General features: G+C 41.4%; 2 protein-coding genes, 1 long non-coding RNA gene and 2 pseudogenes across 14 annotated transcripts in view; 2 read left to right on the top strand and 3 right to left on the bottom strand.

The window, feature by feature from the left end:
- Positions 1-362, bottom strand: part of Ranbp2 (RAN binding protein 2) — a 52,054-nt gene extending 51,692 nt beyond the window's left edge. The window contains exon 1 of the mRNA XM_039098597.2: positions 1-362. This exon is cut by the window's left edge and continues 576 nt beyond it. The gene's annotated coding sequence lies outside the window, so the exon portion shown is untranslated.
- Positions 363-23,274: 22,912 nt separating this feature from the next.
- Lims1 (LIM zinc finger domain containing 1) lies at positions 23,275-133,518 on the bottom strand. 12 transcript variants are annotated; one of them, XM_017601761.3, is made up of 12 exons: positions 73,313-75,887; positions 71,768-71,869; positions 48,148-48,307; positions 39,718-39,784; positions 38,487-38,607; positions 37,914-38,063; positions 36,102-36,252; positions 34,531-34,623; positions 32,283-32,331; positions 30,578-30,653; positions 30,216-30,404; positions 26,069-26,272 (listed from the first exon to the last, which is right to left on the bottom strand). In XM_017601761.3, exons 1-11 carry the CDS (start codon positions 73,417-73,419, stop codon positions 30,257-30,259), a joined length of 1,224 nt encoding a protein of 407 aa, XP_017457250.1. In that variant the 5' UTR covers positions 73,420-75,887; the 3' UTR covers positions 26,069-26,272; positions 30,216-30,256. The 12 variants fall into 12 exon arrangements, with proteins under 12 accessions (XP_063135544.1, XP_017457252.1, XP_063135542.1 ...); XM_063279474.1 differs by lacking the exons at positions 30,216-30,404; positions 71,768-71,869; positions 73,313-75,887 and adding exons at positions 92,543-92,711; positions 99,421-108,079 and having other exon boundaries at positions 23,275-26,272; XM_017601763.3 differs by lacking the exon at positions 30,216-30,404 and having other exon boundaries at positions 23,275-26,272; positions 73,313-74,381.
- On the bottom strand, positions 26,950-30,209 carry LOC134483907 (uncharacterized). The gene is made up of 2 exons (XR_010061100.1): positions 27,323-30,209; positions 26,950-27,220 (listed from the first exon to the last, which is right to left on the bottom strand). It is a non-coding gene; the product is annotated as an uncharacterized LOC134483907 (long non-coding RNA).
- LOC120099059 (small nucleolar RNA SNORD113/SNORD114 family) lies at positions 94,886-94,954 on the top strand (annotated as a pseudogene).
- A 6,463-nt stretch (positions 133,519-139,981) lies between the features above and the next one.
- Positions 139,982-140,082, top strand: LOC120099052 (U6 spliceosomal RNA; annotated as a pseudogene).
- Positions 140,083-144,179: the final 4,097 nt, after the last annotated feature.

The raw sequence follows: 144,179 nt of genomic DNA, 5'->3' as shown, positions 1-144,179 counted from the left end.
GTAGTTGACGGTTAAGGGCAGAGAAGGGAAGTGGTGGCTTTTCTGACAAACAGAAAGAGGCTTCACCAGGTTTTGAGCAAGGATGATTTTAGGTTTCTGTATGCATAAGAATCGAGGCGGTCATTAGGACATTGTCAGCAGCATTGCCTTTTGGGGGCCTGTTTTGTGACTTAACAATGAGCAGAACAGATTATACTAGACTATTAAAATTAGTCTCTTCTTGCTAGAAAGATGGCTCGCAGTTAAGAGTTCTTGCAGCTGGGGGTTGGGGATTTAGCTCAGTGGTAGAGCGCTTGCCTAGCAAGCTCAACGCCCTGGGTTCGGTCCTCAGCTCCGGAAAAAAAAGGAAAGAAAAAAAAAAAAAAGAGTTCTTGCCGCTCCTCTGAAGAACCAAAATTCAGTTCTCAACCGCCTATTCCAAAGTATCTATCTAAATCCAGATTCTGACCTCCATAGCGCGCGTGCGCGCGCGCGCGCACACACACACACACACACACACACACACACACACACGTCCTCATGTACACACAAATCCTTTTTTTTTTTAAGTAAAAGATTGTGAATAAACTGTTGTAAATAACTCCTGAAAAGAATCTGTATCTGCAAATACTGATTAAAACCGCAGTGGAAAGGTTAGAGTGGCACAGTTCCAGATATCAAATACCTTACTGTCAGATCCAAAGAATACCCCATCCCATCCCCAAAAAAGGCTGCCCCGCTGACTCCAAAATTGAATCTAATTTAGACTCAACCTGGACTATGGAGGATTTCTGGCAGTTAGATAAAAGCCTGCATTCCTTAGGATCAGTGAAACTGGTTCCTATCTACCAAAAGGAGTCATTTCCCTTTCCCCTTGCAGAAATGACTTATAGATGTATGCTAGCCTCCAGGCTCCCCAATCTCCACTTAAAAGTACTCTTTAGACAATTCAAAGCCCCCTTGCCAGCATGCTGGCTCCTCGCTCCTCTCCTCCCCATACATGGTGTCCCATCTCTCTTCTCTCTGCTTTTCCTGAGAGAGACAACTTTGGTTGTTTGGAATAAACGTTACCTTTTCTACCCAAAGAGTAGTCATTTCAGTTCTTTACTATGCCCTTGCCCTTGCATACACTTACCTTGGGCTAGATTAGTCCCAGAACAGCCTCTCACTACAGAACTAACATCCTGTAACTATAGAGTAAAAACCATTGGAACCTATTAATTTAGCAGACTACCAGCTTCCACCAGCATGAAAGTCCAAAATGTCAGCAGCATCTGAGGATTATAAATGCTTCTCCATCTTACTGTAACTACTTCTTTCATACACAAGAATTTATTTTATGCTTGCTTCTATGACTTTCTTAATATTCTATAAAACTAGAAAACTTTTTTCATGTTGGATGATGGAGTTTGAGATAACCTAAATCTGTGTTCCCAGGCTGTCGTGCTTTATAAAATGCAGTATGGTGTGTCTTCACAGACCTATGCTGAGGCATCCCCCTGAGGTGTCAGTCATAGGACAGGCCTAGTATAAAAGAAAGTTTACTTGAGACCTGGAAGGGAGAGGAGTCTGGAGAAGGGAGTAGAGGCAGAGGAAGAAAGAGGACAGAAAAAGAGTAAGAAGGGAAGAGGCAGCAAGCCGGGGACACATAGGAAGAGAGAGAATAGATAGAAAGGGGAAGGAGAAAGGAGAGAGAGAGAGAGAGAGAGAGAGAGAGAGAGAGAGAGAGAGAGAGAGAGAGAAAAGCTCCAACATTCTTTATATGTGTCACTCCTGGCTTGTACCTGGCCATTGCTAGGTAACTGTTGGGCATTTTGGTTTAATTGAAAAAAGGAATTAGAGAGATGATAGTGGGTCAGACGTGGAATGTCATATACTTTATAGCACTTCCTGCTGACTTTGGGGCAATGGTTGAGTCTTTCGGAAATCTAAGAAAATTGGGATGGGGATGATACTGGTCAAGTGCTGGGGGAGCTGGGGGTTTCACTGCTGTGGGACCATCTGCAGGTAGAAAGGTGCAGGCCCAGCAGAAGCATCTGTGAGGATAGACTAGAGCATCTCTGTGTTGTTGCTTCTCTGGAGCTGTCTTGGGTGTAGATTTTGAGCAAATGCCTGGACTTGGCAAGATGCTGAAACATATATTAGAGACAGAAAGTAAAGTTAAGTAGGTTCAGAAGGAAAACTTTTTCTTAGGTATATATTTGAAACCCTTAGGTCTTGGTGGTTGCAGGGAAGGGGGTGTGGAGTTCCAAAAACAGGGGAGAAATCCCACCTTCTGGAATAGGTAGCAGGTGGCAACTTAGGCCATTGATTGGCAGGGGTACTTATCTGGATGGAGTGGGTGTGGTCCATGAGAGGTAGATACAAGTGGGTTTCCTGGAGCTTATACAAATCTTTTTAACTTTATAGTAGGGAAAATTTGCTAACAGCACGAACAATCTTTAAGGTGAGCTCAGGGAAGATAAAATTTTTATGAAATAGAAGGGGCAAGAAGGGCTTTTCCCCTCTATCCAGAAGACTGAGTGTACATAAATTTAATATAATTTTTTAAGTTTATATTTAAAAGACAAAGGAAACATAACATTTTGACCTTGTGAATATGATAGTGGATCACACAGATTTAGCATGAGGAACGTAGTCAGTCTATACTTAAAAAGGCAATCAAGGGAAACTTAAAATCTTGACTGGGATTATGAAAGTGGATCATATAGATTTAGCATGACAAACACCTTATGTCTATAGTTAAAAGATAATCAAAAGAAACCTAAAATCCTGAATTTGTGATTTTTTTTTCTTTTTTTCGGAGCTGGGGACCGGACCCAGGGCCTTGCGCTTGCTAGGCAAGCGCTCTACCGCTGAGCTAAATCCCCAACCCCTGAATTTGTGATTATTAAAGTGGATTGTAGAACAGAATGTTTTATTAGAGTGAAGCTAACTTACCAGAACCCCATTGGTGAATGTTAGGATTTTGAACTTTGAGGTCCTAATAATAGTAATATAACGAAGGGGAGAAATTTGAAGTATTTTTGTATCTTAAATTATTTTTTAATCACCATCCAAGTTTTTTATGTCCTCTGACCTTTATTTCTTGCAATTACTAACCTCAAAATGCCTTCCTGGACCCTCGAATATTTTTTAGACCCTCATCACTTAAGCTTTTATATTCTCAGACCTGCAAAAAGTTTACATTTTTTAAATCCAATTATTTTTTATGAGATGTGAGTGGTTGATCATTAGGGAACAGAAAGAACAAAAGGAAGGTTTGGCGTGAAGGTAAGAAAAAAACCTTCCACTTTCTGTATTGCTGGCAATAATTGTTAAGATTCCTTATAATCACAGGATCAGAAATGCCATTAGGTGGCCATTTAGTCTCGTTATTTAGTATCAAGTCTGATTGCAAAGGTATACTAGTATGGAAGCCTTTAGATCGGGCTTTAGTTTCTGGGATTTTAGGTTCTCCAGGAGGCATTCCAGTGGCAAGCCTGGAGGTACTAACAGATGTAATAATGCCCACCGGCAAGGACACACGACAGCCAAAGACCAGGGCAAATGGCCTGAAGACATAGACCACCCAGTACAGGGATGTGGGGGAGAAAAGGAAGGGGCTGTGCCTCAGAAAGAGAAAAATGTTCTTGCGGAAGGGAAGAGGTACTATGGGGGTGGGGGGTCGAGAATGGCCAGCCATAGAGCATAGCTGCTGGCTTGAGCCTGGCCATTGCCTGCTAACTGTTGGGCAGAGCCTAGAGGAAATGCTAACACACAGGCCATGGTCATTTTTCTTCAGGGGAGTAACCAATGACTGGTTGGTGGTCCAGTAAATAGGCACACACACTCTCACATATAAGCAACTATAATTAAACTTCTGGGGTTAAAAAAAAGTCACACCAGAAAGGGAAACAGGTTGTGTTGGGGGAAGGAAGTTATGCTGGGAAGAAACTCTATGGTGATTAAGAAAAGGGATGGGTGATTTTGATTAAAACATGCTATGTGCAAGTATGAGATAGTCAAAGAATGATTTTAAAATTATGTTTAAGTTTTTAAATAGAGAAGGCTCAAGGCAGGTGGTGGTGGTGGTGTGTGTCTTTAATCCCAGCACTCCTAGAGAGAGAGGCAGGCAAACCTCTGAGTTTGAAGCAAGCCTGGTCTACAGAGTGAGTTTCATGACAACCAGGGCTATGCAGAGAAATCCTGTCTTGGGAGGAAAGAGAGGGAGAGAGGGAAAGAGAGGGGGCTCAGTATTTAAGAACACTTGATGCAAAATGCTGGGAACTGGAGTTTAGATCTCAGCACCCATACTTCCTCATTGCCTGTAATGATGTTTACATTGCCTCAGCTGATGTTGGGTGGGGATACACAGGAAGATCTTTGGGTTTTTCTGACTTCCAGTCTAGCAAATTAAATCCAAGTCCCAGGTTCAGTGAGAAACACTGCCTCAAGGAAAAGGAAGAGAATGGGAGAGGAGCACCCTGTGTCCTCTTCTGGCCTCTACAAACCTAGATAGGCTCATATACTTGTACAGACATGATATACTCACCCACAGAGACCAATGCACACACACATAAATACAAGATTTGGGCTGGAGAAATGGTTCAGTGGCTAAGGGCATTAACTCTTCTTGCAGAGGACATGAATTTAGTTCCCAGCACCTACATGTCAACTCACAAATGCTCATAACTCCAATTGTCGGGAATATGATGCTCTCTTCTGACCTCTGAAGGATCTTGCATGCACATGGTACATATACATACAATCAAGAACACACTAATATATAAACAATTGTATTTTAGAACTATTTTGGATATGAATAACAGGGAAAACCATAATTTAAGATTGGGAAGGTGACGGTTTGCTAGTAGAATCTGAGATCAATTTGCCCTTATCATGAGATCTGTGATGGACTTGGAAATCGTGAACACTAGGTGACAGTGGAAACCATGAACTTGTTTTGTAAATGTGTTACTAACAATAGTCAAGACTAAGAAGTAAGCTTTTGTAAGGTAAAGGACCCTATCAATAGGACAAAAGAGCAGTCTACAGATTGGGAAAGGATCTTCACCAACCCTACGTCTGACAGAGGGCTAGTATACAAAACATAAAGAACTCAAGAAGTTAGACACCAACAACCCAAATAACCCAATTAAAAATGGGGCACAGAGCTAAACAGAGAATTCTCAAACAGAGGAATCTGGAATGGCCAAGAAGCACTTAAAGAAATATGCAAAGTTCTCAGTCACCAGGGAAATGCAAATCAGAACAACTCTGAGGTCCATCTTACACGGGTCAGAATGGCTAAGATCAAACACTCAAGGAACAGCACGTGCTGGCGAGGCTGTGGAACACGAGAAACAGTCTTTATTGCTGGTAAGAGTGCAAACTGGAACAACGTCTTTGGAAATCAATTTGGCGGTTTCTCAGAAACCTGGGAATAGTTCTAACTCAAGACCCAGCTATACCACTGCTGGGCATATACAAAAAAGATGCTTCACCATCCCACAAGGACACTTGCTCAGCTATGTTCATAGCAGCTTTATTCATAATAACCAGGAACTGGAAACAACCTAGATGTCCCTCAGCTGAAGAATAGATAAGGAAAACGTGGTACACCTACATGCTGGAATACTATTGGGCTATTTAAAACAAAGACATCATGAATTTCGCAGGCAATTGAATGGATCTTGAGAATTTCATCCTGAGTGAGGTAACCCAGTCCTAAAAGGACATGCCCGGTATATAGTCACTTATAAATGGATATTAGCCATAAAATACAGGATACCCACAATCCACTCCACTGACCCAAAGAAGCTAAACAAGAACAAAGCCCCTTCCCCACTTAGTAAGAGGAATAAACTAGTCATAAAAGGCAGGTAGAGGGAGGGAACTGGGTGGGATAAAGACTGGGGAGGGAAATGGGGGATTCACGATCAGGTGTGGGGAGAGACAAGAGAGATGGCCATGAGAATGAATGGAAATCTGCAACTGACAGGGGTGGGGAGTTAGGTGGCATCTCCAAGAACAGACAGAGGCCTGGGATAAAGGAGGCACCCAAGAATCAATGAGGGTGACCTTTGCTGTAACTCAGAGCACTGGGGTTATGAAACCTTGAAGAGGCCACCTCCTGTAGCCAGGCAGGAATCCCAATGGAGCAATAGGGACAAAACCTACCCACAAAACTTTCAACCCAAAATTTATCCTGTCTACAAGAAATGCAGGTACGGGAATGGCCACCACACACACACATGTGAAACCAATATGCACCTTGGTCTTCATGTGGGTCCTGAATAACTGAAGCAGGAGCTATCCCAAAAGCTGTTGCCTATACATAGAATATGTTCTTCTAGCTGGGTGCCTTGTCTGGCCTCAGTGGGAGTGTGCCTAATCTCTATCTCTATCTCTATCTCTATCTCTATCTCTATCTCTCTCTCTCTCTCTCTCTCTCTCTCTCTCTCTCTCTCACACACACACACACACACACACACACACACAAGCACCCATAGTAAACAAAGAAACAAACAAATAAATAAAATATAAAGAAATATAAACAGACAATTCACAACAGCTATGGAAGACGGAGCAGCTTGAATTGAAATGCCTTGGACCCAGGCTCTTTGCTCAAGTTCAGTAGCCTTCCTGGTGAAGCACACCTCAACTTGTTGCTTGGTTTTTGGAAATTCCCCTGGCCAATTCCTTTTCTTTTCTTTTCTTTTTTTTTTTTTTTGAGCTGGGGACCGAACCTAGGGCCTTGCGCTTGCTAGGCAAGCGCTCTACCACTGAGCTAAATCCCCAACCCCATTCCCTGGCCAATTTCATTTTGTGTGGCTGAACATGGAAAATCATATTGCCTCATTCTTCCTTCAGTAACAGAAATGTGACTATTCATTAAACATTTTAAAGAAATGGTTGTAGAAGTGAATGCCTTTAATCTCAGCACGCAGGAGGCAGAGTTAGGCAGATCTCCATGAATTCAAGGTAAGTCTGGTCTACATTGTGAATTTCAGCCCATTTGGGGCTATACAGTAAAAATGTGTCTGAAAACAAATTTAAAAATAGTTTGAAGATAAAGATAAGGCCCGTGGATAATTTTTGAGGATAACAGGACTGAGAGTGGTTGTAGTCATGGATGGGTGTGTAGCTGGGGCAAAATATTCAGGTCATACAGGTTAGGGAAGGTTCATCTTCACAATAGCACAACATTAGAACATCCCTGGGGTACAGAACTCACTGTCCAAGGTAATTTGTCTCCTAATTACCAACATGAATATGGTCCCTGTTCAAAGCATCCTAAAGTTTCTGTAATTATCCCTTTCCTTTTAGTTAAAGTGTCCAGGGTGTGAAGTTTGGTTTTGTCTCATTTACTCTGATCTAGACCCTGGAATTTTCAATGTCAGGCCAGAACCTTCTCTTTCCTAAATGCCTAGACATTTAAGCCCACATACTTAAGTAAACATAGAGAGAAATTCTGATCTGGAAAATGTAGGTAGGGATGCTTTGACCCGGCATCTGTGTTTACTGATGAAGGTTCTCGCCCCCAATTGGTTTTTGGTCTATCAATAAAGACGCCAGTGGGTAATTGCTGGCCCAAAAGAAAGAGGCAGGACTTCCAGGTTCTCATAGGCTAGGAGAGAGGACAAAAATCTTGATACTTGGGGAAAAGAGACAGAATAGACTCGGAGTTGCAGGGGAGATCTTCCAAAATGTAGGCAGAAAGAGAAAGCAACACAAAGTGTCTTGGGCAGCAAGACCAATGGGCTTCACAGAAGGGAATCAGCAGCTAGGTTGAGAGAAGATTTAGAGGTGTTGAGCTAGGAGTAAAGGTAAGGGCACACTAGCCACAGAAGGATTAGAGGAGCCCAGCCACAGAGCCAATAAGCCAGTTTAAAAATGAGCTAATGTGTGTATGTCTTTTATCCTTGGATCTGAGATAGCTCCTGGGCTGGTGCATGGATGTTTCAGCCAGGAACTCAAAGCAATAGATAAAACTACCCGTGACTGGAAAAGCCAGAACTTCGTGCATTGGTAGAAAATAACCCCACGTGCTGCACAGAAAATGGCACTGTAGACATAGTTGCCCACACTGTCCCTGGGCCCTCAAACATTTCTGCCATGGTGCCTTCCCTAACCAAGCCACACTCAAGCACTACAGCTTTGGGAAAACTTTTGTAACCACTCCAGTTCAGACATTTTTTCTGTTCTTTGCATTTCTATCACTCTCCTATCTCATTCTTCAGGGACTCAGCCACATGGTTTTTCATCACACTGCCACTGTTTGTCTTAGTCAGGGTTTCTACCCCTGCACAAACATCATGACCAAGAAGCAAGTTGGGGAGGAAAGGGTTTATTCAGCTTATACATTCACATTGCTGTTCATCACCAAAGGAAGTCAGGACTGGAAATCACACAGGTCAGGAAGCAGGAGCTGATGCAGAGGCCATGGAGACATGGTACTTACTGGCTTGCTTCCCCTGGCTTGCTCAGCTTGCTCTCTTATAGAACCAAGACTACCAGCCCAGGGACAGCATCACCCACAAGAGGCTGGGCCCTCCCCACTTGATCACTTGTTGAGACAATGCCTTTCAGCTGGGTCTCAGTTGAGGCATTTCCTCAACTGAGGCTCCTTTCTCTGTGATAACTTCAGCTTGTGTCAACTTGACACATAAAACCAGCCAGTACACTATACACGGTTTCAGTTATTTAGTGTCAATAAAGTCTGAAATATTAAATAGAAAACTCCCAAGTCAGGCATAGTGGTTTCGGGTTTGAATAGGAATGACTCCGTAGAATCCTTGGTCACCAAGGATTGACACTATTAGGAGGTATGGCCTTGTAGGAGGAAGTACGTCATTGAGGGTGGACTTTGAGGTTTCAAATGCTCAAGTCAGGCCCAGCTCTCCCCCTCCCCCCCGCCTGCTGATACAGCTGTAGAACTCTCAGCTTCTTCTTTAGCACCATATCTGCCTGCCGGCCACCATGCTTCCCACCATGATGGTAATGGACTGAACTTTTTTTTTTTTTTTTCGGAGCTGGGGACCGAACCCAGGGCCTTGCGCTTCCTAGGTAAGCACTCTACCACTGAGCTAAATCCCCAACCCCTGGACTGAACTTTTGAACCTGTAAGCCACCCTCAATTAAATAAATATTTTTATAAGAGTTGCCATAGTCTTGGTGTTTCTTCACAGTAATAGGAACGCTAACAAGACAGTGTCGCATGCCTTTAATCTCAGCATTAAAGAGGACAGGCAGGCAGAGCTCTGAGTTCCAAACCAGTCACTGCTACATGGTGAAACTGAGTTAAAAAGAATCCAGGCTGGAGAGATGGCTCAGCGGTTAAGAGCACTGACTGCTCTTCCAGAGGCCCTGAGTTCAAATCCCAGCAACCACATGGTGGCTCACAACCATCTGTAATGGGATCTGCTTCCCTCTTCTAGTGTGTCTGAAGACAGCTACAGAGTACTTCTATAGAATAAATAAATAAATCTTTAAAAAAAAGAATCCATCTGTGTGTGGTGGCTCTCACCTGAATCTCAGCACCCAGGAGGTTGAGGCAAAAAAATTACTAAGAGTTTGAGGCCAGCCTGGACTGCATATGGTGGTTTGCATGAGAATGACCCCCATACCTTCATATATCACTTAGTCCCCAGTTAGTAGACTATTTGAGAAGGATTTGAAGGTGTGGGTGAACTCACTCTCTAGACACTCTCTAGACCAGACTGGCCTCATACTCTGCCTCCTGAATGCTGAGATTAAATTTGTGTGCCACCACTGCCCAGATGGGCTTTGAGGTTTCAGAAGCCCATGTCAGGCCCAGTGTCTCTCTCTCTCTGCTCCCTATGGATCAGGATGGGAAACTCTCAGTTACTGCTCCAGCACTGTCTGCCTGCCTGCTACCATGCAAATAGACTAACCCTCTGAAATGATAGCCAAGCCCCTCATTAAATGTTTTCTTTTTTAAGAGTTGCCTTGACTGTGGGTTTCTTTCACGACAATAGAGAAGTAACAGACGTATGATTTTAAAGGAGAAAGTTCCTGGCTAGGATGACCAAAACAAAGGCATCCAAGCACCTGCCATGGCTCCCACTATGAGAGATAAATGTATAATAGGGGATGGGCAAGATGGGCTACACGGTGGAGAGATGAAGAGAAAGGGAAGCCGAGGGGTTGTGTACTGTGGAGAAAGGTAGAACTGGAGATTTGTTGGTAGTGAAGAACATGGTGAGGTCCTGACTCAGGGCTGCTGCCAAGGGCCCTGTCTGGGTTCATGGCCCTGCTGCATCTGAAGTCTCTGTCAATGTCTATGGCCTGATTTACCACCACAGGCCACACAAATGTCCATGTCCGGGCTGCAATGGAGATCACATGGATTTCTGAAGATCATGCTGCTGAGGTGGAGCGTGCTGATCCACATGGCCTGAACTGCTCTGAGGCCATGAGGATATCTGGGTCCAGGCTACTACTGGAGGTCATGTCTGGGTCCATGACAACTGGGGTCTGTTTTGATGTGCTAGGCCCATGGTACTATCAAAGGTCTTATAGATGTCCCTGGTCTGGATTGCTGCAGAGGCACTGTGCCGAGTTAACCCTGTCACTCACTGGCCACCACAGTTGGGAGCACTGTCCCTGTCCCTGCCCCTCACCTGACAACTGACCCTAATGGCAGAGAAAGTGAGTGAGCCTGCCACGGGAATGATCACAGGAGACCTGCCCCTTGTCCCCAGTCTGCCATGGGGTTTGTATATGCTCAGCCCAGGAAGTGGCACAATTAGAAGGTGTAGCCTTGTAGGAGTAGGTGTGGCTGTGTTGGAGTGGGTGTGTCACTGTGGGTGTGGACTTTAGGACCCTCTTCCTAGCTGCCTGTAAGCCAATACTCTGCTAGCAGCCTTCAGATGAAGATGTAGAACTCTCAGCAGTGCCTGCACCAGGACTGCCTGGACTAAGCCATGCTCCCACCTTGATAATGGACTAAACCTCTGAACTCTTAAGCCAGCTCCAGTTAAATGTTGTCCTTTATAAGACTTGCACTGGTCATGGTGTCTGTTCACAGCAGGAAAACCCTCACCCATGGTGAGGAAGAGGAAGAGATAGGAGAGCTGCTCCAAGGTCATGGAAGCAGGAGAGCTGATCCTTTGCCTTGCTGGCTATGGCATTGGGTGTGCTAGCCAGGGCAGTGCTGGAGAGCTTGCTGGTGGGGTAGATGAGGGTGAGTTGTTGGGCTGACCAACTCAGCTATCTCCCAGGCCCAAATCGAGGGCTTTAAGTTGGCCCACCCCAACTTCTAGACCATGTATGAACTACTAGAGTGCAGGGAGGGGCCAGTCCTGTTGATCCAAACTACAGGATCTCCAAACACAGGGCAACAACAGGATATTCAAGAGGAGTCCTCATAAAAATCCAGTATTGGGGGTTGGGGATTTAGCTCAGTGGTAGAGCGCTTGCCTAGCAAGCGCAAGGCCCTTGGTTCGGTCCCCAGCTCCGAAAAAAAGAAAAGGAAAAAAAAAAAAATCCAGTATTGGTAGCAGAAGCCAGAGGCCTTGAAACAGACCAAAGACTCATTGCAATGAACATTTGCAAGTAAAGACGCGTGGACAGAAGGGTGTGCTGTGGGACACCCTGTGACACTATAGCTTTCAGGACTAGATATTTTTTATTCTATCTTTTCTTTTTGGGGGAAGGTTGCAAGGGCTGAGAGTAAATACAAATGAATGGAGAGATGAGTGGAATTGAGGTGCATGATGTGAAACCTACAATCAATAAATAAAATTAAATAAAGTTTAAAAATTCCACAAATAACTCAAAGTTTAAACTATATAAATTGTTGAGTAGCATAAGTAACCTCACACTGTCCATACCCATCCAATCCAGGACATAAAGTGTACCATTGTTCTGTGTATCCCCATAGGGTATGCTGCCCACTGTCTGAATGCACCAGATCAGCTATCCCAGCATCATGGCCTGTGCCCAAGTAGCTCTTTTTCTGTCCTCAACAATGTCTCCAAAACATAGGAGGAGCAATGCAAAGGTCATAAACACCAAACGATAGACTAATTGATAACTTCTTGCAAAACCAAAACAAAACAAAAAACCCATAGCAGCCAAATGGGACTACGGGTAGGTCTTGGGTCAGATCTCCTGTAGATAAGGTGGGGCCTATGGTATCTTCTATCTTTTCTTGCATGACTCCATTGTTGTGACTGGAATGGTAGTAGGACCCACGTGGTGGAATGGCTACTGAAACTGTTGGTATCTGATCATGGTCTTATAAAAGCTGTTATTGTTATCTGAAAAACTGATGAGTTCTGTCAATTCCCAGCACATATTGACTGAATGACTCTAATGAATTAGGCACTGTACTAGGGAAGTCTCTGCAGGACAGATCCGCTATATATCTCATCAGTCTGCTAACAAGGGGACATTCTCATAGTCTCAGATCATGTCAGGCATTAATGGGGGTATCTCATTCAGAGATCCCAGTGAGATTCCACACTCTGTACAGAACTCAACCCCACTCTGGGTCATAGGGCAGCTGCAGAAAGGTGCCCCTGAAGATGTTCAAGGGGTTCATGTTTCTTGTTAGGGTCTAGAATGACTATTGTGTTCCTGGACAGGAACTCGAAGCTGATAGTCTTTCAGGTTCTCCTGGGAGTTAAGTCTGGACTCTGAATTCGGCTGTGGATAGAGAAGGATGCTGGTCAAGTGTTTACTAGGGTGGGAAGGTTGTTCCTTACTGGAGTCTTCCCCTGTACTTTCTCTTTACATTGGAACGCCAATTGGAAAAGACCTGTGTCTTAGTTAGGGTCTTATTGCTGTGAACAGACACCATGACCAGTGTAAGTTTTATAAAGGACAACATTTAATTGGGGCTGGCTTACAGGTTCAGAGGTTCAGTCCATTATCATCAAGGCAGGAGCATGGCAGCATCCAGGCAAGGATGGTGCAGGAGGAGCTGAGTTCTACGTCTTCACCCGAAGGAAGCCAGGAACAGACTGAGTACCCTCAGGCAGCTAGGAGGAGGGTCTCCAAGCCCATCCACACAGTGACACTCTTCCTCCAACAAGGCCACACATTCTAATAGTGCCACTCCCTGGGCCAAGCATATGCAAACCATCACATTCCACTCCCTGGCCTCCGTAGGCTTGTTTAAATACATGAGTCTATGGGGGTCATACCTAAACATAGTAAAATAAAAAAGGTACATTTAGTTCAACTTTCAAAATCCACATAGTCTATAGCAGTAACAACAATGTTAAAAGTCCAAAGTTCAGTCTCTTCTGAAATCCATCCAATCACTTAACTGTAATCCCTGAATTAAGACAGGCAACCAGCTGGGCAAACTCCAAACTCTGTCATCTCCATGTCTGATGCCAAAGGGGTCTTCAGATCTTCAACTCCTTTTTCATGTTTGTTGACTGCAATGAGCTTCTTTCTCCTGAGCTGGTTCACTCCCTGTTAGCAGCTTTCCTCAGCAGATAGCCGGTGGCTCTGGTATCTTTAACATCTTTGGGTCTCCAAGGCAGCTTCAACGTTACAGCTTGTTTCAATGTCTTGGATCCTCTAAAGGGCTGGCTTCACTTTTCCAGCTCTGTCCTCTGTAGCACTCAGGTTGATCTACTCTACTACCTCAGCTGTTCTTGGCGATCATTCCACAGTACTGGCATCTCCAATACACTGGGGTCTTCCATTATAAGTAGGCTTCACCAGTAGCCTCTCACAGGCTCTCTTCATGGTGCCAAGCCTCAACTCCTTTGCACGACCCCTTCAGTGCTGGGCCATCAATAGCAACTGAGGGTGCACCTTCACTAATGGCCTTCCAGGGCCTCTCAAAGTGCCCAGCGTCAGCTGCTCTCCATGACCCCTTCATGCCTTCAAAACCAGTACCACCTGGGTGACTCTTACACATTACCAAGTACAGCTGCAACATGAGGTATAACCTTGGCTATCTCTGGAACAAAGCTTTTGTGTGCTCTCAGAAAACACTTCCCAGATTTCACCTCAGTGATGCTGGTCTCCTCTTTTGCTCCAGCTAACCAGCATCAATTGTCCCAGTAGTCTCCTTCTCAGAGACACAGGCCGAAGCTGCTGAGTTTTGCTGCTTGCAGGAGCTGGAACATGGCCCCCTTGTTCTACTACATTATCACTAGCTTCCTCTTTTCTAACTCCTTCACTGCCTAAGCTTGGCTGTCCTGGACCTTGCTCTGTACATTGACCTTGAATTTAGAGAGCTGTGTGCCTGTCTCCCCGGATTAAAGCTTTGTACTAAGTTGCCTGGAGCTAATTTAGCTGGGTGGGATCTTGCCCCAAGGTCATTACTCCCTTAATTTAACATTCTTGAACACAGGAGTCAGCTCCATTTCACTTCCAGGTGCCCCTTTAATACTCGAACCATATATTTTGTATTTTTCCTTTCTCAACTTCCATTTTTTCATTAAAATGTTCTTCATGAGACTTAACCAGAGAACAAAATCTATGATGGCTGTTTCTGAGACTTCCTTTGTCAATGCAACTAATCTGAGTCTTTTCACCTTAGTCTCAGGCAGACTCTTCAGATAAGGGCAAAAAGCAGCCATATTCTTCACCAAAATACCACAAAAGCAGTCTTTACAGCACATACCGAAGTTCTTCTCCTCTGAAACTTCTTGGACCAGGTCAGCACAATTCAAATCACTCTCAGTAACAAAGACTTCCACATTCCTACTAAGATAGTCTATTAAGTCCCATTTAAAGCTTTCTAAATCCAAAGTCCCAAAATCCACATTCCAAACAAAATCATGACCAGGCCTATCACAGCAGTACCCCAGTCCCTGGTACTAAGTTCTGTCTTAGTGTTTTATTGCTGGGAACAGACACCATGATCAATGCAAGTTTTATAAAGGACAACATTTAATTGGGACTGGCATATAGGTCCACAGGTTCAGTCCATTATCATCAAGATGCATGGCAGCATCCGGGCAGGCATGGTGCAGGAAGAGCTCAGTACTACATCTTCACCTGCAGGAAGCCAGGAACAGCTTCAGCATCCTAGGTGGAACTAGGAGGAGGGTCTCCAAGCCCAACCCACAGTGACACACTTCCTCCAATAAGGCCATACCTTATAATAGTGCCACTCTCTGGGCCAAGCTTATGCAAACCATCACACCCCGTCCCTCTTGTTGTCTTAAGAACAAGAGAGCCCAGAGAGACCTGTTTCCCATGTGCCTTTGTAGTGGTTAGTGGTGTTAATCCTTTCCCTAGGATTATATCAAGACTTCCAGTAAACTCTGTTTTCCTTGTCTTGTCTTTTGTCCTCAGACCTACTCTCCTCCTTTCTTAGAACTAGAGCTGTCCTGTTCTCTCTCTCTCTCTCTCTCTCTCTCTCTCTCTCTCTCTCTCTCTGTATGTGTGTGTGTGTGTGTGTGTGTGTGTGTGTGTGTGTGTAAACACCACAGCCAGAAAATCTTGATCCATGAGAGACAAAAAGGCAGTTTGTTCCAACACTTAGTAACTGGTATTGGTTCCAACTCTGAGAGTTTGACATCAAATAGTTTATTTCAGACACATTTAAGCACAGCACGAATTGGCAAAAAGTTTCTTAATGATAATTAACCCAATCCTATGTTCATAATAAAGCTTAAGAGATGACTACATTGAAACTCTGTGTAAAGTACAAGTGACATTTTCCATAATGATAGGTTCTATTGATTAACTGAGAAAACATGCTCAAGACTTTTCTGGGAGAGGATCTGGTGAGGCCTCAGCCATACAGATAGCATAAAAGGTCACTAGTCTATTAACCATGCCAGCTTCTAGCCTTTGGGACAGAAATAGGGGTGCACATCTTCCCTATGTAGACGATTCTGTGTGTTTAATATTCTTGGCTCCCCTAGTGTATATTTGCAATCACAAGGACTTCCTTGACTCTTATATTCCTTTTTTTTTTTTTTTTTTGGTTCTTTTTTTCGGAGCTGGGGACCGAACCCAGGGCCTTGCGCTTCCTAGGTAAGTGCTCTACCACTGAGCTAAATCCCCAGCCCCGACTCTTATATTCCTGAACCTGCCTCCTCTTCCTTGACAGAAGCCATGTAGGAATTCTCTGAAGATGGCCTATTTCGCGTGGTGCTCTGAGGCAAGGACCCCAGAGACTTCATCCCAGGATTGCTTCTCACTGCTGAGAAGCCTTTCCTGCCACTACAACATAACCTAATGATTCCTGGACATCAGTCCACCCTATTAGGCAAATTTTCTGCAGAACAATATGAAGATGGAACTTTTATATAATAATTATATAATATATAATAATTATGTTTAGGTGTATTAATTTATAGAATTCTTGATTTGATTTAAATTAAGGAGAAAGTTTAAGGAGATGGTTTTAGTTGTTTTGCCAGAAAAATGTAATAAAGTTAGAATCAAGAATAGAATGTGGGAGGGGTTGGGGATTTAGCTCAGTGGTAGAGCGCTTGCCTAGGAAGCGCAAGGCCCTGGGTTCGGTCCCCAGCTCCGGGGGGGGGAAAAAAAAAAAAGAATAGAATGTGGGGGTTGGGGATTTGGCTCAGTGGTAGAGCGCTTGCCTAGGAGGCGCAAGGCCCTGGGTTCGGTTCCCAGCTCCGAAAAAAAGAAAAGAAAAGAAGAATAGAATGTGACCAGTCCTCATAGAATAGTAAGTAAAGGCTGAGTTATAAGGAATACACGAGCTTTCAAAAATTGCGCTATGAAGAGAAATAGGCTTGGAATAAATTAATGATCATGGAAAAACATTTATTCTAGGTCATGTCCAAGGATGAAGCCATAAGTGTGCACTATGATAAAGCAAGCCCATGTGAAATTGTTACTTTGAACTTATAATGAGCTTATAGAGTGAAATACTGCTTTGAATTCACTATGGACATCCTTCTGACCCTTTTGCATAACATTTTATCTGTAAGGTAATTTTATAAAGACCTTTTGGGGCTGGCGAAATGGCTCAGCGGTTAAGAGCACTGGCTGCTTTTCCAGAGGCCCTGAGTTCAATTCCCAGTAACCACATGGTGGCTCACAGCCATCTGTAATGAGATCTGATGCCCTCTTCTGGTGTGTTTGAAGACAGCTACAGTGTACTCCTAAATAAAACAAATAAATCTTAAAAAAAAAACAAAAAACAACCTTTTGTCTCAGAAGGTATAAAAAGGCTGAGAGAAAAAAATAAAGTGTGACTGTTGGGGTTCTGCTCCATCCACTAAATGTGTGTGTGTGTGTGTGTGTGTGTGTGTGTGTGTGTGTGTGTGCGCGCGCGCGCGCGCGTGCACAAACTCGTGCCTTTATGGTTTTCTATCCTTTTCTTTCTTGCCAGCCCCTAAAGGGTTAAAAGAATTCAGGGTTTTTCTGTGGGCACTTTGTGGGTTCCAGATAATTAAGTTTTGCTCCAGTCAGCACTATCAGTGCTGCCCCTGTAAATTGGGGGAGGGCATTGTTATTAGCACCCACCCAGTTGCCTACGCCATACCTCACTGCCTTCCTCAGTTATCTGGATGTTGGGCTGGCTTTCAACACTTCCTTGTTCTCACTTCCTTGTCTCACTTGGGGTTGACTCCTCTCCATTGCTGCCACCTCCAGTTTAGTCCCATTAAAGAGGAGACAACCCACAATCCCTCATTTTAACCCCCTCCTCCCCACCTCTCAGCTCCCTGCTCTTGTCTCAATGAAAGTCTATCCTATGCTTCCCCTTTTTCCCAAAGGGCTCCAGGAGACAGTGGGAGACCATATAGTCTCCATGGATAAGGCCAGCATGTGGTGCAGATGTAGTGCAGGGCACACGGTAGCTACTGGAGCTGCTCAACCATGAGCTGCAATTCAGGCAGGAACAACAGAGCCTGTCCTCAAACTTTCTTTGCCCTTGTGGAGACTCCAGGCATGCAGGCAGCCCTGCCAGGGTTTCACCTCAGTGGCCAAAGACTATGTGCCAGTTTTCCTGTGTGTGAACGCCTCTTACCTGCACTTCTTGGGCAGGAGAATGGAAAGAGAAGCTGTGTGGTGGTCCTTTTTGCTTATCCTCCAAGCCTGCTTTCTCTAATTGAGACAAGATAGTCTTTCTGTTCTCAGAACTCCTTTGCCTATGCCCATGGTTGGCCTTTGTTCTGTATTACCACCCTGGATACGCTTCCGTTTGTTTGTAATGTTCGGTTATAAAGATGTAGACAAAATAAAGGTGAAAGAAAAACAGTTTGATGCCGTAGATGTCTGGTTCTCTGTTTAATGGTGCTAGGTTACAGGTACTCACATGCTTAAAAGAGCCAAATATATATAATTGACCCACAAAGGAGCCTAGACCTCCCTGCCTCATAGAATCGTTACATCATCCTACAACCCAACCTGACGTTTTTATTTATTTATTTATTTTTAAAGATTTATTTATTATATAAGTTACACTTGTAGCTGTCTTCAGACACACCAGAAGAGGGCATCGGATCCCATTACAGATGGTTGTGAGCCACCATGTGGTTGCTGGGATCTGAACTCAGGACCTCTGGAAGAGCAGTCAGTGCTCTTAACCACTGAGCCATCTCTCCAGCCCACCTGACGTTTTTATAAAAGGAACGATTCTTACGAAGTTTTTCAGGTTGTCCGCCCCTATCTCCATACACATACAAACTGCTTATGGGTAGATAGCTCAGTGGATTCAGTCTTAAGGAAAAACAAAGTCCGGGCTGCTCTTGCAGAGGACCCAGGTTCAGTTTCCAGCCCTCACACGATACTTTATAACCATCTGTAACTTCAGCTCCAGGGACCCCCACATCCTCTGTGGCCTTCAACACCACCAGGCATGTATATGGCACAGAGACACACAAGCAAACAAAACACATGTACCTAGAAAGCAAATAATAAAATCATACCCCTTCAGGGTATGTATAATTTTTTTAAATTATTAAATGATGTTTTAGCTCACTGGAAAGCTGGCTCTGGAGATAGGACTTGGCCTCCTCACTTCAGACCCAAGCATGTTTGTCTCAAGGTTTGCTCTGCACCCGTCCTGAGTCAAGCTGGCCCCATGATTCTGTGACGGAGAGGAGAGCCACAGAACATCCCAGGAAAGGCACTGTACACTGGGGAGCAGCTAAGAGGTAGACTGTTTCCAATAGAGGCTACTACTGTTTATCCCATGGCATAAAGGTGTCTCTGATAAAGCTGGCTAATGGGATGCTCATATATGGAAAGAATAAAAGGGACCCTGTCTAACTCTCTCAATAATTCCAGTATCATAGTCAGCTAATTTCTGTTAGGTGTCATAAGACAATTTAAATAAAAAACAAACTTATTACCTAGAAATATACAAAGCCTAATGATCTGACAGTATTACACAATAATATAATTTATAATATTACCTTAAATATATAATTTGGACTCTTTTATTAAGATGATGTGGCCTAATATCTTCTAAGCTGAACAAGTACCATCTCCGTAACTTGCTGTGTCTACTCAAAGCAATCATAACTGGGCTTGTTAAATGTTAATATTCCTTTAAGGGGTGGAGGTGCCATTGAACCCTCACATTAGTAACCAGTCACTCCTCACAGCTAGTTGCAAGCAACTGGGCCCTAATGACATGAAGACTCAAGGTTTTCTGGAGAAATGAGGGTACCAAGGTTGAAAACTAAGCAGCAGGGTCTGGAGTCACCGATGCAGCTATGGGAAGGCTGTTATGCATGCTGGGTAAAGTCCCAAGAGATTGCTTGCCCAACACCCTTCAGTCAAAAAATGTCTTACACCAGATAGAATATATTTGTGAATGTTATTAATCTCGTGATATTTTTAAAAGGGTACTGTTTAACCGTAAGCCAATGGCTCAAAAATTTTAACAGGGATAAATGACCTCAGTTTATAAAATTATAATCTCATGAGAATTACTTATTATAAATTGTTGAAACAAAAGTGATTTAAGCCAAAAAAATTAATGATCAGCCACTTTATAAATAAGTGTTCTTAATGACACCAGATTACTTACAATATTGGTACAAACAGTTGTATATTTGTAGTCATACTAAATACAAATATAACTCATTTACAGATAAGATTGGAGGAAGAGGTCAAGTTATATCTTATTCTGTAGCCAGGCAGTGGTGGTACATGCATTTCATTACATTACTCAAGAGGCAGCAGAAGGTGGATGTCTCATAATTTCTATTGCTGTGAAGAGACAACATGACCCCAGCAACTCCTATAAAGGAAAACATATAATTGGGGCTGGCTTAATTTCAGAAGTTTAGTCCTTTATGGTCATAGTGGGAAACATGGCAGCATATAGGCAGACGTAATGCTGGAACAGGGCAGAGAGTTCTACATCTTGATCTGCAGGCTGCAGCAGAAAACTGTGAGGACCACTGAGCATGGCTTGATCATACACGGGATCTCAAAGCACACCCCCACAGTGGCACATCCCTCCAACAAGGCCATGCCTATTCCAACAAGGCCATGCCTATTCCAACAAGGCCATGCCTATTCCAACAAGGCCATGCCTCTTAATAGTGCCACTTTCCATGGGCCACGCATTCAAACAGTGTGTCTATGGGGCCACTCCTATTCAAACCACCAGAGTGATGGATCTCTGAGTTTGAGGCCAACCTGGTCTACAGAATGAGTTCCAGGACAGCCAAGGCTATATAAAGAAACTGAGAAATCCTATCTTGAAACACACACACACTCTCTCTCTTTCTCTCCCTCTCTCTCCCTCCTCTCTCTCTCTCTCTCTCTCTCTCTCTATATATATATATATATATATATATATATATATATATATATATATGTTTTCAAAAATTAAGTCTAATGCAGGTAACTCTAAAGTTTATAAAATAATACTCAAAATCAGATATATTAAACAGAACTGGCTATGAGGATTGAATACTTGAGTAAATGGGTTAAATTCACAATATACTTGTGTAGCAGGACATTCCCAGAATTACATACCCTTTCCCTTGGATGGGATGCAGACTCTACCAGAGTAAATTGCATGTTGGCCTCATCACAGGATAGGGATGAGAAAATAAAGTCTGACTCTGCTCCACAGTCTCTAGTTGTGTGAGACAGGCCAGGAAAGTCTCATTAAAAAGGACAAATTGTTTCCCATGTCTCACATGGCAGGGGGATGGATTCTCTTACCCAATGGAGGGTCTTAGAGTTTGCACCCACTCTCAAGTAACAGTGAGGCAAATACTAATTACTCGCTTCTCAATGTCTCCCAAATAGACATATGTGGGTGCTGTGAAAAGTGGAACCTTGTGCCTAAACCTGATAGCTGGTATGGGACCTGCATGCTAGTTCACTTAGCTATGCCTTCTATCCCAGCATCCAATTCTCCTCTTAGCAAAAGCTAATTTCAGGGCTGAGAGGCAACTGATTACCCAACTTTGATACAGGGCCAGTCAGCACAGCAGGCTTAACCATGAGCACCCATTTAAACACTAGTCACAGGTATCATCCTGTGGATCCAAAATACCCAGGGAAAAGAAAACAACACTATCTTTAGAAGAGTCCTCTCCAAGTCACCTACCAGAAGTGACAGCAACCAGGTCTTCATCTCTGCACTTGTGACAAACCTGGAAGCCAACAGCAGACACTGGGAGATAGGAATTATCATGTTCCTTCCTCTTTTTGGACTCACAGTAATTCTATTAGCTGTAATGCTTCCTATAGGGTTAGCCATGATGGATGGCTACCTAGGATTGGATTCTGACACGTGAAATTTTTCACCTGTTCTGCTGCTTCTAAAAATAATGTTTATTTAATAATTGTCTGATGTCTTCAGTCAGTCATACCAGACCATGCATCCAAATAACAGTTGGTCCTTATTATATAAATGTTTTCCTAAAAGTCAGTCCCATGGCTAGTTTGATTGGAACCATGAGTGATATCCCAGGTCTTTTTGTCCCTCTCCTTTACAGACCCTGTTTAATTAACCAGTTATTAAACTCTGTCAAGCAATGAAGAGCCTCTGCTAAACTAATGTACCTGAGGACCCAATGCAAGCCCTTTTATGAGTCAGTGCTTTGACTTTCCCTAAGACCACAGTCTTCACCTCACTCTTCCCAGTGGCTGAGCACATCCTGCCCAGATGAGCAGAACATTTTCACACAGTCACATCAACAGCTTCAGAAGGTCCATTGTCTTACAACATACAACAAAAGGTAACCAACTGAAATGAAAATTTGGAAACTTCTTGCTCTTTCCCCATGCCATTCTGGTGTGATGTGATTGTGGGTTTTGACTTTATAAACCCTACCCCGTTTCACTTCACGGCATGTGTGCTTGGTCACAGGCTTGAATAAAGCACTCTCAAGTGGCCTTCTATTTGTGGTGGTCTGTAATCTACTCATATGGGTATTTCATAGGTACACAAAGGAAGGCCCCAGATGTTCTGTGAAGAGAGGAAAATCCAAGTGAAAGCTGGGATTCAGTTCATGGCAGAGCACTTACTGGATGATAAGGTTGGGATATGGACTATGTCCATGAGGCTCCTGTGGGTGGGTCTTAAGGGTGATAGCCAGGAACTGATTGCAGCCAAGGCCTCCCTCTACTTCCTGCTCTGCCCAGATGTGAGCAAGCTGACTCATGTTTCCTCATCACAAGAGACTCTTCATTCTTTAAATTGCTTCTTGCCAGGCACTTGGTCAGTGTGCAATGAACTGATGTATCTAACAAACATAAGGCCAAATCTCAAATGGGTCTCCAGAGCTAAAAATATTAAGTGTTTATTCTGCTATCCAACACCTTCTGGGGCACTGTGGATGTTGTCATTGGAGTAAGACAGGAAATACTATCATAATCATAGCTACAGTTACCCACAAGAAACCCTGAGCAAGACAGTTTCCTCACAGGAGGTGTGTGTGGGAGGCCACTAGGCCCTCACTTGAGATAGGAGCGTTCTGTTCCCTCCTGCACACCCTGACCCCAGATGCAAGTGATTCTGCTCCAGAAGCAATGTGAGAGGTGCTAGAATATGTAGGAGGAAAGGTAACTGAAGTATGGGGCTCCATTTATGCAGCTTTGGGGAAGTTGTCCCAATTCTGAAGTGATGCAGCTTTTCTCTGATACAGCTGTTTTAAAGTTATCCACATTCCTCTAAGTAGCCTTCACCCATACTGCTGGAAATTCATCCAGTAAAATCACATCAGCAAGCTATATGGGTAGAATGGTTCTCTATCTGGGACCTATGTTGCCCCAGTGAAAGCTAATACAAAAGGTGCTAAAACTTGGCTTATACAATACCCAAGCCATTTTCTTTTACTTACATATGTTTCTAACATATTATACTAGTTGAAAGTTTGAATCTTTAAAATTAGATCAAATTAAATGATATGTAGCTCACTATAATAATTATGAATATTTATTAAGCACCAAAAGTACACAGCAATGGTTGGTACATAAAAAGCACAATTATTGATATAATTTCTTACCATCAAGTTTACAATCTAAAATAAAACACAAGAATATTGTCAGCCCACATCAAAGTTTCCTTATTTTGGAATTGGCTACTTTGGCAAATGAATGAGGCAAAATGTCCTATTTCAGGCAAAGTATTAATAAGGCTTTGAATATGACACACAAAATATTTTTTGTGTATCCATTTTCCATGTTACATTATGGTAACTAAGGACAAAAAGGGCACTTAGAAATTTCATAAGCACAATGAATTACTTCAGATTGTTCTCAGAAACTCAGAGATGTTCAATGACAAATGCCAGCAGCCAGTGAAAGCCTACAATTAATAGGAACTAGATAAAGTCTTTGTCTTGGCCCCATTTAGACCTCCATCTCCTTCCTTACTAAGGGCTCTAATGTTATACCCCACAGTGAAAGGCACCATCTCTAGATGAATTACTACATAATTATGAGATCAAGCTTACTGGAATATTGTCTAAAGAGAAGTGAGCAAAGCCAGCAGTGGGGACTCTGGCTAAGTGATGTCACACAAGCAAAGGCAGTCAGGCAAGGCCACGCACATCTAAAGAGATGGGGAAAGCACAGGAACGCCTGCTTTTCTGCTCCATACTTCTAGTGAGGCATGTAAGAATTTAGCACCAGGACCCTGGGCTACAAACTCTATTTGCCTAAATGCACGTACAATAGTTCATAAATACTTTTAAGGTAATCACTGCTTGACATTCTTAGCTGACAAAGGCACACCGAAGAAATGTGGGTTCTTATTATCAGAAGTAAAGACAGATTTAAAATGCTAAACACAAATACAAAGCATATACATTTTAATCACCTATGACTCTCTTAATTCCCAAAGACTATTAAGAAAGACTATTAAGATTGGTTACAAGTTAGTTATATGAACAGAAATGTATTCTACAATGTGCATAACCAAGTATTTTAAAAATTCACGATTGCAAACTTTTAATGGCAGAGTAACAGCATCCTGAGATATCTTTTTTGTGTATACATCTATATTTCTGAATGTGTGCATATGTGTGTGTGGATGTGGAAGCCAGATGTCAGTCTTGGCTGTCATTCCTCAGGAGCCATCCACCTTGCTTTTTTTGATACAGGATTGAGCCCTTGGATCTGGGGCTCGCTAGTTAGGCTGAGTTGGCTACCTTGTAAATCCAGAGAACAACTTGTCTCCAAGTTCAAACTCAGGTCCTAAGGCTGGTGTGACTCCATTACTGAGTTTTGTCCTAGGCTCCTGAGGTATTCTTTATGGTGAAATGATACACTAGTGTTTTTGTTTGTGAGGATGTTTTGGGAGATAGCATCTCACACTGTAACTTAGGATTTGCTACTCTTACTACCCTCTTTCAATCTAAAAGTATCATTTATATAGTTTTATTACTTTATAGTAAATAAAACCCAGTTATACATTTGAAATGAAAAAGCCTTCATTAAAATGTTTTAATATATCTGCATAGTTCTAATAATAGGATAGAAGTTAACTTTCATTGGCTTCCTGAGAAAAGAATTTTTAAAGTTTTAATCAGTGGCAAATGATTCTAAATTTATGAATCTCAGTCAAAATACTTAATTTGGTATTATAGGAATATCTAGAATTCCTGATTAGAAGATGCAGTTTTCTAAGGCAAGTTAGATTATGTAGATATTAGCACAAAGGTAATATGAGATACGGTCAAGGTTTTAATCCGCAACCCTGGCTGGCCTAGGACTCAGAGATCTGCCTGCCTCTGCCTCCAGAGTGCCGGGATCGACGCCTAGTGCCGCTGCACCCGGCTCACACTCACTTTGGAAATCGATACATTTCAAGCTGCATAATAGTGCATTTCATGTCCCACTTGAATACTATGCATTTTACATTAAGTTTAGAAGCACAATTGTGTAATATATTTTTAAAATGCTTCATTTCATCAGTATCACAATGTATGCAATATTTTCCTGACAATTTGTTTTGTTTTGCTCAAAAAATGTAAAAGACTCATTAGTAGCTATAAGTATGTTAAGTAATTTATGAAGGAAAAATTTATAAGGAGAACAAAATAGAAGATTAAGCATAGTGATTTAATTAAAAAAATCAAAATACTCTGAAAATTTTTTGCTTCTTAGTAATATGTATGTTCCTTTTACAGTGCTAACTGGATAAACACATGATTATACATAGGAGCTATTTTGGTAGTTTACTTATCTCCTCTCCCAGCATATGAATAGGAAATTATTTTCTTATGCTATAAAGGAAAGCAAAGCTTAGAGTCCTTTAAAATGGGAGTCATGTAAGAGCTGACTCTTTAGAACAGTGGTTGTTTATTACGTTTATGAATTATGTGTGTCAGCGCAATGCACCACGGCCGTCTGTGGAGCTTAGAGGACAACTGTGGGAGTGAGTTCTCGCTCCACATGACCCACATGGACATGGCCACAGATACTTTCTCAAGGAGTCCACTAGGTTTGGCAGCAAGTGCTTCTGTTGGTCCATAGAGCAGGGTGTTTAATTCTGAAGAGTTAAATTTATATTTTGGAGGGCTTAATTAAAACTACCCTTCAACTTTTTTTGTTTGTTTTGCTTTTTGGCTATATACTATTAATGCCTACTACTAATATGGCTAAAGAAATGAAAGTCCTGATTTCATCTGTGTTTTACATGGAAATAAACATGTTCTTTCATTTTAAATGAGAAAAGAGAAATGAAGAGAACCATTCTCTCTAATGCTTTGATACAGTTTTAAGCAAAAGTAGATGAGGGTGGATCAGGTTAAGTAATATTGGTTAAAAGAAAGAGAAAAAAGACACCAAAAGTTATTTCCTTCCTAAGGTCTCAGATAGTTTCTTAAGTCTTTTCTTCAGCTCCAAAGGAAATTTCTCGTAGCACTTCTTACAGACTGGTTTCATGTCAAACTCCACAAATTTATTCCTAAAGAAAATTATAAATAAAAAAGAAATTAGTGGAAACGTATCCAGCACACACATGTACAATACATGCACAAACGTGATAAAGTGATGCAAATTCAAGAAAGTACATATAAATGAAGACACAATGTAACACACATATAAAATATCTATGTACATGTCAGTAAAGAACTGTAATCCTAGGGATTGGGGATTTAGCTCAGTGGTAGAGCACTTGCCTAGCGAGCGCAAGGCCCTGGATTCGGTCCCCAGCTCTGAAAAAAAAAAAAAAAAAAAAAAAAAAAAAAAAAAAAAAAAGAACTGTAATTCTAATCCAAATTCTTATTATGATAAATGTAAAGAGTGATTGGCATCAGTTGAAAAAATATGTTTATATATGGTTCTATACTCCTACATTTAGAACACGTGATTATTTATTAAATCTTACTCAGTGTTTCAGTTTCAGTTAAATCTAATATAGATATAATTTAAATAAAGTTAATAAAATTTTATCTTTTTAGATTTATTTATCTTTTATGTATAAGTATTTTGTCTGCACATGTGTCTGTGTACTACTTGGTGCTCATGGAGGTCAGAAGAGGATACTAGATCTTCTGGGAGTGGAAGTAGAGGCAGTTGTGCCATATGTGTGCTTGGAATTGAACCTGGGTCCTCTGAAAGAGTAGCAAGTGCTTTTAACTACTGGGCCTTCTCCTCACTCTTAACCACTGAGCCTTCTCCTCACTCTTTTTTTTTTTTTTTTGGTTCTTTTTTTCGGAGCTGGGGACCGACCTTCTCCTCACTCTTAACCACTGGGCCTTCTCCTCACTCTTAACCACTGGGCCTTCTCCTCACTCTTAACCACTGGGCCTTCTCCTCACTCTTAACCACTGGGCCTTCTCCTCACTCTTAACCACTGGGCCTTCTCCTCACTCTTAACCACTGGGCCTTCTCCTCACTCTTAACCACTGGGCTTTCTCCTCACTCTTTTTTTTTTTTTTTTCGGAGCTGAGGACCGAACCCAGGGCCTTATGCTTGCTAGGCAAGCGCTCTACCACTGAGCTAAATCCCCAACCCTTCTCCTCACTCTTAACCACTGGGCCTTCTCTTCATCCCAAATAAAGTCAATCAACTTTAGAGTATCAGGCAATGCTTTCCTCTCTCAGTGCCTCTTACCCGCTGGTCTGTTGAGACAGTGTCACTCTGGAGTCTAGCTGGCCTAGAACTCACGGGGATTTTCTTTTCCCAGTGCTGGGATTATAAACGTGAACCACACCATGCATGTTGCCAATAAATTTATTCAAACATACTTATTTAAAGCAAAGAAAAACTGGATTTTTTTTGTTTGTTTGTTTTGTTTTTTGGGGACAGGGTTTCTCTGTGTAGCCCAGGCTGTCCTGAACTCAATTTGTAGACCAGGCTGCCTTGAACTAACAGAGATACCCTTGCCTCTGCCTCCCTAGTGCTCTGATTAAAGCCACCATGCCCCACAAAGAAATAGTTTTTATAATGTGAGTGATGTATTTTTTGAAGGTAAAAGGATCTTACTATGTATTTAGTATTTTAAATTAGGCAACTATAAGGTTTCATCTTTTCCTGTACAAATGATTTTCCTTTTGTCTTTTAATTTAAAAAAATTACCTGAATTAAAAAAAAAAAAGAGCTTAAATCAAACATACTAGGTTATTTTAGCTATGGGGACAAAAAGCTAGCCATATTGGTCCCCAGCTCCGAAAAAAAGAACCAAAAAAAAAAAAAAAAAAAAGCTAGCCATAGCTCCTGAGCTCTAAAGTAATGGGACAGCTCTTAAGTATTCTTTAAGCGGTAGTTCAATAGAGAACATGATTCTGCTTTTAAAGCTAGAAGAACACACAGTATCAATTCAGTTATAAACAGCTCTGGAGAAAACAACTCTTAGGTGGTCTCCATCTCTAATATACTCAGAGCAGCTAATTGCAAGAGCTTAGTGCTGCTCAATTCCAAGCTCTAAAAGTATATAACTTTATAACCTGTTCATTTGTTGTGAAGTTATCACTAGGAAGCATTTATAGAATAAGCCTAGTGATACCCTGTTAATGGGTAACAATAATTGTTTTGAGGTCATTTTGTTTCTTTTCCTTTTGAGGAAGTTTCTTACTATGTAGCTCTGGCTAGCCTAGAACTCTATGTAGAGCAGTCTGGCCTTGAACTGACAGAAATCTGCCTGCCTCTGCTCCTTAGTGCTAGACTAAAGGTGTATACTATCACATCCAGCATTGAGGTGATTTTAAAGAACAATGAGAATAATTCCTACCCACCTATTTACACATACCTTTTTTTTTTTTGTTCTTTTTTTCAGAGCTGGGGACCGAACCCAGGGCCTTGCGCTTCCTAGGCAAGCGCTCTACCACTGAGCTAAATCTCCAACCCCTACACATACCTTTTATACTAACTATTAGGACATGAATGGGCTTGGCTTTTTTTTTTTTTTTTTTTTAAACAAAGAAACCAATGTTGATTCAAATGCTAAATGTTGCCAATTGGCAAATCAAATACTTGCTGGGCAGTTTGGTTTAAATGGTAGTAAGAGGCTTACATGTACAGCTGTGTCTCATGTGTAGGTTCAACTAATTTCTTCTGTCACAGTGTGGCCTAACACCTTTTCTCTGTGATCTTTAGATAGGAGTTAGAACAGTTTTAAAGTACTTTTACATCTATCAACTGTTGCTGGTCTTTGGCTTCTTTGACTAAAATTATTTAACTGAGGAATTCTGGGTGTTGGATGTTTTTAGAACCACATGTATTCTGTACCTATGACCAAACTAAATATTTTCTTAGAACAAAAACTATTTTTGATGGTAAACACTTAAACTATATGATTCCTGCTTTAGAGAGACTAGTTCTCTTCTTTGAAGTCTATATTTGTCTTTTAATTCGTCAACAAAAGGAAATAAGAAAATTAAGCAACATTTCTTTTAGAGTTCAAACATCATGAGGAAAACCATGAAATAATCATGTCCGTAATTGAACAGAATGTCCAAGACTGAAGTACATCCCATACAAGAGTAAGAGTGTGGAAACTCAAGGAACTGAACTCACAAGCAGCAGGGAGCAAGCATGCACAAGCACTGCAGAAGACAGGCTCGCTATTCGATCTACACGGCTTTGCTTAGAGAGAGGACATGCTAAGAGAACTCAGCACTGAGAACATGTGGTTCTAAAACATCCGACACTCGCTTCCTCAGTTAAATGATTTTAGGCAAAGAAAGCAAAGAACAGCAGCAGTTAATAATCATAAAAATACTTTAAGATGTTCCCACTACCATGTAAAGGTTGGAAAGAAAAGGTGTCTGTTTCTCTGTCACACTGTAACAGAAAAGCTGAGCCAAGGGAGGTATGTACATATGAGGCCTTGGTAAGTGTACCACTGGCTCATTTTGTGTGTCAACTTGACAGAAGCTGGAATCATCACAGAGAAAGGAGCCTCAGTCGAGGAAATGCCCCCATGAGACCCAGCTGTAAGGCATTTTCTCAATAAGTGATCAAGTGGGAGGGCCCAGCCCATTGTGGGTGGTGCCAACCCTGGGCTGGTGGTCTTAGGTTCTATAAGAGAGCAAGCTGAGCAAGCCAGGGGAACAAGCCAGTAAGTAACATCCCTCCATGGCCTCTGCCTCAGCTCCTGCTTCCTAACCTGCTTGAGTTCCAGTCCTGACTCCCTTTGGTGATGAACAGCAATGTGGAAGTGTAAGCTGACTAAACCCTTTCCTCCCCAACTTGCTTCTTGGTCATGATGTTTGTGTAGGAGTAGAGGCCCTGACTAAGACACTGAGGATGGAGCTCATTAAGCTTTATACTTGTAAAAGGCAAAAGAATCAAGTCTACAAAGGACAAGTATTTCACTCTCTGATGACCACAAAAGCATGCATTAAAAAAAAAAAAAAGTACAACAAAGAGACAAGCAGAAAAGAAAGGCATCCTAAGAGACTAACCACAGAGAAGCAGTGAGAATGGTGTGGAAGGGATAGAACGGTTACAGACACACTGGCTTTCTCTTTCTCTGCTTCTCTTTATCCCTTGCTTCTCTCTCCCGTCTGGCAAGTCGCCTCTTAAGCTCTTCTGGCATTTTCTCATAACAGTATTTGCAGACTGGCTTTAGATCAATTGCAACAAACTTATCCCTTTGAGTAGAACAAAGAAGGGACAGAACAGGGACAATTAAAGAAGAACATGTACTTTCAGAAGGACTCAAGAGAAAAAAGAGACAGGAATCAATCACTTCCCTTTTTGGATTCTAAATGGCATCTAAAATGTTTAGCTTTAGTAATCACAGTGGATTAGACCAAATACTTACTTGAGTGTTAGTTTGGTATTGCAAGTGGAACAGGCAAAGCAGCTCACACACCAGGCCTTGTTGAGGGCAGAGACCACTGTGGGGGAGAGAGATCTGATCACATGGGAACATTTCATTGTGGGAAGAGGGGTTTCAGTTTCCAACCCTGAAGAACAAAGAAGGCTGTTCCCCAGGCACCTAGAGGGGCCCAGGCCTTCTTTCCTGAGAGGTTCCTTAACTTTTGAGACAGAGTCCTACTGTGTAGCCAGGTTGGACTGAACTCCTGATCTTCCTGCTTTAGCCTCCTTGATTCTGGAATTACATATGTGCATCATTATCCCTAGTAAGAAGTTTGGTTTTTTTCCCCCTTGCAAAACCACAGCCCAAAAGCTTGATGCTATTCGTGTGCTTCTAACCAACTTACTTTTGATTATGGCTATCTTTTCACTTGTTTGTTTGGTTTTTGAGGCAGGGTCTTACTTATGAAACTCTGGGCTGACCTGGAACTCACTATACATGGACTAGGCTGACCCCAAACTCATAGAGATCCCCAATGTCTGTCACCTGAGTGCCTGGCTTTTTTTCACCTAATTGGAAAGGTAGGTTTCAATTTAAGCAAAAACTATTTCTGTGTCTTCATTTGTTTTTTTTTTTGCATGTCTTTGTGTATGTGTGCATGTGTAGGTGTACATGCATGCATGTGTGTATATGCATGTATGTATGTATACACACACACACACACACACACACACACACACACACACACACACACACACACATATAAAGAGAAGTCAGAGGCTGACACAGTTTTCTTGGATCACTCTCTGTTTTATTAATGGAGGAGGAAAGGCCTCTCAGTTGAACTCAGGGCTAGCCAATCCAGTTAGTGTGGTTGGCGGCTTGCTCTGGGGAGCCCTTTTCTGCCTTCCCAGCATAGGAATCACAGGCGGGTGGCATGGCTTGAGCAGCATTCCCACGGTGCTAAGGACAGAACTCTGGTCTTCAGTACACAAGCATTATCCTCTGAGCAGTGTTCTCTCTAAACCTATTTTGTTCTTAACTTTTAACTTTTCTTTACTTACAAATTGGAGACACTAAAATACTATTCCCTCTCAACACTGTGGACAGTAGACAACCTGTCTGTCTCATGTTGCTCTGATGAGATTTTCTGACATTGCTCGAAGACCTTTGAAACAATATGAATTAGATAAAAAAAAAATTTTAAACTTGTGATTTTAATTTAAGTTGACAATAATCACATAATTTCCTTTGTCCTTTATAAGACAGTGTCTCCTGCAGGGAGGAGTTAAACTGACTGTAGTGTACTAACAATGGTCCTGAACTAACCTTATATTTCCTGATTAGGAGACGTCTGCTGAGAACCAGAAAGCATGTAGCAAACACGGTTGTTTAGAACTTTGTCAGGAAATTTCTGGCAGGACTGGTTAGTGACCATGAGCAGACACAGCTGCCTCCTCTGTGTTACAGCCAATCTGTCCTGCCTGGTTAGTCTACATAGTAAGTCCTAGCAACTCTGTACAGCTTACAGCAGCTGTGCTGCCTTGGTAGCCCACCTCGCTGCTGTAGAGTTCTGGAGAAGCATGGCAAGAGGAAAGCACGGACAACGCCCACATTACAGAGCACAGGAACAATTAGTTTCTTTCCATTTTCACACTACCCAAGTATGTTTATGACAGAGTGGTCCCATCCACCCACAGATACATACCGTCACCTTCTATGACACGGTTGCAATGGAAACAAACATCACCAAATAGCTGAGAAAAAGACAAGAAACACGTGGTGAAGGCTCAAGCTGGGTTGGAATCAAGTTTTTAACAATAAAGAAAACCAACAATAAATAAACAAAAAATATGATCTCAATTCTTTCTGTTTACCAATAAAAAACCAAGTAGCTAGCAACTAAATTTTAGAATTTATTCTTTCTAAAGAAAATTAGGAAATGATTAGTCACAATGAAACTCACTCAGTTTTCTTCTCTTAAACATATCTTTCCTTGTGACAATTTGAGCACCAAAATAATAAAAAATACAAGAACCTTCAAGTCCTTATGGATAAGAATGATAAACAAAACAACTCCATGTCCAGGAAGGGAAGGTGTCGGCTGTTCAAGCAGAACGCTGAGGGCCAACTGAACAGGAATGGCACTAAACTGGGGAACTCTCATTTCACCCAGAGCAGGCAGCATTCTTGCAGGCTACTAAATGTAAGGAGAAAGTGATGAGGGGGACATTTGTGAAAGTGACTGTGTATAGGCTGTTTATTGGACGGGGTGGGGCCATAACTTCCAGTGCAGATATGGCCAACACCAAGCCTGTAGGCACCAGTGGAACAGCAATGAACACAGAGGAGCGGCGGGGAGGAAGACCGACCAGCCCCTCTTCACTGTTCCAGCCAAGAGCCCACAACCTCCAAATAATAGTGGAGAACCAACTGAACAGCCAAAAGGAAAAGCATATAGTAAGGAGATTGGAGATGTTCCATATATGAGGAGGCTAAAGAAATATAACAATAGTGACACTAACCTTATATATAGCAGGAAATAAAAAAAGAACTATAAGAACATTATTGGTCTGGGGTAGTGCAGAGAAACCTTGTCTCTAGGTAAATAGATAAGTAAATGCCTAAATGATAAAACTAGAATAAATCAAAGTTCTCTATCAATACTGATAACTGTGATATATACCAGAGTTCTGTATTCTAGGGAAATATACATTGAAACATTTGGGGTAAAGGAACACGACTGCATCAGATGCTTATGGTTAAAAGTCCTGACTACTAACTGAGGAACTATGGACATTGAGGACTCGGGGCTGGAAAGTCAACTTTCTTTAAGAGTATAGCTCCTGGTGAGCTGGCCGTTCTCCAGTGTAAATGGGAGCACAAACTGCAGTAGATGGGTTATTTAAAACAACAACAACAACAACAAAAGACATGGAACTGGGGGTTATAAGGCAAGATATAGGAAGGTAGGTTAAATCTGCAAAGAGTTAGAGGGAGGTAGGGCTAAATATGATCAAAACATATTGTGTGAAATTCTCAAAGAACTAAAAATAACATTTTTTAAAAAACCTATGCATAAGCTGGGCAGTAGTGATGCATGGCATTAATTCCAGCACTTGGAAGGCAGAGTCCGTCTGAGTTTGAGGCCAACATGGCCTGCAGGGCTAGTTCCAGAATAGTCAAGGCTACTCTGAGAAACGATATCTTGAAAAACCAAAACCCAATCAACCATCCACCCACCCACCCAAAAAACCAAACCAAAACAAACAAAAAAACAAGCCCTCACCTTGCAAAAAACCAAACCCAACCCCCAAACAAAAACCCAACAAACAACAACCAAAAAACTATGCATGGACTGCAGTGGTTAAGAGCACTGGCTGAGAGGACCCAGGTTCAATCGCTAGCACCCACACAGTAGCTCACAAACACCTTTAACTTCAATCCCAGGGGATCCCATGCCCTCTTCTGTCCCCCATAGGCACTGTACACATACGGTTCACAGACATATTTGGACGAACACGCATAAACATAAAAAAAATCTCAAAACAACAAAAAACTCTGGACATTTAAATGCACACACGTCTGTACATAAAAGATATGTATTAATATAAAGCTATTTTTTTTTTTTTGGTTCTTTTTTTTTCGGAGCTGGGGACCGAACCCAGGGCCTTGCGCTTCCTAGGCAAGCGCTCTACCACTGAGCTAAATCCCCAACCCTAAAGCTATTTTTATATAGTAAGATCAGATGCACCCAGAGGAAGCAAAGGGAGATTATGGGTAAAGGTAGACATACAGATATTGTTTGTACATTATTTAGTGAGTATTCTGAGACTCAATGATTTAAAATACATCTCTGTAGACCAAAGCACATTTTCCAAGGAACTTTCTCTACACTGGAACACTGATGAGTTTCAATTTGCATCTATCAAATATCTAGTAAGTACAATCATTACCTGATTATAGTGAGTCTCACAATAGGCCAAGCCCTTCCTCTCATAATGGCGATGTCCAAGAAATGGTTTTTCACATTTGGCACAAACAAAATGCTAGAAAAAAAATTGAATAGATTATTTTTGAGATACTATAATTTATCTAACGAAGTAACTCAAAGTTAATCAATTCTTAGAGAAGAGTAATAACCAGATTTCCACGCCCATTTTTTGGTGATAGTGCTTTACTATATAGATCTTATAGCTCTGGCTGACCTAAAACTTGCTCTGTAGACCAGGTTGGTCTGTAATTTACAGATATTTATTTGCCTGTCTCTGACTCCTGAATGCTGGTTTTAAAGATGTGAAGCATTGCATGCAGCAAGACAAGATACTTTTATGGTCTCAATTCTGATGTTTATGAGGTTCTAATGGGTTACCTTAAGATAACTGCTCAGCAGCAGAACGAGGTGGCACATGCCTTTAATCCCAGCACTAGAGAGGCAGAGGCAGGCAGATCTCTGTGAATTCAAAGTCAGTTTAGTCTACAGAGCCAATTTCAAGATAGCCAGGGTTACCTAAAGAAACTGTCTCAAAAAACCAAAACCAAAACCAAAGGTAACTACTTAGCAGTTAGAAGCGCCCACTCCTCTGCTGTAGGATCTGGGTTTGGTTCCAGCACCGGCATGGCAACCTACGACTATCCATAACTCCAGTTCCAGGGCATCTGATGCCCTTGTCTCACCCTCACAGGCACCAGGCACACACATGCTGGTAAAACATTCCTACACACTTGATAAAATGATCTTTAAAAAAGAAAACAAAATACCATCCCATCAAATAAGACCTCTGAAAGAAGAGATGGGCATCCTAGCAGTATTTATAATTGAGAAATAACTTGTTAGAAGTGGCAATCTTGTCCTCAAGAAAGATTTAAGAACAAAGTACACATCCTGCACTATGCTGTCATGTTACAACAATCTAGATTTTTATTTACTATAAAGTTGTGCTAGTTCATTTTTGTCACTTGACATAATTCTAGGAGTTGCCTCTATAATACTGGTCTGTGGGTGTGTCTGTGGGATATTTTCTTGCTTGCTGATTGATGAGGGAGGGTCCAGCCCACTGTGGGTGGTGCCATTCCTGGGCAGGAGAGCCTGGCTGTGTTAGGCAGGGGCTGACAGATGACCCTGGAAGCAAGCCATCAGCATATCTCCTTCATCTCTGCTCTAGTTCTTCCCTTCCCTTCACTTCACAATGGACAATAACTTGTAATCCACAGTAAACCCTTTCTTTTCCCGAGTTGCTTTTGGTTAGCTGTTGTTTGTTTTGTTTCTTGAGTCTGGGTCTCTCTTTGTAGTCAGTCCTAGCTGTCCTTTGTAGACAAGGCTAGCCCTGAACTTAGAGAGATCCTCCTGCCTCAACACTTGCTTTGGTCAGGTTGTTTCATTTTAGTCACAGCGACAGAGAAACTAGGACAAAAGTCAACTGTTGTTCAAGATGTCCATGTTCCATCCTTAAACTGTTATCTTGCTAGCACACTTTGAGGCATGGAGATTGGAAGCACTGGCTCTCCTTGGGCAGGCTGTACTCACCTCCACATGCCATTGCTTGCCCATGGCATTCACTACTCGCCCTTCAATGGGCCTCCGGCAGGCGCCACAGATAGGGACCCCCATCTTATCATGACATGGCAGACAGTATAGCTCCCCTTTCAGCTCCCGAGCATCAGCAGTTAGCTCCTTCCTGTCCACCAAAAGACATTAAACTGAATACTATTGTAGAACTGAACAGGTACCCAATTCATTTATCTTCAGGGATGTAGCCACTGGTAAGGTGTCCACGATCCAGGAAAATAATCCACAGCCATATACTTGCAAGCAACCCTAGATAAACTCAGTGGACTATTATATATATATATATATGTATATGTATATGTATATGTATATGTATTTATATATATATGTATATATATGTATTTATATATATATGTATATATATGTATTTATATATATGTATATATATATATGTGTGTATATGTATGACTATAGAAGGATAAGAGAAGAGAATGGGAGTGGTTTTCATTAAAGCATGTTATATACACATGAAACTGTCAAAGACTATTAAAACTAATAAGACAAAAATGGTAAGAAAAGATAAATTACATTGGCAAATTGTCATGGGCTTAAAAAATGTATGTGTATAAGTACTTTGTCTGCATGTATGTCTGTGCATGTGTGCCTGATGCATACACAAAAAGGCCAGAAGAGGGCATTAGAATCCCTGGAACTGGTGTTATAGAGGGTTATGCTTTGCCTGTGGGTGCTAGAAATTGAGCCTAGGTCCCCTACAAGAACAGCCAATGCTCTTAACTATTGAGCCATTTCTCCAAATCTCAGAATCCAGCATATTTATTTTAAGTGTCCTTTAAGACTCCTTGTTCTGGGTGCAGGCTGACCCTCTACTGCTACAAAAGGGAGGAAGGACAGCAAACAACTAAGGCTTTTAAAAGAACTGAGCTGTTGAGAAGGAGGTTCAGCTGGGAGTTGAACCAATTCCAACAGAGGTTACCACTGTTCAGCCATTGGTACCATCAGGCCTGTTGTGGTCCATAAAGAGACCATTCTGCTCTTCTAGAAATTTCACAATCAACAACTTAACATGAGATTGGAGCGATGGCTCAGTGGTTCAGAATACTGGTTGTCCTTGTAGAAGCCCTGGGTTCAATTTCAGCATTCACATGATGGCTGACAATCATTTTTAACTCTAGTTCAAGGGTATCTAATGAGCTCACCTGACTTCCATGGCCACAAGGCACATATGTAGTGCATATACTGCATACAAGCAAAACACCAATATACATAAAACATAACCCAAGTGCCACTGTTTTCTGCAGAGTGTCTCTAGCCATTTCTGCTAGATGTTGGAGATGCCTAACCTGATGATGCTACTTCTACATGCTCTCTCCACTGAGCTATTCTGCTCCTTTCTGCTGAATATTGTAAGCATCTGATCTAGTGTATGTCTCTGTCTGCTGCTTCTGATGTTCTGTCTGCTAACCGTTCTTTTACTTTGCTTACTACCTACTTAATAAACTCACTCATTGAAGACTGAATAACCAGTTAACATAGATCATTAGTAGAGCCATTATACAACACTCTTTGTTCTTCTACAGGTCTAACACTAAAAGTTGGAGAATTGAGGATTTAATTCCATGGCAGACCATTTACCTAGCCTGCACAAGACCCTAGGTGCACAATACATGCATGTGTGCACATGTACACATGCAACATAAAATAAAATCTTGAAGAAAATAAGTTGGTTTGCTGTAGTAACAGAAAAATAGGTAACTCAGCTCCTTCATTTTAATTCCGTCTTGCACAATGTCAGGGAAAATACTGTAATACCCGCAGTTGGCACAGTTGAAGTGGTCTGGGTGGTAAGGGTCGTTCTTGAAAATCAAAGGCTGTTCATCAATGATGGCATGGCATTTCTGGCAGATGTATTTTCCAAGGCCTCTGGCCTTTTCACGATTATGACATGGGCGACACAGGTGTCTATAAAGGGCCGAAATGGAAATTTAAAATCTTATTTTAAATTTTAAAAAAGTTATTTTTAATCATTACAAATATATACTTCTCATGTCTCTGACTAAAAATTAAAGAAACCATTTTTTTTAGAAAACTATCTCCTGTGCTATTAGTAGACCAGAATCAAAGTACAGGAAAAATCTCTTCCACTAATAATTCATGATGCACATGGACTTTATCACTGCCCACCTCTCCTAGCGGAACTGGAGACAAGCAGTAACAGACCTTGGGACCAAGCTCTGGGGTCATTTCCCAGGGTACTGAGTAAGTCATGGTTAGTTCTGAGTTCCCAAACCCTAGAGCAGTGCCTCATACTCTACAGGAAAAAATACATGAGACTTGAACAGTCCCTTCGTCCACCCACATCCAACAAGGACGGGAAACTCCTACCTGCCAGCATTCTTGACAAACCCTATGTCTGCCAGCACTTCCTGGCAGAGGTCACATCTGAAGCACTCAGGATGCCAGCTGTTGTTCATGGCTTTGATAACCCTGCCAATGATGAATTCACCTATAGGAAAGTAAAGCACAAAGTATGTGGTGAGGTGTCTTATTTGCTATAAATAAAAGGGAAAGTGTTTACGAAGGGATTGACTCTAGTGCTCCTCCAATACTAAACTACTGCCTTACCCCTAAGTCGTCTTTAAGATATCACATCTCCAGCCCTCGGAATTTTCCCTTTTACCTTTTATCATAGGACCTCAAGTGAGCCCTTAAACTTGAGACCCTCCTTACACAGCCTCCCATGTATCTGGGATCATGGGTCTGCATTACCAGCCTAATTTAAAAGAAGGCCTTTTATATTGTGTCTGTTGGAGTGTCTGTTGACAAATAATCTTTCTCTCATCTGGGTCCTCATTTTTAACTTTGCAGCCACATTTTAAAACTGGCCATATTGTACTGCATCACGCCATAGCATACCATGCCATACCATGCCATAGCATTGCACAGCATAGCATGGCTCTCCTTTCCAAGCTCTTCTATGTGCTGAGCTTTCCCAGTGCCTCTTAGCTGTTCATGGTCACAAGAGACAAAGACAGCTAAAACCTACAGCACTCTTTCCTTTTACTCTCATGTATACACACACCCCTTCAACCCCTCACTCCATGAGGATCAAACCAAGGCCTTATGAATGCTAAGCACATTTCTACCCCTGAGTGTTATAACTTCAGTCTCTACAAAGTATTTTCTGTTTTTTGTTCTCGCTGTGTTTTTGAAATACTGACTTCCTTCACTAATCATTTTTAACACTGAATTTAGGGTCTCCAAGCCCTGGAAATGTTCTAGTTGAATCTCCACTCACATGGCTACAGTGAGTGAGTCAAGTACATATGCACCTTTATCCAGTCAACTGAAACGTTCTCCGTCTCTTCCCTGGCCAGTCCACAAGCAAGTTGGCAAAGGGTACGTGCAGAGGGAAAAGCAGTACAGAAGGCCCACTACCGGCTTTTACCCACGTGCCCTTAACAATCAATTCTCTCTAGATTGTGGTCCTTCTTTAGTTTAACAGCAAAACAGAGAGATAAACACTGCTTTGTTGTCACAATAGAGACAAACTACAATAGTGACTTGTATGAGTGTGTGAGAGTTATTTTCACTTATATTCAACAGTAAAACTTACCACACTGGTGGCAGCAGGGAGCAAAGAGCATCTGGAAATCATGCTCACAGTACTTTCTTCCTTCAAACTGAAATGAAAACATGAAGGCCGTCAGTTTACACACACACACACACACACACACACACACACACACACGAAACAAGTACTGAATGAGACTATTTCATGAAAAGACAAACAAAAGTGGCTTTTGCTGTTTTATAGTATGTGTGTGTGTTGAAACCAAAGCCTTGTGAATGTTAGGAAAGTGCTCTCTGCCAATCAACTCCTTACCAAAGGAGGTTTTATTTTATTTATTTATTTCTGGAGACATAGTCTCACTTTGTAGCCCTAGCTGTCCTAGAAATTGTGTAGTAGACTAGGCTGGTCTTGGACTCACAGAAATCTGCCTGCCTCTGTCTTCTGAGTGCTGAGGTTAAAGGTGTGCGTCACCTGCCCAGCTAGCTTTGGGACCATGTTCCTCTGTGTTGGTACTGGGAAACTGCACAAACGGGAGGTACTCTAAAACCAACATTAAAAACCAAACCAAACAACCAACCAACCAACCAACCAACCAACCAACCCATAGATGTAGATGTGTGTTCCTGTAACCTTGGCCTGGGGAGGGTGGCAGAGTGATGGATGAACAAGGCTCACTGGCCAGACAACCTAGTTTGACTGATGAACTAACTTCAGGTTTAGTGAGAAACACTGTCCCAAAATATAAAAGTGGAGAACAATCAAATAAAACAACCTCAACTTTTACATACACAGGTACATATGTGACATATGTGCTCACATATATACACATACACATAGACACACACACAGAGAGAGAGAGAGAGAGAGAGAGAGAGAGAGAGAGAGAGAGAGAGAGAGAGAGAGAGAGAGAGAGACTATACAAGGTGAGGGCACAATAAACAGCTAGTCTCACCTCTGACAGCTTAATTATTTTTGATGTACATATTCTAACTTTAAGGATTATAAAATATTTATTATTTTATGTACATGTTTTGTTTGCACACATGTCTGTGCACTGTATGTGTATCTGGTGTCTATGAGGGGCAGAAGAGAGCCTCTCTAGATCTACTAGAGCTGGAATTCTACATGGTTGTCAGCTACTATGTAGGTGTTCAGAATTGAGTCTGGATCCTTTGTAGAAGTCCTTTAACCACTGATTCACCTCTCCAGCCTTGTCTACCTTTATAAGTTTAATGAAAGATACAGACCTCTCAACCCAGATAATTTGCATATATGTAAAACCCCTTCCTGCATTATTTTAGGACAGTATTTAAAAATTTTCACTGTAAACTTAAATATTTACCAGAAGTACATATTCTAGCATAATTTTAAAAATTATTTTTTGTGTACTTTTTTTTTTTTTTTTTTTTTTGCCTGTGTGTATGTCTGTACCACCTGCATGCCTGGTGCCCATGGAGGCAGAAGAGGGCATCAGATCTGGTGGAATTGGTTGTTACAGACAACTGTGAGCTGTCCTGTGGGCTGTGAGAATCAAACCTGGGTCCTGCGGATGAGAAGTTAATGCTCTTAACCACTGAACCATCTCTCTAGTTCCTTAGTGATTTTTTTGAGACAGGGTTTCAATATGTAGTCTTGGCTGGCCTGGAACGCTCTATGTAAACTCTGACTGACCAAAAGCAATTCAGAAAGGGTTTATTTTGGCTTCAGTTCCAGAAGGACAGAGTTCATCACAGCAGAGAAGGCGTGCCCTGTAGCAGGAACAGGAAGCTGGCTGATCACATTTTTATTCACAGACAGGAAGCAGAGAAAGAAAGCAGGAAGTGGGGTGAGTCAATAAATCCTCAGGCCCACTTCCAGTGACATACTTCCTCCCTCGAGGTCCCACAACCTCTCCAAACAGCACCACCATAGGGAACCAAATGTTCAGATAAAGGAGCCAGGCCTATAGGGTATGTTTCTCATTGATATCACCACAAATACAATAAGCAAGAAATATTATGTTCCAAGAGATTATGTGGTGTGGGAGAACATGAGCCCCAAAAGCAACAGCTCTGCTTCTCTCTGTGTAGGCTTTGGAGTTCTGAAAATATTCCTATCAGAGAGGCAAGAGGAAGGAGGGTTAATAACTGCGGCTTTAAAACCAATGATTGGGAACTTAGCCAATGTCCTTATTTCAGAAATGCAGATGCTGGACAGTCACTTGGTGATTTATACATCTGTCATGGATTGCTCTGAGACAAGTGGGTCAGCAGATAAGCAGAGAGGCTGGCTTTGGAGTTTCCTCTCTTCAGTCTTCACTTCTCAGTCCCAGCCTTCCTGAATAATCAGGATACAGTATTAGAGGAAATGAGTGAGGAAACTCTTTGTTAATCATTGTTCCATTACAGCATTCATTACCAACAGGTCTTTCCTGTTAATAGAGCCTGGGATGGGGGAGAAAGGCACACACTGGGAAAACCAAACAAGGAGACAGAAAAATTTGAAGCACTCACAGAAAGCTCAGCCCTGGGCATGCTGGCTGGATTTGCAGCATACAAAGAAGGCAACTGTCTAGCCCTTGCTCTGGGTTCCATCTATGCCAGTTTGAAAGATTTGTGAAATTGTATCTTTCTGTAACTGTTGGTTTTAGCTCACTTCTAAAAACACTTCAAGGAGGAAAAATACCTTTTTTTTAACCAACACATCACAAAGCTATGCTTAGGAATCATTATTGCAGGTTTTGGACCTGTTTAAATGGGCATTTCCTCCAGAAAATAACTAAAATCTTGCGGAAATGAGCACTGTTTTTTTTTTTTTTTTTTTTTTTTTTTTTTTTTTTTTTTTAAATACAGGCTCTCTCCATTGTAGCCCTAGCCATTCTGAACTCACTCTGTAGACTAGGCTGGCTTCAAACTCACAGAGACCCACCTATGCCCCCCAAGTGCTGGGATCAAAGGCGTGCATCACCACCGCCCAGAAGCACTGACTCTTTTAAATATAACTACATTATCAAACTTGAAACCCTATAGCCATATGTAACTCATGCATTCAAGCCAGAGTTGTGAAAACTATGAAAAGAACCCTGGGATCCGACACGGCTTTCCATAAGGATCTACAGAATGTGTGAGTAAAGTTTTTAGAAAAAACATGTTATATTACGAAATATATCTAAATCATTTCAGTATCTGAAAAAGATAGGACAATATAGTGCAAGAGAATGCAGCTTTTGGAGACAAGAGTCCTGAGAGAAGAGTCAGCTGTCATTATACTCAGTAGGCAACGGCTTACTTTGCTACATGTAACCAGTGACAGCTAGTTTGTGGGATTCATGTAACTATCCAATGAAAACAACAACTTAATGCATCTTGTGTAGTGAGTGGCTCACAAACAGGTGCTGAATTATTTTAGGGAATAAACCTAAGCCTTCTAGTCTTGTAAGCTGGCAGTGTACTTACTCCGGTACAGGGGACTAGCTTCCTAGCAAGGTATGGGAAGCACAGGCATGCTGCCTTAGGACACTGACACTGAGAAGCCCCATCTCAATCAAGGCTCAGAGAAGCAACAATGTCTGGGACATGACCACACTAGGCAAGCCCTCTACCACTGCAACACACCCCAGCTGTCCTGCTGTTTTTAGCATGCTCATACTGTTATAAGGTTACTGTCTTCTGATCAAGACTAAAATGAGTATTAATTTCTATAGTCTCAATGGGTCACTTTAAAGTAAAATGCAGAATAGTATCAGAATGAAGGAAACTGGATTTTACTGTGGCAATCTAGCACTAATAATGTAAAATGAATCTTGCTTTCTCTTAAATGGAGATAATCATTTCTTAATTATAAAGAGCTAAGAGATGTATTACCTTGGGTATGTCTCATGGGTTTTTTAGTTTACATATCAGTGCTGTGATTGAATCCAGGGCCTCTCACATAGTAAGGATGCACTCCACTATTAACCCCACCCCCAGGCCTGCCTGCTATTTTAAAAAGTAATTAAGCAAAAACAAAACAGCACACCTTTTTGGTGGGGTCTTTTTTCTTTTGAGACAAGTCTCATTAGCTCAGGCTAGTCTTGAACTTGCTATGTAGTCAAAGGTGACTCTGAGTTCTTGATCGTTTCCATTTCCCAAGTGCTGGGATTATAGTTATGTGTTAGAGATGCCAGATCAATGTGGACAGTCTTTGTGGCAGAAGCATTCAGAGTTAAATGGGAAGATGAGTATAGTAACACACAGTCATAATAAAGTGTAAAAGTGCTTTATGTTAAAATGAATGAAGTGTTCTGTGGACTCAGAAACTATATGGAGTGAAACAGCTGGTAACATTAGCAAACAACTGGCAAACAACTTAGGTAAATCAGTTCTTCTTGATGAACAAGTCTACAAAGTACCTTAATTTTCAGAGGGATTTCTGCCTAAATTGAAAACTCTTAGGTTCCTGTTTTAAGCCCTATCATCTAATAGGAGACAGGGTCACCGTGTGAGCAGGGCTCATATCTGGGTAGTATTCCTAGTAGTAGCTGCTATGCATTCTTTTTTGTTCTGGTTTTCTTTTGAGACAAAGTTTTACTTTTAAAAATGTTTATTTATAGGGGCGGGGTAAAAAAATGTTTATTTTTCTATTACGGGTGTTCACATGTTCCTGGTGCTCATAACCAGCTCTACTATGCTTAAGAGAAGTACAGATGCATCAGAAATGCTTGTGTTCATATCTCCAGCCATGAGTTCTACAGAGTGGGTAGTGAACAAGGATCTGGTTCCAGACTTCTCTTTAGCTAGAGGGATGACTTTCCTAGTCAACTAATCTAGTACATCAGGAAGTTCCACAAAAAAAAGCAAGTCATGTTTTGAAGAAAGTAAACAAACTTGTCACCCCAACCCCCTTAAATCTGAGACAGGGTCTTATTAAGCAAGCATACCAGGCTGGCCCTGAACTTGCAAATCTCCAGCCTCAGCTACCCAAATGATGGAACCACAGGTCTGTGCCATTACATTTCATTATCTGTAAGTCTTTATAACTGGTTCCAAGGGAAAAGAAAGAGTAAGGACTGTGAAAATAAGGGGAGGAGGACACTCTGACAAAAGACAAAAGCAATAGTAAAGGTATGGACTGGAGAAGATACCTTCTCCAGTCTGTCTTCCAAAGTGCTGGGGGTTCAATGTATAGCTCCTTGAAAGCTAAACAAGAAAACACTATCACCAACCCTATATCACTATATCATCATCTGTCCTGCATGGCTCATTACACTAAGATTGATACATACAGATCAAGTTTCTGGTAGAAGGCCTGCCTGTAATCTCAGCACTAGGAAGGTAGAAGATTAGGAGTTTAAAGTCCGGGTTGGGGATTTAGCTCAGTGGTAGAGTGCTTGCCTAGAAAGCGCAAGGCCCTGGGTTTGGTCCCCAGCTCCGAAAAAAAGAAAAGAAAAAAAAAAAAATAGGAGTTTAAAGTCACCCTCAGCCAAGCTGGATTATATAATCTCAAAAAACAAAGAAAGACCCCAGGCAAAAAAATCAAATGGACTTCTAGTTCTGGATAATCTTCCACTATTAAGCATAGCTGAACATGCATCTTATTCTTTGATGGGGATAGCTTTTTCTCTAACATGTTATTTAACCTAAAACAGCTGTCTTCCATAGGACCCAAAAGGCAACAGCCCATTAATAGCCCAACGCCAGGATCTGCAACATCTTTTGGACTAATACTAGGGAGATATTTATAGCCCGGCAGTGAAGAGAAGTAGGGAGTGAAGAAGAGACAAGTGTGAGTCATGTTTTATTCTGCTCTGCTTAAGGCTGTGTCTAAGCTTTTCCCTCTGACTAAACATAAATGGTTTTGCAACTGACAGGACCTCATGTACAGGCAGGTGCATAGAAGGTGACCACTGCTGGCTAAGAAAGATAGTGTCATTTAATGTTGAAATGGCAGACAAAGGGACAGTATCAAAGAAAAGTCATGAAGAGAGACTGGAAGACTACAGAGGGCAGATCAGGCAGAAGACAAAACAGAACTGACTTTTCCTTCTGAGTTTCTGAGTTCTTTCTTAACTGTGTTTCCATTAACATTTCCTTAATCTTAAGAAGAGACTTGAATGGATACTAGGGTTTCTAATACCTGTCACATCAGAAATTGCTACCTGCTGTGTTATTAAGGATGTTTCTCACCTCTCAGGGACACAAACAAAGAAAGGTAGGGATTAAAGGGGGTTTACACAGTATGAATAACACTGCTCTCCCTTTTTTGTGTTTTGGTGTGTATACAGGTATGTTCATGTGTACATGTATGTGTGCGATTACACATGTACACGTGTGTTATTGTGTGGAGGCCAGAGATTGTTGCCTAGTGTCTTCTTCAGCTGTTGTCCACCTAATTTTTGGAGATAGGAGCTCAATCAACCTTGACCACACTGATTTCAGACAGAGCCCAGGCTGCAAGTCCCAGGTAGGTCTTCCTGTCTCTACCTCCTGAACTATGGCATTGTGTGGATATGCCACCACTCCAGGTATTATACCTAAGTGCTGGAGATCTAAACTCAGGTTTATACACTGTTCCCTGGTCAGCTAGACACAGACTGAGCAGCAGCTGACTCCCAGACTCAGCATGGATTGCGCAGATTATGGTGTCACAGCATGTCCCACTAAGGAAACTCCACAGGAGTCATGTTTGGGTGTCAATAAAGCTTTGGCCCACGGATCCCCCTCTCTCTCCTGTTTTACTTTTCTAACCTATGTGTACTGACATCCATAAATGAATAATAAAAGCTTTATATTTAACTTTTATCTTTCCTAATTCATTATAAAGATCTTAAAATCGAACCAGTTTTATCTGGCTGAGTTAAGAGGTTTTAGAGCCTTTTGTCAAATTCTAAGAAGAGTTTGTTGAACTGAGTGGCACTTGGTTCAACAGCAGCCCTCCCTCCTATGCTGTCACAGCCTCTAGGGTCCTAACTTCTTCTCTTACCAATGACAGTCATTCAGAGTCAGTAGAGCATCTGGCTTACCACCACCATCTAAATACCCTGGGAGTTCTTTCCATCTTCTCTTCTCCCACAATTGGATTTTTGACAAAAAGATTTTCAGAGCAAGAAAAAAAAAGGAGTATCTTTCTACTTCTAAGGGTTGTTTTTTCTTGAGGCATAGTAGAAACTCTGGAATAATACATGTACTACTGAAAAAAAATTCATTCTGTGACTATATGCTCAATGCTGTTTCCTTGCTTTATATTAATACAGACAATTCACAATTTTTTAAAGCATGTATGGGTGGAACAAATGATGTTTTCCAGGCTGGCTTGGGAACTTCAATCTGCGCAGAATAGAGAAATGTCTCGGTGGTAATAATCACTTTAGTAATGACTGCTACAAACTACCTTTCCTTTCTCAGGCACAGAGACAGGAAGATATAAGTCTGATAGGAGAAAAGAAAAAAAAAAAGACCTCAAAGGGGAGAGGTGGTTCAGCAGTTAAGAACGCTGGCTGCTCTTCTGGAGAACACAGCAGCTCACAACCCTCTTAAATCCAGTTCCAGTGGACCTCAATCTCTTCCGGTCTCTAAGGGTACCAGGCACGCATGTGATCACAAACATATATGTAGGGGAAACACTCATATACATAAATAATAATTAAAAAAGAAATCAAAGAACAGACACTTTTAGCTGTATCAGAATTCTATATACATATATCATATAAAAATGCACACATTTGTGAATATGTTAAGTGGTGTGTTAGCAAAAACGAATTGCCAAAGTGATTACTCTCATTTTGACTCACGATGTGGGGAATGAGCTTCCCTAGGCCATCCCCACAATACATGCTCCTTGTGATAAAAAAAAGTTTCAGTATGATGGAAATACAACAAGTGTTTAGAAAATAACTCAAGGGGCTGGGGATTTAGCTCAGTGGTAGAGCGCTTACCTAGGAAGCGCAAGGCCCTGGGTTCGGTCCCCAGCTCCGGAAAAAAAAAAAAAAGAACCAAAAAAAAAAAAAAGAAAAGAAAAGAAAATAACTCAAGACACATAGAAGGGCTAAACAGAGTGGTTCCTGCAGTGTTCGAGACCTAACAAGATCCTCTGTAGGAAATACATGCAGGAAATCTCCAGAATTCAGCTTGGAAATCAGGAAGTAGTGACACTCTCCTTTGGGAAGATGTGCAATGATATCCTGATAAAGTAAGATCTAGGGATGAGGCTGGGTAGATTCCCTGTAGGAGCAAGCATTGGGGGAGGCCAGAGACGCTTCTGCTGCGGGCCTTGTGAAAGGATTCTGTAGCTGGGGCAGATGTACTCAGGTGTGATAGGCAGTTACAAGAAACTGTAGATTCTGAAGTGTGACGAACTGCTGGGCACGAGTGTAGATAGTTATGCAGGGCATCCTATTTAGGTTGGGACCTACACGATCCATGTGCTCCACCACTGACCTCCCAGTACTAAATACCTGGCACTTAATTCAATCTCTGGTAAGGAATTTGAAAGTGAAGGACAGTTAAGTTGACCCACCTCATAAAAGAGTCCTTCTGGGAACTGCTGGAAGCACTGAGCACACACGAAACACTGTTCATGGTACAGCTCACCATTACTGTTCACGATCTTCTCAGCAGGGTCAAAGCCCCCCTTGCAGCGTTCACACGTGGCACTGGCCAAAGCATTGGCCATGTTGCTAAAACACACAAAGGGCAAGACAGAGATTGTTAACTTGTTAACTGAAAGAGCTGACAGCATCAAGAATTGAGGAACAGATTCTATCTGGACACAAAATCTCCTATTTTATCCATATAACCAGGTTTCACAAGTTCTCCAATTCAAAATGGCCCAGTTTCATTAACCTAGGCACTTTAGTTTTTAAAAGGACCTCCTGCTTTGTCTGTTTGACTTTAACATTTTCAGCACTCTTACTAAGAACACAGATCCAAGCCAAGAGTTCCCTTAGCTGGTGCAGTGATACACACCTGTTAGTCCAGCCTTTTAGGAGGTAGAGGCAGGAAGGCTGCTTGAACCTAGAAGTTCAAGAACAGCCTGAACCATATAGCCATAGCGAGACTGTCTCAAATAAATAAATCAATGAATAAATGTTTCCCTTAAGAAACTCAGAGTTTCAGCTGGATAAGTAATGTTAATTAACATATCGATGAGATAGCCAGGCAGTGGTGGCATATACCTTTAGTCCTAGCTCTAGGGAGCCAGAGGCAAACAGATCTCTGCGTTTCTAGTCTGGTCTACAGAGTGAATTTCAAGATAGCCAGGGCAACATGGAGAAACCCTGTCTTGAAAAACATAAACAAGATATCTATGAAATAACATTTTTTAAAATTGTTCTTTGGTATGAATAAAATATATTTAGATCACATGTAGCCCTGCGCCCCACTTCTAGATCCTCTAGGACTCTCCATTCCACATCACCCTATAACTTCATGTCCATTCCTCCTTCCCTCCTCATAACACAGAGTCCAATTAGTGCTGCCCATAAGTGCAGGAATGCGGGGAGTGGGCCACACTGCAAAAGAAAACCGCCTCCCTCCCCTCGGCACTGCCAAATGCCAACAGCTACTCCGCTCTAGGCTGGGCCTCATGAGCCTCTACTCTCTGTGAGATAACAACTGAAAGTCAATTTCTTTACCTTAAAGAACAGAATCTAAACTTCATATAACTCAATATCATATTATTACCTAAATTTAGATTATACCTTTGATTAGATCAAAGCAACTGCTTAAAACCACTGAAAATTAGACAAGATGCCTCAATTCTATTAGACTGTATATAAAGTAAACATTTAGTACTAACAATATAAAACATATCATTAAATCACAGAATTTTATGTAATAAAAGATCACTTTGAGATAGAGAAACAAGTTCAGAGGTGGACAGTTAACTCAACACCACTGAACTAGCTACTCATTAATGAACCACACAGGAGGAGAATACAGCCCTCTGCTTACAAGGAATCATCTCCATCACAGATCACAGCCTTAGTGCAAACTCTTTTTTTTTTTTTTCTTTTCTTTTTTTCGGAGCTGGGGACCGAACCCAGGGCCTCTACCGCTGAGCTAAATCCCCAACCCCCTTAGTGCAAACTCTTGAGAGTTCATGGTAGGGACACAATTGTTTTACAGGTCAGGGAAATAAAACCAGGCAGAGCTTAGTGTTGAGTGACTCTGACAAGTTCCCCCATGAGCAATCCCACTATGTCTCAAAACACAGGAAGTGACCAATGAATAATCACCAGTGCTTTAGAAGTAAGCAGCATGGCTGAAATAAAGAATTAGGTGAGGATTTCACATAAATAGCCATTTTGTTTCTGAAAGCTCTAGAAATGCCGAAGGTTCCTTATGCTCAACTGTCACTGGGCAAGCCTTTTTTGTTTGTTTTGGCTTGCTTTCTGTTTTCAGAGGCTGATTCTATGGTAGAGTTCTACCTCTACAATAAGTAAGTCTGCTCCGTGGCATAGCTTCTGACCTTTCAAATATTTTATCAGTCTACCACCACTGCCAAGAGACAGATGGTGTGGAGAGCCTCTCACTTCACAAAAACTTTAACCAGCTGCCTTGCTCCTAGCTCCTTCCAACGTTAGTGTTTCCATAGCAATAGTTATTCTTTGCCCCACCCCAACGGAGGACAGCTCTACACTTGTCTTCTTCCTCAAATGTTTCAAGGCAATTCTATGTTGTAACCTTGCCATAGTACCTCTATGCTGAATTCTCACATTCACCATTCCAGATCAACCAAAACTCAGCTTTAATTAGTAAGCTCAAATCTAAGATAGGAATGTCACTGAAGAAAAGGGGAAGATGGGGCCAGAAAGATAGCAAAGTGGCTAACAAGGCTCGCTGCCAAGCCTAAAGATTTGAGTCTGACTCCTAGAACTCACAATGGTAGAAGTACAAAACTGACTCCAGCAAGTCACCTTTGACCTCTACAGTGTGTGCCTCCCACCCCTAATACTTTTAAAATGGGAAAAGAGGTAGCCTCACTTCTGGGTGAAACTGGCCCAAGCACTGTGTTGTATCCTTTCAGAATTATTATGGGAAGAGAGGATCCAGATGAACAGCAACAGAACAGTTAATAAAGTTCTAGAGGAATCTGTGCACCCTCTTTTCTTACAGAAAGAGCGACTGAATGGAGAATGACGCTAAGCCCACATCCATTCAGGAATTCTCAGAAGCTGTTTTGAGGATGAAATAATAAAAAAGTATAAACCACTCTGGAAAGCAGAAAGTGCTACTAAAAGACATAGTGTCATTTTAATTCTAAATTCTCTCCAATGTCCCAAACCTCACTAATCTTCATGGACCTCCCCAAAAGCTGGAGAACATTCTGGAATGTCTTGCTTTACTACCACTTAACTCAGTGATTCTCAAGGTATGGGTAACTGGTTCTCTGGACTGGAAAGAGGGGTTGTATCAAGAAAAATGTGCAGAAATTTAAGGCAATGGTATTCTCCTCTATATCATTAACATGTAATGTGTTATTTTAATTGAATAAATAAATAAATAAATAAATAAATAAATAAAAATTTTCATACAAGAAGTACTGGATTTCAATCTTTTTTTTTTTGATGGTGCTGATAAAAATGTTATTAGCACTGACTTGTTTATATTCACTACAACTACATTCCAGACTTTATTTATGTTTGAATACTGAAGTAGACTTGGCAAAATGGGTAGACAGATTAATGTTTTACACATATATTCATGTATATGTAGTAACAAAGGAGGAACAGAAAACGGCAATCACTTGCCTCCCAATTGACCTCATGTTTCCCTTCCCTCTCACCTTGCCTAGTTGGTTTTGCTTTTTCTTTCTTTGAGACAGGGTCTCATGTAGCCCAGGCTGGTCTTGAATCCCTGATCCTCCACACCTCCTAAGTGTTGGGATTACATTCTCAGCTCCTCTCTACCCTGACTTTCCTGTACTGGTCACATTTTTTATACTTGACAGTATTTAACACAATGTATGTAGAAGCTACTTTTTAAGAGATAAGTCATTATTGGTTATACCTAATTGCTTAATTTTCCAAAAACTGTTTCTCACTAAAGTGTTGATGAAAAAGAAAATGTGAGAGTGGAGAGAATGCATCTTTACAAAAGCTGCACAGGAAACTACAATCAAGCTTTCCAGCTTTTACATCTCTCTATCACCATGTGAAACAAATTCCTGTTCTAAAAATACAGCATGCAAATTCTGTTACCAAATATATTGAGTTTATTAACCACCTCAAATTCTGACTATGAAATAAATCCCCAACAAAGTGTTTGTCGATGACAATTTTAGTTTCATATCTGAGAACTTTCAGAGTATATTTTTCCTGTTACAGATCCTAACAACACAAGTGCTCTTATGGATAACACAATGAAAATGTACCATTATTAGAAAGATGAGAGCTGTCTATTCTTCCCAGGAAGGTAGCATTTTCCTTGACACCTATTATGTCCTCTGGTGGAAGTTTATAAGACAAGGCAATCCTGAGAACCACCCCGAGCCCTCTGTATACCCTGGAAAAGCCCTGCTAAATTAAAACACACTAGCTGGATTAAAGGGCTAGGGAATGCAGAACTGAAGACTGGAAGACTCAAAAGCCTGCATTCTGGAAGAGGAGAGACTCACAATTTCGCATAGAAATCACAGAATTCCTTGTAGACTTTTATATCACTGTGCCTGCGCTGCAGGTTCGACACAGCCCTCTCGTCTTCATTCCCATTAGCTTCGAGGACACTGTTAAGGGCTGTCTGGGGGATTTCTTCATTCTCTGGGATAGTGCTCGGGCGTGCCCGTCCTGGGAAGGCCATTGTACAAGCTCCAGAGTTCAGAGCCCTGCGATGCCCAGCAGGATACAGAGAAGAGAAACAATATCCAGGCCTCCTGTTTCCCAGCCAGGGTCACTCCCACTGTTCCCGCATGCGTCACCCAGCTGCCAGGGTCACTCCTGACTTTTCATGTTAAGAGCTCGGCGGCACAGCAGTCCGGATTATGACTTCTAGAAGCTTTCAAAGTCATTTCACAGGGCAGTGACAATTTGTGTCTGAGTGAATCTCCATTTGGGTGTGCACAGAAATATTTGAAAAGCTTGACAAGCTCCAATGAGGACTTGTGAGCCCCTGAAATGAAGCTCTATGTAGTCTTTTATTATCTTTGCTCTTGATACAAGAAACGAAACAGTAAAAGCTTCAATGAACCAGAAAGAACTGGAGTTTAATTGTAACTCTTTGATTTAATCCTGCTAATCCTGTAACAGGAGAGTCACCAATTCTTCATGGCATTCCTGCTATATTTAGGGCAAACTACTGTTTTGTAATTTTGTTCATCATGATGATAATAGCAACACTGTGGCATGAGGCAACACAAGGGTTTGGGGTTCTGCTGTTCCATTCTCTAGTCCAGTAAGCCATCCTACCCAGAACAAGCACCTCAAGGCACTACTTGTGAGCATAGTGCTCACAAGGCATAGTGTGGGGCACTGCAGGCCATACTGATAATAGGAGAGCCATGAGGCCTTGAAAGACAAGCACCATATAGCCTGAGAAACAGTGAATGGGGACATAGGAGAGTTGGCACTTGTCTTCTATCTCATCACCATATCCTCTATGAAACAGGTGTTACTCACAAATGAGAAAACCAAGGCCACAAAGAGACTGAATAATAAGTGACAGGGCTAAGCTATAACTTCTATGAGAGAAAATGGCTGAATAGAATCACTGGGAAATAAAACAGGAACTCAAAATCAGTATGTGGCAGGTACAAAATGGGATCAGATGCAGGAAATGAGATCGCATCTCCCTACTTTGAGTCCAAAGCAATGAAAATGATGAGGAATTCCAAGACTGCAGCCCTACACCTGCTGAGACTCCAAACTGAGGATAGGAGAGGGAAAGCACTAGAAGTCAGCTTCCCTGTGCAAACGTTACCCTTTGCATTTATCTATATGCTCTTGGTTTTGGTTTCTTTTCTTAAGGGCAAAGTAAAACAGAGGAAAGACAGAATCAGGTGATCAATTTCTTGATGATGGAACATTTGCCACTCCTTCAGTTTCCTCCATGAAGAAGGGGAACTAGAGTAGCAAAGTTGGGAGCCTGACAGTGGTATATATTCTAGTGGCATCAAGTGTGTGGCTACTGTGGCCACCAATCAAGCAGGACAATGATCTCTGCCCATAGAAATCTTACTGCACTCCTAACTAATCTGTTTTTCACCTGTAGAAAGTGTCATTTGTGGAACCCTATCATACATGGTGGCCAAAGGTTGGCTTTGTTTAAGTCAGTATCATGCCACTGAGATCTGTCCAGGTTGCTATACACATATATGCAGTTTGATCTTGTGTTGCTGTATAATATACAGCAGTATTAATGTATATGTGGTCAAATCATTTACTCACTGAAGATTTAAATAGGTCATAGTTTTAGGCTATTACAAATAAAAATTGTGTAGAGGCTTCTATGTAAATGTAGATTTATCCTTCTCCTTAAGAAATGCTGAAAAGTGAAACTGCTGAGCTATATTCCAATCATACTTTAACTCTGAAAGAGCTGCTAGGAGTGGTGATGCATGCCAGTAATACCAGCCCTTGAGAGGCTGAGGTAGACGGATTTAGAATTTAAAGCCACCATGGGCTCCACAGCAATAAAGCCCAGCCTGAGTTATACAGTAAGATTCTGTCTACTATCCACTTATCAGTGAGTACATAACATGTTATCCCCAAAGCTCAGAATACCCATGAAACAACCCACAAACCATATGGAGTTTAAGAGAAAGAAGACCAAAGTGTGAATGCTTCAATCCTACATAGAAGGGAGAACAAAATAACCACAGGAGATAGAAAAAGGGCGGAAGACTTGGGAGGGAGAAAGGAAGGAGAGGGAAAAAAAGGGGGTATCAGGTATGGGAGGAGATGGGGGACATGTACAGGGTCAGGAGAATGAATAGAAATATGTAGCAGTAGGGGATGGAGAACTGGGGGTAGCCACTAGAAAGTCCCAGATGCCAGGGAAGTGAGAGGCTTCCAGAACCTAACAGGAATGACTTTAGCTGAAATACCCAAGAAAGGGGAGATAACCTGTAGAGACCACCTCTAGTAGATAGGCATGACCTCTGGTTGAGGGAATGGGGCCACCCAACCATCTCAAATTATTAACCCAGAATTGCTCCTGTCTAAAGTTAATGCAGAGTGGAGCAGAGACTAAGGGAAAGGCTATCCAGAGACTGCCCCACCTGGGGATCCATCCCATCTGTAGACATCAAACCCTCACATTGTTGCCGATGCCAAGTGCTTGCTGACAGGAGATTGGTATGGCTGTTTCCCGAGAGGCTCTACCAGCACCTGACGAATACAGATGCAGATACTCACGGCCAACCATCAGACTGAGCCCAGGGACCCCAATGGAGGAGTTAGGGGAAGGACTGAAGGAGCTGCAGGGGATTGCAACCCCATAGGAAGAACAATATCAACTAACCTGACCACCCAGAGCTGCCTGAGACTAAACCCCCAAATAAAGAGTATATATGAAGGAATCCATGGCTCCAGATACATATGAAGCAGAGCATGGCCTTATCTGATATCAGTGGGATGCTAGAGTGGTGAGGCAGGAGTGGATGGTGAGCTGAGAGGGGAGAGAGGGGAGATAGGATTGGGGGGTGTCTGTGTAGGGGTAACCAGGAAGGGGGTATCATTTGAAATGTAAACAAATAAAATGACTAATAAAAGGAAAAAAAGATTCTGTCTAATAAAAACAAAGGCCAACTTTTATTTGGAAGGGCTTGGCGTGTAGCTCAGTGGTAGATCACTTGCCTACTGCCAGCAAAGGAAAAACAAACAACAAAGATCCTCCACTCAGTGACCTTATATCACAAGTTCAAAACCTTCCTCAGAATGTATTTTTCTCACACATCGAAAATAAACTTGTGACATATAAAAAAATAAGATGACCACAAATGGCTGCACCAAGAACCTAAAAGGCCCCCTTCTAACAGTTCAGCCAATAAACAGCCTCTCATTCCTCTCCTGTAAATTCTACCAGCCTATAGAGAGGCAGAGCTAACACATAGCTCTGGGTCTCCAAATTAGCAGCCCATGTAACAAACATGTCTTTGGAAAAACTTGATGCAATAGAACTGGCTCCTAGGCCTGTCAGATCGTTACTGCGCTGGACCATGTGCCATACTTACAGAAAGTGGTGAGAAGACCTCTTGTTCCATTTCCTCTATTAACAGTTGAAACTAGACTAAGGGTGATACTTGATACTAAGGCCCCCATCCGTAAGGTTTCTGTCATTTTGTTTTTGGAGACAGAGTTTCATAGCCACCTTAAATTCACTATGTAGTGGAGGCTGGCCTTGACTCCAATCTGACTGCTTTACATCCTAAAAGCTGTAATTATAGGCACGTACGACTATGCCCAAGTTAAACAGAATATGCTGTTATATATATATATATTTTTTGGTGGGGGGACAAGGTCTTATATTGTGACCCAGGCTGCTTGCCTCAAACTGGTGGTTCTTCTGCCTCAGTCCAGGAAAGCTGGGATTATAGAGATGTGCAAAAACGCTATATACACATTTACTTTTATTGGCCCAGTAACTTCACATCAGTGTGGTACTGTGTGACACACACACACACACACACACACACACACACACACACACACACACACACACACACACTTTGGAAAGATCAGACCAGGGTAACTGGCTTAACACCTTAACACCTTAGTCATCTTAGTCATACATCATTTCTTCAGAGAAAGTGTGAAAAATTCAAAGTTTTCCCTACTAGCTATTTAGAATGAATCAATTTATTGTTGTTAACCAAAGTTACCTGAAATACAGCTTGTGTAACATAAGTTATTCCTCTGTTTCCTCTGTCTCAGTTTCCAGTGACCACCCTCTTCATTACCCAAGCTTTCTCCTTGCTTAGCCACTGGTAACTACTTTGAGATAAACAGTTAGCTAACAAATATAAGTGAAAACATGTAGGACTTTTAAAACTTAGTTTATTTCATCTAAACAATGATTTCTAGTGTTGAAACGACCCAATTTCTTTCTGTTTTGGTGGTTGGTGGCTACACAAAATCTCTGTCTCTCTGTCTGTTTCTCTCTCTGCTCTGTGTGTGTGCGCACACATAGGCTTGTGGATAATATGATATTCCTTGATACTGGAATCCACAAAATAAGGTCCGTTCTGCTGTATGCTACCTGGCTTAAATGCTTATGTAGCTTACAAGTCCAGTTTATTTGGGGTAATGGCTCCTTGGTTCTTATATTAAATGCAGCAAATATAGCCTTTAATTCCACGATTGCCTGGTAATAAATGACATAATCAGCCCTTTTATGTTTACATGAGGGAAGAAGAACACAGGATCATGGAGTGTTGACAAAAGTTACGGATACATGGACATAATACCACAAAATCCTCTACAATCCTTGGTGTAATCAATTTGTTTGATATGTTTGTAATTTGTACCTGATTACTTAAGAAAAATAAGAGAGAGAGAGAGAAATTCTTTAGACTGCATTTCTTTAGACTGCAAAAAGGTAAAAACCAAAAAAAAAAAAAAAGATGAAATTTGGATAATAGAAACTGGCTAAGTACAAATTTTAACCCACAATCTTAAACCTCAGACTACTCGCAGCTGAAGACAGGCACCGAAGTATCAAGACGAAGTGGTAAAATCCTGTGGTGTTTTTGTGGAGTGTGGAACTGATGTTTGCAGCATGTAACAATCAGGACATTTTTCTAGGGAAGGAGGAGGGAGGCCTACATTTCTTATAACTCAGTGGGAGAAAGCAAATGGTAGCCAGAGAGAAACCTAATTCATTAGGAACAAGTCTGATACCTGTAAGTGTTTCTGTTGAATGGGGTCAGAAGCTCCCTAAGAAAATGGGTCAAAATGGAAATGACAGGAGATTAAAAAATATGGAAAGATAGAAGTTCTTAAAATTCAAACTGAAATAAAGATAGTAAAGGTGGTTTAGTATTTTAGCGACTACTTGGTAACTTCTCATCTTTTTTTAAAGAGTCTATTTAATGTGTGGTTTGTGCACATGAGCACAGTGCTAACAGAGGCCAGACCCCCTGGAGCCATTGGACATGGACACTAAGAACAGGACTCAGAGCCTCTGGAAGAGCAGAAAAGGCTCTTAACTGTGAGCCATCTCTTGAGCTCCCATTTTATATCATTTGAGTAGTAATTTCTCTGATAAAGACAAATTTGTATGTATTGTTTGTGTATATACATGGCATATTATCACTACCTTGGCTGAAAATCAGTTGGTGATAAATACATGCATTATTTGTGTTCTGCAGTTTGTTCTATTAGTCTTAGTCTGTTTTACGTCAGAGCCATGTTACTTAGGTCACTAATGCTTCCAGCATTGCTCCTTCTGTTCAGGACTGCTTCAGCCATTTGACAGTCTGTGTCGATCAATCCAAATTTTAGGAGTACATTTTCTACGTCTGCAGATAATGTCACTGGTGTATATATTTTTTGGAGACAAGGTTTTTCTGTGTAGTGGGCCTGGATGTCCTAGAACTCACTTTATAGACCAGAGATCTTGAACTCAGAGATCCATCTGCTTCTGTCTTCCACATTCAGGGATTAAAAGGTGTCCTCCAGCTGGCATTTGTAAGTTTTTATTTATATTATGTGTATGGGTGTTTTGTCTGCATATATGTCTATATACCACTGGAGGACAGAAGCAATCAGATCCTCTGGGGTGGAGTTACAGTTGTGAGTCACCATATGAGTACTAGGTTGAGCCTGGTTTGTCTAGAAGAGTAGCCAGGGCTCCCTGAGCCCCAATTGTATCCTGACAGGAACTGAACTTGTTGGTCATAAGGGTTTCTATAGACATTACAACTCATGATCATATACATGACTTTCTAATTTGGGGACCTTTTAGTCTCTTTCATTAGTGTTTGGTGAGTTTTTTTTTTTAAGACTTATTTTATGTATGTGAGTACACTGTCACTGTCACTGTCTTCAGACACACCAGAAGAAGGCATCAAATCCTCATTATAGATGGTTGTAAGCCACCATGTGGTTGCTGGGAATTGAACTCAGGACTCTGGAAGAGCAGTCAGTGCTCTCAATCACTGAGTCACCTCTCCAGCCCCCTTATGCTTGGTGATTTTCATTATTCTTCCCATGGTAGGTGGTGGCTAAATGTTTTCCTAGATCGTTCTCTCACGATCCTTCCCTATTTTATCTCCTCTACTGTAAATCAGATTGCTTTCTTGATTCCTTTTCCCTGAAGTTTTGTCATTGATAGATATAAAAGCTATTGATGGGCTGGTGAGATGGCTTATTGGGAGCTTGATGCCAAGCCTGATAATCTGAATTTTCTTTCCAGACCTTAGACAGTAGAAAGAGAAAAGCTGTCCTCTGATGTCCACATGTGCAAGTGGCCTCTGCTTCATTTCCTGGCTCCAGGTTCCTGCCTTAACTTCCTCCCCTGACATCCAAGCTGTAATAAACCCTTTCCTTCCCAAATTGCTTTTGGTCATAGTGCTAACTGCAACAATACAAACCTAGATAAAACAGTGGTTATGTCTAATGTTTTGTTGAGACCAAACTACACACCTAGAGCACTCCAGTATAACATGAATACAGCTGCAAATCTTCTGAGTTCACCAGTCTGCTAACTTCATGACTGTAGCCCAAGTGGCCAAAGATCCAAACAGCATATTTAGAGATGTCATACAAAGCATCACAGCTGTTCTTAGGAGTTTAAATACCTAAAATTTGAACATATTCATAAGCAGAGGTACCAAAAGCAGTTTTTGGGGATGGAGGCAGGGCTGGGATTGAATCTAGGTAATTAAGACAGGATCTTGCTATAAAGCCTAGTATGGCATGCGTAGTTCAGGCTGGACCCAACCTCATGTCATACCTCTGGCCACCAAACACAGATGAGCAGTGAAAGGCTGTATGTAGAATGCTGTTCTCTAAGCACGTGACTAGTGCTCTCCTGCATTGTGAGCAGCCAGGACTACTTCAAAAAGATCTGCAAAAGACTGAGTTTTCTGCCATGGAAGGGAAAGAGGCTCATGAGGCTTCCTACTCTCCTACAAGATTTCTAAGCAGGTCAGGCATGGTGATGCACACCTTTACTCTTAGCTCAGAGGCACGAGGATCTCTGAGAGTTCAAAGTCAACCTGGTTACATGTATGGAGTTCCAGGACAGCTAGGGCTATGAGACATGTCTCAAACCAAACACACACACACACACACACACACACACACACACACACACACACACACACACACACACACACACGTGCACGCTTGTGCACAGAACTGGGTGAAGAGAGAGAAACTGAGGTTGGGAGGGACGGGGGTGGGGGTTGGGGGAGAAGATAAGCTGGCCATCGAGACCAAGAGATCAACAAGCTCTGGGGTTAACTGAGAGACCTATTTATCTCAAAGAATAATTGAGGATGATGCCAAATATTAACCTGTGCCTCTACATGCATGTTGAGACATGAACACTTATATACCCATGTGCACACACACATGTAAACATACATAAAAGAAAATAAAACCAAGAACGACAACTTCTGAGGTTGGCCATTGGCTTCCACATACCTGTGCACACATGTCTACCATCCCACCATAAACATGCAAACACACTAGCACAAATGCAAAAGCAACTGAATTTGTAGTGAAAGTTTAGCTTTTACATGTCATTATTATTCACCCACTCATCTATCCATCCTACTGTGTATTAGGTAGTATAGTATAGAAAGAGATGATTTAAAATGAAAGACTTGAGTAAATTGTATGCAAGGACAAGGCCATTTTCTAAGGGGCCCAAGCAACCACAGACTTTGCTACTCCCTGGGCAGGATGGTACCGGCAGAGGTGGAGGTGTAGGGAAGTGCTCTGGAACCATCCCCACCCCACAGTGAGTGATGACTGCAGAATGGGACAGCTAGAAACTGCCTATTTATTCTAAATCCATCACTAAACTAAGAACTTAGCAACAACTACCACTAGGATGAAGCCTCTTCAATTGCTACAAAAGATTTTGGTGCCATATGGGGGCATTCAAATCACTAACATGGCCTAGTTAAATTACTACTTAGCAGAATGAACTACTTCCCTATAATTCTCTACTTGGCTTAAATGGAAAATTTCATCTGATTTTCCTGGGACTACTGAAAACAACACAAGTGAGAGAACAGATACGGGGACATTTCCAGTTTGTAGGACACAGGACAAATGTAATATGTTTTCTTTCAGGACAATAAGGAAGCAGGCAAAGATCAAGCAGAAATGGATGAATTTTCAGTTAATATGCCTTTTGCCTTGTCTTTATTGTTTACTACGGTTATTAAGAGGAGATCAGAGCACTCTGACTTTACTGTATGCTTTATTTGCTTGTTTTGTTGGGGCAGGGTTTCTCTCTGTTGGAATGTACTCTGCAGACCAGGCTGGCCTCCAACTCAGATTCCACAGCCTCTGCCTTGCGGGTGTTAGGCCTAAAGGTGTGAGCTGACACTGCCCAGCAAGTTTACTATATGTTAACTAAATAACCCAGAAAAATCATTTAACAACACGAAAATACGAAATGTCTGGATTAAAGTACCAGCTGCCAACCCTGCACCACCGATGCCCCGTGCCCGGATGCCTGGTGTAATGTTAGTTACATATAATTGTGCCCGGATGCCTAGTGTAATGCTAGTTACATATAATTGTGCCTAAGAATTGACCACTGAAATAAAACATAAAATGAAGGCAGTAGCTGTGATGTCATAGCTATATAATATCATGTAGCAGACCTTATGATGTTTAAAGAGATATTCATAAAGAAGTGAGTGTGATGATATTCAACCACAGGCTGGAAACTTGTCAGGAAGTAGGTGCACACTTTGTCCTATAATCAATAGTTCAAATACAGTAAATCTGCCACTATCAGGTGCAGCAAAACCTCCTCCTCTGGTGTCTGAAGAATAGAGAGGCCACTCAGAAACCATGGGCAGGATGTAGCACAGGGCTGCAAGGGCCTGTGACAGAGCCATGTGTGCCAGCTCCACAATATCAGAAATCTCTGCCCCAAACTGGCCTACATAATGTAAACCAATACTGCAGCTCCCCAACCTTAACCAGTTTAACAAGTAATGATAGCTCACTTTGGGGTCCATTTCTCACGAAGCACTTCTAAGTGATTCACATAACAAAATCTTATTCACAAAAGATGTGAGTGTGTAAAAGATACCCTAGCTAGGGAGAGTGGAGGAGAGAGACAGAAATGAATCAAGCTTACCCTTTCTCCATGACCCTCTCTGACATTAACATTCTGAAAACTGTGTCAAGAAAAAGTAACAGCACCCACCCTTCCCTAAAAACAACAGTACCAAACAGCTGCCTTTTCTCTACGATGACAAATCCTTACCATACAGGTAACCAACCTACTGTGAAAAGGAGTTAAGAGTAGATCTGGGAAGCTACCAAATATATAGAAAAAAAATCATAACCATTAATGGCAGAACAAGTGGGGGGCTGGGGCAGGGTGAACAGCCTGCACATTTCCTTTCGTAAGTTGGGTTTACACTTCTCTGTCACCCAACAATGCTTTACATATGCTAGAGAGAACAAATAACTGTCAAAGAACCTCCTCAGCTAGGGACTCCACATCCCGTTCAATGAGCTTGACTTTAGAGAGACCAAATACTGTGTTCTGTACGCAAGTGACTCAAAGCTGGATCTCTTAGTCTCTGTCTAAAGGTGGATGGCTCTGAACAACCTCTCAGTATTCCATCAAGCATTCGGCTAAGAGGCAGAGGGCCAACATTGTCAGGTACTACCCCTCCTGATACCTGTACACCTCAAGGTCTTTAGCAAGATGGTGCATAAAAGACAGTTCCCTTAACTACAATCACTGCAGTGAACTCCTGAAGCCCCACACAAATTTGGAGTTGGTTGATCAATTTAAAGTCTTAATATTTCCCTCAGAGGATAGGAAGCTTTGCTGTGATTTAAAAAATATTTTTCCTAGAAACTAGTCTTCTAGTGATTCTTTTATTGCCCATAACGCCTTTTAATTCCTATCACAATGAATTAATGTATTATCACCTTTGTATCTTTTAGAAAGATACAAAGCCACATTTGAGAAAGCTCCAAATATAGAAGGGTATTTTTAGCTGTGTTGACCTAAGAGATGCCCACGTTACCAGGGAAACACTTTGGCTCGCTTGGGAGCTCTTTATATGGATATGGTGCCCAGCAGCAGCCTGTCAGGCTCTAAGGTACATTCTTAGTTTAGTTCTGACTCAGCAGAAGCTTTCTCACTGAGTACAACTGCCAGCTATACTGTGACAGGAAGATAGTGGGAGTTTTTATTCTTGACTAAACTTAATTTGAGCCCTACTCACTGATAAGAAAAAAGAGAAGCATGACAACTTCAGTATAAATGAACAGACGTAAAACACGTCATTCAAAAGTCTTTCCTGTTCACGTATCTCTTATTTTCAGTTACTTTCTTGATACAGAATGTATATCTACCAGAATTAGAGAAACTGAAATATCTTTTTTTGCCAAAGTCAAAATGGTTCCTTCCTTTTATGAGCTTTAAATTTTGTGATGTACAGAGAAAGGCAAATAATTATTTTAGCTGCCACAGCTCAGATTTTTATCACAAATGTGGTAAAAGATGTTGTGGAAAGGATATAACAAGACCCTAGGAGTCTGATGTTGACCAGATGGTGCAACTATACTGACAGCCAGTTCACAGCCTGGGCTGCAGCCTCTTTAAGATTCTTCAAATACTCTTTTGTTCTGGCCCCTGAAATCAGGTCACATGGTTGTGAGGGTCTTTGTTCAGTTCTTTCCCCCTTTCCAGAGGTATTCTATAATCCTGGCAACTCACTTCCTCCTAGGAATTGAAATATTGCTGAACACTGGCTACCTACATCTCAGCTTTTTAAAGCAGCACTCAAGTTGTGTCAATAGAGGGCACTGGAGAGAAGCCTCAGGGCTCCGTTCCCTGGACTTGTAGAGAGCAGTCCCAGAAAACCAGACTCCTTCAGAATGTTTGGCTTCTCCACTGTCTAGTTCCTTCAGGGAATTTCAACCAACAGCATTTGCAATAGTGTGCTAGACTCCCATGGTACCCAGTAATCAGCAGGATGCATTCTTCTTTAAGTTTTACAAGATAGAAGTAGGAGATGAGTATATGTTGGGAAGCTTCCCCTTGGAGACTCTTACCTAGGCCCTTGTGAGACTTGCTTTCTTAAGAAGCTCATCCTATTCTTTTGCTACACCAACAACATCTACTAAGATCTGGCCAGGAGCAATGTTATGAGAAACAGTTTTCTAAGGTAGCTAGCCTAATAAGAACCCTCTCTTCTAGATGAGTAGAAGACCAGAGTTCAGTCTCCGGCACCCACATCAAGATCCAGGGGATCCAATCCCCTCTTTTTGCTTCTACGGGCACTGCATTCACAGGCTATACAGTCATACAGGAACATACACATGCATAAAAATAAGTTATTCTTTCTAGATATTAAACTTTAAAAAAGCAAGCACTTTTTTTTTCTGATTGAACTAAGACCAACAACGGAGGAAACCTGTGATCAGGATCCTATAGTTGAAAAGTTCTCAGACTTTTGGGCTCCTTACGCAACATGAGGAACTTGTCTCACTTAGAAACTTAAAACAGCTGTATCTGCTGCTGAAAACTAGGAAGAAGTGGGAGGAGTGGGTAGGGTAGCTAAGTACAGTACAGTCCAATGAAGCCGTCAAAGAGAGTTCTCAGAGGACACATAAGAAGAGGGCAGCTGAGGAGCTTGAGGTCTTCGTTGAGTTCTCTTTGGTTCAGCAGATGAGGAAGCACCACTGCCAGAAAGTAATCAGGACTCGGTGTATGGGAAAGCCAGCCCAAGTGCAATATGCAAAAGGCAATGCAACAATACAGCAATACAACAATACAGCAATACAACAATAGATATGTCTGCTATGATATAAGCTTTCCTGAGGGACATATCACAGGTCGTCTCTTTTCCCCTTCCCCACTATCCTCTCCCACAGTCATAAAAATTAAATCCAACAATGGGCAGGCTGAGTTAACCTTAGTCATAACAGCAGAATTGAGACTTGTCATCAGTCCTTTTTGTTCTCACACACAATTTAGCAGGACATAGTGACTCAAGTGTCCTAAGAGCTCTGTTCAGCATGCTTCCTCCTACCCATTCTGGTCTAAGTCCTTGAGGACATTGCTTCTTCCTTCTATTCATAGAACCTGGTCCTCTGCTGCCACAGCAGTGGTGACAGCTAGCACCCAGTTCCCCCAGTTCCCACCTCAACCATAAACCTGTTAGAATGGTATGCAAGAGAGAATCTAGCAAACGGTTGGTGAAAGAATACTATGGAGCTCAGGCAGATTACTATTGTTTCAGTTTCTTTGTAACTGAGTTGCGAACACATACAGGTACCATGTGGGTTACATTTGTGAATACATTTAACATTTTATTAAAGGCTACCAAAAGATGATCATGGAAGCTCACCTCTGTAATCACACCACTCAGGAGGCCGAAAGAGCCAGAAGTATCATTGTAGGTTCAAAGCCAGACTCATCTACATGTTCTAGGTAGGACATGGCTAAATAGCAAGTGCAAGAATTGGTCTTTAAAAACCACCACCACCACCACCACCACCACCACCACCACCACCACCACCACCACCACCACCACCACCACCCTGACATTAAATTCAAGCCGTTTATATAGAACTGCTATCAGAGACTTTAGTTCAAAACAGCAAATGCACGTAAATGATCTGTTGCCTACCTGGTTCTTTTACTTGAACCTTGAATCAAGCATTAGTAAAAACAATCTCTTTCACAGCAATTCAAACATAAGAAAGCAAGAATTTAATAAAAAACTAACTTGACACAATGTCAAATAGGAAAAACAGACACAGATGTGTTAATTAGGGGTTCTATTGCTGTGACAAAACACTAAGACCAAGGGGTTGGGGATTTAGCTCAGTGGTAGAGCGCTTGCCTAGCAAGTGCAAGGCCCTGGGTTCGGTCCCCAGCTCCGAAAAAAAGAAAAAAAACCACTAAGACCAAAAGCAACTTGGGGAGAAGGGAGTTTATTCCTGTTTAGAACTCTTAAGTCATATCACTGAGGGAAATTTGGGCAGGAATCTAAAGGCAGGAACCCAGAAGTAGGTACTGAGGCAGAGGCCATGGAGGAATGCTGCATTACTGGCTTACTCCTCAGGCTTGCTCCATTTGCTTTCTTATACACTCAGAACTACCTGCTCCAAGGTAGCACCATCCACCATGAGCTGGGACCTCCCATAGCAATCATGAATCAAGAAAATGCCTCCCCACACCTGTCTGTAGGCAACCTGATGGAGGTATTTTCTCAACTGAGGTTCCCTAGAATAGTTAATCTTGTATCAGGGTGACAATAAAACCAACCAGGACAGAAGACACATTTTCAAAGAGATGAGGACCTTGCAACAAAACAAATGATGAACTGCTGAGATGGTTCAAATAAACTAGTGAAATGACATGGGCAGAATGGAAGTGAAAAGGCTGCCCTGTCAATACTGACAAGTATCCATGCTGGCCATACCACAAGCCAGTGATTTATTGCTGCAGCTCAGTAGCGAAGGAGGCCCTGGATTTGGTCCCTAGCACTACAAAAGAAAAGTAAAACAAAGCAAGTACATAAGCTGGGTGTGGTGGTGTATTACTATAATCCTAGCACTAAGGAGGGCAGCTGAGACAAGCACAGGAATCTGAGGCAAACCTAAAGAATGAGTTCATAGCCAGTCAGAGCTACATAGTAAGATCCTGTCAGCGAAAAACCAAAACAAACAAGTACGTGATTTTTACCCCTTTAAAGTCAATAGTCCTTCTATGGATGGCCAATACTAATCTAATATATTAGAGCACATGATTTTTTTCAGAGATAATGTCTATAAATGTTCTCTGGAATATTAGAAATTATTCTGTTAAATAAAACAATCCAGAAAGATATGTACCACATGTTTTTCTCTCATATGTGGGAGAGAGGCCAGATTTACACACACACACACACACACACACACACACACACACACACACACACACACACGCACAAATGCACAATGAAACCATTTCTTCATATTTTAATTTAAACCTAAAAAAAAACCTTTAAACTCTAAATTTAATTTAAAATTTCTTAAAAAACAGTTATTGAGTTAAGATGCTAGAAAAATAAGGGAAAGAAAACATTTAAAAAAGTAATTCAAAGGGGTAAAGCTCCAATTTTACACTGCTATCATAATTACACATTTAATTCCCATGTGATAGACAAGGCTGCTTCCTGGAGTGGAGTGGGGTCTCCTGGTATACTTGATTACTCTGAGCACAAATAATGTTCAGAAAACCAGTCCTGTTACTACTCCGGTTGCAGTGTCCATGCTCTCTCATCCAGGAATCATTATGCCACTAGCTCTGTAGGCACAAATTACCTCCAGGCACAGGATACAAGCTGACTTATACACTGCTCGTATAAACAGACTTTAACAAGCCACACTACCTTCCTCTTTACTTGATATTTTCATTTGAATTTAGGCAGCATGAACCATTAGTCATTAGTCATACTTTGTTTCTAGAGTTGTATCTATATTTTATACTGTCAAAGCAAAGAGGTAGAAAAAAATCAGGAGGCTTTACTCCAGCTCATTCACCATTACTAAGTGGATAAAGAAAGGTTTGTTAGAACACACAGGGCTACACTCACTCTCCAACATTCCTGCCCAGATGCATTCCCACACTGGTAGAGCTGAGAAGCTAGGACAGAGGAAATGGCCTGCAAGGCCTAAAATGATTATCTGAACCAAAAAGGAAGGCCCACACTTTGGACTGCTAGGCATCTGCTAATCAGCAGCGAATAACTCTGCTTACACACACTCGCTATTTATGCCTTTAGAGGCACATACATTTTAATTTTTTATCTGCATCTTTTTTCTATTATAATTTGTTAAGAGCACATCTCCAATTCCATAAAAGTAGCTTTAATAAATACAGACTCAACCAAAGGTGCCTAGACAATTGTATTTTACAGAGTAAATTAGAACACTTGCAACCTACAGTAGCTTCTTTTTTTTTTTAACCTAAATATTTTTTTCTGGCAAATTTCTATTATGAACAAGTAGAAAATACTTTGTTTCAGATTAGTCACCCACAGGCAAAACATAAGACTTTAGTTTTCACTTTTTGGTTCAATAGTAAATTTTTTTTAAGATTTATTTATTTTATGCACTAGTGGTCTATCTGCGTGTACACTTGCATGCCAGAAGAGGGCATCAGATCCCATTATAAGTGGTTGTGAGCCACCATGTGGTTGCTGGATATTGAACTCAGGACCTCTGGAAGAGTAGCCAGTGCTCTTACCCACCCACAGAGCCATCTCTCCAACCTCTCAAAAAAAAAAAAAAAAAAAAAAAAAAAAAAAGTTAAAAAGTCAACTTTTAAGATACAATCAAGTATACTCAGAACTTCTAGGTAACTAATCTTGTTAACAAAAAATCCTTTATCATGTGTCCTTTCACGTGTTTACTTTAACAGAACATCCTCTCTCCAGAGTTTGCTTCAGTAAAATGTTCCTTCATCAGTCTGCCTTAGTCTTAGTGTTTTCCTGTGTCCACTCCTTCACGTGTTTGCCTCAACAAAATACCATCCAACACAACTGACCTCCAAAGAACCCTTAAGTTTCTACTTCATCCAACTTAATTAGGTGTCAAAAAATGCATTTAAAATCTTGGTGGGGTTAACAACAGAATGGAAAAGCTGACAAAATGATTTTTTGATCATTATAAATGTTAGTGGGGATGTGGTAACATCAGAAACTGTATACACTACTAATGTGAATCTGTTTAGAAAATGACTAAGCCTGTTCTGGAAAAAAAAATAGACAGCCAAACAATTTAGCTATCCAAAGTGAAACAAGCACACATTCATATAAGAATATGTACATGAATTTCTTTAGCAGCTTTTTTTGAAATAGCCAAAGACTGGAAATAAATACAATGTCAAACTCAACAAAATAGTCTGTTCATAGTATAAGATTCAATAATTAAATGCACAAAGATGAATGCATCTCAAAATAAATATGCTGAGTTTAAGAAATCAAAACAAAACAAAAATATGGGGTGAGAGAGATGGTTGGATGGTTAAGAACACTTGATGCCCTCACAGAAGAGCTGGGTCAGTTACTAACCCACATGCCAACAACGCTCTGTTCTGTAACACTCCGGTGCAGGTGAGCCAATATCTGTTTCTGGCCTCCCAGGGCATCAGATATACATGTGGAGCACAGATGAACATGCAGGCAAAGCACTCACATACACAAAAACATTTAAAAAAAACAAAGGCTATAAAATTCTAAAGACTGCAAACTAATGTAGTGACACAATGGATTAAGATTGTCTAGGAACACAGGAAAGGAAAAGAAGATGGGGAAGAGCTGTAAAGAGATGTGGGATGATGAATACACTCTGTGGACTGTAACTGATGTGGCACTGTACATATATTTATCAATATTGATCAAATTGGACAAGAAACGTATGCACCTTACTGAGATTCAATATAATGACTTTTTAAAAAATGTAGTGTAGAGCTGGAGAGATGGCTCAGCGGTTAAGAGCACAGACTGCTCTTCCAGAGGTCCTGAGCTCAATTCCCAGCAACCACATGGTGGCTCACAACCATCTGTAATGGGATCAGATGCCCTCTTCTGGTGTGTCTGAAGACATCTATAGTATATTCATATACATAAAACAAATGACCCTTAATCCTACCTTCTACTGTATGAGATCACTGTTGTGAGCTGAACTGTATCCACATAAAACACTCTGTGTGCTATATTCTGTTAGCTTTACATTTCACGGGTGGTAGTAGTTCACCTCTATAACTCCAGCATTGAGAGGCCAAGACTGCCATAAGTCAGTTTAGACTACGTAGTGAGACCTAAGATAGTTCGGGTGATATAAGAAGACCTTGCCCAAAAAGTTTTACCAAAAAAAAAAAAAATCCTTCACATATTCACTGTGCTTCTAAATTACAGGAATATGAATATAAGATATTTTTCTTATTCACTTCCGAGTTCTGACATAATCCTGATTTTATCTATGCATAAAGCCAACTGGTAGGTGGTAGGAATGGGTAGGGTGGAGCATAGCTACAGGAAAGAGGCAGAGAGCTGAGATCATAATAACACTAGGCCAGGGATCACCTGAGGATTTCGGTAAAGGGCCAAATAGGAAATTTTTGTCTTTGTGGGCCATGCCAATCTGTATCATGATACAAGTGCCGGTTTAGCACAAAGGCACCGCAGATGACCCACAGAAAGAACAGATGTGTCCCAATAAAACTTTACGTTTTGATACTGCTATATGAATTCTATGTAATTTTCATATGAAGATTTTGTTTGTTTGCGACTGGGTTTCGCTGTGTAGTCCTGGCTATCCTGGAACTTGCTCTGTAGACCACGCTAGCCTTGAACTCACAGAGATCCACCTGCCTCTGCCTTCCTTTTAATCATTTGAAAATATAAAATCCCTCTAAGTTTGTGGGGCTTCTCCAATTAGGCAGTAGGTGAGATCTGGCCTGCGGTCACTGTTCACTAAGACATTAGAACATGGTATAGAGCAGGCACCAAAGTGTTGCATTTGGATAGGTCTCTAGATCAGTTATTTATTCATCTCTTGAGGGAAAGCAAATGTGACTTTGAATATTTTAAAGCAAATTGTTTGGATGTGCTTGTCATCTGAGTTTCCTAAAAGAAAACATAGACAGTTTGGAAAAATGGTTTAGAGAAAAGAATTGTTAAGAATGTGTGTGTATATATATATATATATATATAGATAGATAGATAGATAGATAGATAGACAGACAGACAGACAGACAGACAGATAGACAGACAGGTTGGAGAGATGGCTCAGCAGCTAGGAGCACTGACTGCTCTTCCAGTGGTCCTGAGTTCAAATCCCAGCAACCATGGTGGCTCACAACCATCTGTAATGGGATCCGATGCCTTCTTCTGGTGTATCTGAAGACAGCTACAGTGTACTTGTATATAATAAAAAAAATAAATAAGCAAATAAAAGATACATACATAGTGATATGGGAAATGCTATTTGGAAATGGAAAGTTTTTCTGGGAAAAAGAGGTCAATACTCTGAAACTCAGAATGATTCCTAAATTTCCTGAATCTCCATGGCCCCCAAATGCAGTTAGGAACATTATATAGGTACAATGTAACTTTCAGGTCATGAGGCAGAGGCTGACAGTTCTGTAAGTTCTAGGCTAGCCTGGTCTATTGAGGAAGTTCTTGGGCAGCCAAGGCTATATAGTATGAGACTCTCTCAAAAAACACAACACAACAAAAAGGAACTTTCAGGTCTTATCTAATACATTAAAACAAATATCAATAAAGCCAAAAGTTATGATATCTTTTACATTTATCTTTTATAAACAATTTCAAGTTTAAAGCTTGCTTTATTTTCATGTTGTTATAGAATCTTTGTTGTTATAAAACCTTTTTAATTTTAGACCAGTCTTTTACTTAAAATTACAAGAAATATGTTTTCTGGCAATGGCTTTTGCCCTTTCTAGTCCTCTACGGATCTTTCGTTAAAGAGTTCACACACATGCCAAGACAGGGAGCATGTAGCATAATAGTTAAAAGTGCAACTGGGCTTTGAGCAATAGTGAGATAACATGGAAGGTAATTGATGTTTCATGTACTCAAACACCGCTCTTAGGGAAAACATCTGTTGTTCCCATGCCAACAGGTGTTGCCTGAGAAAGAAGCTATGTCTTATTTATTCCTGAACCTTTACTTGGCACACAGTAGGCACTAAATTAAAATGAGATAAACTATTAGTATCTGCACTATTCCTAAGATACATACATATCCAGCAGGCCTTGCAGAGTTGGCCTTGAGGATTTCTCCACTGGTAAATGACACACTTGTTTTTACTCACATTTAGAAGATCTGAGCTACCTAAACTTGGGGTACTTGACTTCAAATTCCTTACTCTCCTGATTCTTCTTAACTAATACAGAAATATAACTAGGGGTAAATCCTCTCTGTCTAAACTGATTTAAAAGTCTATGGGAACGCTAAAACTTACCTAGTCTTTGTTTTAACTGCACTGTAAATATGGAGAGTGATTCTCCGCAAATTAGGAGAGAAGAGGAGCAGAAACACAAATGGCGTTATCATCACCGAGGAGCTACATCACCAAAACGGGCAGAAAAAATATTTTTCTTTAATCCAGTGGAACAAACAGCATTTAACAATTACTTTTTCACTTAAATTCTAGGGGTAATACATAATTCTAGTAAGTAATACATAAGTAATTTTATTCATGGGTATTTAGGTCTGAAAATAAGTACAAAACAGTTTAAAATATTTTACAGATCTTGAATTTTTAAAACAGGAAATTCTAAGAATCCCCAATCTGAAATGAAAACTTTGGTTTGTTTGTTTGTTTGCTAACTTCACTCCTGGATTCTGAGTGCACAAATCTGGACTGGTGACATGGCTCACTGGCTGGGAGTCCTTGCCTAGCATGTGTGAAGGCCTGGGTTGGACTGCTCCTCTCAAGGTTGGGATGACAAGTAAAATGCATAACACTCCAAACTCTGAAGCCTTTAAATTCTGTTTAACCCAGTGAATTCCAAGTTAATAGAGCCAATGTTGCTAAGTCACTTTACATTGTAAGAATGAACGCATGAACACTAGCTAGCATCAACAACAGTTCTGGTATCATGATCACCAAAAATTGGAGAAAATCAATAATTTTCAAATGAGCATTTCTCTCTGAAAGTACAGGTCTTGTGATATAGCTGACCATAACGAAACACAAGTTTTAAAAACTTGTCAACTGAGAATATATGCAAGGATAGATCTCACTCAGCCATCTGACCAGAATATTCTGATAGTAAAGAATAAATTAAAGCTTGATACAGCAAATTATTTTTTCCAAATGCTTCCTTTTACTTTTTACTGCAGCTTTCTGTCAGAGAGAGAGAGAGAGAGAGAGAGAGAGAGAGAGAGAGAGAGAGAGAGAGAGAGAATCCAAATCCTCTTTCACAGGGGTTTTAATGCTGTAGGGACTTTCGGAATATCAAATCTAAAAGAACTTCTTGGCAGTTACAGAAAAAAAAAAAAACAAACAAAAAAACAAAAAAAACCAAACCTAAAATCGAGCTGGTTTTAGATAAATTTGAAACCCAAAACAACTAATCTTTTGCTAACTTGTTTTCCAGCTTTTTGATGGCCTTCATTGCTAAATTACATTCAGCAGTCGCATTCTTTGTTACATCACTTCAATAACAAAGAATCCCAGGAAAATCACCCAGCCCCCACACCAAATACTGCAAACTACCTGACACATACTCAAAGTCAAATTTCTCACGGAAATCTCCTCTGATATACCAAACAGCCACCTCCAGCCCACAGGGAAAATCAACTCCTTCCAGTTGAAAAGCTAGTCTGGGGCTGTATCTAGAGATGCACCAGGAGTTCAGCCAGGTGTGGAGATGAGTTAAGGGAGTGGGAAAGGACTCCAGTGCCACAAAAAGGCTCCTATCACAAAGAACAGGGATCCACTAAGTTATGAATCCCGCTACAACTGGGAGGAACCTTGACCCGCAGCCAACCCTGCACTCACCTCAGCTCTTCCTCTGGGAGCCCATTGACTCTCAGACTATCAGGACGCTCTCGCCTTCTCCGGTAGAGGCCCGACTGTGAAAGCTCCTTAAGCTGTAGTGCGGTCATAGTTTTCTCTGCACAGCAATTAAGGATACTTGTGCTAGGCGAGTGTTGCCAGCTCAGAAAGGCAGTGTCCTCTGCGGAAGGACCTCAGCACACCTGACTCTGGGTTAGAAAGCTCCAGGCAAAGCAGCCAGGCCAGTCGGTTGAAACACAGCTTCCTGTTTCTTGTTGGTACACACCCTCCCCAGCAAGACATGACTTGCCTTATCTCTGGGCCCTGTACCTAGGGGAGGGGGAGTCAGTGACCCACATGGCCCACGTGGTCACCAGTAAGCAAATTTCTTATGAACAATTCCTTTATAAAATTTCTCCAAGAGTCTTCTGAATTGAAGTTGGGGAAAGCTTTAGCAAAGTAATGCTTAAAGGAGGGTCCTGCCCTGCTTTATTTGCCAGGAAATCCATTAACATTTCACAGACAGCTGTCAGTATAAAGAAGTGCCTGGTCATCAGGAGCTTTTTGGGACATTTTCCCTGGGGGGGTGGTGGTGGTGGTGAGGCAGAATTCCAAAGGAAACAGTCCAATTCCTTCCTCTCTCAGCATTCTAAATCCTCCTGAGAAGAGAAGATGGTGTCTAGGCCACCCCCTCCCCAGTAAAAATTATTAAAAAATTCGTGAGTGGGAGAAAGAGTGTTTCTCCTGCTAAATTCTGTTAAATGATTTTCTGATACTATGCCTACTCTTTCTGAATAAGCGTAACTTACACAGTCACCTCTGCTCGGTAACATTTATCTCAGGTTGTCAGTCTATAAATGCTAATATTTATCTGTGTATTTGATCTTGGAAAGCAAGGTGAAGGGGCTGCCGATCACAGAGGACATGGGAAATGCTGTGTCACACGCTGCAATATGTGAACAGTACGGGCAGGGTGCCACCCACCAGGCCAATTAAGTCCCTCTCAGGACATTACACCACAGCACAAATACAGGGCTGCTGGCTAGTTCTCAGCCAAAAGCTTGATTCATGGTTCTAGTAAATTTCTCTTTGAACAGTCTGTACCATTCTTCTCGTTTTAGACTGCTCTCAACAGGAATACAGAAAAGGAACTGAAGAGTACATGGTTAGCATGTACAAGACTCGGTTCACTACCAAGCACTACTCAAAAAGAGACAAGATGTGTTTGCATAGCATAAAGAAACCAGTAGCGTTACTTTTAAAGAGGTGGCTGTTTGGCTCTGTTTTAAATTGATGTAACACTGCCAACAAGGAAACAGCTTGGTGAAAGCTACCGACACAGGAAACACAACTGTGTGGGATGAATCTTGTATGTAGAGTCTGTGGTTAGAAGGATGTGAAGACAGTAACAAAAAGACCAGTTCTAAGCTCCAACAGTAACAAAAAGACCAGTTCCAAGCTCGTAACAAACAAGCTATGACAACTGTTACCCTCTGACTTTTCAAATGGCTGGGCTGACAAGTAGGAATTTCAGTAAGTCAACGTGTATGCTACAATGAAACTGCTACAAAGAATAAAATTAAATTCTGAGCCTTTGCTGAAGGCTCTTTAAACCATTGTCTTCATGAAGACAGATGGACAGAGGGAGGAAGAGAGGGAGAGGAGGTGGGGGTACTTTACTTTTCTCCTCGACCTGTGCAGATGCATACTGCTGCACACTGTAAAGGGAGCTAGGTAAGAACACACAGGCACCAACAGGCATTCCACAACTTTGAAAGAAAATTTCACAAACTGCTGGAAAATACACTATTGACTAGCATTCAGCCTCCAAGCTGGCCTACAGCACTACCAGGAGGAAATACAGCCCCAGCCCCAGTGCACAGCAGAGTGTATAATACAGTAGAACACAGAAGATCTTTTCTTCTTTTTTAATTGTTGTTTCGATTCTGGAGACAGGGTCTTACTATGTTGGGCTTACTGGCTTGGAACTTGCTATGTAAACCAGGTTGGCTTCAAACTCTCTGCCTCCCAAGTGCAGGAATTAAAGGTGTGCAGCACCATGCCCAGCCCCCTTTTTATTTCTTGAGACAGGGTCTCATGTATCTCAGGTTGGCCCTGAGCTCATTAGGTAGCCAAAGATGTCTTCGAATGCTTTAGCCCCCATTTCCACCCTCAGGTTCAAGGATTACGGGTGTGCGTGCACCAACTGGTTTCCTGGTTTAGACAAGGCTGGGCATTCTTGTATGTTAATCAAGCATTTTACCAGCCTCAGCTCTGAGACTTGAGCTACATATCCTCAGAATCTAGGTCTTTTTTTCTCTTCAAATACACTTTCCCAATGAAAACTAGTTATCAACTGTGCCTAATTCTTCTGTTCAAATATAGGTAAGAAGTTTTCAGTTTCAAATAACCGTCTTTATATAATTTTTACAGTAGAGAGAGGCCTAGACAGGTGCTTTTCCCCACATGACTCAAAGAAACCTTTCCACTTTTGCAGTCGTAAGATTTGACTGCCATTTCAGCCTTGCATTCGGTGCAGGATTCTTTACCTTTCCTTGAACACTTACAGTAGTGATCACTTCATAAAACCCCTAGCTTTCTCCTACTCCTACTGGTTACAGAGAACAGTGGTCCTCCCCACCCCTACCACTCCCACCCCAAGTTGCTCCAGCCAGAGTTTCCCAGCGGCCTCTACTCTTGCACAGCAGTTTGGTGCATGGCCCTCACTACAACTTTCCACACCATGCTGTCCTGTCTAGCCTCTTAGATTCTTGTTAGATCAGGCATGAAAGAGCAACTGCTCTAATGTGCTATCAGCCACTGCCATCCATGCTGACAGTTTCTTCTTGAGTTTTAAGCTCCTGACTGGAATGATTGTAAAGTTCTACTGAGCACTGTGCAAGGCTGTTCTTCTGTCAGCCTAACCATGACCCAATAGCTTTCATCTTCTGGGATGATGACCTTCTGTGACTCTGATAAAAGTTTCTCACAGAAAATGCATGTAAGTACTACATTTTATAACAGTGCTACAAACTGATTCCTTCTGAACCCTACAGATAATTCTTTAGATCTTCCCCTATGTATCTGTTTCTCCCTTTTCTGATCACCTCCAACTCCCAGTGTGAGTCTTTTAAGCTTCACTAGGAGTTCTCTGGTATCTATCTGCTAGCACAGCAGTGGGCTAAATGCTGTTTGGGAAAAGTCTCTCTTGTCTGCTCTAAATTTCTCTCAGCCACCAATCTTCTAATCTATTCAAACTGATCTTTTTAAAATGCGGGTCGATTATTTATTGACCCTTAAAAACCTTTCCCTGGCTCCACTGCCTTTATAACAGTATAAACAAAGAAAATGAGGTGTGTTATCTGGTGCCAGTGGAGCCTGCCCCTGGCTCCTTGATCCCTAGCATTCTTGACTCCAGGCAGTTCTTAGGACAGATAGTCCTCTCACTTCCTGGTTTCTGCCAATGCAGCCTGTAAGCCTAGTAAAATGATTCTAGCAGGGTCAGTGCCTGCCTTACCCCACTATGTCTTGGGCAAAGACAGGAAGCCTTTAGAGATCTCATAGGCTAATTAATCCCCCTTGCTCTATGGATTAATTAGCTCTATGCACTCCATTCTGTGGTCAAAACAACACAGTATTACTATTGGGCAGTTAGTTGTTTCCTTAAGACAGGGTCATACTGCCATCTCTTGCTGTCTTCAAACTCATGACTGCCTGCTTGTTTCCTTAGAGTTTCGAAATGTTTAGCTCTTAGCATTCCACAATATCTAAGTGAAATTTAAAATTTCATTGATTTTTTATTTTCATGGCCTGAATGTTTTGCCTGTATGCATATAGACCGCATGCATGACTGGTATTCACGAGGCCAGAAGATGGTGTTATATTCCCTGGAAGTAGAATTAGAGATGGTTCAAATCATCATGTGGGTGTTAGGAATTAAACCTGGGTGCTCTGTTAAAGCAGTGCGGTGGTTTGAATAGGAACGACCCTCAGAGAATCATGTGTATGACTGCTTGACCCATAGTGAGTGACTCTATTAGGAAATGTGGCTTTGTTGGAGGAAGTATGTCACTGGGGGCGGACTTTGAGGTCTTCTAAGCTCAAGTCTGGCCAATGTGACATAGTTTCTCCTTGCTGCATGCAGATCCAAGTATAGAACCCTTGGCTCTGTCTCCAGCATTATGTCTGCCTGCACTCTGCCATGTTTCCCACCATGACTACAATGCACTAAACCTCTGAACCTGTAAGCCAGCCCTAATCAAATGTTTTCCTTTATAAGAGATGCCGTAGTCATGGTGTCTCCTCACAGCAATAAAAACCTAAGACAAACAGAAAGTGTTCTTAACTGCTGAGCCATTGCTCTAGCCTCCTAGGAGATTTTGAAAGACATACAAACTATAGTTTTAGAATGTACTTAATGAAATTTCAGAGTTTATAAAAACTGTAGATTTGAACAGAACCTTCCACAAGTGTAAATATGGTCTGGCTAAAATTTGGCCTAAATGTTTATCTAACTTGTCAATTTAGTTTTCGGCATTCTGCTACCTTCGGGCACAAGAGGGTAAAGAGACCTAGCAGAACCTCCATCATCTAAGTGGTCATTAGTGTTATGGGCTATCTATTTCTTCTCCTTATTGTAACAAGAGCTACAAAGCAGCATCCATGCAGAACTATAATTATCAAGGGTCATTACTAGTTTCTTTAATGCTAGGTCCAGAAGGTCTATAAAGTGGATGAACAGCTGTACAATTTCAGCCCATTAGCTTCTCTATGTGATATGCAATAAAATAATTTATTTCATTACTAACTTTGGTCTTGATAGAGACAAATAAGTCCTCTTTTAGCTTAAGTTTTTATCTCATAAGATAATGAAAAAAAAACTCATTACAAGCTGGAGAGATGGCACTTACTGTACTTACATAGGACCAACTTTAGTTCTTAGCACTCATGCCAGACAACTCACAACTGCTTGCAATTCCAGCTCCAGGGGAGCCAACACCTCTGGCCTCATGGGTACCTGGACTCATGTGCACATATACTCTCTTAAATATAACTAAAAAGGAATAAAAATCTTAAAACATACTTTAATACAGCAAAATTACTATTTTGCATTATTTTCAACATACATTTATCTTGTAAATATTTATTTGTCAAGCATACTCTTCTTAAACACAGTTTCTCAGGAGTGTTCTGTTATGAGATCCAGTGCTGTGGATCCAACAATTCAGTACCATTGCCAGTGGGTTCAAAGTAACAAGGGCAAGAACATAAGAACACTGGTGTGGGAAGCAGAAATAGGTGGATTTCTGTGAGTTTGAGGCCAGTCTGGCATATTTTGGGAATTCCAAGTCAGCCAGAGTTATACACTCAAACCCTGTCTTAGAAAGAGGGGGGGGGGCATCAACTATTAGACAAACTGTCTAGAACAGGGGGGAAAAAAACCACCAAAAATGTGATCCACCTGTCAATAATGTTGCTAATGCCTCTGAACTCTGTAAAAGTTTTCTTTTTCTTTTTAAAGATTTATTTATTTATTATATGTAAGTAGCTGTTCAGACACACCAGAAGAGGGCATCGGATCTCATTACAGATGGTTGTGAGCTACCATGTGGTTGCTGGGATCTGAACTCAAGACCTCTGGGAGAGCACTCAGTAACATGTCTCTTAAAATAAATAACATGAGGTTATCTACATTACTAAGTGATCTTAAGAGTGAGGTTTCTTGGTAAATTTTCAAATAGCTCAGAATAAAATCCTAGGTAATCAAGCCAGTTACACGCTATTATTTGTATTCTTCTTCTTCTTTCTTCTTCTTTCTTCTTCTTCTTCTTCTTCTTCTTCTTCTTCTTCTTCTTCTTCTTATTATTATTATTATTATTATTATTATTATTATTATTATTAACAGCTCTAGTTGTCTAGCAACTAAAGATCTGTCTGTAATAGCTTTCCAAGTACTAGTATTAAAAGCACATGCCACCACATAGAGTTCGAACAACAAACTTCAAAATTTTATTTATTATGTGTAAATGTGTGGTATGTGTTGCAGGTATGGAATTCAGAAAAGTTCTAAGTATTAAAATGTCACCAGACCAATGTGCCTTTAGCCACTGAGCCATGACTTCCCACCTCAGATTTTTTTTTTAAAAGGGACCAAGAGCGCAAGATGGGTTGGGTGGAAAGGCCCTTGAGAGATCAGGTAACATTAAGATGACAATTTCACTTCTGGAAACTTACTTGCTGTGGCTGCCATATAAGTACATAGGGAGTAATGTTGTTATGGTGAAAATAGATTAGGGTCAACAGGAATGCTGGGGTTAAAATGGTGAGGCCAAGAACCCATACCGAAAGTAAAAGGGCTTGTCAGCTGGATAAGAGATGGCCAAGCTGACCAGTTAAGAGGAAGGACAGGATATGGGGGAAAACACCAGTGTTGGGCTGGCAAATCGGATCCCACCAAACTCACCCCCTTTACCAAAGAAAAAGTGTGAGATATCACTGTTTTTTCATATATAGTTAAGAAACTTTCATATATAGTTAAGACTTAATTACGGGTAAGAATAGTCAGCTAGGACAAGGGGTCTAAATTTGAGGTAACTGAGACAGACCGCAGCTATATCACAGTAGCTGTGGTAAAGGAGCTAGCTCCCCACATCATGGAAACACAAGGAGAGAGAAAGCACAGTCTAATTAATGGCTGACAGACCCTGCAAAGGTCAGAGACCAGCAACACTTGCATGCTGGCATAACCACCAATGCCTACCCAGGTTTGTGGCCAGCAGACATGCTAAGATCAAAACAGGGGTTTCAACCCATATACATGAGCATCACCTAATTGTACAAACCTCATGTGAACACGATCATCTTTCTGATTGGACCAAGGGACTATGCACGGAAGTGTGGGCCTCTTCTTACTGGTTCATCTTGTCTGTGAATCTCACTAACTCATAAGAATTTTGTGACCGTGTACATCTAGTACGCTTGAGATAACTTGAGTCTCCTTCAATCTCAAGGGCAGCCCTTTTCACCCATTTAACTACTTCAAGGTCTTCGTGCTAAATCATCTGTGTAGAGGCAAGAAGAGAAGAAAGACATCTAGCAACCTTTGGGCTTTTCCTGCTCAGTATCCTCTTTATTTTCTCTTAGGTAAATTATTCCAAAGATGCGGGCTATATAGGACACCCAGGACCAGAAATAGGCACAGTGATCACACATAGCTGCCTTGGAAGAAATGGAACACTTGTACCTGGAGGGTGGGCAGAGTCACCTGCAGGAATACATCCTTCTTCCCTAGGGTAGGTTACAATGAAATGACTAAGGTAATACCATCCTATCCCAATGTCATTATGTGCCTTGTCACTTCTCAGCCTTCCACCACATTGACCTTGGAAAGCCTTCTGGCACTCTCTATGACCTAGACCATGGTTCAAACATATTATGTACTGTATAGAAGATGCCACTGAGCTTTGCAAGGAAAATAAATGTTACCAAGCAACTCTAAGCCCTCCACTAATGTAAACACTCACGTAATTATGGTTTTGTCTTTAAAACCACAATACCCCTGAGCTTGGGCACCAAGAGACTTTACAGAGCTGTGAGCCCACTCTTGGTCTGGCCATTAATAAACACCTCAACACTTTTAATTGGCTTAATTATCAAAGCTGTCAGTAACTATCTCCCATGTTTCGTTTCACAACATACTTTAGGTGAGATGCACACACAGTTATGGAAAGACATAGAAAGTTAAACATCAGGGCTGGAGGTATAGCTCATCAGCACAAGACTTGCCTATCAGGAGTTACCCCGGGTTTAATCCCAATACCCCAAACAAAGCAACAGCAAAACCCATACTACCAAGCAACAATATAAATCCCTAAGAGCTGTCCACAAATCCAGATTTTCACATAAGGAATGGAATTAAAACAAGTTAGCATCAGAGCTTGGTGATGCCTACTCAGGAGGTAGAGGCAGGTGGATCTCTGAGAGTCTGAGGCCAGTCTGGTCCACACTGTGAGTTCAGGACAGCAGGGTTATATAGAGACTCTGTCTCAAAAATCAAAACAAAAGTTACTATTGTGCTTTAACTTTTCCTGGGAGAGAGAAACAAGTACCTACTTACCTCAGATGGGGCACCAATGACAGACTAAAGTGACAATACCACCAAAGTGCAACTTGGTGAACCAACCAGCTTACTAGGTTCATTTATAGAGCAAATGTAAGGGGCTCCTTACAGAAGCATGGATAACTTACTGATAGCTGCATTACCAGAAAGCCAACCCCAGCATGAGTGACAGCTAAGGAAACTGCATCCCTAAAGTTCCCTAAACAACTTGCAGTCAGGTGGGCCGGCCTCCCCAGGAGATGTAAGTTATTACACAACTATGTGGATTCCTTGAGAATCTTATAAAGTTCAGGAACTTCCTTAGACTTACCAAAGTTTCATTTCCTTTCAGACCCTTAATGAACCTCCCTCAGGATAGCATGCTTTACACTGTGAGGGAAGTGGATGCATATACAGTGTACTGTGTGTGTGTGTGTGTGTGTGTGTGTGTGTCACACACACACACACACACACACACACACACACACACACACGTATATGGCTACCTTTTTTTTTTGTTCTTTTTTTTTTTTTTTCAGAGCCGGGGACCGAACCCAGGGCCTTGGGCTTGCTAGGCAAGCGCTCTACCACTGAGCTAAATCCCCAACCCCTGGCTACCATTTTTTTAAGTAACACAGTTGTAAATAGTTTCTATTCATTCTTCCTATCTACTGTATACTTTGTGGCATGTCTGTGTCTTCTAAGCATATTGCTAAGCAAAACACTCATTAAGAAAAAGAAAATCTAAGCAGGTATTGGTGACAGATGTCTGTAATCCCTGAATTTGAGAGGCTAAAGCATGAAAGTCAAGAGTTTTAGGCACATTGGATTATGCAGGATTCTCCTGTCGTAAGAAATGGAAAAACAAAACAAACAAACACCCGACTAATAAAGTACCTATTACATATGAAAGACAACGAGGCAGAAGTACTTTCATATTTCATATCAGGCAGCTACAAGCCAAGTTGACCCAAGGGCCAGGAAGGACAAATATGTTTTTTCCCTGGCTCTGGAATGCATAAGGTGTAGGTTATTTTAAAAAAAAAATCATAATGCCTGCCTCCCACTCATGCAGATTCCAATACTTTTAGTCAGTAGTGGCAACAGTCAATGATCATGTCAAAATTATCTTGACCAAGTTAGTAAATTCTTAGGTTCTGTATAAATTGTAATCTGAAAGGCAATAATAATGCTAAAGTTTTTTTTTCTTTTATTGGATATTTTCTTTATTTACATTTCAAATGTTATCTCTTTCCTGGCAACCCCCATTCCACCCCCCTCCTCCTGCTTCTATGAGGTTGCTCCCCCACCCACTCCCTCCCTACCTCCTCCCCCTGCCCCTGCCCTGGCATTCCCTTAGCCTGGGGCATCAAGCCTTCACAGGACCAAGGGCCTCTCCTGGCATTGATGCCATCCTCTGCTACATATGCGGCTGGAGACATGGGTTGCTCCATGAATGCTCTTTGGTTGGTAGTTTAGTTCCTGGGACCTCTCAGGGGGTCTGGTTGGTTGATACTGTTGTTCTTCCTAAGGGGTAATGTTGAAGTTTTATTTCCTTATCTCAAACATCAGCTTTACTCCGTTTGTTTATGTTGAGACAGGGTCTCCCTGTGTAGGTCTGGCTGACCTGGATCTTACTATATGGATTAGTCTGGCTTTGAATGTACAAAGATCCACCTGCCTTGTCTCCCAAGTGGTAGAATCCCAGTCTTCATGCATATGGTACAAATGCTTTACCACTGAATCATTCTCCCCATCCCAAAGCTGCTGTGTTAAGTGGGAACTGATAAAGTCAAAGTAGGCAGGAGATCCTTTCCTGTGAACAGGGGAGCAGAAGGGGGCCCAGGTAGTGCAGTAAGACAATAAACAGCAGGATAGGGAGCACAGCAGCTAGGCCCAGGATAGGAGTGAAAAACACGAAAGAAGGGTGTAGGGTGCACCAGGAAGCAAGGCAGAGAAGCCACGGTAACAGACTAGGAGGGGCAGAGAGGGAGGTAGTAGGCTCTGGCATTGTTAACATTTTTCTTCACATTCTTTCATCCACATAGCAACCAAACAGACCTGGTGAAGTACAGCCTGAGCTGTACTTATGTAGCCATAACCTTGCCCATATTTAAAGTCTACTTTGAATCTAATAAAAACACTTCTACGAGTCCACAAAATCAACCAGATATATCTCAGTTGGTAGGGTGCTTGCCTAGTATGGACGAAATTGTGGGTTCTAACCCCGGTACCACATAAAAACTGGGCATGGTAGTGCCCAGTGCTGGATACGTGGAGCAAGGGATCAGAAGTTCAAAATCATCCATGATGCACGGTGAGTGCAAGGCTAGGCCGGCTAAGTCAGACCCTCTCTCAAAAGATGTGGTGGAGGCACAGAGATGACTCAGGAGGTTAAGCATTACCTTGCAAGTATAAGAAATTGAGTTTGACCCTAGAGTGCTCTTTCCTTTGATATATTCATTTGCTTTTGAGATAGGGTCTTAACAATCAAATATATTATTAAATTAATAGATTCTGTTTATATGCCAGTTTAAACAAGCCAACAATAGAAGCATATTCTTAAAACAAGTGGAGGATGTGATTACAAACTAGGCATTAAATAATGCTGAGGAATAATGCTCTTTTTGTCTGGTAGGACAGCAGTATGCAGTTTTATAATAAAGTGTCCATCTCAGAGACCAACTCTGATACATACCGAGATAGTACCAACTAATATCTGATTCTGCTTTTAAATATTTAATTGAAAGAGGAAGAAGAATTTGAAGCAAGTTCGGCAATAGAGCAATGAAGTCCAGGCAGTGAGAGTGCAGAAGTCATTTCTTGTTTGTATTAAAACATTTTCCTAACAGCTTTTTCTAATGAGGCCTCTGAGGATGTTAACTCTTGACACATTGGCACATATCTCCTCTAAGATCAGACAGAGGACATTGGAGACATGTTAAATTCCAAAAGGAGGTCTGTAGGAAAGAGGAGAGCTCATTCTAAGTGGAGGAGTGAGGACAGCCTCAAGGAACAATGAGCAGGTGCAGAGACTCATAGACTGGAACCTCAGAACCTATTTGAATCTCAGCTGCATGGTTTATATGTCACCTGGAAAGAAGTTATAACGAGTGTGAATTCAGGGTGGAAAGGATTATAAGCCTGGAGATACAGAGTTTGGTAGTTCTTCATACAACAGTATAAGCCACAGAAGCAGAAAAAAGACATTCTCTCTCTCTCTCTCTCTCTCTCTCTCTCTCTCTCTCTCTCTCTCTCTCTCTGTGTGTGTGTGTGTGTGTGTGTGTGTGTGTGTTGGGGTGGGAGTAGGGTTCATGCTTTTTCAGGGACACATGTTGTCAAAATAAATCCACAGAATCAGAATAGCACATACACTTACATGGCTGATTCCTTTACCTGCTTCTATTTGAATCATGTCCTGAACAAGAACATTTCAAACCCGGAACAGCTTTTCTCAATCCTCCACTACTGTCACACCCTGATCTTCCACTCCTGGTTGATGACCCATTTTACTTTAGAGAAAGCATTCATCTTCAGAAGGAAACCACCACAACTACCTTTGAGGCCTATTTTCCATTATTCTCTTATTTTAACATGCCCTCTATTCCACTGGGGCTCAGTAAACAACACAAAATCCACTCCATGGTAAGTTTATATAACTGTCATATTAATGATAGCAACAATCATGATGTTAATGTTTTGCATATTAGTTGATTTAATCCTGAGTGGTATCCTATTTTATATAAGAAGAAATAAGGCCAAAACTTGCTATGTGATAGTAGCAGGATCTGAATGGGCAGAGGAGACCTTATTTATAAAAAACAGTACCATGTTGCCTCTCTCAAAATAAGGAACTCAATTTTAAAGGTTATAATTTCTTCAACATAGTATCAGATAGCAACAACAACAAAACAAACCAATTCACTACAGCTTGATTATTAGTAACACAAAAGTAAACAGTGTATAAAGTCATAATAAAGAAACAACCTGTGTTACTATTAAAAAATATAAATATGTAACAGAACCAGAAAGACATGCACAGAGATGACAGTCAATAAAGTTGTCTCCTAGAGGAAAAACACAGGGAAACCAGCTAACTAATAGAAAGTATGCAAAGAGTTTTCAAGTACATTTGTGGCTTTCAAGTACATTTGTGATGTTTTACTTCTTAAGATGGCTGCTACATATTATAAATCCTTTTTATTAACTTCTATTGCAAAGAAACGAAAGCAGACTGGTGGCTCCTGCCTGTAGCTCTGGCACTAGGGTGCTGTGACAAGAGGACTGCAAGAATTTGAGGTCAGCCTGGACTACACGGTGATTTTGAGGCCAGCCTGGACTAGAGTGAGAACCTGTGAGTCTCTGTACTAGAGTGGGCCAAAATAAACAAACAAATGCAAACACACCATACAGCTATCTTAGACTAGATAAGGCTCCAGTTTCTAAGTGCTCTTTCTGCCCCCATGTGGCCTTCCTAGAGATAGTACAAGCATACTATTTTCAGAAACCCAGATTGTTAATGTTCAGGTCATTACTGCATGAGTAGAAACACAAAGAGTCAGCCACCATTTGACACATAATCAATTCTAAAAACATATTTTTGGCTAAGGGTGTATCTTAGCTTGTTAAACATACCAAGGCTTAGCACTGAAAACACTACTCTCATCCTGTTAGCCTATTTATTTCCAACTATGCAACTTCCAAACAGAAGATTTAAATAAGGAGCTCATGTAAAGGAATAGCGATGTGAAACTTACTAGGCATAAAGTATAAAATGGAAAAAAAAATCAATGTAAGAAGCTGTGGTAGTGCGTGTTTTTAATTCCAGTACTTGGGAGGCCAAGGTAGGCGGGTCTCTGAGTGAGATCTACAGAGAAACCCTATCTGGAAAAACAAACAAAACAGGTAAGAACAGCGGGAAGCCTTGCCTTCAGTCATAACTAAGTAGGTAAATAAAGACTTACATATACACTTCAAAACTAGCAAGTAAATAATAACAACTTTTTTTTTTTTTTTTTTTTTTTTGGAGACAAGGTATCACTATGTGGTTTGGGCCTGAAAGTCACTACAAAGACAAGGCTGGCCTTGAACTCAGAGATCCACCTGCTTCTTCCAACAACTAACTGGCTTCTTCCTCACTATGCCCCAGATCAGCACTGCTGTGTCATCTTGACTCTGCTATTTTTCTATCCAAATGTTCTCATCCTGTGGAGCCTTCCCTTCCCAATGAAGCAGTGGGAGCTCGGGGCTGAGATTTCACTGACTATCACAGGAAACAACCTTACATTTGCCTTCCATCCGCTGTTCACTGCTGGCTATTTCCCTCAATGACCCCTAGAGTGTGGCAAATAGCATGAGACAACAAACACTTGCCAAGTAACTCAAGTTCAGGAACGTCAGAGAAACGTGAGAAGGTATTTATATATTGTGAAGAACTTTTTTTAGTGATTTCTACAGATATACATCAACACATATACATGTAACTGAAATTAATGAAACAAGGCCCTGGGTTCACAAGGACACAATCTGCCAGACAAGGTAGCTAAATTCCTACAAAGTCTACTTCTTAAAATGTTGAATATGATTTTCATCTCTCTTTGCTTTGCTTTTTTTCTCTCGCTCTTGCCTCAGAATGCAGGAACTCCAGGCATTCAGGTCTGTCAGACCTTAAAGTGCTGAAGCTCAGCAGGAGGCCTCAATACCTATTAAAGTCACTCCACTGTGTGTAGGTGGCAATAGCCCTCTATGCCTGTATGAGTTTGGCCTTCTCAGAGCACAGTCCTTTCTTTCCTTCTTTTTCATTCCAAATCATGGATGTCTCACTGTAGTTTTCAGGGTTTCTTGTGGCAGGGATTACCAAACTTTTGAAAAAGGCTAGACGCTAAATATTTTAAGTGCATCCCAGTTACCAGACTTTTTTTCTTTAGCAGATGTTAACTTTAGCAGATGTAAACACTGGATACCACACTTTGAGAATGAATGTCTCAAAGACCCACACAACCACTGAGTGTTTGAAAGACCCACGGCTAGGTTTATGAAAAGAAAATCTGGTCTTCAGCATCAACAACACCTGCACTGATACAAAGAAAAAGAAACAGGAGGGCTGATGAGTACCCGGGCAAGGGGCCTCACTATTTAGTAGACAGCACTATAAGCCATGCAGCACTGTTAGTAGCTGAGCAGGAAAATAACAAACCAAAAACCAACTGACCAACCGACCAACCAGCCAATAAAAAAATAAGCCTGCTCCTCTTGGGGAATAGAAACTTCCTTTTCCTTAAATAGTCACACCTCCCAGGTTTCTGTTATCCAATGAGCAAGGCTTGATTAATCCTAAATAAAAGTCTAAACTAGCAGTGTTATCTGATATAGAATGCTAAGTACCTAGAGACCTCGGCTTCAATCTCTCCTTCCAAACATGGCACTAATCAAGGTTACTTTCTTCCTAGGACATAAAAGTTACTTCCAGTCTATTTAAAGCTATGGCAAAAAAAATCATAAAGTAATTTAACATGAAAAGTATTAATTCTTAAAACTACAAATTCCTCATAAAAAATCTTCACTTGATAGTCATATTGTGACTAGAAACACAGAAACTGAACCATGGTTCAATTTATTTTGGGGTGGAAAGAGCTTTCTAAGACTTTCAAATCACATCCATGACCCACTGAGGGGGTTACTTTATAATCTACTGTTTGGGGAAAGACAGGATCTATTTTAGCTTTCCATGAACTGTATTTTGGCAGACTGACTGACTGGGGAGCTTGTGGCAGCTACTTAACTATGCAGTGCAGTCTGTACACTGGTATGGCTTCCAGGACTATTGCAGGGGTGAGACCAGCTGGGCATCCCTGAAGGCTGTACTTCAAAGCAACACCAAAACTGCTCAAGTCTCCTGGTCTAAAATACATTTAACAGGGTGTGGTGGTGTTCACATGTAACCCTAGCACTCAGAGCGGCAAGAATAGTCTGGGCCCATGTAGTGAAATCCTGTTTGATTTATTTATTTTGAAACAAAGTCGGCTAGACCCCTCCTGCCTCTCTGCCTCTGCCTCTGCCTCCTGAGTGGTGGGAATAAAGGTGTGTCATCTTTGGCTAGAACCAAAATTATATATATGTATGTTCAAAATTTATAAGATTCCCAGTACACTCAGTACACTGACCTTCATTGAGCAGATACCAATTAGTAGATATGATGATGATAAAAAAAAAAAAACACACACACACATAAGGGACTACTTAGAAGTTAATCTGTGGGCTGGCTAGAGAGATGGCTCAGTGATTAAGAGCACTGGTTCTTCTTCCAGAGGACCTAGGTTCAATTCCCAGCACCCACATGATAGCTTACCACTGTCTGCAACTGCAGTTTCAGGGGATCTAAGGGACCTAAGACCGTCACACAGACATATATGTAGGCAAAACACCAGTGATATAAAATAAAAATTAAAAATAAGTTAATTTGCAATCTGCAGAATTAATAGGTGAAGATCCAGACAACAGCATTTCTTTGTATTATGGACAGGAAAAAAAAAAATCAAAAAAACCAAAAAAGTGTACAAAAACATTCAGTAATGAAGGAGAGGAACTGTTTGCACACAACCAAGCACCGAATCAGGTTAATGGTATGGAATAGCACCCTCTAGTGCCTGTTTGTGAATCTGCTGCTTTTCAATTATCAAGAAATAATATTTTAAGTGTTCCATTTAATAGAAGGCTTTATAGAAAAGAAATCCAGTGAGACAGTTCAGTGTGTGCAAAAGGTGCATACTTCTAGGCTTGGTGACTTGTTTAATTTATATGTTGGAAGGAGAGATGCTTCTCTGATTTCTATCCTCGCACTGTGCCACTTATGCCCCCTCCCCACATACAATTAAATGTAATGTAAAAAATAAGAAATAATCATCATGGGGCTAGGAAGATAGCTCAGTGGGAAAAGTGCCTGTTGTTCAAGCATTAAGATCGGAGTATGGATCTCTGAGTTTGAGCCCTGCCTGGTCTACACATAGTTTCAAGATAGCCAGGACTACACACAGAGAAACCCTGTCTCAAAAAAACAAATGAACAAACAAACAACAACAAGAAGATCTGAGTATGGATTCCTAATAGCCATTGTAAAAGCTGGATGTGACAGCACACAGCTGTTAATTCCAGCACTGAGAAGGAGTTTGGAAGGGATGCTGGGGGTGTGCTGGCCAGGTAGTCTAGGAAGCAGCAAACTCCAGATTCAGGGAAAGACTCTTTCTCAAAAAATAAGGTGTACAATTGCAGAGGGGAATACCAGATATTAAACGCTGGTCTCCATCATGCCACAGGTGTACACACAAACACGTTCTCTCTTTCCTATGCTATGGAGAGATTTTTTTTTGTATGCATGTTCTTTTTGGGCCTTTTTTTCTGTGAAGTTCCTATATGTCTTTGATTATTTTTATTAATTAACTAGTCAACTAACTTTACATCCAGTTTCCCTCCCTCCTTACCTCTCAGCCCTCCCTGCCCCTTGTCTTTATCCCAAGTGCCTTTTCCTTTTTAAGTTTTTTCCCTCTTATATGTGTATTTGTGTTTGTCTGCATATATGCACATATACCATTTAGATGACTGTTATCTCTAGAGGCCAAAAGAGGAGTACTGGAGTTATGTGCCACCATGTAGGAGCTGGGAAGACTACTATAACCAGAAAGGCCATCAATTGCAACTGATAAAAAAAGAAAAATATTACATGAGAATACAAAATTAAGCAATTTCTATCTATAAATTTAGCCCTACAGATACACTAGAAGGAAAACTTTAGTTTGAAGAGGTTAACTACATCCTAGAGAGGAAGAATAAAAAAACCCCAGAACAGTAAATCACAAGAGGGTTAAAAAGCCCCCAATCACAACAACAATGTAACAGGAAGTAAACATTGCTCATTGATAACTCCCAATATTAATAGTCTCAATTCTCCCAATTAAAAAAAACAAAAAGCCAGACTAACAGAAAACAGGATCCGTATTTCTGCTACTTCGAAGTAACATATCTCTCCGCCAAAGAAAGATTAATACTTTAGGCTAAAAGTATGGAAAATAGTGTTCCAAGAAAATATACCCAGGAAGCAAACAGGTGTAGCTTTTTTTTTTATATCTGACAAAAGAGTTTCAAACAAAAACTAATCAAAAGACAGGGAAGGACACTACATACTCATTAAAAGAAAAGTCCACCAAGATTCAAAACATTATATACCAAGTACAAGGGTGCACAAGTTGATAAAAGAAACACTATTACAGCAAAAATACATATTAACCTTCATATAGTCATCTAAACATGGAGTTATATCAAATGGACCTACCAGACATCTACAGAGCATTCATTCCCAACACTAAAGAATATGCTTTCTTCTCAGAACCTCATGGAACTTTCTCCAAAACTAACCAAAACTGCTCTTCTAGAGTTTTGGAGTTCAATTCCCAGCAACCACTTACTGGCTCACAAACATATAATGATGTCTGTTACCCTCTTCTGATGTGCAGGCATACATGCAGGAAGAACACTATACATAATAAATAAATCTTTAAAAAAAAGCAAGAAAAGAGAGGAAGAAAAAAGAAACTACAACAAAACACAGAGATTCAATGAAATAAAAAGTTGGTTTTATGAGAAAAAAAAAATCACCAAAACTGATAAGCCATTAGCTAAATTAACTAAGAAAGGGAAGTCCCAGATTAATTAAAATGGAGATGAAAAGAAGCACATTACAATAGATACAAAATAATTCCAAAGAATCATAAAGACATACTTTTAAAATTTTGAATTCTTAGGGTCAGAGAGATATAGCTCAATGATTAAGAGCCCCGACTCCTTTTCCAGAGGAACCAAGTTCAACTCTCAGCATCTATATAACAGCTCACAAACATCTATTTCTTCAGTATTAGGGGATCTGATGGCCTTTGTGGGCACATATATACAGGCAGGCGAAACACCCATAGGAATAAATATCTGTATTGCAGCACCAAACTAGGAAACCTAAATAAAATGGATGAATTCTGTGATATATACAAACTACTAATTTAAATAAAATCAAATAAGCCATTTAAATAGTCCCATGACCACTTGTAAAAATAGGAGTAAAGACTCCCAAGCCAAAAGAACAAAAAACAAAAAAAACCAAAAAACAAATAAACAAACAAAAAAAACAAAAAAATCCAGGACCAGATGGATTCATCGAGAATTCTACCAGACTTTTTTTTTAATTATTCATTTATTATACATAAGTACACTGTAGCTGTCTTCACACACACACCAGAGGGTATCAGATCCCGTTACTGATGGTTGTAAGGCACCATGTGTTGCTGGGAATTGAACTCAGGACCTCTGGAAGAGCAGTCGGTGCTCTTAACCACTGAGCCATCTCTCCAGCCCCTCTACCAGACCTTCAAAAGAAAGAACATCAACACTCCTCAAATTATTCAGCAAAATAAAAGCATTTCCTCATTCTTTTAATAAAGCCACTATTACCCTGATACCTAAACTATACAAAGACCCAATCAAAAAATAAAATTATAAACCAATATCCTCTATGAACACAGATGCAAAACTTCTCAACAAAATACTTGAAAACCAAATAGAAGAACACATCAGAAGGACTACTCACCGTGATTAAGCTGGTTTCACTCCAGAGGTGCAGGGATGGCTCAACACGCATAAATTGATGAGTAAATAGAACCCACCACATAAACAGACTGACAGGCAAAACTACAAAATCATTTCACTAGATGGAGAAAAGGCCTCTGATAAAATCCAACATCTCTTCATGACAAACAGCCCAGAGAGAACAGAGAAACAAAAGACCTATCTCAAAACAAGAAAGGCAATTTACTACAAAGCCTCAGCCAACTGTGGAAGCAATCAAACACGTTTAGACTGGATTTAAGGCCCACTCCTTGAGACAAATCTGAACAAAGATTACATCACCAAGAACTTGAGGCTTCACCAGCCTAAAAGAAAATCTACTATTATTATTACGTTAAAAGAACATGACAATAAACTACTCCTAATGCTATAACCCACAGATCAGCGTCTTAGTCAGGGTTTCTATTCCTGCACAAACATCAGGACCAAGAAGCAAGTTGGGGAGGAAAGGGTTTATTCAGCTTACTTACATGCTGCTGTTCATCACCAAAGGAAGTCAAGACTGGAACTCAAGGAGGTCAGGAAGAAGGAGCTGATGCTGAGACCATGGAGGGATGTTACTCACTGGCTTGCTTCCCCTGGCTTGCTCAGCTTGCTCTCTTATAGAACACAATGGGCTGGGTCCTCCCACCTTGATCACTAGTGGAGAAAATGTCTTATAGCTGGGTCTCACAGAGGCATTTCCTCAACTGAGGCTCCTTTCTCTGTGATAACTTCAGCTTGTGTCAAGTTGATACACAAAACCTGCCAGTACAATCAGTGTCTTACTCAACCCATACCCAAGGAGTTTCTTCTTGTAGTAGTTGGGATCTAACACAGAGAGCCACAACTAGATAGTGTTACGACATTACCACAGACTGAGAGACTGTAGAACTCACTTGTAAATGGGATGCTTTCATCAAACCCCTCCCCTCAAGGCTCAGGGATCTATGGGGAAGAGGAAATGAAAAGATTGTGTGTAAGGGCCAGAGGGCATTGATTGCACCTAGGAAAAGCAGTGTCTTCCAGACGCAACAGGACTGATGCACTGATGTACATATGAACTCACAGACACTGTGGCAAGCATGCACAAGACCTGCACAGGTTCAAACCAGATAGAGTACCAGCTCTGAGGTACACAGTCCATCAAAGGATATCATAATTCTAAAACCCTTACACACAGAGCTCCTGTGCATCCAATTTGATAAATTCTGATAGATGTAATCACCAAACAACCCCAAAGTACTACCACTGAATGACTTTGATGTAATAAATACAGTTTGGGAAGTGGGGAGGAAAAGGGGGTGAGAGAAAGGAGAAAAACAGAATATATATAAAGTCAGAGCAGAGTCCACTTACCAGGGAAAGTGAACATGCATGAGGGAAGATCGCAAAGGAAGGGGATGAACAGGAGGAACAACAAAACAAAGTATGAATGAAAATGCCACAATCAAACCACTAAGGAAATAAGATTGATGTTTACCTGATTTGTACAGTATAAAATGTATATATAAATCACAAGATATCACAAGACAACTCATTCATTTGTATAAGTTATCAATTTATAAAAATTTAAAACAAATTCTTAAGGGCTGGAGAGATGGCTTAGCACTTGAGAGCTCCGACTGCTCTTGCAGAGGCCCTGCTCAATTCTCAGCACTGACAACGATTGGCTCGGAAGATATTCAAGTCATATATATTAGAAGGGATTGCTTTCTAAAATACATATATTCTACGCCAACAACCAGCTGAACAACAACAACAAAATGGTCAAAGGATCTAAAAAGAATGGGCTTAGCTTCTTCACAGGATAAGAAACAGCTGCAGAGAAAGATAGTCTGTGTCTTTCCTAGAAAACAAAACTGTACTGAGATAACAATCCTATCCACCATGATAGCCACTATCAAACAAAACAGAACAGAACAGAAAATCTACTACTGTTATCAGTGATCCTACTTCTGGAGAATACTCCAAAGTTCAATGTGACTTAGAGACAGTTGCCCACCATTTCCCCCAGGCAGCATCATTCACAAAAGCCGAAATTAAAATGTGCTCAAAGACTCATGTGAATCCAGTTAGGTGGGAACAATTCAATAGCTAAAAGTCACACACCTGCAATCTCAGCACTCAGAAAGCTGAAGTGGGCGGTGAGGAGATTCTGAGTTTGAAAGCAACCTGGGTTACAGTGAGTTCAAGACTAGTTTATAGTAAGATCTGTCTCAGGAATCAAAAAATAACAGGTTCCAACAATATAAGAATAAGTAAAATGTGCTACATACAAATGATGAAATATGACTCTGCCTTGTAAGAAAGGAAATTTTCACATATGATTCATGGATGAACCTTGAAGACCTTTCTACACCAAATTAAAACAAAAACCAAAACAGGTTATAATGGGAAAAATATGCATGTTTCCACTTTCTAGAGGTATCTATCATAACCAAATATATAAAGATTGAAGGTAGGTACCAGGGACAAGGGAGTTGGGGTGAAGAATTGAAGATTACTCCTTAACAACTCCCAAGAATTTCACAGTCCCAAGCAGTGTTTGACTCTGAAGTGCATGGTGAGGACTGCTCTGCTTACCATTACTGAGCTGACACATCACTCCAATGGGAGCAGGGGAGATGGCTCAGCTGCTGTCCCAGAGGTCCAGGGATGGGTTTCTAGCAGTCACATGACAGCTACAACTGTCTGTAACTTCAGTTCCAGGGGATCCAACACCCTCTTCTGGCCTCCATGGGTATCAAACACAAATCAGATGTGTTCAATTAAATTAAAAATAAACTTTAAATGGTAAACTAGGATTTACTCCAAATAGGTACTAGTAGAGCTAGACCAAAGAAAGTGGCTCTCCTCTGAGACATCCATGATGACCACAACATTGGGAGTCTGAGGTCCACATCATAAAAAAAAAAAAAAAAAAAAAAAAAAGAAAGTGGCTCAACGAAGAGTTTATTGGAGCTGCTTACAGAGTGTAGGTGAAACGGACTAAAGCTGTATTACTGGATGTTTCACTAAAGAGTCTTTGCTCCGTCTCCTGAGAGACACAGCCATGTCAAATACAGAGGCGAATGAGAACTGGACTCCTGCTGGAAGAATTAGAGAAAGGATTGAAAGAGCTGAAGGGTCTTGCAACCCCATAAGAACAACAATGTCAACCACCAACAAAGCTCCCAGGAACTAAACTACTACCCAAAGACGGACTACCCATGGATTGACCTATGGCTCCAACTGCATATGTAGCAGAGGATGGCCTTGTTGGGTACCAGTGGAAGGAGAAGCCCTTGGTCCTGCCAAGGTTGGACCCCCAGTGTAGGGGAATGTAGGGGGGTGGGAAGGGGGTAGATGGGGAGGGGAACACCCATGTAGAAGAAGGGGAGGGGGAGGGGATAGTGAGCTTATGTCCAGGGAAACCAGGAAAGGGAATAACATTTGAAATGTAAATAAAAAAAAATCCAATAAAAATTTTTTAAAAAAGTCTTTGCTCCCTCAGCAATTGTTTGTTGCTTATATAACTACTAGGAGCTTCTTGTAATTTTCATGAACATTACCTGGGCCTCCGCCTCCAACCTTTGCTAGGTTACCCAGCACTTCTGAGCCACCCCACCTGATCTCATTATGCTTTTTTATAACCACAGTTAAACGTCCCGCACTTAAGAGAAGCATAAGCAAGATTCAGGCTCTTCATAGGTAGCTCACTACTGTGAAGAAGAACTCTGGGAAAGAAACTGCCTTTAGAGATTGATTGATTGACTGATGGCCCAGAGATCGCCTTGTGTGATCTTATCTTGTGTGAGCTTCCAGTCTCCCTCCATCTCCCATTCCTTGCCTGTCTCTATTTCAGAACTAACATCTATTTCTGACCAACAGATAAAACAAAACAACCTTTTGGAAGCTATAATTTAGCAGACTGCTAGGGTCCTCTGAACCAAAAGCTAAGAATGTCACCATTATCTTATGCCTATAAACAAGTTTCCCACATCATGTTGTAACCACAGACCTGATTTACAATTTGCTTTATTTTTTTTTGTTTTTTTAATTGGATATTTTATATATTTACATTTCAAATGTTATCCCCTTTTCCGGTTCCTTCCTATCCCCTCCCCCTGCATCTAGGAGGATGCTCCCCCTCCCATCACCCACTCCTGCAGCAGCAACACACTGGCATCCCCTACACTGGGGAGATGAACCTTCACAGGACCAAGGGCTTCTTCTCCTATTGATGCCAGACAATGTCATCCTCTGCTACATATGCAGATAGAGTCATGGGTACCCCATGTGTACTCTTTGATTGGTGGTTTCATCCCTGGGAGTTCAGGAGTGTCTGGTTCGTTGATATTGTTGTTCTTCCTATGGGGTTGCAAACCCCTTCAGCTCCTTCAGTCCTTTCTCTAACTACTCCATTTGGGTCCCCATGCTCAGAATGATGGTTAGCTCAATTTGCTTTATTTTGTAAAAGTATAAAACTACAGAACCTGAATCTGTTTTCCCAGACTATGGTCCCACAAAAAGGCTCCAGAAAAAAAAAGCTATCTCTTCTTTCCTTTAAGGGGAGAGCTGGGTTTTGTTTGTTGCTTTCTCCGTTTTTTGTGCCAACACTACAAAACAATTTAAAAAACTAACCCCAAACAGCAAATAGAATTGGAAAAGAGAGAGGTGCAGTGAGTCAAAGACAAAGGAACAAGAGCCACAGGAGCAAGAAGATGAAAGAGAAATGCCAACCTTCCTTAGAGTAGAAACATGGCTGGACTGACTGGAGAACTTATAAATGCAAGATAGAGATGGCTTGCAACTGTCATTTGCATCGCCCCAGGCAGAGTAAGGGCTGGACATTTCCATATATAGTAGTTTGTTCGAATTTCTCTTCTTAGGCAGACCTTACAGATTTCCATCTTAAACAGCATGAGGAGGAAACCTTGGGCAACTACCCTGACACATACATCAAAGATCGTGGTTTCCAGTCTTGACTGGAGTCAGGGGCAGACTCCCCAGCACACATGCTCTGCTACCCCAAATATAGTTCAGTATCTAAGAGCCAACAGTGTGGTTTTCCTGAGGTTGTTTCTGGTGGGGGTGATAAAGGGGTTCAGACTTTTCTCTATAAATAGTCTGCAGGCGGGAGGTCTATTGTCTATTTGATTTGGTCAAACTCTTTCCTTACAGAGTAGCCCAGCCTTCTCAGTAGGACCTTTCCTCCAGAGCTTTCAAGTTAGATAAAGCTGCTCCCCTAGTCACAGTGGCCTTAAAGCAGGTTCTGCTTCTGACTAGCTTTTAGGATGATTGTCTTTTTGTAGTTATGTTTTCTAATTTGTAGCCACATACCACGGTTCAACCTAAAATGTGGCTAGTCTGAATTGAGATGTGCTGTAGAATAAGATATATAATAAAAGGCTATCTTAATAATTTAAAAATACTTATTATTGGCCACTTACTCATCTATATAGCTTGACATAGTAACAGTCTGACATACTGAGCTAAATAAGTATATTAAGAAAATTGTTCCACCTACCTTTTTTTTTTTTTTAAAGTTTTGAATAGTGCTACTAAAAAACCTAAAGTGCATATGGGGGTCATGTCATAACACCCTTAATATGTAACAAGCCCCATTTACTGAATGGACTTGGAAGAGGCACTGGAAACACAGCTGACCATATACAAATTCAGGGGGAAAAAAATCCTCCCATCTTTTCACTTCTTATCATGCATCAAGAGGGAGGGGAGGCTGCCTAGAGCAGAATTTTGGCCTGGTCTCTGGTTAGCCTGACAAGTTTCTTCACTTGGAGGTCAAAACACTTCATCTATAACATGGCCAAAGGAAGTAAGGCCTAGAACAGCATTTAGCAACAGTGTGTTCTTGATTTCTGTGAGAATGTTTCAGTAGTTAATTTAGGATTGGATTCCAATCCTTTTTCTTTCTTCTCCACTAAGATTGTTTCCAAATAATTCACTCAAAGGAAGGCCAGGGCATTCTTCCTAAGCAAACCTACCACCACTCCACCTCACTATTTCACATCCCTTTCAGATATACACACACATGCACGCACGCACACATGGGTCCATACATTACATTAGCAAATAATTAACTTGCAAATTCTGACTGCTGGGATGGAGATACGACTCAACTGATGCATGCTTTCCTAGCATATATGAAGCCCTGCACCCATGAAATCGGTGCAGTAGCATCCAGCTGTGATCCTAGCATTTGAGAGATAAAGGCAGGAAGATCAAGGTCATTCTCAATTACGTTAACAAGTCTGGGGTCAGCCTGGGCTACATAAGACCTTGACTCAAAGAGGGAAAAAACATGGCTGCTGCCCATTTTCTCAAGCCTATTACCAATAACTCAGTGCTAATTCCCAAATTTAAAAATGGCCATGTAAGGGTTATAGCTCAGTGTAGAGAAAAATGAATAGGCTTGGCATGGTGGAACACTTCTTTAATCCTAGCACTCAGGAGGCAGGGGGAGGCAGTGAGTTCAAGGCCAGTCTGATCTATACAGCCAGTTCCAGGACAGCTATACCTACACAGAGAGACTCTGTCTTAAAAATAAGAAAGATAAGCAAAACAAAACAAAAGGCCTACTCTTTTAAACAGTTTTACAGGTTAATGAATAAAGATCAATTCTTTGATTAGTTGTGGACAGCAAGGACTAAATATAAAACAGTACATTTCCCCTTCCAAAGATCACAGGCAGAACTTATAGCTAAAAATTACTGTAACATAATGGGTGTGGTTGCACAAGCCACCCCTTCTAACACTTAGGAGGCAGAGGCAAGTGATCTCTGATTTTGAAGCTAACTTGGTTTGTAGAGCCAGGTCCCGGACAGCCAGAACTACACAGAGAAACTGTGCTTTGAAAATGAAAACAAATAAAAATTAATATAGCACAATACCAAAAAGGCATGACTCAAGTCATGTGTAATTCTCCACAGGACCTAAAATGCATAATGCCAAACACAGAGCACAGCTGCCTTTTACAATGCCCTTCACTTTGAAACCACAGGAACATTAAGTTATTTTCAAATGCATTCAATAATTAGATAATATCTATAAGGAGAGTCAAAACCAGTGACCTCTGCTGAAGAGAGATTTTAATTAACAGAGTTAAAAGTTACAACTTACCCAAGATTCTTTCTCTAAAATGAAAAATAAAACCAAACCAAAGAATGGTCTCCTTTTTTCTTTTAAACAGTTTTACGGGTTAATAAGTAAAAACAATTCTTTTGACTAGTTATCATTGCTTTTTTCCTACCAAAGCAGGGACAAAAAGGTCCTTGAGAATTCATGATAATTTAAACAAATACCTTTTATATTTTAAATAGCTGAGAAAGGTGAAACAGAAACAAGTGTAGAAATAAAACAATACCCCGTGCGGTGCTAGCTCGTGGTGTCAGGTCCTTTTCTGCTCCTCCATCCTAGTCACTTTCCCCATATCGGCCCACCTCTACAACGTCAGCGTCTCCAAACTCCTCTCTCCCAATTTAGAATGAAGGATCCCTACTCCAGTACTTCTATTCCTATTTCAAGTTAGTTATCAGAACTTGGACACTCATGTCCAAGAAAGCAGATTATCTTTAAAGGCTCTTACTTCCTTGCTTGTACAGCACTTCCTCGTCTGACCTCGGTGTCTACGGCTTTGAACTATATTTAAGCCAATGAAACCAAGTTGAGGCTTTTTTTTTTTCTCAGTCAAACCATGTAACATGGCCTATTACTCAAAAACTCCACAGTTCTGAAGCAATAAGACAACACCCTAAATGTCATAACTCATATCCTGCTGAGCTATCTTATATTCTTAAGAAGTTAACGTTTACCCACTTGTAATATGAAGGCAAGTATTTTAGTCAGCACAGAAGGAGTTGGATGTTCATGACGACTCTATGAGCTCCACCTGCAGCTTAGAGACTGAGGTGCTGGGCACAAGCTAGCTCAACAATAGAGACTGTTTTTTCTACTGCAGATATCCTAGACAAACAGCACAGAAGAGGAGCAGGCTACAGTGCTCGGGACTCACAAGCCTGGCTGAGTCACCTCCCGAGACGTCTTGATGCTAAGTTTCCACTGAAGAATAGGGGATCTTTTGTTGAGGCTGAGGAAAAACAGGAGAAATGTAGCCTGCCTTCCTCTTGCATTAATATCTTGACATACTGGGAATACAACAAGGAATTTTTTGGCCTTTATTATAAAGAAGTTGTTTTTAGGATGGTGCTTCTAAGTTCTAAGGCCTGGGGTTAATCGCAAAAGAGGAAAGCAATTCATTGCTTTTTTTTCCTCAACAGACACTGGGAGCTGGCAGTCGTTAGAGCTGGTAGGAAGCAAAAGAGCAGAACTGAAAGATATGTCATGGGCAGTCCCTCTTACAGGGAAGGGCTCAGTGCTCAGAAAGATAGAACTCATGTCACACAAGCTTAGGCAGAGTAAGTTACAGAACTCTGGGCTCTGTCAGTATTCTTGAGGAGACACATGAACAGGTTTCATTTTCATGGTGTAAAACCCAATTATAACAGCAGACTACAGAAGGCAGAAGTGAGAAGTAAAAAGCACAGCTTCCCCACTCTCACCCCACCCACCCCATACCCTGCTGCTGCAACCATCACCCTAGTTTCCATCAGAGACAGTTGTGTGCCATGAAGAGAACTCCTTGGCCTCTACATATGTAATCACAGGTGTCATTAGCTTCTCCTTCCTCATTATAATCCTTGGAGGTTGAACACCCAGTTGATAGAGAGCTTCCTATCAACCAGCAACCCAGCTGTAAAGTTTCTGCCCTTTCTTGTCTTATTTCTACTACTGGCTCTTACAGTGAGAAGCCCTTACTTCCTTCAGGCCTCCTTCCCATTCTGCTCATCATTTAGGCTGGAGTCTACTTCTAAGCAGCTGATTCCTACAGCTGTGCTGTGCTCCACAACATACGCACGCTGAAAAGACTGGCATTGTTTTCATCTCTGCTTTTGAGCAGGTCCTGTCAGTCTTCATCTGGAAGCGAAGTACATATCCCAATCTGAACCACTTCACCATTCTCAAGGGTCTTCTCATTGTCAGTGTAATGTTTTTCATGATGTCAACTTCTTATTTGGTGTCTCTCTCTCTCTCTCTCTCTCTCTCTCTCTCTCTCTCTCTCTCTCTCTCTCTCTCTCTGTCTCCATCTCTCTTAAATTTATGTGCTTGAGTGTTTTGCCTGCATTGTATGTGTGCCATGTGCAAACAGAGGTACAAAGGGGTCTGCAGAGGTCAGAAGAAGACATTGAAGTCTCTAGGACTGGAGTTACAGATGGTTGTAAGTCACCACATAGATGCTAGGAATCAAACCCAGGTCCTATGCAAGAACAAGACGTGCTCTAAACCATCAAGCCATCTCCTCAGCCATTCATTCATTCGCCCGCTTATTTTATTTATTTGTCTGCTTGTTTTTTGTTTATTTATTGATATATCTATTTATTTATTTAAGCAATCTTCTGGAAGAGTTTTTCAATGGTCTTCCTTTACCTCTACCCTGTCAATATGCCAATCTCACCTGCTAACCTGATTGAGGCCAATTGAGTATCTACTCAGAACCAGTCGGCTACTCTTCTTTTCGGAATAATTTGCCCATCAGGAATTTTGTAAATAGGCTTCACTCTCTCCTTCCTTAAAATGAATTTATTGGAATCACTCTTTAGTCATTGCCATGACCCTCTCTAATCTTTATACAATTTTTTCTAAGAACAGGCTCACTAAAATCTAGAAACATTTCTCATTAAGGACACGGTCTTACCTTAAAAGCCAAATCTTTCTAGGCATGTTAGCATATTCTTATAATCCTAGGACTGGGGAAAATGAAGCAAGTGGCCCACAGTCTGCACTACATTGTGACGTTGTCTCAAAAAATAAAAACAAAAGCAATTAAGAAGGCTACTACATTCAACATGGTGTTTGGTCTTTGTCTTACCTTTGACTTTCTCTGAGCCAGTCAGTCTCTCTGGCCCACCTTCTCACTCTCTTTCTTCTTTCTCTGTCCTTCCCCTGTCTCTCCCCTCATTTCTTTTTCTTTTTAAATATGTGTTGATACAGGTTATTGCTATGTAACCCAAGCTGGTCTCAAACTTGGGATCTTCCAGTCTCCCATCTACTACCACAGCAGGTGTACACCACCATGCCCAAGTACATTTAACTTTGAGACAGGCTCTCACTATGTAGCTCTGGTTGGCTTGGAACTCAGTATGTATAGCAAACTGGCCTGGCCTTAAAACTCTACAGAGATCCTGCTTCTGCCTCCCAAATGTTTGTACTAAAGGTGTGGAGCACTCTGCCTGCCTTGTTTGACATTTTTAAATGAGGCTTCCCAAGAAGCCCCAATCTCTTAGTGTCTAGACCATCATTTTGTACCTCCTCTTCCTCGCCTGCCTTTACATGTGGCTACTGCCTGGATCCTAGCCTTGCGTCCCTGCCCCTCTCTTCAGGCACATTCTCTCTGATGAGTTCAAAATTATTCCTGTGGATTAAGTACTTCCACACAGAGCAGGTCCTAGTGGTGAACACCTTTAACTCCAGCACTCAGGAGGCAGAGGAAGGCAGATCTCTTCGAGTTTAGAGGCCAGCCTGGTCTACACAGCAAATTACAGGACACCTGGAGCTACATAATAGAGAAAGCCTGTCTCAAAACAAAACAAAAACAAACTACTTTCACATTAATAATACTAATTAGACCATATTGAATTTCACACTCAAATAACTCTGCCAAATGCTTTTATATAAGCATCTGTGTTACTTTCCTATTGTTGTGAAAAGACTGTGACCAAGGCAACTTATAAAAGAACGCGTTTAATTTGGAGCTTACAGTTCTGAGAATGAGTCCATTATCACCATGGCAGGGAGCAGGACAGCAGGCTGGCAAGCTGACAGAGTGCCTCATCTATTAAATGGAATTCCTACAAGATTACTGATAATCATGCCTGACCTCAATCAGCCTGTCTCATCTTCACAAACAACCTCAGGAAGGAGGGAAACATGGGCTACTTGCTGTAACCCTTTCCAGCCCTTACCCTGCCCTGTAAAGAGTCACAGTCATTTTTTCTCTTCAACTTCCGGCTAGAGAGTCAGCCCCTCATTGTGTACACTAATAAACGTAGTATAGTCCTGACTGTCAAAGAACAAGCTCCTGTCTTTTTTAACCTCCTTTCTCTATGCTGCCTCAGAAATCTATCACAGACATGGCACTGGAGCAGTAGCTGAGAGCTTACTTAACCAATCACCAGAGCTAAAAATCCCCACTGTGTCTTGTGACTTCTTGTCATCATATCATCTGCTGCTTAATTTAATCCCAACAAGCTCTTAGATTTGCCCGTGTCACTCCCACTGAACTCCTGCCATGGTCCAACCTTCATCATCTGTTGCCATAGCTTCACAAATGTATTCTACCTCCAGACTTGTTCCTTTGGCTAAATCCAACAGATTCAATGACAAATCATCTCTTTCTAAGCAACCTGGTGTCATTATCTTGCGTAAGTCATCCAATGGCTCACCCACTGAAATGAAGACAAAGCAGAAATAAAGCTTATATTATTACCTGGCTCTGTCTCCTTCCCCAAGACCTCAACTACACGTATACAGACCCTCATCTCAAAGCTCCTGTCTCATCTTTCTTCACTGAAAGACTGTTTCTCACCTTCCTCTTGCTAATGTCTCAGGTCAACAGAACTGGGACATCAGGATTTTAGAAAATTTGTTCCATTCCTTCCCAGCCCTGTTCTGCATCTACACTGGCTCTGGCAATGCTGCTGCTGCTGCTGCTGCTGCTTCTGCTTCTTCTTCTGCTTCTGCTGTTGCTGCTGCCTCCTCCTCCTCCTCCTCTTCCTCTTCTTCCTCCTCTTCTTCTTCTCCTTCCTTCCTCTCCTCCTCCTCTTCCTCTTCTTCCTCCTCCTCCTCTTCCTCCTCTTTCTTCTTTTTTTTTGGAGCTGGGGACTGAACCCAGGGCCTTGTGCTTACTAGGCAAGCACTCTACCACTGAGCTAAATCCCCAATCCCCCCCCCCCCTTTTTAAACTTCTTTGGGGGCAGAATTAGAACTCTACTCATGTCTTTGTTACACCTTGAGAAGGCTAGGCTGATTCCAATGACAGGCTTCAAATGGCAGTTCAAGAGATTAGGCCTAAAAACCCAGGCTTCAGGCAGTTAATCAGAAAGTGCCTTACCACCTGGTCTGAAGCAAGGACAATGGGTCAGCAGTCTCCAGGCAGCCCTCATGCCTGTTCTGGGTAATGGAATGTCCTTAGAGACAGAGTAGAGTAAAACAAAGCCCACCTAGCCCAGGTTTCCTCAGCAACAGTTTCTAGCCACCATGCCCCGGTAATGGTTCTGGATTAACTAGAGATAGAGTAAGACAAAGCCCACCTACCCTGGAATCCCCCTTAATGTGCTATAATCAGGCCTCCAAGCTCATTTCATGATCTCTCTATCTTGATAATGGGAGACCCTGGCATGCTGGACTACTACAGAATGAAACATTCTTTGCATTTATATACTATTTGAGTCCAGCGTATCATTCTTCAGCAAATCAAGGCATATAGCCTATGCCTGATATACAAATATAATAAAGCTTAGCTAGATTGAAATTTGTCTTTCCTTGAAGAGGAAAACAAAGCACAGAGAGAAGTTATATGGCTTTAAAGTCACCCAACGAAAATTCAGCTGCTCACTTAATTCAGTGACTCAATCTACCTTCCCTCACATCTCCTGAACTCAGAGTCTTTCACTCTCCTAGGCAAGCACCCTACCACTGAGGTTCATTTCTAGGTTAAAATCCAATAACTTTATCTTAATTGTCTCTGCATCTTGTACACGCTTTTCCTGGTCCTCTGCCATATGTGACCTGAGAAAATGTTAATTTGTAACAGGGCAAGATAGTATAATGCAGAGGGTCTTCTATCTTGTATTCTTGCTGAGGCCATTTTAGGTTTAATTCGGATTTGATCTCCTTGATGAGAAGCCTCATAGAAAATTATACAACTTTATTCTAGAAGCCAGAGGTCAATGCCCTAGCTAACTTATCTCAGTTTCTGTTAAATGGTCTGCTTGTGTAAACTTCCCCTTCCAGCTAACTGCTTATCTTAGCTTCTGTCAAACTGCTTGCTTGTGCAAACTTTCCTAACCCTAACCCCCTGCCACCCTGCAACTGCTAAGTGATATACCAGAACATGATTTTTGCTTTTAAAACCCCCCTGACTCTAAATGCTCAGCACTACATTTGGGTTCCAAATACCTGAGTAGAGTCTTTGCCAGTTGGATTAAAGATTTTCAGTTGGTTATAGACTGTGTCTGAGTGGTCTTCTCTAGTGGACTCCCCATAACAAGTTCATTATTCTTTAATTAAAAACAAAACAAAAAGCTTAACAACATATCCTAAACATTATCTTAAAGGACTTGATTTTCTAAACAAGATAAAGAAAAAAATTAAGGATAAAATAGTGGCCAAATGGTAAAGTATGTGCTTAGCATACACAAGGCCCTGGGTTGTATTCCCGGTACAAAAATAATAAAGGAAGAGGCACCATCCATAAATACAAGGAGAGCAGTACTGGGGAGATGGCTCACTGGGTAAAAGCACTTGCCCTACAAACATGACAACCTGAGCTTGATCCTCAAAAACACATAAAAGGAGGGAATCAGTTTCCCAAAACTACTGTCTCTGACCCCATTCCATGCTGTGGCACACATGTGCCAACACACACACACACACACACACACACACACACACACACACACACACAAATTAAAAGGTAAAGACATAAAGTTCCAAACAGAGCTCATTAAGTCAATTTATAATTTCATGGCATTTTGGGTGAGTTTTCCTGAAACTATAAACTGAAGGACCCTAGGGGCTTTCGTCAACCTTACACCCACCTGCCTTGGGGCAAGACTGGGCCAGGTTCTACTCTCCAGCCACAAGAACATTTTTGAGTAAAAAATTCTAGAATGTACTGACTTGATGCTTGTTAGTCAATAGATTTAAAGGTTAATATGCTTAACCAATAAGTCTGAACTGTAACCTTGCTGATGTAACCTGTGCCCCTAAGAAGTATAAAAACCACTTGTAACAGCTATTCAGGATCACCTTCTAGTCACTTGCCTTCAGAGACTAATGTTGACCCTGTGCCCGGAAAATAAACCTCTTGCTTTTGCATCCATCTGCGTCTTAGCATCTCACTCAGAGGTGTCCCAAAGTAAGTACCACTGACCAAGGGTCAGGTCGGGGTCTTACAGTGGTACTTCATGATACAGTTAGGGTCTATACTCAGATAATTTGCTCAGATATTTGGCTTCCTTTTATTCCCCTTTCCTTTTCTCTCCTGTCTTTTTGTTTTTAACCATTCCAAAAGCCCTAGGCATGACATTCAGTACCTCTGGCTTTAGCCTACTTAATGGTTATGATGTCCAAATAGTGCTCCCTAAAGTTTCTGCCTTTTCCTTAAGAAACAGTTCTGGACCCACTCTAAGAAATATCAAATATGAATCTTTTTTTTAAAAAATTGAGTACTATAAAACTTGTGTTTAAAACAAAGAACTAAAATATTTTTATCTCTCCCATTTTGTAAGAATTTTATGCAACTGTTTTAATCCTCTCCATCTAATAAAACCTTTGCTTACTATCTTGGTGTGTTCCCAGCACACTTGATCAAGAGTAAGGTCTGCCTTACCAGTCAGAGTGATAGTCTCTTTCTTTGTGACCCAAACATATTTCTATCACTACTACTGAGACCAGAGGATTTTTAAGTCTATTAAGCTACTTAAAGGCAAAAGCATTGACCAAAATATCAGAAGAAACCACTTAGCAGGATCTGAATTAACTCATTTAACAAGATAAAAGCACTCACTAAAGTCATAGCCAAAACATTCAAACTACAATTTAATCAAGGACATCCCCAATCTGTGCTGAAGGTCCTACTTCCTAATTTGTTCTGTTCTAAAGCAGAAGACATAACTGATAGAGGAGATGAGCTTTATTTAAGTCTAAGCTCAGGAAACAGGTGAGGAGGCGGGTTGCTTCACAGAAAAGAATTCTCTTCCCAAAGGAGAAACGAGGTCTCAGGGGCTTTCCTGCGATCATGGGTGGAAATTTCCACACTTAGAAGTTCTTTGTTCTCCCATGAAGTTCCTTTAAGGGCAGAGACTTGCTCTGATTCTTCTTGAGTTTTTCTCTCTCATGTTCTCTCAGTGGCTCTGTCTGTCTGCCTGCCTGTCTGTCTGTCTCCACCCTGCCTCTGCCAGATGGCCTTTCACTCCCCACCCCAATTCTTTGTTCTGTGATGTGATCTTTGCAGCATGTCCTGGCCCTAACTACTCCTCCCTTCTGTACTTAGACGCTAAATCATAGCACATCTTGAAAAATACAAAGCAGACACAGAAAGGGGCAGATTAAACATGGCCAGCAGAATAGACAGGGCCACCAGTGGTGAGAGATTGGGGAAGAACAATAAGGGAAGAGGAGATGGGACCGAGAGATCCAAGAAAGCACGTGGCTGAAATGTCAGGTTTTAAAAGAATCTAAAGCTGAGGGAAACAGAGGTGAAGCCTCTGAGCTAGAGAGATTTAGGGTAGGTGGTGGCAGCGTGGAAAAGCACAGAGGAGCCACAGGTAAGAATGAGCTCAACAGACAGTGCACTTTGTTAGGCTAATAGACACTTTAGACATTTGTCCTGAGTTTCTTTGGGACCTGACAAGACCCGTATTAGTAATGGCTCTGAAAGCAGTCTCACTTCCAGCAACAACTCTAATCCAAATGTTTTTAAGTTAAATGTACTCAAACTCAATACTTTGAACCTGAAAGTTCTCTCTTAAAATTGGTTCTTGGCCCTGGGTTCGGTCCCCAGCTCCGAAAAAAAAGAAAAAAGAAAAAAAAATTGGTTCTTTATGGGAGACAGCACCATTTAATTAACAGTTCTAGCTCAAGCTAGAAACACGGGACTCAGCTCTGAACCTTAATGTTTCTAACCAACCTCCAAAGTCCAAGTCTTCTTTATTCCTTTTAAGTATCTCAGAATCTATGTGCTTCCTTCCCTCCCTGCAGAAGGCATTACTGCTGGCACACCAGCTCTTGCTTGGATTAATTTAACAGGCTTCCTGGCTTCTGAAGCTCCATTACCCCATCTACTTTATGGCTTCCTAAGCCTCCATACTTAAGCTGGCCCTCAACTCTATTTATTCTGTTTCAGGTAACAAAGCTTGCTGTCCTGATCACACAACAGCCACTCAGACAAAACAGATACAGAGTCTGCTGCCATCCTCTGGTTACATGAGTGCTCTAGGTTTGGTCAGTGGATCTAATTTAATGTATTCAGACTATTTCTCAAACTCTGGATATCTAAGTGGTGAACAACTCTGCAGTCAGAGCAAACTAACTAAGGCCCTGTAGAAATTCCACAAGAACTTCAGGAAAACCAGGAGTTGCCTTAGTTATTTGCTTTCTTCAAAGACTTGGTATTCGGCTCTTTAATTCTGGGAGCCATCCCACTATTTTCTCAAAAATTCTTCTTTAGTGTTGTTTGCAATCGATTCCTGTTATCTGTAACAAGGAAACTTAAACAGCAATAAAAACTGTCCTCTGCCCTGCTCCTGTACTCCCAGGCTCCCCCTCCCAGTTTCCCAGGCTCCAGGGCAGCACCAAAGCAGCTGTGCTGATCTCCACATCCTGCTTTCTCTTTCCTCTTGGCCTCCTGCCTTCAACTCTTCCTCCCTAAATGCCCTGTCTGAATAATTCCTACTCACATTCAGGACTCAGTCTAGATGTTACTTCCTGTGTATTTTCCCAGAGCCTCTCAGTCAGGCTGGACACTCATGTTCCCTTAGGAATCTGTCTGATTCCTCAGTAGTCTAGCCCCAAGTGTAAGAGGTAAATGTTATATGTGATACCAACACCTACACTCATGCCTAACAGAGAATAGGTTCTCCATGAATACTTCTTAAAGGACAAACAAGATTAGAAACCCACTTCACTCAATTAGTACTCACAGAAGTTAACAAAATTTTAAAAATAAATATCCTGGTATGTACCACACACTTAATTCCAGCATTCAGAAGCAGCAAGGATCAAGTTCAAAGACAGCATGTTATAAATAGCATGTTCAAGGCTGTGCTGTCTCACATTTATATAAATAAGGAGCTGGGGAGACAACTTAGGAAAATGCTAGCTGTCCAAGCATGTGGACCTGAGTTTGATCACTGACATCCACAGAAAAAGGCCAGCATGATAGCTTATGCTTATAACCCAGCAGTGGGGAGGTACAGGTAGTTCCCCAGGGCTTGCTGGTTAGTCAGTCTAGAGAAACGAGCAAACTGCAGGTCCCAAGAAAGACCCTGTCTCAAGGAATAAGATATTCCCTACAGACACACATACATTAAAAATAATAAAACAAATAAAATTGGAATCAAAAGGCTCTAAGCATATGATACTGGCTATATTTTAACATCAAAGTCATAGTTCTATGTGTCCCAATTCATAAAAAATTAATCACCAACTTGTGTACTTTAAACTTTGTGCCCTTTTACATTGTAAATTATATGCACTGATGAAAAGACTTCAAAATAGATTTAATAAGTGAAAAACTAAGAACCACAACTGCAGACTAACTAGTAGGCAGTTCATGTGCACTGCGTATCTTCCAGTCACGAACAGTGTGCTAACAGGAAAATTAGCCTTGGGTATAGACCACTACTTGTTGGTTTAGTCAAAATTCTTGATATTCAGCATTAGCATCCATAAAAAGGGGTAATAATCATTTTCTCTCAATCTTAGTGCTATAAAATGTTAAAACAGGGGTTGGGGATTTAGCTCAGTGGTAGAGCGCTTGCCTAGCGCAAGGCCCTGGGTTTGGTCCCCAGTTCTGAAAAAAAGAAAAAAGAGAAAAAAATGTTAAAATAAAACCTTAAAAATGAAAGTTCAAATATAAGGTGTGTTACAAAATTTTGAGTCACCTGAGTCAGTATTATCTGTCCAACTAAAACAGACACTGGAAATCACAACAGTTTGACATAAAATTACCTATAAAATCTCATGACTGTACAACAAAATGTGATTAGAGATACTAAATCAAAACACTAACCTCAAATTTAAAATGAAATGCACATTGCAAAAGGAATCGCTGGCCTAGTAGTGTATGCCTTTAACCCCAGCACTCTGAAGCAGTGGCAGGCAACTCTCTCTGTAAGGCCAGCTTGGTTTACATAGCTAGTTCTAAGACTTCCAGGGTTACCTGAGACCCCATCTCAAAAGCCAAAGCAACCCTCCCAACAACAGCAGCAACAACAATGAGAAAAAAAAAAAAGGAAGAAAAAAGGTTATCTCTACATTGCTGTTTCTCTATTTCTTTTTTTAAAGATTTCTTTATTTTTTGTGTATGAGTGTTTTGCCTGTACAATGTGTACCAGATGAGTGCCTGGTGCCCATGAAGATAAGAAGTGGGTGTCGGAACCCCTGGAACTAGAATTACAGCTGGTCATCTGTTGCGATTGCAGAACCTGAAGACCTGGTTGCCCCAAAGAGAGAGTCCACAAGTAGACCCAAGTGAGGCAATGTGACCTTGCCCCCAAATTATCCCTGATTGGTGAAGATGCTGACAGCCAATAGCTGAACAGAAGAAACATGGGGGCAAGGGGCTGTAGGGTGCTTGGGGTCAGAGGAGAACCATAACAGGAGAGGAGAAGGTGAAAGAGGAGGAAACCATCATGGGTTAGGTGAGTCATGAAAACATGGCTACGTGGATTGGAGGCAAGAGCAGTCCAGACAAAACATAGCAAATTATATAATGAGATTATTGGCTGGGAAATAGACATAATAGCATAGAAGATAGATATCTACCTAACTCTAGTGCTGATTATGGCTTACTATAAATAATAAAAGTTGTGTGTCTTTTATCCGGGAAGTGAATGATCAAAGGCAGGGTTGAAACCCAGAGTTGGGATTAAATTTTGTTACAACAGTTGTAAGCCATCATGTGGGTCCTAAGAACTGCAAGAGCACCAAGTGCTCTACATCGCTGGCTGGGTCATTTTTTCCAGCTTGTTTTTCTATTCCTTAAACTAAAACAAGCAAGACTATCTTCTGGGAAGGGAAAGTGTACCCATGAAATGTCAATATGATAGCTTAAACAAGACCTGAGTGATGATACCAACTGGCATGCTAACATGGATGAGGAAAATCTCACAAGGCCCCATCCCTAGGTGGCTATCCAAGCAGTCAATCCAAAAACCATACATGAGCAACACTAAATGCAGCCAGCAGATTATTATATATGTATGTACGTAGGTCACACACACACACACACACACACACACACACACACACACACACAAAACTAAAGAAAAGGGGAGAAAGTGGTGGTGCAGAGATGGGGAATAGGTCTGGGAGGAATAGTAAAGGAATGAATATGACCAAAGTACATTGTATGAAATTCTCAAAATAATAACAAAAATATTACATTAAAAAATGTGCTACTCCACCACTACCTTGAAGGTATGAATAAAATCTGACACTTAGTAGCTCTTGTTCAATCAAGGCAACAATTTTAAAAGATTAACTGCTCCCCAGCCCCCAAATCCAAACACAAATCCTGAAGTTTTATTCAGCACATTTTAATGATTAGTGAAAGCCAAAGGCTGAAAGTAAGCGTCTATCAAGCCACAGAGAACAATCCAGGAAGCAGCATTCCTCTGTGGGTTCTGCTTCAGTCCCTGCCTTGGTGGAGTTGGGAGTGGGAGTTGGGGTGGTGTTAATGCACCATATAACTCATAAGTCAAATAGATCCTTTCCTCCCCTAAGCTAGTTTTGGTCAGTGTTTTATAACCAGAGAGAAGCAAATTAAGCTAGCACCCCACAAATCTCATTATTTCCCCAAGGCACCAGCTGGAAATACTGTAATATAAACCAGTCTTCCAACAAAAGGCTTCTGGGGAATATTTCTTATCCAAACCAAAATACTGATTATGACAACTATTACCAAAACAAATAAACAAACAAACAACACACAAAAAGGTAAAACCTGTTAGTGAGATAGGAAGAAACTAGGCCTTTGTTTGTTGGTGGCACAGCTGTAGAAACAAGGAAGTTGGGCTTTTTAATAGAACTCATGGAGAGTCAAGCATTCTAGAGGTAACACAGACAGAACAACTCTGGTTTCTACTCAGAGATCTTGCCTAGTGCTTAGTCTTCCTTAAATTATGAGCCTCTCTTAAAGAACTGGGGTCCCTGGAATAAGGATTTGTAATGGTTTTCCAGGATGATTTAAGTAACTTGTGTCCTTTTCCTCCCCATATTCCACACCCCTCCCCCATTTAAGGAATAAGGAATAAGCTGCACTGTCACCACAGCCTTATGTTTTTTAAATCGTGTTATCATTTCTTATCTTTTTGGCAAATCCAGCTTCAAATCCAAATCCAGCCCCTGACCTAATATGCCAACATTACACTCTTGTTTCAAAACTTCTGAAGGTAAAGCATGTGGTTTCTGTGACTGTGTGCTTAATCACATACTGGGCTAACAGCGCTGTCTGCGAAGAGGTATAGCATGATGTGAGCATAAGTCACAGAATCAGTAGGTCTGAATTATAACATAGTTTCTCCCTAGGTCTCAAGATTTCCAATCTATCTTTTTCTTTTTTAAAAATATTTATTTATTTATTATGTATACAGCTTTCTGCTTGTGTGTATGCCTGCGTGCCAGAAGAGGGCATCAGATTCCATTACAGATGGTTGTGAGCCATGTGGTTGCTGGGAATTGAACTCAGGACCTCTGGAAGAGCAGATAGTGCTCTTAACCGCTGAGCCATCTCTCCAGCCCCCAATCTATCTTGAAAATTCTGTACTTATCAGTCTATATGATTCAAATTCTATAAATCATTTATTTTTAGCAGAGCATGGTCAATTACTGTAAAGACTATGGCTATGTCTCAAGAAGAACAAGAATGAAGGGTTATGACATAAGAGTTGTAACAAGGGGTTGGGGATTTAGCTCAGTGGTAGAGCGCTTGCCTAGGAAGCGCAAGGCCCTGGGTTCGGTCTCCAGCTCCGGAAAAAAAGAACCAAAAAAAAAAAAAAAAAAAAAGAGTTATAACAAGATACTCCAGCTGTTGTATAAGAGAAATAGGAGAGAGCTGATCCAACAGTCCAGGAGAGAAAGGATAACAACCTCAGTGTTTATTAAGCAAATACATATGGGACACCTATCTGCTGTCTGACCATGAAAATATAAAATTAACTTCACAGGAAGGTACCAAGGGGTCCTTCACCACTAACTGGTCCTCAGTTCAGTAAATGAAGAATGAGAAGGTATCTGACCAGTTTTCCATGCTGATGAAAAGGTGACCAAGTCCCTGGAATAAATATTTATAGAATATCACTCTCAGGTTTATGACCATCAATCAAACCACTTTAAAACTATATGCATATATGTTTAAGTATTGATCCACTCAATGAAAGTATTATAAAGGGCACATACTCCCATACAAAGGCAGATACCCACAAACTTCCTACAAATGCATACTGAGGAGAGACTCCACGATGGGTACATTAACCACACCTATGCCTAGCAGTAGATAAATGGCCAACACAAAATGAATTCAATAATATTTTTGTAGACTTTCTGTCTCATATTGCTTTGTTTAAGCTTTTTTTTTTTTTTACTGGTCTTTTACTTGAAGATTATGGTTTCTGATTTTGTGTTTTTATGAGTTTTGTTTATTTATTTTTATGTGTTTCTTGTGATTTTTCCTTTATTTATTTTCATTTGTCTCCCAAAGAAAGAGAAAGGTGTGGAGTTGGGCAGGTGAAGAGGTGGGGAAGGTCTGGGAAGCGTTAGGGGAGGGGAAATTCTGATCAGAATATAGTGTACAAAAAATAATTTTCAATTAAAAAAAGACTCCATATTCTATAATAATCAAGGAATATGTCTAATCTTATACAAGTATCAGTTGATAGAAGGTAAAAGCATGTTTTGTTTTGTTTTTTAAGATTTATTTATTTATTTAATGTACAGCATTCTGCCTGCATATGTGACTGCAGGCCAGAAGAGGGCACCAGATCTCATTACAGATGGCTGTGAGCCACCATGTGGTTGCTGGGAATTGAACTCATGACCTCTGGAAGAGCAGTCAGTGCTCTTAACCGCTGAGCCACCTCTCCAGCCCATAAAAGCATGTTTTAAAACATGAAGAAAAGAATCTTTGAATTAAAGGATGTTACATAAAAGTTAATTCTTTTTTTTTCTTGTGTGTGTGTGGGTTTGATGATGTTGTGGGTTTGATGATGTTGTTTGAGACAGAGTTTTTCTGTGTAACTCTGGTTGCCTTGTAACTCACTCTGTAAATGTCACTGTCTTTGAACTCACAGAGATCAGATTGCCTCTGCCTCCTGAGTGCTGGGATTAAAGGCATGCGTCCGTCACTACCACCCTGTTTAAAAAAGTTAATTCTTACTATGTTCTTTTCATAATCATGAAAGTTCCTAACATAATTCAAAACTAATTCTGTAATATAAAATAAAAACAATAATTTGGGGAAGTTATTAAAACATTGACTACGAGATAATGCAAAAAGATTACTTTTTTAACTCTTCATGGAATTGCCTATTTTGGACAATTAAAGTAAATTCAGACAAGGCAACAAATCAAAAGAAACTTCTACAGCTCTTGTGTGGTAGTTTGAATGTGAATGGCCCTCATAGGCTCACATGTTTGACTTTTTGGCTCCTAGTTGGTAGACTGCTTAGGAAGGACTAGAAGGTGTGGCCTTGTTAGAGAAGGTATAGTAGTAGGGGTAGGCTTGGAGGTGTCAAAGCCCATGTCAGTCCTAGTCTGTCTGTCTGTCTGTCTCTCTCTCTCTCTCTCTCTCTCTCTCTCTCTCTCTCTCTCTCTCTCTCTCTCCGCCTACTGCTTGTGGATCAGATATAAGCTCTTAGCTAATGCTCCAGCAGCATGCCTGCCTGCCTACCGCCACTCCCCTTAATGGACTCAACCTCTGCAATATAAACAAGCCCCCATTAAATGCTTTTTAATTAAGTTGCCTTGGTCACAGTATCATCTCTTCACAGAAACAGATAAGTAATGAAGACACAGGAAAATGGTTCAGTCAGTAAAATAAACATGAGAACCTAAGTCTGATACCCAGAACCCACATAAAAAAAAAAAGACCCAATGTGGTGGCACATACTTGCAGGAGGCAGAGCCCTGAGGTTCACTGTCCAGACAGTCTAGGCTACTCAGCAAGCTATAGACTAATGAGAGATCCTGGCTCATAAATCAGGGTACAGAAGAACACATAACAAAATAACAGAAGGTGAAAACACTGTGCTTTTTCTCTAATGGCAAGAGAGTCTCTACAAATAGCATAAAGACACACAAGAGAAAGGCTGTCCTTGAATAGTACTAAGCAAGAGAGCCACCAGCCCCTATCCTCTCCAACCTTCTGCACCTCAGGAGCTTAACAGGTAGAACTAGGTAAAATGTCTGACAGTTTCCTTGGTTTCAGGAATAACCAGGTTTATTTTCAAAACAGGGCCTCAATATGTAGCTCTGGAACTCACTCTGTAAACCAGGCTGGCCTCTAACTCACATAGATTTATTTGTCTCTGCCTCCCTAGTGCTGGGATGAAAGAGGTGAACTACTATGCCTGACTAGAATAACCAGCTTAAATATTTTCCTCCTCATTACTAAACAGATTTCTCAGACGCAGTTTAATGCCACAGAAACACATGAGATTTGAAATGTCAGGATAAGGTCTTCCTTTCAACTTACCAGCCACTGGCCATTTTGTGAGAAAATAAGGGTTTTCTGGTTTCAACTAGTCCTTGTGAAAAAAAAGGAAGAGGAAACTAGATTGGTTTTTCTACAAAAGCTGTGGAGATTAAATAACATGGTTACAAGAGAAAAATCTAATGAAAGATTTCCAAATGTTCTCCAGTGTTCAAGATTCGCTAACTGGAGGCTGGCTGAGCAATCTTAGGTTTGCCTATAGTCCAGAGATTGCTGTAATTCTAACAAATTGTATACATTCAGATTGAGACTCAACTGTCCCATGGCTTTTTCTCATATGATGAAGTGTATCAGGATCCACAGCAGTAGTTGGTGTGGATCCTGATACACTTCTTGTGATACACACAAGAGCAGGTCCCTAGAGACTCTGGGAAAGCTGGCTTGCATCCACAGTAGCTACTCTGCACCTGACATCGCAGGTTCCTTAGCAGTTTATGAAATGTATCAGGATAGTTTACACAGTAAAGATTTCTTCCAAAACAGCAAGAATAGCCCCCAAACTGTTTCTTCATCATTTCTAAGAGAACAGGGTCACTTTCTAAAACCAATACTTAAGATTCCATGATCCTGAGCCTTGCCTCAGAGAGATTTTAGCCCAGATAGTGCTTCTACAAGGGCTCCATTATCATTACTCCTCTAGATCCTGCCAAGTGTGAGCCAGTCCTCAGCTGACTCTGTAACTTTACACAGCAGTGGCCAATGCTGTTTGCAGGAGCCAAACAGCAACCATTATTTAAGAGCACCAAGCTGGGAGTGGGGGTGGAGTGGTATTTACCTTTAATCCCGGCATTCGGGGATGTGGAGGCAGGAGGATTGAGTTTGAAGCCAGTTTATAGAGCCTGTTCCAGGACAGCCAGGGCCACACAGAGAAACCCTGTCTCAGAAAAACAAAAAAACAAAAAACAAAACAAACAAACAAACAAACAAACAAAAACAAGTGGGGGTTAGGAGCGGGGTGGGAGAAGAGAATCAAAAGTTAAAACAGCAGAATAGTCCTAGAAGAGTATAATTCTGTCACCCAGAAGCATGTGCCTGCCCTGAATGGGGCTGATAAGAAAATGATCCTTACAAACTGTTCTAGGACGAGCATATTTTCTCATAAGGATGGGCTCATGCATGTAAATCCTAATTCTTCATGCGTCTCTCCATAACAGATTACAGACCCCAGCAGTGATTTCTGATGCCGAGCTCTGTCTAGATCTATGTTTGCTATGACCATGACACAGGGGTCTCATATGAAGAATCCTCCTTCTATCTCAACCTAGCTCTATGCCTCATAAGCACGAAGAAATGGTTTTTTGGTATTTACAGTCAAATTACATTGGAGTAAATTTGATCAGCACTGCATTAATGTGATACCTCCCATAGTAAGGTGGTTTGGAGCATCCTGTAGTATGAGGACCTGCCCTGCGTCTGTCAGTCTGTCCCTTTCTCTTCCCTTCTTTCAGTAGTGAACTCGCTGTGTAGCTTCAGACTGGTTTCCAGTTTATACTCCTCCTTACTTATTCTCCCAGATTCCTGGATTGCAGTTATATACCACCTCACCTAGCAACTGATGTCTCTTCTAATTTTTATCACATAAACTTAAATAGCCTGACTATTCTGTTTCTTTCAGACTATACTTTTTCAGCCTCACATGGACAACACCCCTGAAGTCCTACTGTAGCTCTACTTGACTGAAAAATTCTTTCCTTCCATCTTTCCACCACTCTGTCTGTGTTCCACTCCCAAGACACGGCTTCTTCATGCAATCCAAAATACCTTTGAACTCTCTAAAGAACCCAGGTTAGCCTTTAACGCATGATCCTCCTGCTTCAGTTTCTTCAGGGATAGGATTACAGAAAAGCACCACAATGCCTGTCTTCTTTGTTATTTTCTTTAACACTCTTAAAACTCTAAGGATGAGTGAGAGGGCATAGTGGGTAAAGATACTTGCTGCACAAACCTGGCAACCTGAGTTTGATCCCCAGAATCTAACTAAAAGTGGAAAAAAAGAGAACCAGCTCTGCAAAGCTGTCCTCTGACCTCTGAGCATGAACCATGCTATGCACATCCAAAAACATATCATGCACATATGCACATACACAACAATAGTAACTTGTAAAAACTCCTATAAGATAATAGATGGGGTATACCCTAGTGAGTCATAGCTTCTTCAACTAATGGTGTGTGTGTGAGATGCTTGGTATTGAACCTAACTAAGGCCTTGTGTAAGCTAAGCACACATCTTACCACCAAATGATACTCTAAGACCCCAGCTTCCTTGTTAAAGGATCAGTCACAAATTAGGTGAGATCCTTGTAGTGGTCAATTATTTTTTGTAATCCATTTCCCTGTTTCTCCCTAGGAAAGAGTGAATATGGAAACCCTGAGAGCTGGAATACAGACCAGAGGTAGATTACTTCCCTGCAAGTCACAGGGCCCCCAGGTTCAATCTCTAACACTGGAAAACAAACAAATGGGAGAAAGTTTAATAAATAGGAGGAGGAAAGCCCTGACTTCAGAGACCAAGGATGAGCACATACATGTCCAAATAAGGTTAGACAGACCTCTCTGCTCCCAATATGGGAATCTTAGGTCAAGTAAGAAGCAGGAAGCACAGCTGGAGCTGACTCAAGAAGAAACAACCTGAAGAGGCCACTAAGATCCCTGTCTTTCTTCTGTCCTCACCTACAGCTTTTTACTAAGTCCCTTTCTTAGCTTATGTTACGGAAGTTGTTTTCTGTTGTTTACAACCAGGACAAGAGACAGCAGACAGTAGAGTGCCAGAGACAACAGAAGCACTTATATACCTCCCTGTATAGTATTCAGCTTTAAAAAGGAAAATAGAAGCCTTGCAGCCTAAGCCTCAATCTCCCAGGATCTCAGTTCTGTGACTAATATAAAACGTGTCCTGCTTACTTTTGCTGTGATAAAACACCATGACCAAAGCAACTCACACAGAAAGAAAGGAAGCTACCCAAGAGAACAGTATCTCGAGTGCTTTATAGTAGCATACATACTGCTTTTGGTGGATTCTGACCTTACACCTTAAATCTCTGCTAAGGAACCTAAGTGAAATCAAAAGGTGGTTCCTGAGCCACATAGGATTATAGCTAATAAGGTAAAACCTACGTCATAAGGGTTACAGGGGAAGTTAATATTTTTTTCAATATTTTTTTCTATATTGTCTGTGTGTATAAAGAGTAAGGTTATACTTGAAAATCATATAATCTTAGACCTTAAACATGTTTCATTGCTATTTTAGCATGAAATACCTCTATTTAAAGGAAATATTATCTTGGGCTGGAGAGATGGCTAAGCAGTTAAGACCACTGGCTGCTCTTTCACAGGACCCATGTTCAATTCCTAGTATCCTCATGGTAGCTCACAACCTTTCGTATTCTAGTCCCAGAAGATTCCTCTTCTGGCCTCCTTGGACACCAGGCATGCACATAGTACAGATATACATGCAGGCAAAAAGCCCATATACATAAAATAAATAACAAAAAGATCTTTTTAAAGGGAATAGTATCCCTATGTTGGCAATCTTAACAGCAAATATTCTTTTTTTTTTTTTTTTTTTGGTTCTTTTTTTCGGAGCTGGGGACCGAACCCAGGGCCTTGCGCTTCCTAGGTAAGCGCTCTACCACTGAGCTAAATCCCCAGCCCTAACAGCAAATATTCTTAATTATACTAGAATGTTTTTTCTCTGGAAGAGGGTCTACTATGTAGCTCTAGCAGCCTGGAACTCACTATTGTTGACAGCTTCTGCTTTCAGAGTCCTGGGATTAAAGGCATGAAATCCTATCCCAACTTTATTATACTACAATTCTTAATTCTCAGCTGGTAAGAGACTCCAATCAGATTTCTTTTCTTTTCTTTCTTTCTTTTTTTTTCTTTTCTTTTTTTTTTCGGAGCTGGGGACCAAACCCAGGGCCTTGTGCTTGCTAGGCAAGCGCTCTACCACTGAGCTAAATCCCCAACCCCTTTTCTTTTCCCATATCCTCAAATCTTCTATCCTGCCTCACCTTTGTGACTTGACCAACATACCACTCTTTACACTCCTCAAACAAGACTGCTCATCTAGTGGATGAATGAAGAGTCCATCTCCAGAGTCTAAGAAAGACTATACCCTTCACGGGGCCAGTCTATATTACATTCCAACATGAGAACTACGCTGATAGCCTTCTAAGCATCACCAACACCCCCCTAAAAAAAAAACCTCAATATTCTATTACAGGCAATGCCCTGCAGCTCTGATGGTCTGGGCACCATTCTTAAAAAGGCCTCGAATGAGAAAAACTCAAGCAATGAATGAATATTTGATTTTTTTTTCTAAAACTGTGCATGAGGACAACAGGTATTTATCTCAAGCCTGAGATTAAGTAAGGTCAGCCTGTATTTACAGGCTCTGAAACATGAAAAGAATAAACTGAGCTAGAGGGAAGAGATAAATGAAATTCCCAAAGGTTCCCTATTAGTTAATTACAGGCTTAACACATACCACTTTTATGAAACTCTGTTTCTGTTTTTTTTAGAAAAAGTAGCTACCCAGGGAAGTGCCTACCTAGCACCTTGGAGCCAGCTAGCAAGTTGAGTCTGTGTTAGAGACATAATAGACACTTAGGAGCTGCTTTTGCTAAAAGGAAATGACTTCTTACCTAAGCTCACCAGACAAAAAGCAGGATGAAGCCAGGCGTCTCTGCCTCCATTTGTGCCTATCTCCTCTGCTCAGACTCCAGCCTGACCTTGTACAGCCATGATAGCCAGTCAAGAACTGATTATCTACCCAACCCATCTCATCCCCTTTAAGGCTGAAGATACAAAGATGATAAGTCAAGCATCAGAAAGCTTGTACTACCTTGGATCCTAGGAATGGCAGGGCCACACAGAGCAGACCACTCTCCCAAAATAATCAATTATATCTGTGATGGGTGTGGCTACATGCCCTGGAGCTGCAGTAACCATCTCAAATCAGACAGATTCCCTAACCTTCAGCACCATGCAGAACCAGAATGGACACAGTGATTAACCAGACCACTCCTTGACCAGAACAGCTTGATTATACAGTGTTCTAACTTTTAATCTATTTCAACTAAAGCCCATGACATCCTCCCCCCTACACACACAGATGAACTTGGCCTACAGGGCCCCCTTTTGCTTCTCTTCCCAATGTTGACTGAAATCTTTCTCTGCTTTTCATCAATATTCATTACTTGGTAAGGTGGGACAGGTGGGCTGAAGCTGCCTTTGTGAGACTGCTGGAGTTGGGCTTCTGTCCTAAAACTCTGGTTACAAAGACATAGTCATGCCCACCCCACCCTCACTCTCATCACAGTCCACCTGTGCCCTTTGCTGATAAAGGGCAAATCTGTCCTGCTCACCTTATCAGCCTGGGCAATAGTGTGGCTCACTTCCCCAACTCAAAGTTACATTATGGTCAGTGTGCATGGTACAGTCTAAACAATTCTGTGGAGTGAGAAAAAAAAAACTTTATTCAAGATTTGGACATTGGGTTTGGTAGCTCCCATCTGTAATATCAGCACTAGGGAGTCTGCGACAGGAGGATCTAGGCCAGATGCGGTCACAATGAGTTCTATGCCAGCACATGCTACAGAGTGAGACCATCTCAAAACACAAAAACAAAAACAAACAAACAAAACACTACGAGGATCTACATTAAATCTAACTTTAAAATATAACAATCCTTAATGAACTTCATCATTGTTTATCTTAGAATGAATTCAGAATTGATTTATATGTATTTATGTGTATGTTCCTGTCTACCTAAGTATATGTTATGCAAATGCTCATGGAGGCCAGAAGATGGTGTCTATCCAGCCCTAAGTCTCAGACGTAATGATAGAGAGCAGGAGACAGATTCTACATATGAAAGGGCATTTGTACTTCACCTTGTAGAAAGGAATCTGCCTGTACAATACTATAAGCAATTCAGTACATCACACCACTGTTTGCTCTGAGGAAAACCCGTCTACATAGACATGGTGCGAGGAAAGTGCAGGAGGCTGAAGAAGAGGAGCACCAACACCATGCATACCAGACTCAGGGCTGGCCACCTGACCAGAGGGACAAGATCACCTTGGAAATCACTGTTGACTGTGTTGATTCTCTATCACTAGGTAGGCTAGTTGGAGAAGGCTCGAGGAAAGTGTATCTTTTGGAATGTTAGGCCTTTAGCTTCCCAAATTGTAAGGGTTTAAGGAGTATAAAGATTCTGCTTACTCATTTTGCAATGGCTGGTTCAAACTCTAGTATACCAGTTACAATTTCAAAGACATGTGTCACATGATTCATGACACAGATATGAGTCATACAGCCAGTTTTATAAGCTCCACTGATCCCCATCTCCACCCCACCTTATAGCACTAGGGTTACATGTGCGGCTAGTCCATTGTTTTATGTGGTGCAAACTCATGTCTTATCACGTGTACAACTCCCACCCCAAGACTCTGTGTAGCCTTGGTTGTCCTAGAACTCACTCTATAGACTAGACTGGCCTCTGCCTCCCAAGTGATGGGATTAAAGGGGTGCTTCACCACACCCACCTTGGCTGATGACCTTTTTAATGTTCTTGAATTCAGTTCAGATATTTATATTCATCAGAGAATAATCCCTAATTTTGTTTTTGTTGTTGTATCTTTATCTGGTTTTGGTAACAGAATAATACTGGCTTTGTAAAAAGAGTCTGGTAGCATTTCTTCCTTGTGTTTTATTGGCTAGTTTGAAAAATGTTTGCTGTTTAAAGGTATCATAGAATTCAGTAATTCTATGACCCGGAATTTTGTAGTTGGAACATTTATTATTATTATTATTATTATTATTATTATATATTCAATTTTGTACCATTATGGATCTATTTGAATTGCTTTGTCTCATTTTGTTTTAATTTTGCTAGGTGATATGCTTCGGTAAAATCCATCCACTTTTGGGTTTTCTAGTTTACTGGGATAACAATTTTTAATACATGTCCTTATGGTCTAGATGGTTGCTTCTATCCTTTGGCAGCTTGCATAGCACTTCCCATCACTGTAAAAGCTAGTCCTCATGAAGTCAGATCCAGTTCAATCCTTTGAGAGTTTTATCCAAAGTACATGGTGTCCAGCAATAGGGGCTTACCTCTAAATTCTAGGAGGTAACTAGGGGCAATGGCACTGGCCTGTATCATTTTAGAAGATGGACTTTTCTGACAAATGGAAATAGGCAGATAATGCTTTAAAAGAAACATTACCATATTATATGGTTTTTTGATTAGGCAATTGAGACCATTAATATTCAATTATTGAAAGATGTTCATTAATTCCTATTTTGTTGGTTTAATACTGCTTGCTATCCTCTTTAATTATTATTAATTCTTTTCAGTGTTTATTGTTCTCTTCAGTCTGAAGAATTCTACAAATATCTTCTACAGAGCTTAATTCCTATAGAATGCTTCTATTGTGAATTTTTTCTCTTTCTATGCTGACAAATAGTTTTGTGCAATATAGTAGGTTGAACTGGCAGCTGCTGTCTTGAAATATATCATTCCAAGTCCTTCCATAGTTTCTGTTAAGAAATCTGCTGTATTTCTCTCTTCCAGCTTTTAATGAACTTTACTGTCCTGGATATGTAGTATTTTAACTATAACATAACACAGGGAGGAAGTTCTTTTTTGCATCTGTTTGGTGCTAGCAATCAATGTCTATATACCTATATGCACATTTCTTTCCTTAGGTTTGTGAAACTGCCTGCTATGATTTTACTGAAGATGTTTCCCTAAAGACTGATAACAAACCAACTGCCTGAAGGAAGCAGAGACAAGCTGCCTAGGAGAGGTTGAGACCAACTGAGTCATTTGGAAGGGACACTCTCCAACCCATTTGAGCACACTGCAGGCTTTGCAGTGTGCTCTAGGTTTCTAGCTTTGTGCTCGTTTTTCTAACCATGGTGGGTTGGTTTGGCGATGTGGTTATGAGTCACTTCTGCTCCTGTAAGTAACTCCTCACCCATATTCCTGTAAGTAAAATGTTTCCCTGAATCTTCAGCAGGAAAGTCTCCTTCTACAGTCATGCCTGAATATTCCATCCAGTTCTACCTTACCCTCAAACCAATATATTCTGTCATCCCTCTGATCCTCCATTTTATTCTTGAGGCTTCCATAATGTTTTTATTCAACTTAGTAAATATTATTTCCAGTATTTTTGGTTGGCCTTTTTTACTGTTTTTTAGTACTTGTTTCCCTTTACTGAGGTCCAGTCTCATTTTCTGTATTGTCCCCTCTTTTTAAAAAGCTGTTTTCTTGGAATCCACTCAGGGGGTTATTAATATCTTTTTTCTCTTTGAATACACTTATCACACTTTCTAAGTTTTTGTATGGGATTTCATCTAATTTAGTGTCATTTCAGGGAATTACATAAGATTAGCAGTTCTTGGAGAAGTCATACTCCTTTGGATTTTAGGTTTCTTTTTTTTTTTTTTCTTCTTTTTTCTTTTTTCCGGAGCTGGGGAGTGAACCCAGGGCCTTGCGCTTGCTAGGCAAGCGCTCTACCACTGAGCTAAATCCCCACCCCTGATTTTAGGTTTCTTATGGTTTTTGTTTGTCTGTTTTGTTTTTAAGTGAGATTTGTATATATGGGGTTAGGCTGCTAGATTTTTTTTTCCTTAAAATACCCCTCCCATAAAAGTGTTTACAATATTTAAGAAGGACTAAGTTATAGAGTAGAGTTCAGATGTAATGTCTTACAACAACAGTGTTGGGGAAGCCAAGCTCAATTCCCAATGTTCTCCAAGAACAGAGAACTGTTATTGAACTCAATCATTGTTAAGGAATAGTCCCACTAAGAAAATAAGGTAACAATTGAGAAAAAAACAAACAAACAAACCACTAAACATAGTCCTTTTAGGCAGTAAAGAAACATTTAATCAACAGTACAGTATGCAACAATCTATTACTACAGATGCGAGCAGAGGAAAAAGGAAAGTAGGGGCTGTGATTAGCAGTGAGTTTGCAGAAACAAAGCAGAGCCAAGTAAGAGTAAAGAGGAGTGGGAAACAGTAGGGACAGGAGAGCATAAGACAGGTAGAACAGAAAGAATGTGGTAGCTGGGGACACACCCTAGTTGGCACACTGCTCACCCAGCATTCAGGGCCCTGGGTTCAATCCCCAGTTCTGTACAAGCCAAGGGTGATAGTGCACTTGGGAGGTAGAGGCAGGAGGATCAAGAGTTCAATGTCCTCCTCAGCTATACAGCAAATCTGAGGCTAAAATAGGATACATGAGACTTTATAATAAAATAAAATAAGGAGGGAAAGTTAAAAAATATGCTATCAGGGGCTGGGGATTTAGCTCAGTGGTAGAGCGCTTACCTAGGAAGCGCAAGGCCCTGGGTTCGGTCCCCAGCTCCGAAAAAAAGAACCAAAAAAAAAAAAAAATATGCTATCAGATAGCTTAAAAGTCTCATATATCAGGAGGCTGAGATATGGAGATTCCATAAACCAGCTCGGACTAGCTCTTTGGCAAAGCCTATCAAAAGGAAAAAGCATAAAAGGAAGAGGAGAAAAGGAAGAGCAGGAGGGGTAGTGATGGTGGCCTTAGTGGCAACATGGGTCAGTGCTTAAAGGTTTGATTCCCCAGGACCCATATAATGAAAGGAGAGAACTGACTCCCACAAACTATCCTCTCACTTCTACTCTAGCACCATAGGATGTCTGTGTCCATACATATTGCTTTGATTATTTTGCCAACTTGACACAAGCTACTCATCTGAAGAGAGTTGAGAAAATGCTACCATCAGATGATCTGTAGGCATGTCTGTGATTGATATGGAAGGGCATGGCCTAGCGGGGGTAATGCACTCTCTGGGCAGGCTGTCCTAGAATATATAAGAAAGCAAGCTGAGCAAGACAAGAGGAGCAAGTCAGTAAGCAGTATTACTCCATGGTCTTTGCTTTAGTTTTTAAAATGAAAAAAGATACAGAGAAAGAAGAAAAAATAAAATAAAAGTCTGGGATATAGTTGGCCTGCCAAATTAATATAGTCATTAAACAAAGAAGGAATAAATGTGAACTAGAGATGTAGTTATAAACTTTGTGTGCAGTTTCACCAGTAAGCTGGTTCCAGTCTCCAATCTCTTGGCTTTCCTTTATAGGCTCAAATACTCTGGAATCCCTAGGCAATCTTCTGTGAGGTCTGCTTACAGATACTAACTAGTTCTATCAGTCTTTCCTGGGCTGAGTCACAAATGCTGGTCACACATCAGGGTGTTCTTAAGGGGTCAGGCTGAAAGGCTATTCTTACCTTTGGGCAGTCCTTTACAAGGTCACATCACTGACACTGGGTTGGTTTATAGATGCTGGTTATACCTTTGGTCATTCCTTCAGTAGTCTAGGTGTGAATGCTAAATTTGTTCCTGGGATCCCGGCCATTACCATGCTAAAGGCCAGAGTATATATAATCCATGCTGAGAATAAGGTATCTTCTACTCATGTTGACTACAGTGTCTGGTTATTTACTTTGTCTTACCTAACACTTCAATAATTGATATTAATAGTCTTTTATAAGTTATTTTAATTGCTATTATCATAATATATCTTTTTCCACCTTTTTACTTTCAATTTGTGTATACTGTTATATATACAAGGTGAATTTCTTGTACAAAGCCTATATTTGGTTCATTTCTTAAAATCTACTTAATCAAAAACCGTCTCTTAATAAGTGTCTTTAGCCCACTAATATAATAGGTGTTCTCTTCCCTGGTTCAGGGTTACAGTAACATAAATGTTAGGCTCTTTAGACTGTTCCATGGTTCCCTGAGACTTGAAACTTTTATTGAATGGCACCCAATCTCATTTCTCAATTCCTCTGCTGCTGTTAGGCTGCAAAAACCAGAGTTAACTACAGTTACACAGCTCACAGCGATGACAATATCTGCTAGTGTGCTGTGAGTGTGCTTTCCCCACCAGTGCCCACACAGAACCGTCCATGTTCCTGGAGACAAAGTGCATGATGAATGCCAGATGACTGTGGCTGAACGGGACTTTGCTGTGCTTGTGCAGCTTCTATAGCCCCACACAGGCAGGCCCAGATCTGCTATAACTGGAGTACCCTCAGCACTGGATACAGCTTTTGGAAAGTTTCTGAAAGATTTGGTTTCCCTCAAACCCCTTTGCTATGTGGAGACCTCAGCCTGGGCTGCATAAGACACTTGTCTCAAAAAAAAAAAGTGAAAAAGAAGAGAGACTTCCCAATATTTCAAATACAATGAAGTATCGGATCACAACAGTGTTTTAGGAATATTTGCAAACAATATGAATATATTTAAATTCAATATCAAAGACAAAGGCTCACATATATTTTAGATCTCATCAGGTGCAAGTAGACTGATTTGCATTAAAATACAAAAACAAGGGCTGGGGATTTAGCTCAGTGGTAGAGCGCTTACCTAGGAAGCGCAAGGCCCTGGGTTCCGTCCCCAGCTCCGAAAAAAAGAACCAAAAAAAAAAAAAAAAATACAAAAACAAGTAAACGAAAAAAAAACAAATTAGTAAAAAAAAAAAAGCAATACAGAGAGAGAGAGAGAGAGAGAGAGAGAGAGAGAGAGAGAGAGAGAGAGAGAGAGAGAGAGAGGTAAAAAAGAACAAAACCAAAGGGGGCTGGAGAGATGGCTCAGTGGTAAAGAGCACCCGACTGCTCTTCCAGAGGTCCTGAGTTCAATTCCCAGCAACCACATGGTGGCTCACAACCATCTGTAAAGAGATCTGATGCCCTCTTCTGGTGTATCTGAAGACAGCTACAGTGTACTTATATATAATAAATGAAATGAAAAAAAAAAAGAACAAAACCAAAACCCTGTTCCCATCCTAGATTTCCTAAACTCTCTTCAGAGGTGGCTAATATTTTTTGTTCTTTATGTCATATTATCTTACTCACCTTTGAACATCCTAGAAAAGCTCTAGCCTCCTGGCTGTCCCTAGGATCTTGGCTCTCCTACTGTCCACTACATTGTGACAGCAACCACACAGTTTCCTAGCCCCTTCCACTTTATTAACAGGCCAGCACTCATTATTTTCCAGTGCCAAATTCCCCACCCCTCACAGAAGGCACCATTCAGAGTTTATTGCTCAGAGCCTGCCCTATCTCTAGGTCCCCATTTCTCTGATAAAAGTCTGCAAGAGGCTGAAGAGATGCCCCAGGGGTTAAAAACACTGGCCGCTCTTCCAGAGGACTTAGGTTTGAGTCCCAGCACAGTGGTTTACAACCAACTGTAATGCCACACCCTCTTCTGTACTATAAGCATGTGACACACAGACACACAAGCAGGCAACACACCCGTACACATTTTTTAAAGTTAGTAGAATCATTAAAGCTCTAAAATGTACTTTAACATGAAAAAGGAAGCAGGAAAAATATATAGTCCTCTCATGTATGTGTCCACACACATACTAAGCTTCACTATGGAAATACCTGATGCTGTCAAATGAAATAAATAACATCAGGATGAGGGGGCATAAAATTCCTACTGCTGGAGATTGGAAAGATGGCTCTCTTAGAAAACTCAGATTCCAGCACCCTCATGGTGGCTCACAGTTCCTAGGAACCCAGCGCTCTCTGAAGGCACTGCATTCACAGGGTCCATACACATAATGCAAGCAAAACACCTATACACAAAATCAAGAACAACCACCCACCACTGGAGAAGGTTTAGCATAAGACAACAGGTTGTGTGATTATGCTTTAAATAGCTTAAGGCATTAAGCTCTGAGTCCCCTGGGACACATTAAGGTAACAGTTTGGTAGACAATGTAAATGGTCTTCCTGAATTAAGAAGCCATAGCTCCAAGCAGCTGTAAGAACTGTAAAGTTAACAAGTGGTTTGACATGTTTTTCCTGCTATTTTAGTGTGATCCTACTCAAGAATATGATCTGAACTGAGGAGTACTTCCACGATTGTCTGAAGAACAAACGTGGGCTATTGAAAATACACTTGTGGAATCAAGCTCTGCTCTCTCACACTATGGATTTCTAAGGTTGCTTGAGTTTCTCCACCTGAAGGAGAGGCTGCGCCCTCCCAGGAAGGAGATAGCTCACTTCAGTACCCACACTTAGCAACATAAAAACTACCAAGGAGAAGAGCCAGGAGGCTCACACAATGGGAGAGAATGCAAATGCTAAAATCAATATAGCGCAGTCTCATAATAAATAAGTAAGGGCACAAGCCTGATGGATTTTTTTCTCCAAGACTGCAAAGCACAGAGCAGTTAAAGAACTAAGATATTTCAGGGCTAGAAATACAGTGGTGCAGTGCTTCCCTTACATAAAACCATGGGTTTGACCTCTGCAGAAACCCATGAAAAACAGGCGAGACTGTCTTTAATTCCAGCATTCAAGAGGAGGATGAGAAACTCAAAACCAACCTTGGCTGCCTTAGTTTAGATCCCTGGTTACTTTATGTTCTTGGTTACTATGGCTACATAGCAAGTTCAAGGCTGGCCTAGACTATGAGACCCAGTCTCAAAACAAAACATCCCACCAGGCCTATTTCCCTCCTTCAGAAGCAGACAAAGGACACTGCAAATTTACAAAGACACTAAGTGCCACCAGAGTTTCCCTGTTCATGATGCAACTTCCCTACAGGAACTTTAGGACCAGGGTTGCTCTTCAAGTCTTAGTCAATAAGTCCTAAGAACCAAGTCAAAATCCTGCCTCAAAGAAAGAAAACAAACAAACAGATTGCCCAAGAATAAAAAAGACTATAGCTCTCATTCAAGAAATACTTTGGGGATTGAAGAGAGAGAGATGGCTCAGTGGGTGAGAAACACTAATCTTCCAGGAGACCCAAGTTCTATTCTTAGCAACTCACAACCACCTGTAACTCCAGACTCAAGGTCATCCTCTGGCCTATGTAGGTATATGCACATGCCCATATATATACATAACGTTAAAAAGAAAACCAGAAATACTTGGAAGGCCATGATAGTTTTACCAAATTCTTTACATAGAGGATAAGAATGTGAATTTCTCCTTTAAGTGTCTGTCCTTGATGAAATAAATAATACAGCCATTCTGGAAAAACATTCTGTTCATTTCTTAAAAAGCTAAACATAAAAATTACTATATAATCTGGTAAGTTCATATGCTTAGACATTTTTTATAGAAAGGTAAAACATGTCCACACTAAAACCTATTCATGAACAGCCACAGTAACTTTATTTTTAATTCCTAGAAGAAACCTGCCAATACCCCAAATATCTTTCAGGTACATCCATACTATGTATCTATGGCACATGAAAGGAAGACTGTGTAACTCCACTTATCTGGGGTACTAAAAAGTTAAAACAAGGGAGAAAAATGGTAGTTGCCAGGACCTGGGGGAACAAGGAACGAAGATCTGCTCAATGTGTACGACAGCTTCACTTTTGTAGCTGTCTGAGGGCAATGGCAATGGACCAATATGGATGTACTTAATGCATAAAAATGGGGACAGGGCACACATGGTGGTCAAGAAAACAGACAGGAGGATCACTGACAAACTGAAGGGCAGCCAAAGAGTGAGATTCTACACAGTGAGATTTGGGGTGAGGAGACAGGATCAGGGAAAGCCACCAGACCAGAAACATACTTGAGGGTCCTACAAAGACATCATTCTCTTGTAGTCTGAGATTATACTGTACATCCGTTCTTCTTTACAGCTCATTACCAATTCCCTCTCAACTAGACATTCCACACATCTTTCTTTTTCAGGTGAAAAATGTCCATGGTGAATACAATTGCTCATGTTGAGCACAGTGGTTATACAAACTCTTAACTCTTGGTCTTCTCTTCCTTGGTGCCTGGAACCCAGGGGTATGTGTGCATGCAGTGCTTCTGCTACATACCAAAGTAATCTATCTCAAGGAAAAGCACATGCTATGTTAAGCACTGTACTGAATTGGAAGCATTTTTCTTGAAGTAAGATTTGTTCAGCAAGAACAACAAAAAGACAACCACGGTGACTTAAGACTCACATTTAGGCAGACATTTCCTTGAAACTAAATCATGGGGACAACTGACAATATTTTGTTGACACTGAGAAAAGTTACGATTTCCACTGAAAATTGCAATGCTGGAAAATGAAGCATCTTGAGTTTAACAGCTTTGATGATGTTAACAAAAGTCATTGAAAGACATTAATACGATATATTAGCATCCAGAACCTTCCTTAATAGGGTAAGCCGATAAAACCCATTACAATGAGTAACAGTTCCATTCAAATACAAGACAGCCTGAGGAATTTTCATATAACTGTGAGCTCGGGTTTCATATCAAAACTAGCCTTAAAAAAGAAAAAAACACCTTTTGAACTTCTGGCTCTATCATAAAGAATACCCACAATTATTTGGGAAAGCTATTCGAATATTTCTCTTCACGCGGTCCATCTATTTAAAACCAAATTTCCTTTAAATAGTTCATTCAAAACACATCACAACAGACAATGCAAAAGGAGAACCCAGCTGCTTTTTTTTATTAAGCCAGACGTGGACAGGATCTGTAAAATATGTAACGGGCTATTCGTCTTAACTTTTCTGTTTAGGGTATACTATTTTCATTAAATTGCGTTATGTATGTTAATATATCACGTATTATTCAACGAATAAACATTTTACACGTCCGTGTTCATTTCTAATACAACAAATGTTAACAACAAATGAGTGATCCTAAGACCCTCTGTTTCGTTCTTCTAATCCGTAGAATGTATTTCACATTAAGATCCAAACTCTGGGACAGCATCTGCTCTCACACCCCTAGGCCGCACAGGACAGCTCAGCCGGACCACGAAGGCCTCTCCCGCCTCCGGCTAGGGCGGTGCGTGTCCGGGCCTCTGGCCAGCCGCAGGCCGCACGGCCGCGGGGAGGCAGAGATCGCCCGCCAGCCCGGCCCGGCCCAGAGTAGGCTCGGGCAGCGGCGGGTCGCAGAGCGCGCGCGCGCCCGTACCTGTTGGTCATTCCGGCCGCCACGCCCAGCATCTCCGCGGTCCACGCCGGGTCAGTCTGTGCCTCAGTGCCCGCCGCGGTGGCCGCACCCTCTTCCCTCGCTGCGGCGGCGAGCGGCAGATTTGAGGGCCGGTCCTAGGCAGGAAGGGGGCGGGACGAGGCGGCCCGCGGCCACTAGCCTGTAGTGGCCCGCAAATGGCGGCGTTGACCACGCCCCGAAGAGCGCCAGCCTGGGAGGCGTGGCTAAGGACCTCCAAAACCGGGCTGGGGCGGGGCGAAATTTTGAGAGGGCGTGGGACCGTGTGCTGGGGTGAAGTGTAGACTGGGGGGAGAGCCGGGAAAGGGGCGTGGCGAAGTCAAGGAGCAGCGGCTTGGAAGTGGAGCCTGGCGAGGACCCTCCAGCATTGGGCCGTTACAGGTCTTGGCCCCGCTCCTTAATTGTCATAGCTCCTCCTTCCTCCACTTAGTTCCACCCCCTTCTTCGGCCTGGCCCTAAGCCTGCTTTCTCCAAGTTTGGCTGTGGGTGCTGCTCCTGGCTCCAAGCAGGCAGAGAGGCTTCTGGGTGTTCCAGGGCTGGATGGCCACAGAGTCTAGCGGCCGGGAACACTTGGAAGGGCGTGATGGTCAAAGAACGAGTAAGAGTACCCGTGGCTTGAGGCTCTGACTCGACTCAACTTGGCGTTAGGCTACCTAATCGGTCTACAGAGCGTGGGTACAGGGTTCCACCCGACCTGCGACGGTCCTAAGGAGATTGTGCCAGTGAAGATGCCCTGCAAGTCAGTCTTCCAGGAATGGAGGTCTCATCTGGATTGGCCATTTCCAGTGGGAACTTCCTTGCTCTTGTTAGAATTTTGGCTGGCCTGCAAGATGGCTCAACAATTCAATCCCTGGTGGAAGGAGACAATCATCTCCAATTGTCCTTTGACTTCCAAACACGTATACACAATCAACCCAAAAGAAAAAATGTTGCCATTTTGGGATAGTTGGGTAAAAACTGGCTGCCTCTTGATTAGTGGTTTTTAGTTTCATCAGAGCAATGCCATTTGTGGAATGTGCTCTCAGAGCAATTCTACTTCTGTGGTTGACCAGTCAGCCACAAAGAAAGCTTAGAAAAGTATGGTTGTTCTAGAAAATGGGATTGAATTTCTTACTGCTCAGCTTGACAGTATCTCAGAATAAAAAAGGATGCCACCATCACAATTTCTTTAGTTTCGTTCTGTCTGTCAGCAATCAGCTTTTAAAAACAAAATTTGATATTTGGAAGTTTTTCACATAGGTGTGAATATGCACACCAGAAATACAAAGTACACACAAATTGAAAAAATGATGTGTATGAGTGCATTCATGTATGTCTACTTACCACCTATGCACCCTTCAGAGACTACAAGACAGTGTTGGAGACAGATCTGGGGTTACAGATGTTTGTGAGTTTCCCTGTCTGTGGGTGCTGGGAACTAAACTGAGATCCTCTGCAAGAGCACCAAACATGCTTCACTGCTGAGCTATTTCTTCAGCCCCACAAAGAATTATTGGAAGGAATATTCAAAATAAATAGTTAACTATGTATTTTTTTTCTGAGCTGTGCATAATGGTGCACACCTTTAATCCCAGCACTTGGGAGGCAGCAGCAAGTGGATGTCTACGAGTTCTAGGCCAATCTGGTCTATATAATGAGTTCGAGGGCAGCCAGAGCTACATAGTGAGATCCTGTCTCCAAACAAACAAAAATAAAACAAAAACAAAGAAAATGGTGGGATTTTTTTCCCCATCTCCTTTTGTCTTCACCACACCAGTGTGTAATAAGAGGGCAGGGGAAACCTTTTCCTGCCCCCAAATAATAGACTAGTTAGACAACTCCTGTATCTTCAAAACTAAGTTTTACTGTATCTTCAACATTTTTGTTATACTAGAAAACTAATACTATGTGGTAGGCAATGTTGTGCATTAATTCAGAGTGAAATCTTGGACTCTAAATGTCCAGGGTTCAAAGTCACACTGAGGAAGCCAGAAATCCATTAGTTGCTCAATACGCAAGTTAGATGACCCAACAGTTGATGGCCTGGAGCAATCCTGGAGAGCTGCTTGTTTGCAGTCTACACTGGAAGCTCAAAGAACCTCAAAGAGGGCGAGCAGGCAGAAAGCAAAGTTTCCTCTCTTGTCCTTGTATCTGTGCTACCACCAGAAGGGTCCTGCCTACTTTCAGGCTTCAAATCATCTAATTAAGAAAACTCCTTCACAGGAGTGCCCAGATTCAGTGAAGTGGATAGCAAAGATGAGCTGGTTATCACATTCTCTGAACACCAAGGGTCTTTAGAACACCTGAGAAAGGAACCCAGGGTTTCATGTATGGAAACCAAGGACTCTTCCACTGAGCTACATTCCAGCCCCACTCTTATCATATTAAGAAAAAGCTTGGACTAGGAGAATATTTGCGCAAGATGTTTCTGGGGGAAAAGACAGTTTAGCATTCCTAAAATTCCACTTTGCTGAGTTGTGCATGACGAATCCCATTACTCCCACTGATCAAGTATGAGATCAGTGGAGTTTATAAGAACACAGTCTGACTTCGTTTTTTAAATATTTATTTGAATACATTATTTACAGTATCTCTTGTAATGGGGCTGGAGAAATAGCTCAGGAATGAACCTGCTTGGTGGATTGTTGCCAATGAATATGGAAAGGGACCTTATTGGAGTAGGTGTGGTCTTATTGGAGAAGATGTTTAACTAGAGGTGAGCTTTGGGGTTTCTGCCCAGTCTTATTCTCTGTCTGCTGCCTGCTGAGACCAGTTTATAAAGCACTCAGCTACTGCTCCAGCATTATGCTCCCCACCATGATAGTAGAAACTGCACACCAGACCCCAATCAAATACTTTTACTGGAGTTGCCTTGGTCATGGTATCTCTTCACAGCAGTAGAACAGTAACCAAAACAGTGAGTTACAATATTAGCCTAGACTTCCATTGGTATCCTGAAATATGGAGTTCTTAAAACTATTTTTTCATTTATTTATTCATTTATCATCCCATCTGAAGTTCCCGACCCTTTCTTCTCCCAGTCCCACCCTTACAGAACTCTTCCCCATTACCCTCTCCACTTCTCCTTAGAGAAGGGGAATCCCCCCACCTTAGGTACCACCCCTCCCTGAAACATCTAGTCCCAGCAGGACTTATAAGCACATCCTCTCCTACTGAAGCCCAACCATGCAGTCCAGGTCGGGGAAGGGACTCCAATGGCAGTCAACACAGTCAGAGACAAAATCCAGTTCCAATTGTTAAGGGACCCACATGAAGACTAAGCTGCCTATCAGCTACAAATGTGTCGGGGCCTAGGTCCAGCCCCTGCATGCTCTTTGGTTGGTGGTTCAGTATCTGTGAGCCCCCATGGGCCCAGGTTAGTTGACTCTGTAGGTTTCTTGTGGTGTCCTTGATCCCTCTGACAGGCTCAGTTCTATCCCCCACTATATCACAAGACTCCTGGAACTCTGCCTGATGTTTGGCTGCGGGTCTCTGCATCTGCCTCCATCTGCTGCTGGATGAAGCCTCTCAGGATACAGTTATGCTATGCTCCTGTAATCCATGTCTGTCTGTGTTCTGGGTTACCCACTCAGGATGATATTTTCTAGTTCCATCTATTTGCCTGCAAATTTCATGATATCCTTATTTTTAATAGCCAAATGGAATTCCATCATGTAGATGTACCACATTTTCTTTATTCATTCATCATTTGAGGGACATCTAGGTTGTTTCCAGTTTCTGGCTATTATAAATAAAGCTGCTATGAACATAGTTGAGCAAGTGTCCTTGTGGTACAGTAGGGCATCTTTTTGGTATCAGTGGTATAGCTGGGTCTTGGGTAGAACTATTCCCAATTTTCTGAGAAACCACCAAATTGATTTCCAAAGTGCTTGTACAAGTTTTCACTCCCACCAGCAATGAAGGAGTATAACCACGATTTTTTAAGGTAGGATTTCACTATGTGACTATGGCTAACCTGCAACTTCCTACATAGACCAGGCTGCTCTTGATCCACTTGCCGAGTGCTGGAATTAAAGGGTGATGTCTTACCACACCCAGCTTCATAAAGCACTTTTTACTGTAGGTAATCTCATGAATTCTTAACACCAGAGTTTAGTATTTATTCATAATACCCAGTCTAGGGTTTTATCTGTTTAAAAATATGTACATTGTGTTTATATTACCCATTAGGAAGTTGGGGGACTTTCTTCAGTAGCACTGTTAAGAATGGTTTCTTTTCTATTGGTATTGCTGAAAATTACTTCAAGTCTTCTATCATCTGTTGGGGTCTAGGAGTCGTTCCCCAAACCACACACACTGATCTCAGTTAAACAGGGTTAGTTTATTGAATACATACCCAAAAACTGATCGACCAGGGCAGCACCTCAGGCTTGAGAGATGAAAGCCGAGTGCTGAACACATTTCAAGGCCATCTTAATAAAAGCTGGAACAGCAAAACCCACAATGAGCTCATAGCAGGTGCTGGAAGTGCTGCCTGGTGGTCAGCCTGACTCAAGCCAATTTAGACATAGTCACTCATATTGACCTTTAATTTGATGGGTCCTATGTGAAGATTATGGTTTTGGGATTTCTTAAGATTTACAAACCTCATAACATAAAAATCATAACGGGGTATGTGGTCAGCATGACCCTGCTCTGAATCAAGTTATTTTTTGTCTCAGTAATTAGCAGGCAGGTTACAGTAACAATATGAAATAGCTGGCAGGCATGGAACAAAACGGCTACAGCTATGCTGGGGGCAGGTCTCAGCATCATCCACTGACTCAAGACAAGCATTCTGGGGCAGGATGCTTCACACTGTTTTATTTGGAGGGTGTTTGGGTGCCTGTGGGGCAGTGGACCATGAGAAGGTACTCAGTCTGGTCCTTGGTTGAACTAAAGGCTTTCAAGGCCCAGAGACCCTGAAGTGATGTAGGAGCTTCATCTGCTCCTGGGCACCAGGCCCCTCTCACTAGCCACAGGTCCTCCCCTCTCCACCCCATAGATTTGTGGTCATCAGTCACATAAGGACAACACCCCAAGCCCCTTCATGTGTAGATGAGGCATCCCTAACATCTCAGACCAAGACAACAGGAAAAGGAGATGTGACCAGTGATCACTCAAGCTCAAGACTCTGTGTTAATGAGATACCTAGAGGCTCGGAGGGTGTAACCAATAAGCTTTCTTTCCCAGACATTTCCTGAGAAGCGGGGTACGGTTTTAGGCATCCACTTTTTTACCGTGGCAATAACGATTTAGAACCATGGACTGTTTCTTTTCAGTGAGACACCCAGAATGGCTCCAATTGTCTCACACCTCAGACTGTGCTTTCCCACCCCTGGTGGTGCTTCAGCACTTCCCTACAGCCCAGCACCTGCCCAGCACAGCATGGGACAAGTGCAGGGAGTCAAAGCCCCTGAGTTCTGCCTCCCTGAGCAGCCATACCCTGTGGTAGAGCAGGCACAGGAGCCACAACCTACAGGGGCCTTGCGCACCCTCAAAGGATTTCACATATTTTTCATCAGTTCCTTCACTCTAATTCACCTAGCTCTGAAGGGTCACTCAGTGTCATCTTGATCAGCCAACCATTTTGATAACAGGATTTTATTCTGGCATATTTGAAACCAGTTTCTAGTTATGGTTTGGCTCACCCTCAGCACACACCTTTAATCCCTCTGAGTGGAATACAGACATGCCCTTAGTACTCACCTTTAATCCCAAACAATGAAGGTAAAGTTAGTTCGTAGGGGGAAGCACCCATGTTTGAAAGTGATGTCTAACTGAGGGGCAGACAAAGCGATGAGTCAAAAAGATTTGACAGAATAGGATAAGCCCAACTCTCATGAGAAGAGAGAGGAAAGGGAAGATACTTAAGGGAGAGATAGATAGTCCAGGAATACAGTAGAGCTCATGAAGAGCAGTGCAGTAGAGTTGAGGTGAGTAGAGCAGCACAGACAGGGAGAAGGAGGCCATTTTTACCAGGAGAGTTTTACAGAGAGAGATTGAAGAGAGAACAAGCTAGACACAGGTGAAGACAGAATGAGAAGGGTCAGATTATCAAGGACTGTTAGAGTTCGTTTGAGGCCAAGCAGAGCAATTTAGAGGCAAAGACAAAAGTCAGTTTGAACAAGTCAGTTAGGAGAAGAGTTGAGCCAGAAGAGCTGAGCTGAACCAGCCAGAGCTCAGAAAGAACAAGGAAGGATGAGCTTCATCCAGCAGGAAGTCTCAGAGGCTGAGAACATTCTAGACCTAGATTAGATTATATGAAAGCTAGAAGCTTCCAGGCCTAGGCCTAGGTTACCGGACTGAGGCACTAAGCCCCCAAGATGACAATACAACAGGAGAAGAAAAGGATTTGGTGAATAGCCCATGTTTTCTGCAAGTGCTTCATTGACCATAGTTAGCTATCCTGATGGAGGAGAACAGACTTCACAGGCAGCCTTCACACTCTCCAAAACAGCACAACCATCTTGCCTTTTCAATTTTGTCCCAACTTCAGGCAGACTACAGTAAACGTGTCCCAGAGCTTCCTGTGGAAACTGCTGATGTCCATAGCTCCAATACCATTGTCTTTTGTTACCGTTTCTCCTTGTAGCCTGCAATAGTAATCTTAAATTCCACTAAAGTACATAGTGTAGGTCACCTTTGAAATTACTCAGAAAAATTCTGAATCCTTCTTTGGTTATAATGGGAGGAACAGAAATCCTGCTTTTGTCAGACATGTAAAGGAACAATGATTGAACCTACTCACATGAACGAGTGAGTATGTTCTCACCAGAGAGACACATTTTTAATGTTTGTCATACATTTTTAAAAATAATTATTTATTCATTTTACGTATGTGAGTATACTGTAGCTGTCTTCAGATGCACCAGAAGAGAGTATTGGATCCCATTACAGATGGTTGTGAGCCACCATGTGGTTGCTGGGAATTGAACTCAAGATCTCTGGAAGAGCAGTCAGTACCCTTAACCACTGAACCATCTCTCCAGCCTAGTTTGTCACACATTTAATAGTAGTGTGAGCACAAGACTCTTTCGGTATGATACGTTCTTTCTTTCAAATCAATAATGGAAATCTTTTTCAGGACTAGCAAGATGGCTTAGTAGGTAAAGATGCCTGACAGATACAACCTGAGTTTGATCTGGTACCCCTATGGTTAATAGAGAGAACCAACTCTTTGAAGTTCTTTTCTGCCCTCCACACATGTGTAGCATGCATGCACACACTCATGAGATGGCTCAGAGGGTAAGGGCACTCTAGGTTCAGTGCCCAGCATCCCCATGGCTGCCCACGAACACTTGTAATGAGTTCCATCTGATCTGATGCTCTCTTTTGATCTCCAAGAGCACTGCATGTATATCATGCATACACATACATGCAGGCAAATACTCTTAAAAGAACTAAATAAATCTTAAAAAAATAAGAGAGTGAAAGGAATCCATTTCATTGCAACATAATCCTTAGTCGGACTTCGGTTCTCCACCTTTGTTTTGTTCCACTGCATCCCATCGCTCCAAAAGGGAAAAAGTTTAAACTGAGGTCAAGCGGCCATAAAAGGGCAATGCTGAATAATATATTTTGAAATCAGGACAGCCAGAGTTTGTTAGTAGATTCACTTCCTTGGGAATGCTGGTAAAAGTAAACACCAAATAGAGATGCAGAGGCTTCTCAAGGAAATGTGAGCTTTTCAATTAACTACTTGACTGAGAAAAGGACCAAGAAAGGATGGTGGTCCTCAAAGAAGCCCTGTCGAGAGAGCATCATCTGTAGTCAGCACGTTAGTATGTTGAGAAGCAGTGAGGAGCTTGGGTGAGGCTCAGGGGTATCATGCTTGCTTAGCATGCCCTAGATCCTGGGTTCTATCCAGAACAGGCAAAAAAAATCATGAGAAGGAGTGAGCATTGCTCAGACAAGCAGATAAGAAAGCAACAAGCACTTGTCTTCTTTTGGTACCAAAAAAGATTCAAGGAACACCACAAAGCACAGAAATTGCAAGCTTCTGGCTTCTGGACAGGAGACATTTTGGATCACTTTTGCCAGTGTGGAAGTAATTGGAGGAAAATTTCAACTGTCCCTTATGTGGTTTAAAATATTTATGTTTCACAAATGGGCAGTAAACGTCCTTATCTGCCAGGAAATCTCAAGTAAAACTACTTCAAGATTTCATCTCACCCCACGTCGAACATAGTGTTTAGTAGCACATATTCTAAAATTGGAATAATTTAGTAAAGATTAGCATGGGCCTGCACAAGGTTTACACACACATTTTTTTTTTTAAATTTATTTATTATATATACTATAGCTGTCTTCAGATACACCAGAAGAGGGCATCAGATCTCCTTACAGATGGTTGTGAGCCACCATGTGGTTGCTGGGAATTGAACTCATGACCTCTGGAAGAGCAGTCGGGTGCTCTTAACCGCTGAGCCATCTCTCCAGCCCCTACACACACATTTTTGAACTGGTCCATATTCAAAGAAAACAACAAAAGCCAAAAGGCCACCACAACAATGGAAATGGCTGAGCAGGGAAAGACAACCACTGCTAAGCCTGATGATCTCAGACCCACATGGTAGGACAACCTATTTCCACAGTTGTCTTATGACTTCTACCCCATGCTGTGCCCCTATTCACAAATAAATAAATGTACTTTAAAAAAGTGCTAAGCCATCTCTAACCCCTTTATTGCAGATCTTGATATTTTGTGTGTGTAAGCATTCACCTACATGTGAGGCCAAAGGAAGGCATGGAATCCTGGGAATTGGAGTGTGAGCCTCAATGTGGGTCCTGGGAGCTGGATTTAGGTCCTCTGCAAGAGCAGAGGTGCCACACTCCTTCCAGTAGAGTCTGTGTGACTGGGCGAAAGCCTGGCACACTCATCCGAGGTGACGACTTCAGGAAGTCAGTCTCCTGGAGGGGTTGGCTGCGCTCTCAGAAGGATACGTGCTTCACGCGTCCTGGCTGCCATGCTTGAACATCTTTTCTTGCTATCTCATTTCTACCCTGTGTACTTTTGCTCAGGGCATGTTCTGCCCTACTATCTTCCTATGGACAAAGAAAGATCACAGAAAGTGCAATAGAGGTAACCGCTGACCCTATTTTGGATTTGACCTTTCTGTGGGAAATGTCACCATTTATCTTATGGAATTGGGACTTTTGACTGAACTACAGCAGTAAGAATTGCTTTACCAGAGCCCCCTGTAAAGACATACAGTCCTTAAGAGTGGGGATGGTTAGACAGGAAATTATTCCAGTCACTCACTCTTGTTTCTTTAAAAGACGCTGAAATCTCTAAAAAGAAGGGACTTTGTGGCATTCTTAAGAGATTCATGAATGCAGACGGCAATGGCTTATAGCAGGAGATGGTGGTTTTCCCCCTCTAAGCAGGATGGGGTCACAGCGTGCTCCCCCGATCCCTTGCCATATACAGGAGTTTATGATGAATCTGGGAATCGATGGATCAATCACAATGGAGAATAGGTATTACATTATTCACTCCCATTTATGGAGAAATTGGCACAATCATGAACCCCATGGTGTTTATTATTTAAAGAGAATAGAGATAGTATTATTACACAGTTACAAAAGCCCCTAAATAGAGTTAGTGTTAGAATTAAATATATTAGAGGAAATTAGGAAGAAACCTAGGGAATAAAAGATATTAACATAAAAGATTACATTAATAAATGAGAAGACCCCAGACATATTATACATAAGAAGCCCATATCTGATGAATCTAATTTGGCAGCTCACAAAACAAGAAGAAGGTTACTGTAAAATCTCAGATAGTTGACCTTTGACCACAGGTACCACTGAGTGGCTTGTCAACTTGGCTACTGTCTCAAACGTTAGAGCTAACATCAACTTCACATGTGCCTTGCAAATGAATAATTCACTGATTTCTTGGAGTTGGGTCCAATTTATGAATATCTAATAAGACCATTGTAAAACTGTTCCTGTGTATGCGCAACATTGCTTTTCGCTTTGCTTTATGATTATAAAAGTCTGATGCTTGAATAGAAAAATCGCACTCAGATCCAAGACCATCTTGTGTCTGTGTCTGTTTGTCCTTCTCCGACTCCTTGCCTACCTGAAACCAATCCCCCTGGATTGCCTAAAGGGTCCGTGGCACATAGTCTTTTTTTTTAAAGATTTATTCATTTATTATATATAAGTACACTGTAGCTGTCTTCAGACACACCAGAAGAGGGCACCGGATCTCTTTACAGATGGTTGTGAGCCACCATGTGGTTGCTGGGAATTGAACTTAGGATCTCTGGAAGAGTAGTTGGGTGCTCTTAACTGCTGAGCCATCTCTCCAGACCCCTTTTTTTCTTTTTTAAAGATTTTTATTCTTTGTGAGTTTCGCATTATGCACCCCAATCCCACTCATCTCCCTGTCCCCTTGGATCTGCCCCCCAATAGGAAATACAAACAAAAAGAAAAACAAAGCATAGAAAACATCTCATCATGGAGGCTGCAGTGTGTCACCGTGTGTCCCACAGTGTACCCCTCCATGCACCCATCTTCATTTGCGAATGTTCATTGCAGTGACTCACTGGTCTAGTTCCAGGTCTCTGGCTTCTGTGACATTATTTATTTATTTTTTTAAAGATTTATTTATTTTATTTATATGAGTGCACTGTAGGTGTCTTCAGACACACCAGAAGAGGGTATCAGTTCTCATTACAGATGGTTGTGAGCCACCATGTGGTTGCTGGGATTTGAACTCAGGTCGTCTGGAAAAGCAGTCAGTGCTCTTAACCACTGAGCCATCTCTCCAGCCCCTTCTGTGACATTATTAATACTGGATCCTCACTGGGACTCCTTCTGGCTATCTGTTGTTGCCCTACGTCATGGAGAGCCTGCAGGTTTCAGATTGGCAGGACCGGCCCTTTCACATGCTCCATCAGTTCACAGATGAGGTAGATGTTGGAGTAGGCCAACTCAAAGCCCTGGATCTGGGCCTGGCAGGCAGCTGAGCTCCTCCGCCCACCAGCTCTCCCCTATTGACACCACCAAGGCAAGTTCTCTGGCATTTCTCTGACTAGGCCACTCAACGTTACTACTGGCAGGGAACAGGGTCAGCTCTCTGTTCTCATGCCCTCAGGGCTTGCTCACCTACTCCAATGGATCCAGAGCCAGCTCCATTGTGCTGTCCAGTCAAGGTGTGGGGACCAATTCTTCCACATTCTGCAGCCTGTGAGGGCCTGCGGCGGCCCTCCTACTCTCACACCCTTAGGACTGACTCACCCAATCCTTTGCCATGAGGGCCAGCTCTATTGTGTTGTTTAGGCGAGGGGCAGAGCCCACTCTCCCAAGTGCTACAGTCAGTGAGGGGAATAGCTCTCTGGCTCTCCTGATCTTGAGGCCAGCTTTCCTAACTACTGCAGATGGCTAGGGGTGAGGTGGAGGGGATCACCCCAGACCCTCACAGCGTATGAGTGGTGGTAGCCAGCTCTCCAGTGCTCATGCCCTTAGGGCTGGCTTTCCTGCACCACCTCTGCCACCAAAGCCAGCTCTAACGGGTTGCCTAGGTGAGGTGTAGGGTCTGCTCTTCTGAGTGCTGCAGCCAGCACTCAGCCTGCTCTCATGACATGGTGGCCAGCTAGCGATCCTGACTGTCACAGTATTCTTTACCAAGGAGCTATCTCTCTGGACTGAATATACCTCCCTTCTTTAAATGCATATTCAGTGACTACAGGCATTGAGCCCATAGAGAATGGGATTCCACAACCGAGGGGCCCCATGAAGGCCTGCTTGTCCTTTATTGCACTGGATACTGTGACAGCTTACACGTCACCTCACAATTCTTGGAATCAAATAGGCCTCTCTCTTTTGTTTCTCCCAGAATTTTATAGATGGTGATAAATAAAATAAAGTCAGATAGAATTCAGTAGGAAATAAGAACACAGTGAAGTCTAGAGGCACCAAACCATGAAGGTTGAACTGAGTAGACATCCCAGAGGAAGTACCAGTAATATTCACTTACTTCTTTTCCTCCCAAGTGAGAGAAAATTGGTCTTGTAAGCCTTTAATCTTGGCACTTGGGAGGCAGAAGCAAGCAGACATCTTTGAATTCAAGGCCAACCTGGTCTACATAGTGAGAGCAAAATGACAAGGCCAAGTTCAGAGAAAACGAAATGAAACAAGTGTGTGATTTTTTTCCCAGGGTCTGGGTTATGCTGTGTATTATCATTTCAGTTCTTGATAGTTGTTTTGGTTAGTATTTGTTTGTTTGGTTTTTGCCAACTTGACACAAGTTAGAGTTATCTCGGTAGAGGAAGGTCAACTGAGAAAATGCTTTTAATTGGACTGGGCTGAGGCAAGTCCCTAGGGCATTTTCTTGATCCATGATTGATGTGAGAGGGGTACCACTGGGATG

The sequence above is a fragment of the Rattus norvegicus genome, chromosome 20 (assembly GCF_036323735.1).
Source record: "Rattus norvegicus strain BN/NHsdMcwi chromosome 20, GRCr8, whole genome shotgun sequence".
NCBI classification, from domain to species: Eukaryota; Metazoa; Chordata; class Mammalia; order Rodentia; family Muridae; genus Rattus; species Rattus norvegicus.
Note: the sequence above shows the minus strand (reverse complement) of the source record. Positions and strands in the feature narration are given on the sequence as shown.

Bases quoted from the DNA above. Each gene is read 5' to 3' on its own strand.
- Lims1 (XM_017601761.3), bottom strand. From the start codon at position 73,419: ATGACCGCACTACAGCTTAAGGAGCTTTCACAGTCGGGCCTCTACCGG. The intron at 48,308-71,767 runs GTAAGTTTTAGC...TGTGTGTTTTAG, and splicing joins GCAGTTAAAACAAAGACTAG to CAACATGGCCAATGCTTTGG. The intron at 30,654-32,282 runs GTATGTATCTGT...TCTCCCCCACAG, and splicing joins CCGTGTCATAGAAGGTGACG to TGGTCTCTGCCCTCAACAAG.